The sequence below is a fragment of the Pristis pectinata genome, chromosome 7 (assembly GCF_009764475.1).
Source record: "Pristis pectinata isolate sPriPec2 chromosome 7, sPriPec2.1.pri, whole genome shotgun sequence".
NCBI lineage: Eukaryota > Metazoa > Chordata > Chondrichthyes > Rhinopristiformes > Pristidae > Pristis > Pristis pectinata.
In genome coordinates this window covers 24,160,707-24,304,885 of record NC_067411.1, presented here as the reverse complement: position 1 = coordinate 24,304,885, position 144,179 = coordinate 24,160,707, and the positions used below count along the sequence as shown (strand labels likewise).

General features: G+C 39.2%; 2 protein-coding genes across 6 annotated transcripts; one reads left to right on the top strand and one right to left on the bottom strand.

Moving 5' to 3' along the window:
* Positions 1-32,143: 32,143 nt before the first annotated feature.
* aggf1 (angiogenic factor with G patch and FHA domains 1) lies at positions 32,144-86,418 on the top strand. Of its 3 annotated transcripts, XM_052019131.1 has the most exons (16): positions 32,144-32,360; positions 38,431-38,520; positions 42,595-42,800; positions 47,932-48,034; positions 48,378-48,610; positions 52,369-52,500; positions 53,941-54,117; positions 64,578-64,899; positions 75,135-75,240; positions 76,236-76,287; positions 77,677-77,778; positions 78,725-78,890; positions 81,089-81,171; positions 82,501-82,628; positions 85,505-85,604; positions 86,142-86,418. In XM_052019131.1, the coding sequence occupies exons 3-16, from the start codon at positions 42,609-42,611 to the stop codon at positions 86,346-86,348; spliced, it is 2,103 nt and encodes a 700-aa protein (XP_051875091.1). In that variant the 5' UTR covers positions 32,144-32,360; positions 38,431-38,520; positions 42,595-42,608; the 3' UTR covers positions 86,349-86,418. The 3 variants fall into 3 exon arrangements, with proteins under 3 accessions (XP_051875091.1, XP_051875090.1, XP_051875092.1); XM_052019130.1 differs by lacking the exon at positions 38,431-38,520; XM_052019132.1 differs by lacking the exons at positions 38,431-38,520; positions 42,595-42,800.
* Positions 86,419-90,520: 4,102 nt separating this feature from the next.
* LOC127572203 (KH homology domain-containing protein 4-like) lies at positions 90,521-143,676 on the bottom strand. Of its 3 annotated transcripts, none has more exons than XM_052019134.1 (14): positions 143,580-143,676; positions 137,947-138,181; positions 132,199-132,324; positions 126,972-127,051; positions 121,493-121,545; positions 120,028-120,182; positions 115,657-115,868; positions 113,904-113,964; positions 100,553-100,613; positions 99,488-99,825; positions 98,916-99,080; positions 95,430-95,536; positions 94,070-94,158; positions 90,521-91,237 (listed from the first exon to the last, which is right to left on the bottom strand). In XM_052019134.1, exons 1-14 carry the CDS (start codon positions 143,606-143,608, stop codon positions 90,957-90,959), a joined length of 1,992 nt encoding a protein of 663 aa, XP_051875094.1. In that variant the 5' UTR covers positions 143,609-143,676; the 3' UTR covers positions 90,521-90,956. The 3 variants fall into 3 exon arrangements, 2 of the variants coding, with proteins under 2 accessions (XP_051875094.1, XP_051875093.1); XM_052019133.1 differs by having other exon boundaries at positions 143,439-143,585; XR_007956603.1 differs by having other exon boundaries at positions 91,179-91,237; positions 95,430-95,508; positions 143,439-143,585.
* Between the last annotated feature and the right edge of the window lie 503 nt (positions 143,677-144,179).

Sequence of the window (144,179 nt, the reverse complement as noted above, 5' to 3'; positions counted from 1 at the left end):
TGTTTTGCAAAGCTGCCTGTTTAACTGCTCCCGAATAACGCTTGGGAGCTGCATTCCACAAGGTCTGCTGTTTCACATGGTTCCAGTAACTCCTGGGAAAAACAAATATTCCTAACAAAGAAAGATGTTTCTTCTGACTCTTTAGTTACACCCAGCTGTCTGTTAGCTGTTGCAACAGGCAAATCATTAATCATGTTTCATCTTACACACAATCTAACTATGACTACTTACACAAAGGCAAAACTGGATTAAAGTTCATCCAATTTAGCGCCGCTATGAGAATTGCACACCTGCTAAATATAAAAGGTATATCCCAAGATATATAATTGCTGCGGATCTAGGACATCTCTCTCACTTTACAAATCGTTCATCAAGCATCTAGTGCATTGTTTAAAATTTTGGACCTCCCCCTCTCCCATTCTTCATTATTTTCCAGGTTGAATTCACTTCCTGTATGACCACCAGCAATTGTTTCAGTCAAAATGCCCCTTAAGCAATGCAGGCTACTTTGACTCCTGCCATCTACACAATATGACATTTTCTGTTGCAACCAATTGAAAGAGTGGTTATGGTTGGCCAGCCACTAAAATCATTACAAAGATGGATTAGCATTCTGCTTGTATTGCAATCAACAGGCACTGGTTCATCATGCATTGTAACCCAGTTTTTAAGGTTAGAAATGAACTAGCTTACTAGAAACAATGGTAGCAAAGTTAAGTACGACCTGAACCCCACGTCGAGCAATTTTAACTTGGTCTCCTCCAGGACTGCTGAACCTCTGTGCATGTGCTTGTTGCGTCCAGGTAGTGAGGTGTCTATTCTATGCCCATGCTATTTGCTGTCAAAATTCAAAAGCTGCAGGCAATTTTCAAATGACACCATCTGTGTTTAAGGAGAACTATAATTTATTTTACAATTCACAGTCAAACGATTTATATTCACAAAATCTTTTAATGAAATTGCTGTAAATTTCCTCGAGCATACCAGGTGGCAAATGGTTACTTCCTTTATATCCAGAATCTAGAGTCTGGTATATGCAGACATACAAACCTCGCTTCATAATTAACATTATATCTCTTCTTGACTCTTGAAACATCTTATTCTTCATAACAGTCTAATAAAACTGAGTGATTGACAAGGCCACTTCAGAGGAGTAATTGAGAGTCAATCACATTATTTCTGGGTGTTTACCTCCCCCACCCTCTCTGTAACTTAAAACTAATTTGCTATCCCTCTTTCCCAATTCTGAAGAAAGATCCTCAACCTAAAGTATAACCTCTGTTTCACTTTCCACAGATACTGCCTGACCTGTTGAGTGTAGCAATATCTGCTTCTATTTCAAATTTCTAACATCTGCAGATATTGGATTTTCACATTGAAGTTGGACTAGAATTGGATACGGGTAAAGAATGCAATTTTCCTTCCCTGAAGGTCATTTGCAAAGCAGTTTTGTTTTTGCAATAAAACAACAGCTTCACCGTGCTTTTACTTGCTTTCACTTCCAAATTTTTCAAATGAAATTAAAATGGTCAAAACTTCATAGAAGAATTTGAGCTCACATTCTATAGATTATCAATCTAAAATATAGAGAGATTATGCCCAAGAACATCACTATGACATTACCACATTTTAACAAGCAACAATAACACAGAAGTATATACAGATTAAGAGCAAGAGAATGCCACTAGGCTCTTATCCTCAAAGCCTGCTCTGTCATTTAATGAAATCATTGCTGATCTAATTGTAACCTCAACTTGAAATTCCCGCCCATCCCAGTAATCTTTCATTACATTGCTTATCAAGAATCCAACTATTTCTGCCTTAAAATATTCAAAGACTCTGCTTTCACCATTCTTTAATGAAGAAATTTCCAAAGACTCAGGACCTCTGAGAAAAACAATAATTGTCTCATCTCTGATTTAAATGAGTGTTCCCTTATTTTAAGACAGAAGTCTATAATACTAAACTAAGGTAGGATAAACAGTGGTCAGCTAATAAAGCATTTCTAGTGATATTTAACATGGAAGAATCTGAAATCTTTTCCTCTATTTTTCCAATATTCTGGAGGAGAAATAACCAAAGATGAACTCCTTCATAGCAAGGATGGAAAATGGTGAAAGAAATTAAAAGAAAAATGATTTCTAAAACTCATACACAAAATGCAGTGGAGTGTAACTTTGATTCATGTGGCTTATTGGTGTGACTCATAATCACGGATAATGTCGGCAGGAGCTACAATCAATGATTTTCTTTTTGGTTATTTGAAGACAAGTTTACTGACAGTGGAAAGCACTCAGACGGTTCCTTGATAGTTAAGTGTGACTACAAGTGCACTGAATATATAAAGAAAAAGTCTCATTTCTCTATGGGAGAATATAATCAAAGCCAGTTCTTTTTGTGAATCCAAGCGGAAAACAGATGTTTGCTGATTAATGGCATGCAGCTTGTGGCAGGAGCACAGTGGCACAGCACAGATACTCTTGATATGGATGAATTACTTAGTTAGCATTCCAGTGCCCTGTGGAAACACACCAAAATATTCTGTCAGATACGATACTTGTTTTGACTGTTGGACGCAAGGAAGATGAAATAGACTTGGATTTAAAATCAGTAGCGAGATGGAAATTAACATTTTTTCTTTTCCTTCATAACTTATATGTTCTGTAAATAGATTAAGCCAGATGATACGTTTTTCATGCATAGCAAGAAAGCAAAATGTAAAATCCATTCAAGAACTTTGTTATGTTGGACATTAAAATCAACTTCAATTTACAGTTCATCTTAAAGTCCTTATTAAAGTAATTTATATTATAAGAACTTTGGGGACAAAAGTTGTTGTCCTTCCAACGCACTCATTGTAATTCCAAAAGGGATGTATCAGAAAGGCTACAAATAGGGCCAGAATATAGATTCCATAATAAAAAGTTGCATTTATGTACCACACTTAATGTAGTAAAATGTCTTAAGATAATTTACAGAGGTATATTCAGAGATGACCTGACACTGATCCAGAAGAGGGGTCTTCAGGATACATCACCAATAGTCAGGTAGGTTTTAAGTAAGACCTAAAAGGAGGAGAAGGACATGGAGAGCTTGAAAGAATTAGACATGGATTCGAGAACTGGTGTGAATGAAATGTGAAGTGGACTAAGGCCAGATATTGTTTTAGATAGGAAGTGGCGAGGCGAGAGAAGGATTTATATTTGAGGGTGATAATTTTAAAATATGTTCAATCCCAGCCTTTCAAGAGAAATTAGAAATATGTGTTGGGACAGGTGGTTCCTTCCATTGCAAAAAAAAGCCACCATTACAGGAAAAAGCACAAAAGGAGGGAACAGGCTCCTGTAACCCGGAGCTGGAGGTGCTTTGGTAGAAGTGTAGCTCACCTGGAGGTCAGGCTTGGAATGTGGTTCAGATCCCTTGAAAGGTATAGTCTGAGTCTTGGAGATCCTTCATAAATATGCTTCAGAGTTTGCAACAGGAATGTTCCTTCTTGTTACTTTCTGATTTATTACATTGTTCTTATTCATTCACGTGAGATAATAACATATAGCGTATTTCAATGAAGACAACTAGCTAAGGAACATGGCTGGGCCATGCTAAAATTTTGAGAGCCAAAATGTGGGTGGAAAAAAACACAAAAGAATGTTGCATGGCAAGGTTCTCTACAAAAGGAATCAACTGAAAATGATGGTTATGAAAGAAAAGCTAGCTTGTGCTTTAAGGACAACAATTTATAAAAACATCATTATAAAACTGTTGGCAGTGGAAGTGTGCTATTTGGAGTTAACATTCAAAATTTCACAGTAGCCTTTATTTCTAGGTACCTATTGCTAATAATATTACTACTAACAGATAAAGTCCTGAAGCTCAACATAAGAGTTACGTGGGGATCATAATTTTAGAGGTGGTTACTCCGTAGCTAATGGACATACAGTCAGAGATGGAATAGGTAGCTACCACAATAGAGAAAGGGAGGCAGGCAGACAGACAGGGAAGCCTCCAGAAGCATTTTTCCATGTTAGTGGGGGTAAAGGCTCCTCTGGTGGGTAAAGGTTCATGTTGGGTAAAGGTGCAGCCAGAGCTAAATTCATGCCACTGTGGGTGGCTCAGCACACAAGGGGAGAAGGGATTCAAGGGCAATAGCACTGGAAGACTCTATTGTGAGGGGAATAGACATGCATTTCTGCTGCCACAGACTTGAAACCAAGATGCTGTGTTGCCTCTCTGTGTCAGGGTCAGGATGTTACAAAACGGTTGAAGGAAATTCTAAAGAGGGAGGGTAACAGTCAGTGGTCACAGTTCACATTGGTGCTAATGAGATAGATGACGTGAGAGATGAGGTCCTGCAACTTGAACTTAGGGAAAGAGGTAATAGATTCCCACCATCTGGGCCATGCCATCTTCTCACAGCTACCATTAGGCAGGAGGTACAGAAGCCTGAAGTTCCATATCACCAGGTTCAAGAACAGCTACTTTCCTTCAAACATTCAGTTCTTGAACCAACCTGCACAATCCAAATCATTACCTTAGTACAGCAACAGTATGACTACTTTGAACACCTTGCACTACTACGGGTGTTGTTTTTTGTTGTGCTAATTGTGTTCTTTCTTGTAAAATTTTGTATAAATTATGTCTAATTTATGTTTTTCTTGTGAATGTTTTGTCTCTAATATTATGTGCCTGTGATGCTGCTGCAAGTAAGTTTTTCATTGCACTTGTGCATACGTGTACTTTTGCATATGACAATAAACTCAACTTGATTTGAGAAAGCAGGACCTCAAAATATTGCGGATAAGCTAGATGACAGAAAATGGAGAATAAGAATAAACAGGGAATTTTCAGGTTGCCAGTGATTTACTGGTTGGCATGCACGTGGATCAGAACTGGCTTGATAACATTTTTATATATTACTTTGATGAAAAGACTTGCTGATGGCACAAAGCTGGTGGGAAAATGAACTTGGAGAATGACAACAATTCTAAGAGAAATTGTTGGTAGGTTAAGTTACTGGGCTGGAGGATAATAGATGGAATACAATAGAATATCTATTTTGATAAGATGAATAGAAACACAGAATTTTTCTAAATGTAGAGAAATGAGGAAATGTGGGTTAGGGATCTTGTGCTGGTTCATGAGAAGGAAAGAAACCATGCAAGTAAAGCAAGCAGTTAGGAAGCAAAATGTTATGATGGCCTTTTATCACAATTGAGTTGAAGTACAAAGGTAGTGGTTCATTCTAGGACTTCATTACATGGTTAACTGCAGTACTATGGTAAACCTTCAATGTCACTAGACAACTTGATTTGGATGGAGATTACAGATTGCAAATTTCAGCCTCAATTGATGCTTCTTTGCATACTTCCCATTTACATTCCAGAAGGATCCATGGCAAAAAGGAGAGAACTCTTTTATAGAGTCATACTGCACAGAAATGGGTCCTTCAGCCCACCACATGTGTATGCCGACCCTCTTGCCCATCTGTACTAATCCTATTTGACTGCATTAGGTCTGTATCCTTCCATGCCTTATATCTGTCTAAATGCCTTTTGAACATAGTAATTGTATCTGACTCCACCACCTCCCCTGGCAGTGAGTTCCAGATATCAACCACTCTCTGTGTAAAAAAAAATTACCACTCAGATCCTTTTAAATCTACTGGAATGAAAATGATTTTGGCTATATAACCTATCTATGCCTCTCATATACTTCTATCAGATCACCCCTCAGCCTCCTTCGCTCTAGGGAAAACAACCCCAGCCTTTCTAATCTCTCCCCATAACTAAAATCCTCCAATCCACACAACATCCAGATGAATCTCCTGTGAACTCTCTCCAGCGCAATCACATCTTTCCAATACTGTTGGGGCTAGAACTACAAACAATACTCCAGTTGTGGTCTTTCCAGCATTTTGTTTTGTAAAGTTGCAGCATGATGTCCCAACTTTAATTCTCTATGCCCAGACCTGACAAAAGCTTAAATCTGCATCCCTTCCACTTTGGTTCACTCAGGTTGTTAATTTACCTACCAGGAGAGACATCAATAATGAGAAACCATTAAACATATGCATTGAGATACTTTGTTCTAAGAAAGAACATTTGTGCTGCACATGATCAGCATGTTGATAAATGATGCCAAAAAAGTGAAAGTCAAATCATTCTGGATTTTCAATTTAGTTTAATGTTTATTTTTGATTAGGGAAATGTGATATTACAAACTGGATCTGTGTTTGGACACAGTCAGAGTAAACCTCTCTCCAGTGAATGTTCTTTATTATGAATGAGGTGAATTATAGGCTTGATGCAATTTCCAATGTGCACAATTCTAGAAAATCAAGTGTACATTTTCACTCAGAGAAGCTGATAGGCAGTTATTTGAGAAATATCTTTTGCATAAAGTGGGTAGTATGCCTTTGAAAGTTGAGGGTGATATTCTATGCAATGCTTGTGTTGTGTATGGTAAATTAAGAAAATTCCTCTCCATTGTTGGGTGTAGTGAGCAGTAGGTTTTGGACTGTACTTGGGTTTTCAGTATCTCTGATGGGAAAAGGATGACAATAAAATCATTTGCACAAAACAGGCAAATGTCCTGTTCTACACATGGAAAATACATAATTTGGCAGAAAGAGAGGAAAGGGAAGTAGTTACAGTTTAAAATGGACTACCAAAGCTCATGATACACAGACATTTTATTAAACTTTTTCTTAAGTCAGGGCAGGCATGGTAGTGTAGCGGTTAGCATAATGCTTTACAGTGCCAGAGACCTGGGTTCAATTCCGGCCACTGTCTGTAAGGAGTTTGTACGTTCTCCCCGTATCTGAGTGGGTTTCCTCTGGGTGCTCCGGTTTCCTCCCACATTCCAAAGATGTACAGGTTAGGAAGTTGTGGGCATGCTATGTTGGCGCCAGAAGAGTGGCGACACTTGCGGGCTGCGCCCAGAACACTCTACGCAAAAGATGCATTTCACTGTGTGTTTCGATGTACATGTGACTAATAAAGATCTTATCTTAAAACTCAATGCATTTTAATTATCAAAACAGCATACATACTTTTGAATCAGATTAAAGTTCCAGATTTCAGAATAAATTTAAGTTATTTAAGTAATTGCTATTTTGATTGATTTGGAAATTCATTTGGAGTTCAACAAGCTTTGATTCACTTACAGCCATTACAACCAGAATTGTGTTCTGCAAAGATTGACCTGGAAAAAAAGATCTAAATGTTTCCACTTATCTCCCATGGCCCTTAATTAAAATTCAAACAACCTTCACAACTGTTGCATGCTCAGAGAGCCTGAACACAGGAAAATGGTTATTCATGATATTGTACCATCTGGGGCTTTAATAAAGCAAAAATGCTTCTGAGATAGAAGAATGTACATTTTACTGCCTAGATTTCCAAAACAATCAACTAACAAAACCTTGCGCCTTAAACATGACACTGACATGGTCAGAATTTTCCACTTCAGTGTTCTTGGTGTGCGCCAGTAGTGCATAGCGGAAGATTATCAGCTCATTCTTTCCCATCCATTAATTTTAATGGTCGGAAAATCAAAGGCTGGGATGTGGAATTTACTGATATGTGTTCCCGGGGAGCACCAATCCCAGTGAGGCAGAAAATCATGGCCCATGTGTCAATTTGTCATTGTTGCCGGGCGTCAGCTCCCTAGGTGTTGCCCAGGTGCTGCTGACTAGATGGTTTATGTGTAAGAAAACAACACAATACAAAGTACAATATTCTTTGCTCTGAGTAAGTTCTTGCTTCATGGAGTTCATAGCTTCATACATCATGGAATCAGGCCTTTTCTGTCATTACCAACCTGTGTCATTCATTTCTCATTAATCTCCACCCTGTCACAGACATTCCCTTTGTTCTCTCCACCCCTCCCCATCTATCAGTTCTGACAAAAGGTCATCAACCTGAAAAGTTACCTGTGTCTCTTTCCGCAGATGCTGCCTGGCCTACTGAGTATTTCCAGCATTTTCTGTTTTATTGCCTTGTTAATACGGCATTTGAGAGGCGGCAGCAGGATCCCATAATATTGCACTGTGGTGTCAGTTTAAATTATTGTGTTCAAATCTCTGAAGTAGGATTTGAACCCACAACCTGGCGCAGAGACAAGAGTGCTCCCAATTGAGGCATAGCTGACGCTAATACAGATAACTGGATCTCTTAATGCTTTCTGACGTTATATGAATTAGCTTGACCCTTAAATAACCTTAAAATGCATTCAATCAGAAAATTTAATATTGCCAGGGCAAAGGCTTAAAAGTTAAAACATATCATCTTTTGTTTATTGTAATTTTGCTGATTGCAGCAAGTGAGATGAATCACTAATATTGCTAGGGTTTGGTTTTAATTAGGCTTGGCATTTATTGAATTAAAGAGCAGACTCAGATATAATTAATTCTTGGAGGATATTTGCAGAGGAACAGTTATCATTGTAAATTTTATCTGAAAGAAGTGGACACATCAATTCTAACTAAATGCTATAACAGTGAAGTGAATATGATTAACATTATGTCACAACTTTCCCTTTTTTTCAATATGTATAGCTTGAAATGTCAAAAATTCCATGAACGACCAAAGCCTATTTTAAAAGCCCCTTTTCTCAGGCAAATCTTAAAATTCAAGTTCAGGACAAATCTTTATGTTGAAACAATATGATAAAGAGAACTAGAGGGAAAGTTTTATGAACCCTTTCATTTGTTAAATATCCTTTGTGGTTCATTGAAGCAATCCAGAACAAGAAGGAAATTTATCATAAAAATAAATTATTTCTCTTCCAATATTTTTAAAACTTGATAGGTAAGTTATTTAGCGGGGGATGAAAGGGAGAGGGAGTAGGGGAATGCAAATAAGGCATTAATTTTAATGGTTGGAAAATCAAAGGCTGGGATGTGGAATTTTCTGATTTATATTACCAGGGAGCACCAATCCCAGTGAGGCAGAAAATCATGGCCCATGTGTCAATTTGTCATTGTTGCCAGGCGTCAGCTCCCTAGGTGTTGCCCAGGTAGTAACAGGATAGTTAGACGAGGTGGTTATGAGGTTACACAGAATATTTACCTTTATTGGAAAATACCAGTTAGGCCATGACTTGAATACTGTGTACAGTTATGGCCACAACTCTAGAGTGAGGATGTGATAGCTCTAGAGATAGTGCAGAGGAGAATTTAGAGACCATTTGTTGCCAGGGCTGGAGAATTAGAGTCAAGAGAAAAAAACTGAGGTAGGATGGCACTGTTTTCTTTGGAATAAGTAAGACTGAGAAGACATTTAATTGAGGTGTTCAAAATTTTGAGAGACTAAGTAAGGTGAAAAGGAGGAACCCATTTCCATGGCAGAGATATCAAGAACTAGAGGACATAGATTTAACTTAATTAGTAGAAAGATTGGAGGAGAGTTGTAGAATGTTTTTTTCTCACTCAAATTAGCAAGGATCAGGAATCCATGTCTGAAAGAGTGGTAGAAGCAAAAACCCTCGTCACATTATAAATCTAAATGGAAGCCATGCCATTCAAGACTATGGACCAACTGCTGAGAAGTGGAAGTAACCTAAATAACTCATTTTTTTGGCTAGCATGAGCTGAATTTCTACCTTATTTCTATGACTCATTGACCTGAATCTCTGCCCCATCTTATAAATGAAGTGTGCCAACAGACCAGATAAAAAGGAGGTTCCAATAGCAAGGAGGTTCCTGAATATCATGAGTCCTGTCAACAAGAAGAATGAGTTGCAGCATACACTCTCAAATTGGCTTCTACATGAACTGAGTTTGGAAATAATGTATTAATGTCCAGCTAGTGATAACTTCTCAATGACAAGGGAAGCTACCTTTGCTCAAGTAGCTGCATGTGGATCAGCATTCAGAAATAACCTCCCTTGTGAAACAGTGACCATTAAATATCTTCCCAGGCAGAACTCTGAACGTATGTCAATGTAGATCCATTTTGTGTGATGGGTACATTCAAAATAAACCAGGCAATGTGGCACCTGCTTCTGCTTCTTGTCCTCCTCATTCAAATCATGGAGTGCAATAACAAATTCAAAGCAGGTCTCATCCTAATCATTTATTTGCCTACAATTCCTTCAGACAGAAAGTAAGAATAAACAATGTCAATGCAAAAACTGGTATCTTTCTCAGCAAAATGATCCAGCTTGGGCTTCTGTGGGTGGCTAATATAAAACTCTACACGACAATTTCCTCCCCCTCCCCCCTCAGTGTGAGAATGGAGTTGCATCGGACTTATTGGAGGTACTTACAAATTGACATTGTCATCTGATATGACGGCACAATGAATGTTTACAGATTCTTTATCTGCAAGTGACAATTCCAAATTTCTGAGTGATGATCTTAGGGAAGATTGGCATTTAAAATTTAAAATCCCCCTACCAATCCTCTGCCCCCAGGACAATTAGAGATGCAAGTGCCAGAAATATTTGAAGGGGATAAAATGGGAGAGGAACCTGATACAATCAGTGAATCCTCCAAATTCAAGTCCCTGACAGCCCCTCCCACCCCCGTGCCATTCATTTTACTGCAGAACTTCTCCATAAAGATTTTATGTAGTGACCAAGATTGATCTTTTTCCAACAACAATTACTTTGAGTTTTTTTTACTACTGAAAGAAAATACAATTGCAATGGTATAAGGTCCAGGACATGTTCAATTTTGAAGATTATTTGATGGCTTGGAATACAAGTAGAAATCATTTTTAAATATTTCTTGATTAGCATCAGAATCTGTATTCACAGGCAGTACATTTAAGAAGCATGGTGACTCCAATCCAGTTTAACTGTAACACTTCATGGAAAGAATCTTCATTTGGTTCCATAAATCATGCTGATCGGGCCATGAAAGGAACCTAGGGTTCATGCTCTGGTAAATACTGCATCTGTTACAACTTATAAGCGGTTTAGCATTAAGATGCTTTGGAAATAGTTTGATAACACTAAATTGCAGTAACTAGTTGTTGATTGGACTAAGTTAATTTCCATTTTGTGCAAGCCCAATTCCACTAAAAAAAAATCAAAAATTTACATTACTAATGAGAAGATCAGTAATCTGATGGCAATGCACTGTAAAATTATTCTTTCTACCCCACTGTATTTTTCAACAGATTGAGCCATCTCTGTAGCAAACAACATTTAGTTCGGGAACCTGCAAGTAATATTGACCTGAAAGAAGCATTGTTTCAGTGCACAGAGGCTCAGACTGTTCTTTTAATCAACATAATACTATGGCAACCTACCTGTTTACAAGTTTCTCTCTGTCCTCATCACTTCATGTGACATTTATTAAATCAAAAATATCTACAACATATGTAGCAGCCATAGCATTTACATGATTGTTTCAATCTGATCAAATCATTTCTAGCCTTAAACCTTGCCATACAAATTCCTTCAAATGGAACTGGAGAAAGAGAAAAGCAAAACATCAAGACAAGACCAGAAACATGATCCTGAGGTGTTTTTACTTAGTGTGATACTTTGAAAGAAGGATAGATGGAAAAGCAATATCACCCAAAATTGTTATGCCATTACTTACTCGCAGCAGTGATCTATATTTGCATTATGTTCAAAGGAACATGTGGGGCTTTTCAATTTCAATTGCTATGCAGTGTAAAAGGCAAAAATAATCTCTGCTTGCTCACTTCAACCGCAGGGCTTGAGTGGAACTTGCCTCAGTTAAAAAGGTTGGCTTCCAACCTAAAAAATCACCTCTCAAGGCAACAAATGATATTTTGGAAAAACTGATGCCAAGACTTCAACCTCCTTTTGTAGCTCATCAATCACATAACCACTGAAGGGGAAGAGAAAAGTTGGCAATCAACCTGCAATTTTAAATACTTCTGAAGAAGCTGAGGAGGAAAGGGTTCTGGTCAAATAGGGCATATCTTGGGGAAATGGAAGCATCTTTTCCAAAATAAATTGTATTCTAAGTTTGTTGTTTGCTGGAAATCACTTAATCCTTTAATTTTAAACCTTTACACTTTAGATCAGCACTTGGTGTCCAGATGAAATAGCCTCCTTACATTAATATCACTTATGCTCCTCTGCATGAGGTGACCAGGATCATTTCTCCTCCAAACATCCTATTTGCATTAGCTCTAAACACAAACTCTTACAACATCTGTTGTATTCTGCTTCCAAAATTTGGTTCCATTGAAGGCAATGGAACAGAATTTCAGAAGCTGAGTAGAATGCCCAGCCACTATTTTATAGGCGATTTCACTAAATGGGACCAAATTTCTAGCCAATTAGTTTTTCTGGTAGAAACTAAATTTCCAGTGTCTCCTAAGGATTCCAAGAGTACTAAGCATGCCTTGCTTTAGTACTGTATTCTAATACTGTTTCAAAAACAGGACTTTTAAGCAGTGATCTTTTGTTCCCATTCTGAAGATAAGTGATTAATTTGTGTCAGCATTTCAGTGGAGGTAGAGATTAGCATGCTGGATTTCACTGGAAGATGAATATTGAATCAGGGTCAGGAACTCATGGGTGATCACAATATTGAATCAGTATCAGGTGCCATCGGGGCACAGGAGTAAGTGCTGCTGCTTCACAGCTCCAGGAACATGGGTTCAATCCTGACCTCAGGTGCTGCCTGTGTGGAATTTACACATTCTCCCTGTGACCACTTGGGTTTCTCAAGCGTGCTCTGACATCCTCCCACCTCTGAAAGCTGTGCTGGTAGGTTACCCCTTAATATAGGTAAGTGGCAAAAGAATCACAGGAGATCTGATGGGCACGTTGAAAGGGAAGACAGGAAATAGGACTGATGGTATTGCTATCCTGAGAATCAGCATGGGCCCAAAGGTCTAAATGGCCTCCTTCTATATTGTTGCAAGTAAGTAAAACTAATATAAGTAAAATAAAAATAGCAAAGAAATTAATGCCACCAGTATCAAACACCAGAATCCGATGATTTCCCCTCTAGAGTTTTAAAGGAATTACATAGCACAGCTATCAGAAGCCTGGAACATTGATCCAGGGATGATTTGAATCACAGCAAAGTATCCAGGGGATTTACTTCAAATAAGTACGTGCATCTGGAATTAAAAAGCTAATATGCACTTAAGGTGAGAGGGGGAAAGTTTAAAGGAGACGTGTGAGGGCAAGTTTGTTACACAGAGACTGGTAGGTTTCTGGAACCAGCTGCCAGGGGTAGTGATGGAAGCTGATAGGACAGTGGCATTTAAGAGGCTCTCAGATAGATACATGAATATGCAGTGAATGGAGGGCTATGGATTGGGTGCAGACAGAAGAGATTTAGTTTAACTTGGCATCGTGTTCGGCACAGACATCATGGGCTGAAGGGCCTTTTCCTGTGCTGTTCTGTTCTATATTCTGCATTCTATCAGTAATGTTGACTGTGAAACTACTGGATTCGCATTAAATACTATCTGGTTCACTAACATCCTTCAAGGAAGGAAATCCCCAATCCTTACCTGGTCTGGCCAATGTGTGTCTCTTAACTGCCTCATAATTCAGGCCTTGCCAACAATATCTACATCCCATGCATAAATTTAAAAAAAAGCATTTTGCAGACTTCCAAAGTGGTTCAGATTGAATGACTATTACTTCCATTGGAAAATTGTGTATGTCATTTGTCAATCAAGGTGATTGATAAGGGTAGCTGAGCAATTATTTTTGCAATATGTTATTTATAGTCATGACTGTCAGGATAATTAACATATTTGCCAAGGAACTGATATCCCACTGGGGAATTCTGACACAGATGGACTTGGACCAAACAATTTGTTTCATAGCCAAAATATTGAAGAAGGTGTGTAAATTAATGAAAATTAAGCAGAAATTACATACACCCCGTCACTCAGAGCTTGCGACTGGTGGAAGGAATGAACTTGATGTTAAAACTGGCCTTAGCAAAGACTAGGGAACATAGTGCAGAGAGAAACAGAGTTAACATTTCAGATTAAAACCATTCAAAGCATTTTCTTTTAGTTCAGTAGTATACAAGGCCCCCACTGCTTGAAGCTGTGATTTTTTTTAGCTAAGCTGTGCAATTACAAGTAATAGATCAAAACTCCAATAACCTGGCATCCAGTTGGTTGGGACTCTGGCTCACACATCAGTCTGAACAGGCTTCCAGAGTGCAAGTGGGGTGTGCGAATGGAGCCAGATGTGCTGCTTTTTTTGGCAAGCTGAAAACTCACTAGGTTCTATTTCCTGCCTCCTTTGGACTCACTGGGTTCACTGAAAAATATATTTATTACAACGTAACATGTAAAAAAGTGAAATAAAATTGTGATGATGTATCAATCGGAGTAACATTCAATAGTCTGGAAAATCTTCTATTACCGCACCACCAAAGTTCAGAGATGCCAATTTATTGGAGTTTTACTGTCTGTGGGTCACACCTGTGACTGGATCTGCAAAAGTCAGCACTTTCTCCATTCTCCTTCTGAAAGTCATGCAGTTCATTTAGTGCCAATACAAGAGCCAGATCTCACCTTGAATTTTAAAAGTGTTCCCTGAATTCAGACTTTGATGCCTGACAGCCATAAAGTATTTTCTCTGATGGTCAAGAAACTTCCCGAAGTAACAATATGATCCTGAATGTTAACTCTAACTGCATTTCAAGCTGATGGCCCTCAGAAAGGGGAATCCAATTTTTTATTAGAGGTCATGCTGAAATACAGGACAGTAGAGCAAGAAATTTTCAATTCTGTTTGTAATATGCATAAAACATTCTTTACTAAAATTGGACACATTTATCTGAGCTGAAATTCTAAATATAAGTTGAAAGTGGCATATTTCACATTTCAAGTGCTTCAGTCTTTTTAAAGATGCAGTTCAGTTTCAACAATGACCTGGCTATAAAGAATGGTACAATAAGTTGGAAAAATCTTGTTGATAATTATCTGCTTAATGGCAATTTTGATTGCAAGGCTTTGTAAGCATAGAATCATAGAAATATGGAAGCAGGAGTAGGCCATTCAGCTCTTCAAGCACGCTGCACTATTCAATAGGATCATGGCTGATCCTTCCATCTCAATATCATATTCCTGTTCACTCCCCATATCCCTCGGTGCCTTCTGTATCTAAAATTCTGGCTCATCTATAAATAAGCAGACCCTTCTGCTGTAGGAAATCCACAGGTTCAACAACTCTTGAGTGAAGAAACTTCTCTTCATCATAGTCCTAAATATCTTACCCTGTACCATGAGACAATGACCCCTAGCCCTAGACATCCCAGTGAGGGAAAGATCACCACTGCATCCAGCATGTTGTCAGAATCTCAATGAGATCCCCTCTCATTCATTGAATTCTAGTCAATACAGGCCTAGTCGACCCAGGCTCTTCTCATATGAGAGTCCTGCCACCTGAGGAACCAGTCTGATGAACTTTTGTTGCTATCATTCTAAGGCAAGTATATCTCTTCTTAGGGAAGGAGACTAAAGCTGCACAAGATACTCCAGCTATGGTCTTATTGAAGTATAGATGTAACAAGACATCCCTGTTTCTGTGCTTGTAATAAAGTGCAGTACACCATCTGCCTTCTTAAGTGTTGGCTTCACCTGCATGTTTGCTTTCAGAAACTGGTGCATCGTCAATATTTTCCAATCTATCACCTTTTATATAATAGTCTGCCTGGATAACTTCACATTTATCCACATTATATTGACTCTGCCATGCATTTGAACACTCTCTGAACTCGTCTTAATCATCTTGAAGCTTCCTTGAAATCCCCTCACAACTCATAACAGTTTCATGTTGTCAGCTGACTTAGAAATAATTTTTTGTTTCCTCATCAAAATCATTGATATGTATATATATTGTAAATATCAATGATTTTTTTGCACTGATCCCTGCAGTACTCTAGTCACCTCATCATGGCCTTGCACCTTATTGTCTACCTGCACTGCACTTTCTCTGTAACTGTAACACTTTATTCTGCATTCTGTTATTGTTTTCCCTTGTACTACCTTAATGCACTGATGTTATGAACAGTCTGTATGGACAGCATACAAAACAAAGTTTTTCACTGTACCTCAGTACATGTGACAATAATAAACAAATTTACCAATTCACCACAACCTGCCACCTGAAAAAGACTAATTTATTCCTACTCTGTTCTCTATCAGCCAATTTTCAATCCATGCCTGTATATTACCTATGTGTTTTAATTCTGCACACTAATCACTTGTGCTGTACTTTACCAAAGGTCTTCTGAAAATCCAAATACACCAGATGCATTCATTCTCTTTTATCAATTGCCCTTTCTCCTTAAATGGGAGACACTATGATGGTAGTTCTCATAACAGTTGTTTGTCTTCCATACCTGATGCCAATATTGCGGCAGGAATGGAGGAAAGAAAAATGGCCATAAGTCACTCAACGCCACCAAGGCCTTTAAAGGCAATGGGCTGATGCTTGCAGCCACTGTTTTACCAGACTAACTTTTGTGAGATCACCTCCTACCTGCATCAAGTCATTTGCTGTACTTATGCAGTAGCAGTCCTGAATACCAATATTCTTGCTTCTACTCTGGGAGCCCTAAACCACGGGACCAGATTTTAATTTATAGTCTATACCTTAAATGATCAGATCATAATAGGGCAATTATGCCAAAAGGAGACCCAGTCCCTTTTGGGGACAGATCTCATTACCATACTCTAGATGGGCAGAAAATTTATCAATACTTTATCCTTACCACAAGAAAATACATGGGCAATTTGCCAGCTCTGAGCCAGCATAATATATCTCCACCTCCCTTAAACCTACATTGCTTGTTTGCCACTTCTTTTAAATGGCTAGGTGTCCAATTTCACTTACACTTCTGTGAGACACTTTGGGTTAGGTTTATAGTTGTCTCATCATCAAGGCAGCTTCTCTAATGCTTTTTTTTCAGAAGGGGATGATTTGTGGAGAATCAAATTTATTCAGCAATTATTCTTCATCCTTGGGATTAAAATTCATTAAATTGTTCTGCTAACAAAAATCAACAAGCACTCTCTGGTCTCATGCAAGCTTTGCCTCATTAACTTGCCCATTGGCAATTCCAAAGCCAATGAATGCATCAAGATATTTTAAGGAGTCTTAGACTTCTAAGAACCATATTGATAGCTAATCCAAGCTAGCTAACAACCAATATCATGATATATTATAAATACTATTAACCTCCACCAGGGGAAACAATCTACCACTGTAGAGATTGAAGAAGTATCAATATTACTAATCGATATTACAACATATGAAAACAAGCCCAAACTGATCCCTGGAATAATAAAAAAACAAAATCACTTATTATTACCCAGCTAATATATTTAACCATAGAGTGGAGCCTTTTCACATTTTGAGCATATCTCAATCACTACCTAAAACAATTATTTTGATAAAATATGCTTTGAGAATTAGATTCCTACATAAATATCAAGCAACGGGCTTTTCCCCAGATGTTCCGGCTTCCTCCCTCATCTCAAAGACGTGTGAGTTGTTAGGTTAATTGGCTGCTGTAAATTTTCCTTAGTGTGTTAGTGAGAGGTAGATTCTGCGGAATGTGAGAAGAATTAGTGTAAGGTTAGTACAAATGGGTGTTTAATAGTCAGAAACATAATGGAATACTTTCCACCTGCTTGCATGAGTACAACTCCAATAATGTTCAAGAAGCTTGACACAATCTAGGACAAAGCAACCTGATTCATTGATACCGCATCAACCATCCTAAGATTGACTTACTCCATTACAGACCCACAGTACTGCAGTATGTACTATTTACAAAATCTACCAAACATCTAGTCTGCTTTTGCAGCACTTTCCAAACCTGTGACTTCTATGGCTAAGAAGGACAAGAACAACAAGTATATGGGAACACCACTGCCTGCAGGTTCCTTCCAACTTGCATCCTGGATTACAAATATATCACAATTCCTTCATTGCCGGTGGGTCTAAATCCTGGAACTCCCTATCCAACAGGATTAAGGGAGCTCCTCATCAGAAGCCCTGCAAGAGCTCAATTCCACCTCTTCAAGAGCATTTGATGATGAGCCTTGCCAGTGATGACAACAGCCCCCAAAAAGTCATAGTTTATTTTAATTCCTTTTTTGATCTGCTTCCACCATCCTTTCAGATAATGTATAACAAATTGCTGAATTAAAATATTTCTCATTTTCCCTTTGATTCTTTTGCCATGGTACAGAACTCAGTGTAGCCTCAGTGTAGATTCAAAGTTGCCTCAGAATTTGGCCACCACAAACATACTTTTGCTGGGATCTCAAAATTAGGTTTACATATTAAGTCGGCACAACGTTGTGGGCCAAAGGGCCTGTATTGTGCTGTACTGTTCTATGTTCTATGTATGTTCTATATCGTATAGACAAATTTTCAACGTACCGTACATACTCAAGGACTAAGCTTCAGGCTGATATTTATGATTATTATTGTAGAGATAGACATCAGACCAAATACTATCTGTTTACAAGTATTTGTCTTGTGGCTATCATGGAAAATAATGGCTTGACTCAATATTGTCCAGAAGCAAAATATTATTTTATGGAAGTAAATGTGTAGGATGGAGGTTTCATCCCACTGCATTAATAAATTCACTAAATGATCAAAGCCTACATCTCATGCGTCTTATTGTTGTAGGACCTGTCAAGATTTGTTTAAATCAATGACAATATCTCCATATAAATGAATATATTACATGAAATGAGTACATAATGAATTCTAAATCAAGACCTGATATAAATCACTTTAATCTAATCAAAATGACAACCATATCTACGTCAGCAAGGTAATACTTTCTTGAGAAATCAAGACTTACCTTTGCCTCCAGATTATAAAATGTGTTTAAACTAATGATTTATTTAACCATAAAATGCCATCAACTCCAAGGGATCCTGTTCACGTTTCATTCAATGAGAACCTATTGAAATGAATGCCCTGTGGTTTCATAGATTCAAACCATCTTAGTTAGCTTCCTAACTGTGAAAGAATAAATTGAAGAAGTGGTATGACATGTATTTAAGAGCAAGCTTTCTTCATAATGAGAGAGTGGAGAATAGTGCTGTTGGTGGGAGTGTTGGAGGCTGAATGGGAACAGAGAATTAGACTGTAGTGGGGAGCAGAAACCCCACCATAGATCAGTTGAATCAAATTGTGACCATGTAACCGATATTCATTGTGCAGAGTACATATCCCACTCCAGCAGTTCTACATTGATGTCAGCTCATGCCCTTAGCTAAAACAAGGTTTATTCTCAAGCAGAAATCAAAACTAATTAATTTGTAAGGTAGTAAAGGTCAGAAATTAAAATGACAGGGAGTTATTTTTGTGCATTAAGTCCTTTGGGTTTTTTTTGGGTTGGTGCCATGAGCCTTCAGCTGATTTGGATTTTATGTCATATCCGGAGTTTCACTTGATATGAGGTGGTCTGAACAAATAGAGGCAGCTATGCCCTTTTTGTTGTTCTCGTTATTATTTGTAGCAGTATCTAGGTTTTATACACCATTTTTAGGCCATTTCAGAGGACAATGAAGAATCAACCACTTTGTTGTTTCTCTGGAGTCACATGGATGGCTGTTCTCCCTCCCTAAAGGACATTAGTAAACCAATTATGATTTTTAAAGCAATCTGTTAGTTCTGTGATCTCTTTTATTGATACATTATTTTCATGAAAAATTAAATTAATCAACTGAATTTAATCAACTACCAAGGAGTAGTCTAGTTCCTGTATCACTAGTTTAGAAGTACAGTAACATAATCACTCTGCCAATGTAATGTACTCAGGTACCAAGCTTTTGAATTACTGGAAAAACAACAGTTTTAATTTATGGTAATATGTTATTACAGACCACAATAAGGATAAATACACAACAACAGTTGAGGAGCTGGATGTGATATTGTCTCCAAACCCATGACAACTCATTATATCACGTCAAACATAAACAAGGAATCCTCACACTGACCACTCTTCCCCTCATCTTGATTATACAATGATACGTATATTCTCACAGTTCCGACTCCTGAGAATGCTACTCTAATTCTCCATCAGCAGCTCAGTCTTGTCACTGCTTTCCCTTCCTTTAAATGCACCTTAATTTCTTGTTCTATTGTATTGCCTTTCTTTTACCCCTCTACCTTGATAACAATTCTTAGACCATAAGTAAATCAAGTATTTTAACACACCTCATCTTGTTGGAGAATCATTGTAAACATCATCAAGTTCTTGTTGCCATTTCTTTTTTGCACCATCTCCAATTATAGTTCAACATCAATTATAGAGCTAATATTCTGCATTTGAACAAATATTGATGGCTATGGCAATGTTCCATCTATATGAAAAAGTTTGGAACATTTAAATATTTGTATACTCATAATCTTTTGGCTATCAAAAATGCAGTTTCGGGGACAAATAGCCAATTTAGAGCTAATTTTTTGGAAAGGAGCAGAGAACTGACTCTGTGCTATCTGTGACGCTGACACTGTAATCACTAACGTTTCTTCCTACCCATATCATGGGAACATGATTGAAATTTAAATGATGACCTTTACATTTTAGTTGCAGTGTGCTAGGTTTTCTAGGTTACAATGAATATTAAAAGTAAAATTTCTATTTTGGAGACAAGGTCAAATACAACTCTTCAACTGCAGCACATGCAAATATTAAACTCATGACAGTACCAAGTATATGATAACTTACAAAACACAAAGCATTCACCTACAATAAAGGTTACATCTGCAACATATTGTTTATTGGACTACCACATAAATGTGACCAGATTAATCTGAATAAATAGACACAGATTCATATTCATAGTTTATCAGTTTCCTCTTGTGAAGCAGGTATTAACAAATGAAGTACAAATAAATAAAATTCCATAATGCTGCGAATAATAGCAATTAGTTGGTTATTAAACTGTAAGATGATGGTTTCTTTACAAGGTTTTTCCAAGTCTTTTCCTTCAAATGAGAAAGTTTCACTAAATAATAGGTACAGTAACTGCTTCAATATTGCGTGCTGATAGGGTCAACATTAAGTTGATTTAAATTTGAAAGCTTACTGGAAATGATTAAAATTAATCATATTGAAAAGAATTGACTGAATGCTAACTGATCTACTCGTTATGTGCCCAGTTTTCGGGTTCTTGTATGGAGATAGGGCAGGAACATGGGATTAGAATGGAGTGTGCTGGATGAGGAGCTGGTACAGACATGATGGGTCAATGCCCTATTTCTCTGCTGTAAATTCTGTGTCTGAAGTCTGCATTTAAATAACAGAGATTTCAGTTAGTTGTACTTAATATTCACTCATACTTCTTGTGCACTAAAGAGGGTATTAAAAGGGCATTCTTATTCTCATTCTTAACTTACAGTTGCTCAACAGTTATTAAGTAACTAATGCCAGTTAAAGAATTTATTACAATTAATTATGAATAAAATTTTATTCATAAAAATGCATTTTCCAAGTAAATATCTTTAGGTGACTCATATCAGTTAAAATATGTGTGATTGAATCATTCTTATGCTGAGGGTAATTTTTATGGCTTTTTTAATATCACAGAGTTAATGCTTGTCTCTGCTAGCTTTATGATTTTTGATTTCAGATAACTATGCAAATTAATTTATACCATTTTGTACAGAGATTTTAACAGCAACTTGCACAGGTGTATGTAGGTTATCAGACATAGGCACTTTTAACTGGAGGCTGCTGCAATATGAGCTTAGCTTACAGCTATGCAAGCTCTGTATACTGCCAGCTAGGCAGAGTACATAATGTTCAGTGGGGTTTGCAGTAAGCCATTCAATCTGAAGCTTTGCTATTGCCTATCAGTCAGCTAGCCCAGACCGGAGCTATTTGTTCTGAAATGGTGCAGTCTAGAGCTACTTGAGGTCCTCCTCCTGAGCCATAGGCAGTCCCCACCACTCACAGACAGCAGCCTTCCACCAACCCTGCTTAAAAGGCTTGGACAGCATTGTTTGGGAGATCTAGGACAGGCAAAGACATACAGAGGACAGGTACTCTGATATACAGGGCAGGCACGGTAGTGTGTAGTGGTTAGCGTAACATTACTACAGTGCAAGCGACTCAGGTTCAATTCCAGCCACTGTCTGTAAGGAGTTTGTACATTCTCCCCGTGTCTGCGTGGGTTTCCTCCCACATTCCAAAGACATACAGGTTAGGAAGTTGTGGGCATGCTATGTTGGCACCAGAAGTGTGGCGACACTTGCGGGCTGTGTGTTTTCACTATGTGTTTCGATGTACATCTGACTAATAAACAAATCTTAAATAAACAAATCTTACCAAGGGAATGCACAGGAGTCACAAGTTTACTATGTTTAATGTGTAAACTTTCTTCAGAATTTTGATTTGTGTTAGCCACAATACAAAAAACAACTAAGTTGATGTTATGATTATGAACAGACAGAGGGTAGGATGTGGGACTGTTCGTGAATAGGAATAGAGGTAATATCACAGTCAGATGAGTAGTTCATGAACCGCACAACCAAAATGAGACTGCCTACATTGCCTCCTCCCTCTCTTGTCCTCCTCCATCCTTTCCTCCTCCTCCTCCTCCTCCGGCTGCTTGCCAAGGACTGACTCCTCACAATGGTGATGTTGCGCAACATACAGCAAATCTTGATGTCTCCACCCACATAACCTACTACACAAAGGTGCAAATGCATATCAGACAGCACATTGGAACTAATTCCCTATCCACAGCACTGAAACAATAGGCATAGCAGCCAAATTTTGCAACTACTGTCACCCAAGTTAATGTACCTTCTAACTGCCTTGGAGTATGACATGAGGAACTGCCACTAAATAATTGTAGTTCAAAAGTGCCATTAAATGCAATAATAACAGGGAAGTAAATAAAGCAAAATCAGTAGCTGCCTTGTTTTCCATACCGATGTCATAGAAACAGTAGATCTGTCCATATACATCCAGAGTTGCTATGGGGACAGACTAAAATTTAAAGACCTGGATTGAAAAAAGAATGCATTGTTTGCTTTGTTTAACAGCTGAACAGAGACCACTGGCAAAATATGTGAGGCATATAGCAATCTCACTGCTAGTTCAGAAAGCCATGAGTTCAGAATTCCAAAAATTTAAGGCCAAAGGTCTAGGCCAACACTCCTTTGCAGTGCTGCTGTTAGAACAAGACCCTGACTGCCTTTACAGGCAGAAGTAAAGGATCCATTTGCACTATTTCAAAGAGTAGCTCAGACTTATTTCTGGTGTGCCGGCCAGTATTTATCCCTCAGTCAACATGCCTGAAACAGATTATCTGATCATTAATTCCTCCTGTCTATAGGAGTTCACTATGCACAACCTGACTGCCATATTCCTTACAGTACCAAAGTATTCCGTTGTAAGATAGATGAGAAGGTACAGCACCCAGTAAATGTAAGGCTGACAGAGCTTAGTAAGATCAGAAAAGAGACTGAGAAGTGGGAAGATTTATGAAAGTTTTAACAGCAAGTGACTTAGGCCAGGAAAGGTAAAACAAAAACACAGCCAGGAATAAAACATAATTGGTCAATCAGGAATGATACCACACTGTGAGGTGATGTTCTACAGGCTAGATTCAGAATCATCATACCCAAAAAGAGAATTATTCTGGAAGATACATGAAGGACATGCAAACATATGGTTCGAATGTCTAGTGAGTTCTCAAGCTCTCTGATATCTTTTATGACGTGGATGTTATAATTTAGTTTCTTTCCATTGAACCTTTTGGTCATCATTTATTATTTTCTCCACATGTTTTTAGATTTGATTTAAATATTGTCTCCAACAGCATGGGACTTACACAGCAAACGGCAGGGCTGTGCGGAGCATTCTATGACAGAGAGACCTAGGGATTCAAGTACATAGGTCCTTGAATGTAGCGACACAGGTAGACAGGATAGTGAAGAAGGCGTATGGCATGCTTGTCTTCATAGGACAGGGCATTAATTAGAAGAGTTAGGATGTCATATTACAGGTGTATAGGATGTTGGTGAGACCACATCTGGAATATGATCTCCATACTATAGGAAGAATGTGATTAAGCTAGAAAGTGGCAGAAAAGATTCATAAGGATGTTGTCAGGACTAGAGGGCATGAGTTATAATGAGAGATTGGATAGGCTGGGACTGTTTTCCCTGGAGCAGATGTGGCTACAGGTGATCTTATAGAGGTTTATAAAATCCTGAGAGGCATTTATATGGTACATGGTCACAGTCCTTTTCCCAGGGTAGGGGAGTCTAAAATTAAAGGGCATAAGCTTGTGAGAGGGGAAAGATTTAAAGGGGATCTGAGGGGGGCAAGTTTTTCACATAGAGGATACTGGGTATATGGAATGAGTTGCCAGAGGAAGTGGCAGAGGCAGGTACAATTACAATGTTTAAAAGACATTTGTACAGGTTCATAGAGAGGAAAGGTTGAGAAGGATATGGGCCAAATTCAGGCAAATGGGACTAGCTCAGGAAGTGTCACCTTGGTCGGCATAGATGAGTTGGGCCGAAGGGCCTGATTCCATGCTGTATAACTCTATGACTCCAAACTTGTCACATAACCTGAGGTTTGATCCAAATGCAAGGCAATTATTTTTCCCTGAGAACTCATGTGGGTGTCAACAGCTCTTTGAGTCTGGTTTTCATTCCATTGATTCTGTTGTCTAACCATGTCAACCCTGTTTCTTTTGTCAGGACTGATCTAGAAGTTGACATTTTGGGTGGTTGGTATCTAATTGTGGCTTCTGATGCTCTGGCTCTATCTAAAGTCTGTGCTAAAGTGAGAACCTCTGTCCTGATTAGAACTTTCTGCAAGACTGGATATGCTGCACCCCAAATAGAGTCATCCTATTACTATTTTCCTTTCCTCCTTTCCCCTGCATTTGCACTTACTGGCTGCGTTTCTAAATCTTGTAAGAAAATCATTAACAGTCTCATCCATCTGGAGTGAAATCAGGGTCGGAAAGAAGATTAGGTGTGGGGACTCACTGTCCCATGGCGGAGACAGGAAGCCTAAAGGATCAAAGGTCACTATGGGGGTTACTTTACTGCAACCTAATTCAGGTCTGCAATATTGAAACTCTGCTGTCCCGGGAATGTACAGAGAGAATTCAAGTTTCCAGAAGTCATATTTGATTCCTCCTTGGTATGTGCAAAAGTCTGTAACTCAAAATAGTGGTTGCAAGACAAAATGGTGTCAGCTTGGAATGTGGTAATGTTTTGAGAACATACAGGAGTACACAGTCTTGAGATTAGATAATGGTGAAAACGTTATGTAAAACATATTGTCTCTATGTGCTGTCTCTTTTTTTAAGTTACGTACCAAGGCTGAAGGACACGAAGGATAAGAAGGTACAGACTGGTACCATGACCAGTGCTAACTGGTTGCGACTCCAGTCTAAGGGACAGACTGACACAAGGCAGAGAGAAGGCTGCAGAAGAGGCTGCCGGACACCTGGGGTTCCCTCCAGCATTGTATCAGATTGGTTGATAAGTATTCTTTTTCCCTTCTGTACTTTATTAAGTATTCTTCTTTCTTTCTGTATTTTATTCTTTATATAATTCCAATAGAGTACTTTTTTATAACCTTTAACACATGTATAGTGCCTCCTTTGTTTGTGAATACCTCTCGCTGCTGAATCGGGAAAGAACAAGGAAAGAATTTCAAAATATTTCATTACAGAGAGTACCTGACAATGGTTGTTCCTGAAACAACTTGGTCTAATTTCCCTTGCAATGCTCCAAAAGAAGTGTTAAGTGCAGATAGGTATCGCCTGATGTATTACTGAGCTGAACATCACTTCAGTTACCTGAAGGTGAATCACTCTGAAAAGTACCCTGTCAAATTTCCAGAATGATGCAAAACAATCTTAAAATGATTGTTATCACATTTTATTCCAGAAAAATGCCTTTTCATTTGTATAGCCCTCAAGTTACTACATCACACAATTGAATAACTTCTATATAAAGCTATTTTGATTAATGTTCCTTAAAGATTTTGTGACAAAACTGGCATTCAGTTTTGGGAGTTAGAAAACATAAGAAATGGAGGCAGAAGTAGGCCACTTAGTCCCTCCACTATTTAATGAAATCATGGCTGATCTTTTACCTCATCTCCACTTCCCTGCAATAACCCCATTTCCCTTAGTATCTCAGTTTTGAATATAGTCAGCAACTGAGCTTCCACAGCCATCTTGGATAGAGAATGCCAAAGACTCACTATCCTCTAGATGAATAAATTTCTACTTCATTGAATGGCTGACCCCTTATTTTGAGACTCTGACTTCTGGTTCTAGTAACCCCAGCCAGGAGCAACATCACCCTGTCAAGTGCTATAAGAATTTTGTATGTTTCAAAAAAGATTATCGCAATTCAAGGTTATAGGTTTAACCTGCTTAACCTCTCCACGTGTGACAAACTGTCCCGGAACAATCTTGGGAACCTTTGCTGCACTTCCTCTATCACAAGTATATCCTTCCTTAGGTAGGGGAGACCAGTCCTGTACACAATATTCTGGATAAGCTCTCACCAGGGCCCTATATATTTGGATTGAGTTGTCTTAACACATACTCAAATTCTCTGGCAATAATGGTGAACATGCAGTTTAGATTCCTATTTGCTTGGTGTACCAGCTTGTCACCTTCAGTAATTTGTGTTCAAGGATGCTCAGGACCCCTTAACTCTGTGATACTGCTGCAAGTAAGTTTTACATTGCACCTGTGCATACATGTACTTGTGCATATGACAATAATCTCAACTTTGACCTTTCGATTTTTCACAAAATATTCTGCCTTCCTTTGTATTGTACCAGAGTGGATGATCTCAAATGTTTTCACATTATATTCAATCTGCCAAGTGTTTGCTCATTCGCTTAACTTTTATACAAAGAGTTGAATTTGGAATGTTGGACTGATTGCTCTATATTGACATCAAGAACATGGTTGAATTCAACTCATGATTTGTACAATGGAATGGAAGCACACAGACCCTTATTGGAATGCTTACAAGTGGAGGGAAGAACAATCTAAGCCAGTCAGAATGGCGGTAGTACTCAGGAGAGGGAGTTTGTGGAATGTCTAAGGGACATTTTTCTAGAGCAACTTGTTGAAGAGCCCACCAGGGGATCGGCTGTTTTGGATTGGGTGCTGTGTAATGAACCGGAGGTGATTAGGGAACTAAAGGTAAAGGAACCACTGGGAACCAGTGATCACAATATGATTGAGTTCAGTTTCAAGTTTGAGAAGGAGAAGCTGATAACTGGTGTATCAATATTTCAGTGGAACAAAGGAAATTACAATGGTATGAGAGAGGAGTTGGCCCTAATTGATTGGAAGAGTAATCTGGCTGGAGGGACGGCAGAGGAGAAATGGAAGGAATTTCTACAGGAAATAAGGAAAATGCAGGATAGATATATTCCAAGAAAAAAGGTTTTGAATGGAAAAAAGGCACAAATGTGGATAACGAGAGAGGTGGAGGCTAAAATTAAAGCAAAAGGGGCGGCGTACAAAGAAGCAAAAATTAGTGGGAAAACAGAAGACTGGGAAGCTTTTAAGAACCTGCAGAGAGAAACTAAGAAGGTCATTAGGAAAGAAAAGATGAATTATGAAAGGAAGTTGGCGGATAACATTCGATAGGATACTAAGAGTTTTTTTAAATACATAAGGAGTAAAAGAGAGACACGGGTTGATATAGGACCAATTGACAACGGTGCAGGAGCTATTATAATGGACGATAGAGAGATGGCAGAGGAATTGAATGAATATTTTGCATCAGTCTTCACCGTGGAGGACATCAGCAATGTGCTGGTTAGTCAGGAGTCTCACGAAATGGAACTGAGTTCAGTTAAGATTACTAGGGAGAAGGTGCTAGGAAAACTAAATGGGCTAAAGACTGATAAGTCTCCCGGACCGGATGAGGTGCATCCCCGGGTTCTGAAGGAGGTGGCTTTAGAGATAGCAGAGGCATTGGCAATAATTTTCCAGAAATCGATAGATTCCGGCATGGTTCCGGAGGACTGGAAGGTCGCAAATGTAGTTCTGTTGTATAAGGGAGGTGGGAGGCAGCATAAAGGAAATTACAGACCTATTAGTCTGACGTCAGTGGTGGGAAAATTATTGGAATCTATCCTCAAGGATGGGGTTACGGAATACCTAGAGGCGCAAGGCAAGATAGGTCCTAGCCAACATGGTTTTGTGAAGGGAAGATCCTGCCTGACCAACCTATTGGAGTTTTTTGAAGAAATCACAGGTAGGGTGGATAAGGGAGAGGCAGTAGATGTTGTGTATTTAGACTTTCAAAAGGCCTTTGATAAGGTGCCTGACAAGAGACTGATTAATAAGATGAGAGGTCATGGAATTACGGGTAGGATAACAGAATGGGTGGAGCATTGGTTGGTTGGCAGGAAGCAAAGAGTGGAAATAAAAGGATCTCGTTCTGGTTGGTTACCGGTCACTAGTGGTGTGCCGCAGGGGTCGGTGTTGGGACCGCTCCTTTTTACCTTGTACATTAACGATTTGGATAATGGAATAAATGGTTTCGTGGCTAAGTTTGCGGATGACACCAAGATAGGGGGAGGAGTAGGGAGTATTGAAGAGATAGAAAGGTTGCAGAGGGACCTAGACAGTTTAGGAGAATGGGTAAGGAAATGGCAGATGAGATTCAATGTTGGGAAATGTGCAGTTGTACACTTTGGAAGCAGAAATAAGCGGGCAGATTATTATCTAGGAGAAAATTCAAAGCACGGAAGTACAAAGGGACTTGGGGGTACTCATGCAGGATACCTTAAAGGTTAAACACCAGGTCGGATCGGTGGTAAAGAAAGCGAATGCTATGTTGGCATTCATTTCGAGAGGTATAGTGTATAAAAGTAAGGAAGTGTTGATGAGGCTCTACGGGGCACTAGTGAGGCCTCATTTGGAATACTGTGCGCAGTTTTGGGCCCCACATCTTAGGAAGGATGTGCTGACGTTGGAGAGGGTTCAGAGGAGATTTACGAGGATGATTCCAGGAATGAAAGGGCTTATGTATGAGGAGCGTTTGTCGGCTCTTGGACTGTACTCACTGGAGTACAGAAGAATGAGAGGGGACCTCATAGCGACATTTAAAATATTGATAGGAAAGGACAGAGTAGATGTGGCTAGGCTGTTTCCCTTGGTGGGTGAGTCCAGTACCAGAGGGCACCATCTTAGAATTAGAGGGTACAGTTTCAAAACAAAGATGAGGAAAAATTTCTTTAGCCAGAGGGTGGTGAATTTGTGGAACTCCTTGCCACGTACAGCAGTGGAGGCCAGATCAGTGGGGGCGTTCAAGGAGGAGATAGATAGATATCTAAATAGTCAGGATATCAAGGGATATGAGGATAAGGCCGGAAATTGGGATTAGAATAGGTTTTTTTTTCCATTCCCCATTTCTCATTTCTATTTTCCCTTTCCTTGGAGCAGACTCGATGGGCCGAATGGCCTGCTTCTGCTCCCTTGTCTTGTGATCTTGTGATCTTGTCTTTTGTCGTTTGTTAGGGTGCATCAACAACACACAAAATTTAAAAACATTTGATCTGGAATGAAAAGGTGAATTTAAATGGCAAGCTCATTGCAAAGCCTTTTCTTAAAGATATGACAGTACAATGGAATGTCTATGAATCCCTCATAAATTGCAAATTTTATACATATGCTGTGGTGCAGTTTTCCTGAAAATAACCTACAGTGTAGGAGGACATAAATATTTCTCCATGTAATTGAATTTTCAGACCACCATTGTTAGAAATGATTCAATGCTGTTGCTCTTCTGCCCTCCAATGGACATATTGTATATTTGGAGATAAAATGTTATTCATCAGCAGAAAGGCCCAATTCAATCATCACAGAGAAACATATTAACACAGAGGTAAATAAACTCATTTTATGGGAAGTTTCCAGATTTCTCTGAATTGCATCAGAGAAATGGCCTGACAGAATTTAATATGGAGTTTGCAGCTACAGTAGAAAATAAAGTATGATTCAAATAGCACAATTTAGATTTTAAATGTTAAGAAAACACCAACGTTTATATATGTTTTGTTAGGATAATTTTGCAAAATTCTATTTTATCAATATGAACTTGTTATCTGTGAAATTGTTCACATTCAATCAGAGGTTACACAGTTGTTATAAACAATATTCCAATGGTTCTTCGGCATGGTAAAGGACAATTAGTTTTGTTAATTTTCATGTTCTTCCATGTTCATCTGTATCTGCTGCCTACTTTTATGTAGATGAACTCTTCCATGGCATTGATGTTGATAGTACTAGAATTTTTTGCTTTATAATTGATTTGTTCTGTTGATGTTTTCTTCAGTCCAAGCCTTTCCACTATATCAGTCTATCTATGTTCACTTATTAAAATAAAGTGACAGTTCATATTTTTATCATGGACCTTTTTTTACTGTTTTGACATCTATGAATACTTAAATATTTCCTAATTCTGGTACTACAGTAAATGCAATGATTCAGGGAGATGGTGATGAAGTTGTTGATTGATGAGATGTGTTGTGCTATAGAACAAATTTTACGTTCTTGAAATATGACTCACAGATCAGGACTGTCACTTTGCCATGGTTGAAATAAGATAACTATAAATGCAGACTTAAAATATAAATATGTTGATATATAGAAACAGCAAATTAATATTTTATGGTCTACAATGAATGGACTAGATGAAAACACTATGGCCCAAAAATTGCTTTCATAGCATGTGTCAGATAGCAGATTAGTTCCAATACAGCAAATGTGTAAATACTTGTGCTCCAAGCTGTGCTGGCCATTTTAACTGTGAAGCCATTCCCACAGTCAATGCTCTTCATAAATATACTGTGGCAGATTGTGACACTTCTGCACTATCACTCAGGAGCTCAGTGCTCCAGTAATGCACTCTCTTAATCTTGCATTGCTAAACTCTGGGCCAGCAAAAAGGACAATGCCCACCCTCAATAACCCCTAACCTGTTAAAAGGGATTGTCAATTTTCAGACTATTGGTTATTGATTTCTGTTGGCTATTGGTATGATTGTACAAAAGTTTAGTATTTCCTAGACTTACGTAATTTTGCTAAAGTCTATAGGAAACAGTGTCCAAGTAGTGAATGGCTTTTAAGGTCTCTAAATAAACCTGTTTCTCCTAGACACTGTTGTGTTTGGAGGTATTCCCACAGGAGTACAACATAACTCGGAGATTGAGCAGAGAGCATCCTGAGGAGGGGAAACATGATAGAAGAGGAGGGGAAAGGCTAGCACCAGGAGGCTATAACTAGCCAGAGAGTTCAGGGAGCAATTCTCCTAATGAACCTCTGCCAGAAACAGTGTGTGAGATGTCTTTGCTTCAGTTGGGACATCCACTGAAATCTGCCACCTGTTGCAATTAAAGCACAGAGCAGGGCAGATTCCTGGTGCTGAAATATTAACATCTCACAGCTTTCTATCTTGTGATATTAGGGAGGTTACTTCACTTTTTATTCAGGGACAGCGGGCTACGTTGCCAAACACATCAGACGGAAAAAGTCATGGACTGATGGCTTCCCACTGTCGAGGTTGCTTGTAAGGGGAAGAGCCTCTTGAGGCATTAAGATTTGGCTCCATGTCCTCACAGAGTAACATGTGAAGAACCTGCTGCTGCTGACTTTGACAACCTGTTAAGGAGAAACCCTGACTATGATCAGCAACAGAGAACAGACCAGTTTGAACTCCAGAAGGTAGTTGCAGGGCCTGTCTGATCCAAAAGCGATAAACACTTTTGATTGTTATGGCACAATCTTAGTCCTTGTTATGTTATGATTGTTGTTTCACTGTGCTCCCTGATAAAGTCAATGCACTCTGTACTAACTCAATGCATCTGCACCGTGTAATCAATTGCATTTCCAATGATTTTAAGTAAATATCGACCTTTCAAAACAAGTACGCATTCGCCCTTCAACTTTGCTGCGTTCACTACTGCTTGCTTCGGTTAATTCCTCTAATTTCGCCAGAAGCATCCTTCCGAACAAGGCTCCGGGGGAGGGGACGACTTGCAGCCTTGCGACGGCCGTGACGTCCGCCCCCTGGAGCGCGTGCACCCACAATTGACGCACGCAGCGCGCGCACGACGTCTGGCGGCGGGGGGGCGGGGTGGTGGTTGGTGACGTACAGGGAGTAGGTTCAAAGATGGCGGCTGGTGGTGTGGTTGTAAAGTACAGCAGCTCGACAGCAGTTGCATTTGTCATTCACGAAACGCGAAATAAATTTGCCGTGGGAGGGATATGAGTGCGTGCCGGGCAGTAACGTAATTTATTTGCTTTTTTAGGTCTGACATGTGAGGCCAGGGTCAATCTTGACCTTGAGGTGCAGAGACTGGGATCTCGGCCTTTGACGTTGATTTCATGGTAAGTGAGAAGAAATGAGATACTGTGAGGCACAGCCGTCTTTGGCACCCTCTATGATGTGAATTCTGAACGAAAAGAATTGCAAAAGATGCTGGGTGCCCAATAGTTTCAACTGTGCTCAGTGGGTGACATCTCATTAATTACAAAAAATAATAGGGAACAACTCGTGGATCTGATGGATCCCTGAATCTGATCGTTTGCATCCAAGGTTCCTAGAATAATTGGTTATAGAGAAATTAGATGCATTGGTTTTAATTTTACAAAAATCTTTAGATTAGACGATTTGCAAACTGCCAGTGGGAGACCTTTATTCATTAAAGGGTAGGAGGCAAAAAGCAGACCTGATGTCAATTATTGGAAAAATGTCAGAATGGATTATTAAGGGAATAATCACAGAACATTTGGAAAGCCATAATCTGATCAAGCTTCATAAAGTGGAAATCGTGTCTGACAAAATTTATTGTGGTTCTTTAAGAAAGTATCAAAGTGGATAGATGTATTTTGGATTTTCAAAAGGTGTTTGACAAGATGCTGGACAAAAGGTAAAATAGTAGTTCATTGGTATTGAAGGTAATATATTAGTATGCATAGAGGATGCTGCACAAATTAGCAGGAAGCTGAATTTGATAAAAGGGTCATTAGCAGTCTGTATCCATTGAGTTGCCACAGGGAGCAGTCCTGTACAATACTCTTTATCTTGTCTTTTTTTAATATCTTCAGTATTGAGGACGATATCCTAGAAGCTCCTCAAATGAGGCCATGAGGTGGGAGATCTCATTGAAACCTACCAAATACTGAAAGGCCTGGATAGAGCAAACGTGGAAAGGATGTTTCCATTTGTAAGAGAGTATAGGATCTGAGGGCACAGCCTCAGAATAAAGGGATGTCCCTTTAGAATTGAGATAAGGAGCAATTTCTTCAGTCAGAGGGTGGTGAATCTGTGGAATTTTCTTGCCACAGAGGGCCGTGGAGGCCAAGCCATTGGCTTTATTTAAGGCAGATAGGTTCTTGATTGGTAAGGGGGTTAAGGGTTATGGGGAGAAGGCAGGAGAATGGGGTTGAGAAAAGAAAATCAGCCATGATTGAATGACGGAGTAGACTTGATGGGCTGAATGGCCTTATTCTGCTCCTATATCTTATGGTCTTATGGGTAGAGTTGAGAAACAAAAGGAGTGTTGTCACTCTGCTGGGGGTGTGTTATAGACATCCCAACTTTCAATAGGAGGTAGAGGAACAGAGATATAGGCAGAGATCAGAGAGATGCAATAAAGATGGGCGTCTGTACTGGAGGATTCCAAGTTCCCAAATACTAACTGGGATTGCCTCCTCATTAAAGGTTTGTTGTGGGGGGGAGTGTTGAGTTGGAATGTTTGAAATGTGTCCAGGAGAGTTTTTTGACGCAGTATATAGATAGGCCAGCAAGGGATGGAGCATGACTGGACCTTATCTTGGGGAATGTAGCTGGTCGAGTAGACAGAGTTGTCAGTGAGGGATCATTTTGGATATAGTGACCACAACTCCATATATCTTAAAGTGGTATGGAAAAGGATAGTGATAGGCCAGTAATAAAGGTCTTAAATTGGGGTAAAGCCAATTTGATAAGGAGGACCTGGCAAAAGTAGATCAGGAGCATCTACTTGCAGGTAAATCGTCATCTGCACAATGGGAAGCATTCAAAGGAGAAATTACAACGAGTTCAAGACCTATAGCCAGGGATAACCAATGTAAGGAACCCTGGATGTTGAGGGATATTGAGGGTTGGATAAGTCAAAAAAAGGAAGCATATGAAAGGTATAGGGAACTAATAACAAGGGAGGCCTGTCATATGTATAAAAAGTGTAGGGAGGTGCTTAAAAGGACATTGGAAAGGTTAAGAGGGGTCATGAAAAATCATTGGCAGACTGGATTAAGGTAAATCCGAAGGCATTGTATAAATATATTAAGGGCAAAAGAATAACCAGGGGAAAAAGTAGGGCCCATTAGGGACAACAGGGGCAATCTGTTCGTGGAGCCAGAAGTTATAGGTAAAGTACAAAATGAATACTTTTAATCGGTATTCACAAAGGAAACAGACTTTGTAGTTGGAGAATTCAGTGAAAGGGTAGCTGAAAGTCTAGCGTAGGTCTTCATAAATAACAAGGAGATACTCAGTGCCTTGGTAGGCTTAAAGATGGATAAATCCCCAAGACTGCATTGGCTTTATCCCAGGCTGCTACAAGAGGCGAGGGAAGAGACTGCTGGGGCTCTGGCTGAGATTTTTTAAAATTTTGGCTGGACACATGAGGTACCAGATGGCAGGAGCATCGCAAATGTGGTCCTCCTTTTTCAATAAAGGTAGCAAGGAAAAGCCTGGTACCTGTAGAGCTGTGAGCCTAACATCAGGGTAGGGACAATACTGGAAAACATTCTGAAGGAGAGGATTGATACTTGGAAAGGCAGGGACTGATCAGAGACAGCCAACATGGCTTTGTCAAGAGTAGATCCTGTCTGACCACTTTGATTGAATTCTTTGAAGAAGTAATAAAGTGTACCTATGAGGGCAGGCCAGTAGATATGATTTAGATATACTTCAGTAAAGCCTTTCACAAGGCCCCACATGGGAGACTAGTTCAAAAGGTTAGGGCCCATTTGGTTCAGGGCAGGTTGGCAAAATGGATCCAGAATTTGTCTTGGCAACCAGAGACAGAGTGTGATGGTAGTGGGTTGTTTTTGAGATTAGATGCTGTGACTGGTGGTGCCCCACAAGGATTAGTGCTGGGACCCTTGCTGTTTGTAACACATGTGAATGACTTGGATGTGGATGTGGGAGGCGTGAAAGGTACTTAGGCTGCAAATAGATATCAATGTGTTGGTGAAATGGGCTGAAAAATGGCAGATGGAGTTTCATCCTTATGTACATGAGGTGATGCATTTTGGGACCACTAATTAGGTTAGGACATACACCATGAATGGTAGGGTCTTGGAGTATTGAGGAAAAGAGTGACCTCTGAGTACAAGTCCATCGATCCTCAAAGGTGGCAGTGCAGATAGATAACATGGCTAGGAAGGGATATCAGATACTGGCTTTTGTGAGGGCATTGAATAGAGAAGTAGGGAGGTTATGCTCCAACTTATCAAACTTTGGTCAGACCTTAGCTAGAGTACTGCCTGCAGTTCTGGTCATCGAGGTATAGGAAGGATGTGATAGCACTGAAGAAGGTGCAGAGGAGATTCACGAAGATGTTGCCTGGGATGGAGCTGTTCAATCATGTTGAAACACCAGAAAAGTTCTTTTTTTTTTCTCCCTGGAACAGTGGAGGTTAAGAGAGGACATGATTGAAGTATATAAAATTAGGGATATAGATAGAGTATACTTTAGGAGACTTTTCCCCATATAAATCTAGAGGACATAGGGTTCTCACCTTTTTCACCCAAGGAGTGGTGAATACCTGGAATGCACTTCCTGAGAGAGTGTTTGAAGCTGTGTCACTGACAGCATTTAAGAAATGCCTAGATGAGTACTTGAATTGCTTAGGCATAGAGGGCTATGGACCAAGTGCTGGGTGTTGAGATTAATACAGAAGGGTGCCCACTGGTCAGCATGAATGAGTTGGGCTGAATAGCTTGTTTTCATGCTGTATCATTTATTAATTCTACCACAGCAGTTTGCAATATGTAGGAATCAATAAATTGCATAAGCTGGAAATCTGAAATAAAGTCTAGACCAGTGTTTTTATTCAGCAGGAAGTACAGTAAACTCTTAACTTTCATGGGTCACTGCTAGTTGGTATGAACGGTGAGAAACTTAGGCACTGGTCAATGTTTTCCCTGTAAGGATTCAGGAAATCAAAAGTAAATGTGTTTGTTTTGAGAAGAAGGAACATACAAACTGAAATATACCAGTCATTCATGGAATGGTCATTCTTGCTGGATGGAATAGCACAGGTGTACAAGTGAAAGTTCTTATTTCATGTTGAATAACTTGTTTTATTTAACACTCATTTCCATTGATCTGATCAAAAAGTCTATTAAATGTTGCTGATATTTACAGACCTGAGTTTGAAAAATGTACTCCAATCCTTCATTGCATTAAACAAAATCTTTTTTAAGTGACTAACTAAATTAAATGAAACCCTTCATTGTAATGAAAATTTGTCATGTAAATGTTCGCTAATCAGTGTAGAGCTGTACTTAATTGGTTGAGGCAGGAAGATGTTTTTTTCTAATGGGTGGAAATCGGATATTGTTTTGGGATCAAGTCTTCATGGTCTTGGGTCAGAACTAAGGTGTACCCACACCTATTAACCCACTTTTCCCCCTTATTAGATGCTGTATATTTCTAATATTTTCTTTCCTTTTTCCAACATCTCTTTCAGTATACTTAGCTACCTTTATAACTTTCCTGATATTTCTGGGTTCCTGATATGTTTCATTTATAATTGTATGGACATTTTTAAACTTGTATTCTTCTGAAGAAGAACATAGATATAAATTAGCTTTTAGACCAAGTATAAAACAAATAGGGAGATATGGCTGGCAAGAAAACAGGCACCTGTCAAAAGGAGATGTGGACATTGTTTAGCATTTTTGTTTTCATCCATGCTGAACAGAATACTACTATGCCAAGGAATTTATTTTGACAAGATCCCAAACAGGAAAGTTCCTTCAGTATTAAACTTCATAGTTTAATTTCTTTGATATCAAAACAGATAATGCTGGAAAGATTTAGCAAGTCAGGCAGCATCTGTGGAGTGAGAAATTGTTAACACTTCAAATAAATAACCTTTCATCAGATATTCAATTAATCTTTTTGTTGTGAATGTTAATACCATAGATCTTTTTTGTGCAGAATGCTGTTCCTGATGCCACTAATGCATTCAGAGCAGAAGTTTATAAACTACACAAGCATGAATGGGTTACCATTGAGAGAAGTATTTTTCTCTACATATACTAAAAATCTTTACGGTGGTAGAGAAATGCAGTATATCTGAAAACATACATTTTAGAACTTGCACAAAAGCTTGTATTACAAAATGTTCTCTCACAATAAATACAAATGGAAAGCTCCTTCAGACCTTAACATTTAACTGGACTGTTCTAGTAGAACTGCAACACTGGTATCTACAAGACAATTACCCATCTACGTTGCGTCCAAAAACAACGCGCAACAAACCAATTCTGATGATGTTGCCCATCAGTCAACTTATAACTATTAACCAAGTAATGTTCTCGATCTTGCTATCATGTAGCATTTGCTCTCTATTGATCTGCTCACTGATGCTCACAATGGGTTCTGATTGGACTTCACAATTTATTGTAAACATTGTTCATACTTAAAGTTGAATTGGTGAGATGAGTGTGATTGCCTTTGACACCCGTGGCAGCATTTCACCGAAGGTGGCATCAAGAAACCTAATAAAATTTGGGTCAGTATGGATCTCGGGGGAAACCTATTTGTCAGCTGGGGTTAGACTAGAGGAAAATGGTTGTGGCAGTTGGAAGTGAATCACTTCAACCCCAAGAGATAAGTGCACAAGTTTCTCAGGGCATCACTGTAGGCCCAGACATCTGTATCTGCTTCATCAATGGCCTCCCCTTTTTATAACTTCACAAGTAAAGATGTAAAAATTCTATCTGGTTCACTAGTCTCTGTCAGAGAAAAGAAATCAGCCATCCTTGCCCAGAGTGGCTTCAAATCTAGAAAGAAGTCTTCACTGACTTCTGCAATGAGCAAGGCAGTCATTACTTCAAGGACATTTGATGGCTATACATTTTTGCAAAGTCTGGAATGGATCTTGGCCCATTTTAGAGCTTGCATACATTGTTCTTGTTACTTACCCCAAATCCCTGTCAAAATCCTGAAATTAAGGCATTAATGCCTGTTACATGTGAAAGAGTAGCTTAATGTATTTGTATATCATTGGATAACTGTTTCATTAATCATTTATTTCATAATATGAATACTCCTTTCTAATCCCATATTGTGCCAGTTAATGATCATCTATATTTTGTTTAGGACGCTGCTTCCATATTCTGTTTAAAAAAAAAATTACTCTTCAGTTTTTAATGTGGTACCAAATGATTTTTGCAGTGAAATGGAGATAATTCTGATAGGTGATCCTGTGCCAGCTTTCTAACTCAGAAATGGGTGCCCAGGAAACATAGAACATCACAATAAAAGGTGTGTGGATAGTTACTGTACTGTTTAAAGTATTAAATGTTGTTGCAGGGAGAAATATTAGTGTCCTGATTTGGGGGATGCAAAAGTAAACATACATGTACAGCAATAAATCAGGAAAGCAAATAATATGGGTGGAGTGCAAGAAGAAGGAAGTCTTGTTAAGATTGTTCATAAGACATGGGAGCAGAATTAGGCCATTCGGCCCATGGAGTCTGCTCTGCCATTCAATCATGGCTGATGTATTTTTCCCTCTCAACCCCATTCTCCTGCCTTCTCCCCGTAATCTTCAATGCCCTTACTAATCGAGAACCTATCAACTACCGCTTTAAATATACCCCATGACTTGGCCTCCACAGCCATCTGTGGCAATGAGTTCCACAGATTCACCACCCCCTGGCTAAAGAAATTCCTCCTCATCTCAGTTCTAAAGGGACGTCCTTCTATTCTGAGGCTGTGCCCTCTGGTCTTAGACTCCCACAACTGGAAACATCCTCTCCACATCCACTCTATCCGGGCCTTTCAGTATTCGGTATGTTTTAATGAGATTCCCCACTCCTCCTAATTTCCAGCAAGGACGGGCCCAGAACCATCAAATGCTCCTCATACATTAACCCTTTCATTCCTGGGATCATTCTTGTAAACCTCCTCTGGACCCTTTCAAATGCCAACACATCCTTCCTTAGATATGGGGCCCAGAACTGCTCTCAATACTCCAAATATGGTCTGACCAACGCCTTATAAAGCCTCAGCATTACATCCTTGCTTTTATATTCTAGTCCTCTTGAAATGAATACTAACATTGCATTTGCCTTGACTGACTCAACCTGCAAGTTAACCTTTAGGAAATCCTGCACTTGGGCTCCCAAGTCCCTTTGCACCTCCAATTTCTGAATTCACTCCCCATTTAGAAAATAGTCCATGCCTCTATTCCTTCTACCAAAAAGGGTGACTGTACACTTCCCTACGCTGTATTCCATCTCCACTTCTTTGCCCATTCTCCCAACCCGTCCAAGTGCTTCTGCAGACTCCCTGCTTCCTCAACACTACCTGCCCCTTCATCTATTTTTGTATCATCCTCAAACTTGGCCACAAAGCCCTCAATTCGGTCATCCAGATCATTAACATATAATGTGAAAAGTAGTGGACCCAACACCAACCCCTGTGGAACACCACTAGTCACCGGCAGCCGGCCAGAAAAGGCCCCCTTTATTCTTACTCTTTGCCTTCTGCCTGTTAGCCAATCTTCTATCCATGCTAGTTCCTTTCCTGTAATACCATGGGCTCCTACCTTATTTAGCAGCCTCATGTGCGGCACGTTGTTAGAAAGGCCTTCTGAAAATCCAAGTAAACAACATCCACAGACTCTCCTTTGTCCATCCTGCCTGTTAGTTCCTCAAAGAATTCCAACAGATTTGTCAGGCAAGATCTCCCCTTAAGGAAACCATGCTGACTTTGGCCTATTTTATCATGAGCTTCCAAATACCCAAAACCTCATCCTTAATAATGGACTCTAACAGCTTACCAACCACTGAAATCAGGCTAACTGGCCTATAATTTCCTGTCTTTTGCCTCCTTACCTTCTTAAAGAGTGGAGTAACATTTGTGGATTTTCCAGTCCTCCGGAACCATTCCTGACTCTAGTGATTCCTGAAAGATCACTACTAATGCCTCCACAATCTCTTCAGCTACCTCTTTCGGAACCCTGGGGTGTAGTCCATCCGGTCCAGGTGATTATTCTACCTTCAGACCTTTCAGTTTCCCAAGCACCTTCTCCTTAGTAATAGCAACTACACTCACTTCTGCCCCCTGACTCTTGAATTTCTGGCATGTTGCTGGTGTCTTCTACAGTGAAGACTAACGCAGAATACTTATTCAGTTCATCCGCCATTCCTTTGTTCCCCATTACTACCTCTCCAGTGTCATTTTGCAGCAGTCCAATGTCCACTCTTGTCTCTATTTTACTCTTTATATATCTGAAAAAAAAACTTTTGTTATCCTCTTTTATATTATTGGCTAGCTTACCTTCATATTTCATTTTTTTCTCTCTTACTGTTTTTTTTTAGTTGCCTTCTGTTGGTTTTTAAAAGCTTCCCACTAATTTTTGTAATATTGTATGCCCTCTCTTTTGCTTTTATGCTGTCTTTGACTTGTCAGCCACGGTTGCCTCATCCTCCCTTTAGAATGCTTCTTCTTTGAGATGAACTGATCCTGCGTCTTCCCAATTACTCCCAAAAACTCCTGCCATTGCTGCTTTACCATCATCCCCTTCCAATCAGCTTTGGTCAGCTCCTCTCTCATACCTCTGTAGTTACCTTTACTCAACTGTAATACCGATACATCCGATTTTAGCTTCTCCCTCTCAAACTGCAGGGTGAATTCTATCATATTAAGATCACTGCCTCCTAAGGGTTCCTTTACCTTAAGCTCCCTAATCAAATCTGGTTCATTGCACGATACCAAGTCCAGAATTGCCTTTTCCCTAGTGGGCTCGACCACAAGCTGCTCTTAAAAAGCCATCTCATAGGCATTCTACAAATTCCTTCTTTTGGAATCCGCTACCAACCTGATTTTCCCAATCTACCTGCATATTGAAATCCCCCGTGACCACCATAACATTGCCCTTTTTACACATCTTTTCTATCTCCTGTTGTAATTTGTACCCCACAACCTGGCTACTGTTTGGAGACCTGTATATCATTCCCGTCAGGGTCTTTATACCCTTGCAGTTTCTTAACTCTACCCACAAGGATTCTACATCTTCTGATCCTATGTCACTTCTTGCTAAGGATTTGATTTCATATTTTACCAACAGAGCCACCCTACCCCCTCTGCCCACCTGCATGTCTCTTCAATAGGATGTGTATCCTTGGATGTTTAGCTCCCAGCTGTGATCTTTCAGCCACAACTGTGATGCCCACAGAGTCATATCTACCAATTTCTAACTGCGCTATGAACTCATCTACCTTATTTCATATACTCCATGCATTCAAATATAACACCTTCAGTCCTGTGTTCACCACCCTTCTTCTCAAATTTGTCTCCATATTGCCTGAAGTTAAATTCTTGTCCCTTTCTGAACTTTCTGTTTTATTCTTTATTCAGGGCTGTTCAAGGCTTTGGTGAAGTCTCATTTGGAATATGATGTGCACATTTAGTCTTGATATCTAAGGTGGATATAATTACCTTGGAGTCAGTGCATTGTAGATTCACTGGATTGATCTCTGGAATGAGGGCCATCCTTTGAAGAGAGTGAATAATATATTCTCTGGATTTTAGGCGAATGAGAGTGATGTACAAAAATCTGAGGATTGTGATGAGGGTATTTCCTCTACCTTAACTTAATGACTGGGAGGGATGATCTACTAAAGGTATAGTGCACAGGGTGGTGGCCTGAGCTAATTAGGGCACACAAATTTTTAGGGCTGTTTAAAATAAAGGACATGAAACCTTTCAATGTTAATATGATAAGTAAAAAAACAACGGACGACAAAAGTGAAGAGCAATATTGACAATGGTTAGCCCCTTCGTGATTAGTGGTTTTAACATCATTAGCCAATGACTCCTCCAATTGTGGCAAAATCTTTCTTTCAGAATCAGCTTATTTAAGCATCAGTGCAAATGCAGTATATAACTTGACCTCACCAAAGTTTAAAGCTGCATATTATTTTTCTCATGTATGTGTAAGGATGCTACAGACCAGTCTCAGGATAAGGGTTTAGCCATCTATGATTGAAATGAGGAAAAATTTCTTCAGGCGGAGGTCCATAAATTATCTAACACAGAGGGCAATGGATACATAATTGTTGAGTATGTTCAAAACAGATTAGTAGTTTTTTAGATACAGAATCAGGGATATGGGGATTGAATGGGAAAATGGAATTGAGCATCAATCGTGATCTTATTGGATGGTGGAGTAGACTTGGTCTTTGTGTCCTCTTGCTATGTATTCTCATCTCATTTTAGTTAAAATCTGATCATTATATTTATTTCTAAACATGAAGGTACCAGATGAAGTGTGGAAATTAAGACTTTGTCATACTTTGATTTAAAAAAAAGTACTCTGATTTGATGCAGATTAAGGTTTTGAGATGGCAGCGGCAGACTGGGATCTGCAATCGGATTGTAACTCTGAGCTGCGTGATCTAAAACAGAAAGTCATAAACCTGGAGCAGGAATTAACCACCTGTAAAAATCAGCTTCTGGTGTTACAGAAAGAGCTAAATCATACTGAGGTCCTGTACAAAGGTACAAAGAGTTGCAATGAACAGCTGTACAAACAGGTAAACTGAATATTATCCAAAGAAACGTGTGCCACAAAACTTAAGTTTACAGATGTATAATTAGAGGTTAAACTATAAAACTAGTGTTTTTTTTAATAATTTGAATGATGCTGATCATGTGTTTTATGGATAAAAATGTCACATTATAATTATCTGATTTGAATCTGATGATTACCACTGACTTTCCACTTTGCTATGTAAACTTATTTGAATGTTTGCATAGTTCAATTTTTAGTGCAAAGTATTATTGAGTTATAAAACCAAGAATTTGTTCATGGCAGTTCTGCGGTATTACTTACACCTGAACCTGAGGGGGGGGGGGGGGGGGGGGCAATATCCTTGCGGCCAGGTTTGCTAGGGTGGTTCAGGAGGGTTTAAACTAGATTGCCGGGGGGAAGGGAACCGGAAGAGTAGGTCAGAGGAAGAAGGGGATGGGGAAAAGTCAGATCTGACAGGTAGATAGGCTTTGAGGAAGGAGAAGCAGAGTACAGGTTATAAAAGTAGTAAGGTGGATGGGCTAAAGTACATTTACTTAAATGCAAGAAGCGTCAGGAATAAGGGAGATGAACTGAGAGCTTGGATTAGTACATGGGACTATGATATTGTGGCTATTACAGAGACATGGCTGACATCAGGGCAGGAATGGATATTGAATATTCCTGGTTTTCACTGTTTTAAAAGGGATGGGGGGGGGGAGAAGAGGAGGAGGGGTGGCGATACTGGTCAGGGACACTGTTATAGCTGCAGAAAGGGTAGATAATGTAGAAGGATCCTCTCTAGAGTCAATATGGGTGGAAGTTAGGAACAAGAAAGGGGCAGTTACCCTCCTGGGCGTATTCTATAGGCCCCCCGGTAGCAGTAGGGATACTGAGGAGCAGATTGGGAGGCAGTTTTTGGAAAGATGCGAAAATAACGGGGTTATTATAATGGGAGATTTCAACTTTCTAAATATTGATTGGCACCTACTTAGTGCCAAGGGTTTAGACGGGGTGCAGTTTGTTAGGTGTGTCCAGGACGGATTCTGGACACAATATGTTGACAGGCCAACTAGAGGGAATGCCATATTAGATCTAGTTTTAGGTAATGAACCAGGACAGGTGACAGATCTATCGGTGGGTGAGCATTTGGGGGACAGTGACCATTGCTCCATAACCTTTAGAATTGTCATGGACAGGGATAGGAGCAAAGAGGACGGGAAGATATTTAATTGGGGAAAGGCGAATTATGAGGCTATAAGGTGAGAACTTGGGAGTGTAAATTGGGGTGACATTTTTGAAGGGAAATGTACTATGGAGATGTGGTCGATATTCAGGGATCTTTTGCAGGATGTTAAGGATAAATTTGTCCCAGTGAGGCAGAGAAGGAATGATAGGGTGAAGGAACCGTGGGTGATGAGAGAGGTGGAACAACTAGTTAGGAAGAAGAAGGCAGCATACAAAAGGTGTAAGCAGCAAGGATCGGACAGGGCTCATGAGGAATATAGAGTAGCAGGGAAGGAACTTAAGAAAGGGCTGAGGAGAGCGAGAAGGGGACATGAAAAGGCTTTAGCGAGTAGGGTTAAGGAGAATCTCAAGGCTTTTTTCTCGTACGTGAAGATCAGAAGGATGGCTAGGGTAAAGGTAGGTCCGATTAAAGACAAAGGTGGGAGGATGTGCCTGGAAGCTGTAGAAGTGGGTGAGGTTCTCAATGAATATTTCTCTTCAGTATTCACCAAGGAGAGGGGTCTTGATGATGCTGAGGACAGTGTTGGTGAGGGTAATGTTCTAGAGTATGTGGATATTAAGAGAGAGGATGTGTTGGAGTGTGTGTTTAGGACAGATGAAGTCCCTAGGGCCTGACGGAATATTCCCCAGGCTGCTTCGTGAGGCGAGGGAGGAGATTGCTGAAATGTTGGTTAGGATCTTTGAGTCCTCGTTGTCCACGGGGATGGTACTGGAGGATTGGAGGATGGCGAATGTTGTCCCCTTATTCAAGAAAGGTAGTAGGGATAGTCCAGGGAATTACAGGCTGGTGAGCCTTGCGTCTGTGGTGGGTCAGCTGTTAGAAAGGATTCTAAGAGATAGGATCTATGAGCATTTAGAGAATCATAGACTGATTAGGGACAGCCAGCATGGCTTTGTGAAGGGAAGATCTTGCCTCACAAGCCTGAGAGCGTTCTTTGAGGAGGTGACCCGGAAGATTGATGAGGGTAGTGCAGTGGATATGGTCTACATGGATTTTAGTAAGGTGTTTGACAAGGTTCCTCATGGTAGGCTTCTTCAGAAGGTCAGAGGCCAGGGGATCCAGGGAGGCTTGGCCGTGTGGATTCAGAATTGGCTTGCCTGTAGAAAGCAGAGGATTGTGGTGGAGGGAGTGCATTCGGATTGGAGGGCTGTGACTAGTGGTGTCCCACAGGGATCGGTTCTGGGACCTCTACTTTTTGTGATATTTATTAACGACTTAGATGAGGGGGTGGAAGGCTGGGTTAGCAAGTTTGCAGATGACACAAAGGTTGGTGGTGTTGTGGATAGTGTGGAGGGCTGTCAAAGCTTGCAGAGGGATATTGATAGGATGCAGAGTTGGGCTGACAAGTGGCAGATGGAGTTCAATCGAGAGAAGTGTGAGGTAGTACACCTTTGAAGGACAAACTCCAAGGCGGAGTACAAGGTAAATGGCAGGATTCTGGGCAGTGTGGAGGAGCAGAGGGATCTGGGGGTTCATATCCACAGATCACTGAAAGTCGCCTCACAGGTAGATAGGGTAGTTAAGAAAGCTTATGGGATGTTAGCTTTCATAAGTCAGGGGATCGAGTTTAAGAGCCGCGAAGTGATGATGCAGCTTTACAAAACTCTGGTTAGGCCACACTTACTGTGTCCAGTTCTGGTCGCCTCATTATAGGAAGGATGTGGAGGCATTGGAAAGGGTGCAGAGGAGATTTACCAGCATGCTGCCTGGATTAGAGAGTATGGATTATGAGGAGAGACTAAAGGAGCTAGGGCTGTTCTCATTGGAGAGAAGGAAGATGAGGGGAGACATGATAGAGGTATACAAGATACTGAGAGGAATAGATAGACAGCCAGCGCCTCTTTCCCAGGGCACCAATGCTCAAAACAAGAGGACGTGGCTTTAAGGTAATGGGTGGGAAGTTCAAGGGAGATGTCAGAGGGAGGTTTTTCACCCAGAGAGTGGTTGGTGCATGGAATGCGCTGCCTGGGGTGGTGGTGGAGGCTGATACATTGGACAAGTTCAAGAGATTGTTAGATAAGCATATGGAGGAATTTAAGATAGAGGGATATGTGGGAGGAAGTGGTTAGATAGTCTTAGGTGTGGTTTGAAGGGCGGCACAACATGGTGGGCCGAAGGGCCTGTATTGCGCCATATTGTTCTATGGTTTTTATTACTTAGCTGCTTGAATCATATCTATGGTGGGTGAATAAGTGTTCTGTGAATGTTAATGGTATTTAGGAATTCATTATGTGTTTATGTTCACATTTTGATTGCAAAAGCATTGTTTTGATGAATTTTTGGTTATCTGTGTACTTAATTCCATATCCTTTGAAAGTCCAGCAAGATGGCAAGAATGAAGTTCCAATTGAGTGGAAGGACATGGGAGGGGTTATATGGTTTGATATTGTTGGAGATGTAATCTGGTGGCTATGTGGAAGGATATGGAAATACAGCAGTGTTGGTAGCAGTTTTGTTTTGAAAGTATTGGCAGTTGTTATGGAATGGTGATTACAGTTTTATGACACAGGAATGAATGTATAGTCATATGCACAGAAGTACAAGGAAGAAAGTGGGACAATTGGAGGAGGAGGAGGGCTCAGAGCCCACAAAGATTAAGACAATTAGGAGGGCTAGAATATGGTAACTTTAAAACATTCTTAGTCTGGTTATATCTTTTGGGTAGAGGACATGAAGAAGAGTAAGTACTGATGACACAAAATTTACTTTCAAAGCCAGTTAGGTTTTAAAAAAACATACAAAAGAATTTTTGAAGGAAAAAGCTTGGGGTTCAGTGTGATTTTTATTGTTATTTGCATTGGTAGACTTTGCACACTATTTCTTAGTTAATGAGTTAAGATTTTGCTGCTGATCAACAGTACCTTGGCCAGTTAAGAGACATGTATTATGATCTTAACCACATCCTTTTTTAAAGCAGACATAAACATTACTAGAAAGATATATTTGAAATGTGGTGCTGCACAGCAAAAGGAAAGGTGAGCAGGTATTTTCAATGGTGTTGTGTGAAGCAGACTATGCAGTTTGATGGAGACGTATAGTCCTAAAAATAAATCAGGTGTTGATGGTCTTTGAAAGAAGTAATTGAGGCTTAATAGATGGGCTATGGTGTGGTTTTTTGATACAGTGAGATCAGATAGGTGGAATGCAAGAGTATTTGGTTCCTTTGTACACTTGCATCAACAAAGGGAAGGACAGAAAAGTATTCATTAAAATATGAAAGAACTTGATATGCAGGACATGGAGATGATGTTTTCAGGCTGAGAAGTATAAACAAAGGTTCGTAAATAGAATACAGGCTACCCCTGCACTTACGGAATTCACAAATCAATTCCAAAAAATCTGGGATACAGAATAAAAATTTGCTCTTATGAAATGTATTATGAAAAAATAAATACAATATGTATTCTTTCGCATTTCTTGATGCATGAGTAGATGGTTCAGCATCACGTTACGGAAAAATTGTGATACAGACCATTTTCCAAAAATGCAACCTCCTCCTCCCACCACCCCCCCCCCCCCCCCAGTATTGCGAGGGTCACCTGTGGTCACTAATTAATCCAACAAACAAGCCTAAAGAAACTTCTTTGCCCAGAGGGCACTTGGTATTTGGAAATGTTACTGTATATTAGGAGAACAGCATAAAATTTAAGGAGAAATTAGTTAGTTACATGAGGGGGGGAAATGAATAGAAAGCTCTACTGATTAAATAACATAATAGAATGAGAGCATGATCGTGGTAGCATAGATCAGTTTTTATTTGTATAGTTTCTCTGGATTATAAATCGATGTAATTCCACACTTATAGCAATTAAATATGATATTACCAACTGGTACTTGTTATTGTGATTTGAAAGTAGGTTTTTGATCTGTGATAATAAGTTTCACATCTTTGTTCATGTATTTATAGGTTAAAGATCTCAGTGAAAAACTCCATGAAAGAAAAAAGAGTGAAAATAATAGAGTTGATGTTGAAGTTCAGACAGATCTTTGCTTTACACAAGAGCACAGAGGTATATGTTAAAATTTGTCTGATGGAGTATAAACTTGACAGATTATAGGCTGCTGGGAGTAACTTTCCGTTTGCAACTTACTTTGAATTTTTTGCGAAGGGGGAAAAGCATTTTACATGTGGAAGTTCTGGAGGTGATTTGTAGCATTAGTTAGTGGTTACTTCTGAAAGTACAAAATGATTTGTCACATCTCAAATATCCAGATATCTTTGTAATCTTGGCACTTAGCGGCAGAAATTATGAAGCATAACACTCATAATATTTGATAAAATGACTAAAATAAAATAGATATTGCAAAAATTATTAAGTGCCTAAATCTCATTACTTTGTGTCTGTTCTCTAGACTTTCAAAAAGAAGATCTTTATTTTCATTACCACCTGAAAAGTGATCAGAATGATGGGTGGCAAGAAGATTCTGTTCCAGCCATAGCTCAATCTCAAACACAACCACAAACAGACTGCTACCAGGACTCGGAAATTGTTCAGACAGATAGTTATCCGTACACAGATTGTCCTGATGAATCAACACTACCAGATGAATCTGGAGACCATAAGAATGTGAATGAAAATACAGGGGTAGGTATTGCTAGTGATAACTCATCCAGGAATGAAGTCAGAATATTTTGTTAAATATCATTGTAGGTGTTTTTAATTGCATAGGTTTACTGAAATGTCAATGAAGTGCATTTTCAGCAGTACTATCATGAAGTTACTACGTCAAAAATGCAGATAGAATAGATATCTGAACAATGCAGTGTTTCTGGCTATTATAAATGAAGTTATTAAAACCAGTTGATAAATATTTTACCAAATTAACCATAAAACTTTGAAGTAAATGCAAGAATGGGGGGAAAAAAAAGAATGTTATGTTTTTCTGCCAATGAACCTTTTGACACTTGGAAAGCCTGCTCAAGTCCGGAGCAATTAGGGATGACAATAAATGCCACCAATATTCATGTTCCATGTACAACTAATATATGAACATTTAGCATGGATGCTGTTCATATACGTTGTTAATGAGTCTGAACAGAGTGAGTTGCTAATGCCTGTTGGAGAGGTATTGAGAAAAATCATGAAATCAGAGTGACACCTCTGAATTGAAAGTCATGGGTTTGAGTCCTACTTTAGAAATGAGCATGTGGTGTAAACTGGACACATTTATAGTTCTGGGAGAGCTATGCTATTGAATTTGCTGTCAATTTGAATATAAAGTAGTAGTATGCAAACTTTTCATGGGAAGGGCCAGATTGATAATCTGAATCACTTTTAGGGGCCATTCTTGAAATGTATATTTTAACTATATATAACCAGATATAAATAATTTTAGTCATGTGTGTGAAGGCACAAAGTATAGAATTTACTATTAGTTTCTCTTCACTTTACTACCAAACAACAAATCAATAGTGAACTCCTTATTTAAAATACAGGAAATTGTGACTGAGGGTTTAAAGGTTTAGAAAAAAAAATGCTTGAATTGATTTTTTTTTGGTAATGGAGATTCAGTAACACTCAAAGCTTTTGATTGAACCAATATTTCATTTCTTAATTAATAATCTATATTTAAAGTTTAAAGAATATAAATTAATCAATTATAATATATCATTGTTGTACTTGCATTTGTTATCACAGTATCCCAGGGCTACTTAAACTAGAGTCTGAATCTATCACTCCTTTCCACCTTAGTTGGGTCTTTTGCTCTGCTTTCATCCCATCATGTGCAACCAACACAACATTCAGAATACAACACTTCTAATGCCTCTGACAGCAGTTCCCTCACAATCTAATCATAACCAGAGGATTTTTCCATCATTTGCTTATTGCATGTTGACAAGTGACCCTGATGTGGCACAAAAGGATCAATAACTTTTCCTTGACAAGTGAGCAACATGTGGATGGTGGATAGTAAAGTGGTGCTGACACACTGCTCTATTTGACAAAGGTTTTGTAAATGGAATATAAATGGAGAGAACCAATGTAAGATGTATTGAATAGCCAGGCCCATCTGGCACTTAAAGTGTAACTCTGGTTCTTGCCAGTGAGGACCAACAACCCAATGCTACAGAAATTGACCTTGTTAGCATTTAAAGAAGAACTAGATTTTTCCTTGCCTTTTAAACCATAGAACAGAGATGCTTGCAGAACTTTGACTTCAGAAATGTGCAGCAATTATCCAGCTGTGTTGAAGGCTCTGGGGCAGGCTGGAAAGAAAAATCTAATGAGCTAGGCATGCCTGGTAGGCTGTATATAATGCATCATGAGTGTAAAAGATCCCTTAGTAACTGTTCAAATAAAAGCAGATGTTCATTGATATCCTGATCAAAGTTCCTTCCTTGAGATAAAGATCAATTTGCTGTATTTCAAGTCTAATGAGAGGTCTGGCAAACTTCTCTATGTTTGGCAAGGTCAAGTAATTCAGCTATCTTCCTTCTCCACTTTTGAGCTACACAAAGAATCTTGTGGCAGCAAATACTGTGAGGAAAAAGGAGTGTAACAGTTCTTGAGGGGTCTGTTCATTGGAGGCAGATTTCTTAGAAGGATATTCATGGAGCAGGTTGAACTGTTCCACTCCAGTGTGAAACTTGGATGCTGCTGGAAGAGTTGCATTAGATAATGGGACAATCATTCTGGCTAGAAATCATGTGGGTGACTAAAATGTGCTCATTTTATGAACTATAATGTACTGAACTATGAATCTATTTTAATCAGGTTGCATAATTTTGCCATGGGTTCCTTTGTGAAGCAGGTGTGAAAAGGCAACTTACCTAAAATATGATTAAGTACATGTGTTAGAGTCCTGTGCTTATTCTGAGTGGTAGGAAATAGCTGGCATGTATGCAAAAATTCAGTAGTAAACAGTAGATATATCAAACTAGGCAAAGTAGAAACAGTTACACATCCATTCAAAATAGAGATCCAGTTTTCTAAAAACAAATTTGATTCCATCTTTAGGAAGGAACATATGTAAAAGAACAGTAAGAAACAAACTAAGTGCTCATTTCGACTAAGCAAATAACAAAGATCAGATTGGATGAGGAGTTCATTGTAGGATCTAGTCAAGTGAATCTCATCAATTTTGAATTTTAATGAGGCCTGCGTATGCACGTTTTTAAAAAGAGAGAACCAGCAGCTCTTTGATTTATCTGCCCCATTTTTTGCAAAGCATGAAGATTGCTCCCTGACTACAACATCAGTGAAATATCTGGAGTTCACTGTACTTACAGCAATAGAACAAAACTCTGATAAACCAGGGTGCCTGGAATTTAGGTGGTGTCGGAGTAGCAAATTTTCCAGACTATTGAGTGTTATTCCTCTTCATATCCTAGCACACTTATATGTGTGTGTATATATATTTTTTTTTCATATATAACACGGTATTATATTAAGTTTTCCTGTCAACCTATTAAGTTTAAAGTGAGTTTCAGAGGAGTGCAGGAACAGGATACTGGTTAGTTTCAGGGGAGCATGTGAACTGAGATGCCAGTTAGTTTCAGAGGAGCTCAAGGAAAGGGGCATTGATGAGTTTCGGGATTGTGGGGACCAGGGTGCTTAGGAGTTTCAAGAGAGTGTGGTCATTGGAGACCTGACTTTCAAGGGAGAGTGGAATAGGGGCACCGGTGAATTTCAGGACAGCGCAGGAAACATCACCTCTGCTAAATAGATAGTGGATTATCAGTGGTTTACTATATTTGAACTATTGAAGTATATGTACAGGGTAAATTATTGCATTTGTAGTGCAATGCTAATTGAGTTATTTATATAGTTTTTAAAACACAAACTTCCATATTGTGCAACCTTTGTCAAGATGTTACTAACATACTGTAACAGATATTCTTTCTACATATATCTTCTACTCATGGATAGGTCAAAGCCTCTATAATTGCAGCTTATCCCACAAAGCTGTCTCTCAACCATCTTTTCCGTCTTCATTGAACTTAATTGCCTCTTTATTCCTTTCATACTTAACATTTATATCTTGTGTTTATATTCCCCTCATTGCCATGGCTGTGCCCTTTCCAGCCTTGGCCCCAGCCCCAGCCCCATTTCCCCAAACTCTCCACTCATTTCCCCAGGATTGATGACTAAATCTTCCATGGCATAAGTCCTGTCTCCTGGAATTCTCTCTCTAAACCCCTCTGCTTCTCCACTTCCCTGTTGGTCAAAGAGGTGGTTTTTGAGGACAAGGTTTGGATCAATTCTATTTTACTTTTGTAGATTGTTGCTACAATAGTGAATGATACTGTTTCTTCCAAAATCGAATCATTGCTAACATTAAAAGTAAAAACAAAACTTTAGTACATTAATTTAACTAAAACTAATTTATCTTTCCCATCAAGGACTCAAAGAATATATCTCTGGCAGAGAGTTTGCGTGCTACTGCAGAAGCTGCTATGTCACAGACGGGATTCACGTATGATGAAAGTAGTGGATTGTATTATGATTACAGTACTGGGTTCTACTATGATTCGGTAACTAGGATTGCTTTCTATCCTAAAGTTTTGCTACATTATTGATCTCACTTTCATTTTTTAACAAATTAATGGTTAAATAACTAAATTATTAATGTGTTTTAATAGGGATGGCCACATTAAAAACTAAAGATGTTGTCAGTACAAGATATTGGATGTTTTGAATAATATGGACAATTTTGGGCACTCAGTTGTATTTAAATAAGATGATACATGGGTTAGAAGTTTCAGTTATAGTTGGATCCTTATCAAAATGCCATTCACTGCAACTAAGTAAATTGGAAAGTATCATTAAATCTATTCTGAATTTTTGAGAGGGGTTGATAAGGACAGTAGTGAGTTTAGGAGATTAGACGTCTTAGGTGGAGAGGATTTGTAGGTTTTTAATACCAAGATTCTAGGAAATGGGATTTGTTGTAAATAGCTATGGAAATTGAATTGATCATAGTAGGTCAGAAGCAATTAATTACTTAAGGAACAAAATATGAAAAGTAGGAAATGAGATTGAAATAAAATGAATTGTTCTGGCATGCAACCGACAGACACAATGAGCTGAAGAGTCTGTTGAATTTTTCATGCATTTTATCTGCAAATGCATACATTTACCTTTAGATTGATCATGTGACGATATAATTTCATGAGTGAAAACAATTTCTTCTTCCTTTATCAAAAATCCCTTGATTTTGAACAGCTCTTAAATCTATTTAATGTAGCAGATTGTAGTAAATCCACAAACTTTTAGTAACTATTTCAGATATTTTTTATTTAAATAGCAAGCATAAGAATTCTGAAAATTGTTCATTCCATTGTTGGGCTTTTCTAATGGCTTTTTTTCACCAGTTGACAAGTTGAGCAGTATAGATCAGGAAGACACTAGGATTAATTTACATCTTTCTTTTAGTCTATTTTAAGTAACCTGATTAAAGGTTGTAATTGGGATCAAGGCCCTGGGTTAGAGGGGGAAAATTGATCAGAGCTTGACCATAATGCAGCAAGATCTATTGGAATACTTTCAAGTGAGTATGGAAGCAGGCGGAGCTGTGATGCCTTCCATTATTTAAAATCTTGCACAGTGAGAATATTTACAAATGAGTGATATCTCTTATGGGACAGTACTCAGTCATGAGTCAACGTTTGTGTGTGTGTAATCAGAATTTGCATGCTTATTGATTTCCCTGTATCTAAAACAAAAGTATTTTATTTCTGCTTGAACATTTTGCTCCATGCTATTACCACAATTTACTTCCAGGATCTCAAAAATCTGTATGTGCACTTCTTGAATCAGTGAATAACCAGTTATGTTAAAATATGAAAATATTACCCTAAGCTGCATTTTCTTAGTTTTCTAATGTAGTTTAGTGTTCATTTGTTTACAATCAAAAATGTGAATTATAGATCAATGTAAGAATTTGTAACTGTATATTTGTTTTCATTGGAAAGACAAACCAGCTCTACTATGATCCAAACACTGGAATTTACTATTATTATGATGCTGGGAGTGGCCTTTACCAGTTCCATTCTCGAGTGGATCTCCCTCCATACCAAACAGCAGATACGGAGAAAAAGGTTAAGAAAAAAAGAAAGGGAGTAGAAAAGCTAGAGCAGAAGGAAGAAAAGGTATGTTGCATTCAGTTATCTTTATTGCAACTGAAACAGTGTAATTCAACCTACTAAGCCAATACAAGGTTTTGTTAGAAAGTGGAGAGAGAAAAGTCTTTAATTGGGGAAGGGCAAATTATGAGGCTATAAGGCTAGAACTTGCAAGTGTGAATTGGGATGACATTTTTGAAGGGAAATGTACTATGGAGATGTGGTCGTTGTTCAGGGATCTCTTGCAGGATGTTAGGGATAAATTTGTCCTGGTGAGGCAGAGAAAGAACAGCTGGGTAAAGGAACCATGGTTGACGAGAGGTGGAACATCTAGTTAGGAGGAAGAAGGCAGCAAGGATCAGATAGGGCTCTTGAGGAATTTAGGGTAGCAAGGAAGGAACTTAAGAAGGGGCTGAGGAGAGCAAGAAGGGGACATGAAAAGGCCTTGGCGAGTAGGGTTAAGGAAAACCCCAAGGCACTTTTCACTTATGTGAAAAGTAGAAGGATGACGGGAGTAAAGGTAGGACCGATTAGGGACAAAGGTGAGAAGATGTGCCTGGAAGCTGTGGAAGTGGGTGAGGTCCTCAATGAATACTTCTCTTCAGTATTCACCAAGGAGAGGGGCCTTGATGATGCTGAAGACAAGTGTTGGGAAGGTTAATGTTCTAGAGCATCTTGCTATCAAGAGAAGATGTGTTGGAGCTGTTAGAAAATATTAGGACAGATAAGCCCCCGGGGCCTGAAGGCATATTCCCCAGGCTCTTCTGCGGGGCGAGGGAGGAGATTGCTGAGCCTTTGGCTAGGATCTTTGAGCCCTCGTTGTCCATGGGAATGGTACCGGAGGATTGGAGGGTGGCAAATGTTGTCCCCTTATTCAAAAAAGGTAGTAGGGATAATCCAGGGAATTATAGACCAGTGAGCCTTATGTCTGTGGTGGGCAAGCTATTGGAAAGGATTCTTAGAGGTAGGATCTGTGGCATTTGGAGAATCATGGTCTGATCAGGGGCAGCCAGCATGGCTTTGTGAAGGGCAGATCATGTCTCACAAGCCTGATAGTGTTCTTTTGAGGAGGTGACCAGACAGATTGAGGAGGGTAGTGCAGTAGATGTGGTCTACGTGGATTTTAGTAAGGTATTTGACAAGGTTCCACATGGTAGGCTTCTTCAGAAGGTCAGAGGGCATGGGATCCAGGGAAACTTGGCCGTGTGGATTCAGAATTGGCTTGCCTGTAGAAAGGGTTGTGGTGGAGGCAGTGCATTCAGATTGGAGGACTGTGACTTAGCAGTGTCCCGCAAGGATTGGTTCTGAGAGCTCTGCTTTTTGTGATTTTTATTAATGACTTGGATGAGGGTGTAGAAGGGTGGGTTGGCAAGTCTGCAGATGACACAAAGGTTGGTGTTATGGATAGTGTAAAGGATTGTCGAAGATTGCAGAGGGACATTGATAGGATGCAGAGCTGGGCTGAGAAGTGGCAGGTGGAGTTCAATCCGGAGAAGTGTGAGGTGTACACTTTGGAAGGACAAACTCCAAGGCAGAGTACAAAGTTAATGGCAGGATTCTTGGTAGTGTGGAGGAGCAGAGAGATCTGGGGGTCCATATCCACAGATCCCTGAAAGTTGCCTCACAGGTGGATAGGGTAGTTAAGAAAGCTTATGGGGTGTTAGCTTACATAAGTCGAGGGATCAAGTTTAAGAGCCACGAGGCAATGATGCAGCTCTTTTTAAAAAAAAAACTCTTAGACCACACTTAGAATACTGTGTCCAGTTCTGGTTGCCTCATTATAGGAAGGATGTGGAAGCATTGGAAAGGCTGCAGAGGAGATTTACCAGCATGTTGCCTGGTTTAGAGAGTATGCTTTATGAGGAGAGACTAAGGGAGCTAGGGCTGTACTCTTTGGAGAGAAGGAGGATGAGAGAAGACATGATAGAGGTGTACAAAATATTAAGAGAAATAGAGTAGACAGCCAGCACCTCTTTCCCAGGGCACCAATGCTCAATACAAGAGGGCATGGCTTTAAAGTAATGGGTGGGAAGTTCAAGGGAGATATCAGGGGAAGGTTTTTTTACCCAGAGAGTGGTTGGGGCATGGAATGCGCTGTTGGGGGCGGTGGTGGAGGCAGGTACATTGGTCAAATTCAAGCGATTACTAGGTAAGCATATGGAGGAATTTAAAATAGAGGGATATGGGGGAGGAAAGGGTTAGATAGTCTCAGGCGAGGTTTAAAGGTCAGCACAACATTATGGGCCAAAGGGCCTGTATTATGCTGTACCGTTCCATGTTCTATATTGTGCTTTAAGAATTCTGCCTTCTCTGTTCATTCCCTTCACCAGTAGTAATACCTCACTGGCATCTTGAGTCATTACTCTGAGGACCAGAAGAATATTGATTATTTTCAGTCATTGAGTTGATGGCTTTGGTTACGATTGTTCATTTAACAAAGTGTGCTGCATGAAGTCTGTGATGTTCCACCTATAGATTATGCTGAGCAAAATATCATCATGTGTCCACCTGCAACAAAGTCTCAACGAAGACTGCCACAAGGTTCAGTAGTTGTAGCTCTGCTCTGTAATGCTGTCCCCAACGCCCATGCTCACTTGGGCTGGATGCAGGACAGTTGAGCTGCTGCAATGGCAAGTAGGCCTCAGGCAATGTATACTGCTAAGACTTCACTCCAGAGCACTCTGATGGAACTTTGACAAAGGAAAAGATGGGGTTGGAACTTTGCCTCATGTCGAAATTGGGATTGTGATTTAAAAGTTTTCGTAAATGACTTTAACATTTAAAGACATGTACATTCATTTAGAGACATTTTTAAAAATATTTAAAAATAAAGTCACATTAGAACATTAAGAAATAATCAACCACATTAAAATCAATTTACAAAGTAAAAGTCACCACTTTCCTGCTAATCCCCAGACTGAATCCCCATTCAACTGAATGGTCCAACTGGTGTTAAATTAGAAAGCCTGATCCCCTGGTGTAATTCTGCATGATCCCAGCAAGGCAAAGCCTTGTTGGATTTCATGTGGACCTGCCAACACCTGTCACTCAACACATCCAAGACTTAGTGGTTTGACAAGTCCCGGTTTGTGAAGTTAGTGACTGAACTTTGGCGATTCCAACAACATGCCTCCAACACAATCAATAGATTTGCTTATACAGAGAGTAATACATAGACAAAAGAATGTAGGTGTTGTGAAATGTAGAGCAGGAAGGCATGTCTGGCAGGTCAGGCTGGGCATGTCCTCCACTTCCAGAGAAAAAGTAATGTCCATTAATAAAGTTGTTAATAATGATCATCTGAGATTCATGGGTCTTATCCTTACCTGGTATTAGTTAAGTGCAGTTTCGGACCTTCCCAATGTCATTGGAATGGCCTGGCATTCAAATGGAGAAAGAATAAAACCAGACAGAACACCTGGCATATAATCTGGATATGGCAAAGTTGATCCGAGCCAAGTCAACTTTGCAGAAGTCCTTCTCAGAAACATCTTGGGACTCGTGTCTAAATTGCGAGAGCTGTACACGGACGAGTCAGCAACAACCTGATATAGTTATACTCAGTGTGTTAGACTCCTCTACTCCATTCCCCAAGTAAGTGCTGTCCTTTTAGGATTGGCACATTGCGCAGGTATTAAAACTGCTTCACAGCTCCAGTGTCCTGTATTCAACCTGTAAATTGTTTCTGGTGTGTAGGTGAGTGGTAGAATCTTGGGAGAGATAATGGGAATGTGAGGAAAATAATAAATGGGTAAATGTGTGTTTGCTGGTCGGCATGGACTCAGTGCAGCCAAGTGCCTTTTTCCATCCTGCATGACTCTACAACAGGCCCACCATAGGTGCCGGCACGCTGACATACAGGTGAAAAGGAATACCCCTCGGAGTCCTCAATTCTAGACTCTGAGGTCTCTTGGTATTTTGGGTAAGGAAATTTCAACCTGATTAACAGCTATTGTTTTCTCTCAGCTGTTGGATCAGTGCTTGTCCATGTTGAGCAACACTTAGAAGCATTGAAAGTAACAAGGGCACAGAATGTACAATAGGATTCCATCACCGAAGTCACTCACCCAACTGGCCAAGTCTTGAAGGACATAGCCACCAGACTGGCTCTGCAACAAGTAGTGAGTGAACCAATTCAAAGGATAAACCTATTTGATGTTATCCTTGCCAATCTACCTTGGAAATTGCATCTGTCCATGATAGCATTGGTAGAAGTGACCACTGTATGGTACTTGTGAAGATAAGAGTCCAGTCTTCACACCAAGGATACCCTCCATTATGTGCGTCACTATAATCGTATTAAATGGGATGGAATCTATGAAGGGGGTGCAGAAGAGGCTCACCAGGATGTTGCCTGGATCAGAGAATATTAGCTATAAGGAGAGATTGGGCAAACTTGGATTGTTGCTTCTGGAGCATTGGAGGCTGAGGGGCGACCTGATAGAAGTGTACAAGATAGATAGGGTAGATAGGCAGTCTTTTTCCCAGATTGGAAATGTCAAATACCAGAGGGCAAAGCTTTAAGCTGAGAGGGGGAAACTTTAAAGGATATTTATGAGACAAGTTTTTTTTTGCACAGTGGTAGGTGCTTGGAATGCATTGACAGGGGAAGGGGTGGAAGCAGACACAATAGCAATTTCTAAGAGGCATTTAGACAGGCATATGAGCATGCAGGGAATGGAGGGATATAGACCATGTGCAGACAGATCAGATTAGTTTGGATTCACATTATAGTTGGCCCAATCAGTGAGCTGAAGGTCCTGTTCTGTGCTGTATTGTTCTATGTTCCATACAGGGTGGTGAACACACAAACAGGCAATGGGAGGAGGTGGCAAATAATATTCCTGCCACAAAAGTGCCAGAAAAAAAACATCTCCGACAAGGAAGGGTCTATTCATCTATGCTTGACATTCAATAGCATTACTATTACCAAGTCACCTTTATCATCGTGGACTAAAAGTTGTATTGACTTAGCGACATAAATACGATGGCAGCGAGAGCAGGTCAGAGGCTTGCTATTCTCCAAGAAATGACTCGACTCTTGATACCCCAAAGCCTTTCCACTATCTGCAAGGCACAATTTAGGAGTGTGATCAAATGCTCTCCACTTGCCTGGATGTGCAGCACCAACAATTCACAAGAATCTTGACGTCATCCAGGACAAGCAGCCCACTTGATTGTTACCCCATCAACCCAGCCTAAAGATTCATTCCCTCTACCACCTGGGCTCAGTGACTGCAGCATAGTGCTTCTAGAAAATGCACTGTAATTGCCCAGCTAGGCTACTCTGACAATACCTACCAAACCCATGACCTCTATCACCAAGAAGGCAAGGGCATCAGGTGCATGAGTTCACCACCTGCATGTTTTCCACCAAGGTGCAGAATGCAGTCCCTATTCATAAATATCACACCACTTAAGTGATTCTGGAAGCGTCCTCAGGCTTATTGCAGTCAGGCTGTTGAGTAAGCTTCATAAATAATAACTGCACGGTTTCATGACTTGGAATTGCATCGTTGTTCCTTTGTCGTTGCTCATTGTGGATCCTGGAACTCCTTCCCCAACTATAGAAGCTCCTTTCCCAACTATAGAAGCACCTTCACAAGAAAGATTTTAGCAGTTCAAAAAAGCAGCTCACCACTACTTCCTCAAGGCCAGTTAGAGGTGGTCAGTAAATGCTGGCCTTGCTGATGATGCCTAGATTCTGAAAATGAATGAATATTTAAACAAAAACAAATAAGGATCAGTTTCTTCTATATGTATATGAGGATTTGTGATTAAAACTTATATGCTTTTGGTGGGGAGGAAGTATCAAGTCTCTTAACGACCTTCCACCTTGAAAGCTAGACCTTCAAATTAGGGCTTCATTTATGAAGCTTACTCAACAGCCTGACTGCAATAAGACTGAGTACGCTTCCAGAATCACTTAGCTGATATTATAATATGAATAGAGACTGCATTCTGAGTAATCCTCTGTTATTTTGCGGCAAAACGATCTTGTTTCTTAATAGGTCTCAAACTTGGTTTTAAAGAACCTGCTTCCAGTACATGCATATGAATTCAGTAGTGAAAGGGACGCATAGCCTTGTGATCTTTCCTTTTGTTATGATTAAAGTAAAAAGTACAGTTGGAAGTACCATTATGAGTTAACAGTGGCACAGTCAACAACTTTGCCTTTTAAGCCATTTCTAAGCCTTTTCATGCTTTTTAAGCCATGAAAAACCAAGATATCTTGTTTGGATGTGCCAATCCCTATGTTTAACCCATTGTTCAGGATAGTAAGTTTTAAATTCTTGAGCAACTGGCAAAAATGTCTGAAGATGAGGTTTGCAGGGTTTTCTCGGCACGGTAACGTAGCAGTTAGCGCGACGCTATTACAGCGCCAGCAATCGGGGTTCGATTCCCGTCGCTGTCTGTAAGGACTTTGTACGTTCTCCCGTGTCTGCGTGGGTTTCCTCCGGGTGCTCCGGTTTCCTCCCACATTCTAAAGATGTATGGGTAGGTTAATTTGGGGTTTAAAATGGGCGGCGCGGACTCGTTGGGCCGAAAGGGCCTGTTACCACGCTGTAAATAAAATTTAATTAATAATTAATTTAATAAGTGCATGGAAAATTTATTCTTGCACTCTTCCTGAGAAGAAATGAAAGCACTGAAGTGGAGAATGGCTGAGGGGAATGGTTCTATTTCAAGGGAAAAGGATTTGCCAAGTTTCTCATCCTTCCTTATGCAGTTGTCGAAATTGGAGTGCACACCCCAAATAAACCGAAAATATGGAAGCGCCAGGCATAGCTTTCAGTTCCTTCATCAGACATTTTGTTATATTGGAAACATTTTAAAATTGAACTAAAGTTGGTGGGTTCCTCCTGAGCTTTAATCTTCTGTTACTTTTCATAAACCTGTAGTCTGATTTAAACATACTGAATCCAAGAGAAAATGAGTCTGTTGCTTTCTGAGTGTTCTCTGCAAATCTTCAAAGAGTTTAGTTTGCCAGTTGTTACAATCTAAATAACCTCTTTAACAACCAATGATACCAACAGGATTGGTTAGTAGTTTTCCTTTCCAGTAGATCCTCCTCCTTTATGTATAGAAATAACTATCTTGAAAATTCAAGTGAGGCATCTGTGATTTTTGTCACTCTGATTTTTTTCAACACCATTAATATTTTCCTTCAATCTATATTGCCTCGCTGGTCAAGAGGGATTGTCTATATTTTCCACTTGTACCTCCCCATTTTCACCTATGTAGCATGTACACTCCATTTATTCCCACCAATGCACTTTGTTAAAGCAGCCTAACGTGTAACAGTTTGCTTTCGGCTTTTCTAGTGACCATACAGATACCAGGTGACAGCTCACAATATTGCTTTTTCCAGATAAGATACAGTATAGAATACAAAAGTGTTACAGGTGCAAACATGATTAGGTGAGCCATAACGCACTTGTACAATCAAATGTCGTCAATTTGAGAAAAGTTTAGCTTTCATTTTGTGACTTATGGCCAAGAGGAACATGCATAAAAACAAAATCAGTTCTTCATGTATCATTCCTGAGCTGTAAATAATATTTTGTCATTATCATATGGAGTAAAAAAATTGATTCAGGATTATGTCACATAGGATCTTTATATTTAAATGAATTTGAATGGCATATTCTAATTACCTTTTTCACTCTTTAAGGTACATACACATAATTTTATACCATTTTCTTAGTTGGCTTGAGATGAAATCTTTGTAGAAATTAACAGATACTTTCATGCCATCCCACCCAGGATCAAGGAGTGATGGATGTTACTTACTCTTCAATGTTTTTCAGGTTAGCTGTCCAGGGCCCATTTTGTCACTATGACAAAGGACATTAAACTTAAGCTCTGCTAAGGCCTTTGTTTTTTAATGTCCAACTATTCATTAGATTCTGTTCCTCCTGTCCCTAGGTGCTGCAAATGACAGAATCAATGGCTAACTTGAAGATTTCTTCTTTGGGATGGTCAGAAACAGCAACGGGTAGATTAATGGCAAAGAACAGGATTATACTACAAACATCTGTCCTAGACTGGTTAGTGATGGGAATAATCTATTAATTATACATGATAAACATGACCTGAAGACATCAAATCCATAATGTTACAACATGTAACAGGTGTTTTTTTTTGAAATCTTGATAATCTTTGAGGCACATAACTCTCTGCTGCTTTGTTCCCTTGATTATTCTATTTTTTCAAGTCCTTTACTTGATTCAACATTGAGATTTAAAAAAAGAATAATTCAAGCAAACATCATAGCCCTGTGAAAATGTTTTTTGGCAAAGATACAATATTATTAATGGTCTTTCCAGATTAAAATTCGGAGCCCTCATGGAGGTTATTTGAAACCCCCCCCCCCCCATATATTATATGAAGTTTATTGGACCTTTAATTGTTATTTATTCAGATCTCATTTTATGGAGGAGGAGAATCTAACTGAATGGTATCTTGCAAAATGGAGCTTCAGTTGCAGGCAGGTTTGAATGAATTATTTAACATCAGAATTTCCACAGAAGATAACAGCAAAGAGAAAAAAAACCCCTAAGCTCAAACACTGCAAATTGATGAGCAATTGCTGGGTGTTTACAGTATTTTCTATTTTATTTCAGATTTCCAGCATCTGTAATAATTTGTTTGATATCGTCTCATAATTTATAATAGTATATCAGTGTTGACTAGGTTTCCCAGAGGAATTACACTATCAAGGATGAAAAGCATTTATTTGAGATGGGCTAAATGAGTATCACCTCTCCATTCTGTCATTTTTGCATATCAACTTTTGCATATCAGCTAATCTTGGCCTTCTTTGGTCCTGTGAGAAACATAGCTGTTACTGGTTTGTCATGCTGCCATTGTAAAAAAAAATTGCATATTATTTGATTGGCAAGATCTAAAAAGGCTAGATTGAATCAATCATGTTGCCCTTAATTTTAATGAAAACTTTCATCTGTTTGCTTATATTTTGGAAAGTTGTCACTCAACATCTGTTATTTCCTTAAATTCCTTCCTCAAGTAGAGGTTATGTGTCTGTTTATTTGGGTAAAATAATTGAAAATCATTTTTGTAGTTTATTTCAATTATGTATTGAGATGGAGTTAGCTAAACACCTATCTTTCCTTGCACATAGAAAACAAAAGTTTGTAGTTCTTTAAAATAGGATCAGACATGATCTTATGAAATGGTGGAGCTGGCTTGAGAGGCCGAGGGGCATTCTCCTCCTAATTCATATATAAATAGTCAAGCATGTGAATACGGTCAGATATTGGTTAAGTATATTGAAATTGCTAGAGTAATCCGTTGTAAAATCACAACCAAGGCTTTGCATCTAATTAAAGTATATTAGCAGTTAATTTATTAAGGAAAACAATTTAAAAAATTCTGTTGGATGTTGTCTTCTGAATTTCATTTGCAGTTGTATGATATTCAGTTGTATTAGTACTTGTATTTGTGTCATTCTTAATTGATGATAGTAGTTAATATTGCAGTGATTGCTGCGAGACTTTCTTTGCATATATCCAATACTTTGCTTTCCCGAAATTTTTCTTTGGACATAACAGAACAGTACAGTGCAGCACAGAAACAGGCTATTTGGCCCACAATGTCTGTGCCATCTTAAACTAATAATGCCAATTTAAACCAATCTCATCTTCCTGCATGTAGTCTATATCCCTCTATCCCCTGCTTATCTAAATGTCTCTTAAATTTTGCAGTTGTATCTTTGCCCACCACCTCCCCTGGTAGCATGCTCATGGCACCTCTGTGTAAAAATAAAAACAGCTTGCTGCATATTTTCCCCCCGCACCTTAAACCTATGCCCGCTAGCATTTGACATTTCCATCCCTGGAGAAAGACCCTATCTACCCATTTATGCCTCTCCTAATTTTATATACTTTTATAAGGTTGCTGCTCAGCCTCCAACACTTTAGAGAAAACAATCCAAGTTTGTCCAACCTCTCTAATTCAGGCAACTGAATTAGAAGCTCTCTAATCCAGGTAACATCCTGGTGAACAACTTTTGCATCCTCTCCAAAGCTTCCACATCTTTCCTGTAATGTGACGATCAGAAATGCAGACAATACTCCAAACGTGATCTAACCAAAGTTTTATGCAGCTGCAATATTACTTACCAACTTTTATACTCAGTGTCCCAACTGATGAAGGCAAGTATGCCATATGCTGCCTTTACCACCCTTTCTACTTGTATTGCTACTTTCAAGAGCTATTGACTTGCACCCCAAGATCCCTCTGTACATCATTTCCCTTATGGGTCCTGCCATTTAATGTATATTTTTCTTTTACATTTGACCTCCCAAAGTGCAACACCTTGCATGTGTCAGATTAAACTCCATCTGCCATTTGTTCACCATATCTTCCTGTATCCAAGGATCAATGACATTTAGTTTTGAGTTTCTGCCATAAAACACTTCTAAGGCTGGTCCTTGAAATATATTTGTATTACTTCCCCTAAGGATATTGAAGCTAAAGTACCGAAAGCTTCAAGGAATTCTAGGTTCTGGGACCTGGAAGAGAAAGAGTTACCATCAGCAGAAAAACGAAAGAAAGCAAAAATGGTGGATATTGATCAGAGTTCCTCCAATGGACTGAATCCAAATCTAGGCTTGAGTGTCCAAGGTGAAGGGGATGTCAAAGTAAAACTGGAAGAAGAGGAAGAGGCTGGGTTTGCAAGTGAACCAGAGGAAGGAGAAATCACAGATTCAGAGAAAAGTGGTTTTGTAGATGAAGAGACAGAAGAGTCAAGTGAAGGTGAAGACGATGAGGATACAAAAGAAGGTAAGTTTTACTCTATATACTGTTGTTTTAAGCAATACTATTTGAATTTGTATAAAATCAGGAAGGAAAAGTTAGATATATTGAGGTGTACCATAGTTGAGTTTTAATCCCATAGTAATGAAAATGAGTTTTTAATAAGAATGATAGTCCGCCAAATTTAGCCCAATACTTCTGTGTCCTATTTTTGAATGGAGGCAGGAATTGTGACATCTTTCCAAAGGGTGGGATCCAGGGCAAGTTGGCAAATTGGTTCCAAAATTGGGTTGGTAATAGGAGACAGAGGGTAATGGTGGAGGGTTGGCTTTTGTGATTAGATGCCTGTGACCAGTAGTGCACCACAGGGATCAGTGCTGGGGCTGCTGCTGTTTGTTACATTCATTAATAATTTGGATATGAATATATGAGACAGGATTAGAAGGTTTGACACAAAAACTAGTGGTGAGAAAGTTGGTTATAGACTACTGGACAATATTGATCAGTTGGTAAAATGGGCAGATTAATGGCAGGTGGAATTTAATCCTGTTAATTGTGAGGTGGTGCACTTTGGAGGGACAGATGCGTGTGGTATGTACACAATGACATTAGGGTTTTGGAGTATTTAAAACAAAAAGATGGATCTCTGTGCACAGATCCAAGGACCCTTGAAAATGGCAGCACAGATAAGGTGAAGAAGGCATGCAAAATATTAGCTGAGGCACAGAGAAAAGAGCAGGGAGGTTGTGACACAAGTTTGGAAAACATTTGTTAGGCCTCAGCTGGAATATTGTGTGCAGTTCTGGTCACCATACTTTAGGAAGGATGTGATGGTGCTGCAGAGGAGATTCTTCAGGGTGTTGCCTAGGACGGAGCAGTTCAGTTATGCAGAGAGGCTGGGTCTGTTCTCGGAACAGAGGAGGCCTGATAGACGTGTACAAAATTATGAGTGGTATAGATAGGAAATAAGGATTAGGAAACTTCCCCATAGCAGATGTGTCTAAAACTAGAGAATATAGTTTTAGGGTAATGAGTGAGAGGTTTAGAGGGAATTTGAGGAACTTTCTGATCCAGAGAATTGGAATCTGGAATGCACTGCCCAAGGGGCTGGTGGAGGCAGGTACCGCCACAACTTTTTAAAGTATCTAGACAAGCACTTGTATGGCCAAGGCATAGTGACTCTGGACAAAGTGCTGATAATGGTATTAGTGTAAATGGGTACTTGATATTGGCATGGCTTGATGGGCCAGAGGGCCTGTTTCTGTGCCGTAAGATTCTAATTCTGACATAATTGTTTTCCTGAGTCCAAAATCCAGTAATTTAAGTGGCCCTCTGTGCTTTCCTGTATCTGAAATCACATTTAAGCCTAACAAGTGCTTGTTGCAAAATTCAGAATATTGGATTTGTTAGCAAGGTAGCAGGTTCTGTGGCCTTATCCTTGCATGATTTTGATCATATCTGTTGATAAATTTGATTATTTTTTTCTGTTGAAGACATAAATGGTTAGGGAATAAATTGTTACAAAATACAAATATAAAGAATGGCTAAAAATGAGGCAAATTAAAAATAAGTTAACTGTACTTGTAATGAATTGGTGGAAGTGGACAATACTATGTTGCAATGTAACCATAGGATTGCTATAATAAAAACAAAATACAGGAAACACTAAGGCAGCATCTGTGAAGAGAGAAATACAGTCAATGTTTCAGGGCAATGAGCTTTCATCAGGATTACTACAGTTTGCGTTGTTTAAAAATTACAGAATACAAGATATTTAGAAAAGATAAAGGAAATAGGGCAGTTGGAGAAATTGTACATAGTAACAATGATGGTAGTAGAAAAATGTGAAATAATGGCCACTCTCGTATGCAGAAATTCATGTGAAAATGAAAGATAATGGCCAGTTTTCATTGGCCTGTTTACTCCCACCTGGAATCATGGCCAACGTCTGTCCATGCTCATATACATCTGGTTTGGATGTAGTAGGTGTACCTTGTTGGCCTGACTCCTGAAGCATCTGAACTCTAGTGATACGGTTGAACAGTAGCAAGCCTGCAGGCAATACAAAAAAACAAAGCTCAGCCTGCCAAGAGTTTTGACAGCAGATAAAGCCCTGCTCCCGGCTTTGCCAGCTGCCAAAGTTGAGAGTGTGATTTATTACTTTATAAGTATCTGATGTACATGGAGATTTACAAGATATTAAAATTCAAATTAGTAATTGTTAAAAAATTTAAAATGTATTTTTAGAAAAGGTTAACTAAAATACCAAAAAAACTTAAACACTTTAAGGATTTTTAAAAAATGAATTTTGCCTCCCCTTTTCCCTTCCAATTTTCAACATTGTTTTTGTTTCCTCCATGTGGAATACAGCTGGGGAGTGAACTGACAGATCTGTCAACAAGTCTTGGATGTGTGGGTGGGTATATGGATCAAGTTGCCAGAGGAAGTGATAGAGGCAGGTATAATTACAGCATTTAAAAGACATCTAGATGGGTACATGGATAGGAAAGGTTTCGAGGGATATGGGCCAAATGCAGGCAAATTGGATTAGCTCAGGACTGCAGCTTGGTTGTCATTGGGTCTATTTCCATGCTGTGTAACTATGACTCCATAACTGATAACCTACTTACCAATGCCCAGTTTGGGTTTCAGCAAGAGTAGATGGCTTCAGACGTAGGCACAGCCTTGGTCCAAACATACATCAAAGAGATAAATTCCAGAGCAAATGAAAATCACAAAACTGCAAATGATGGAAATCTGAAATAAAAACAGAAAATGTTGGAAATACTCAGCAGATCAGGCAACATTTGTGGGAATATAAACAGTTAACATTTCAGGCCTGAGCTACTGAGTGTTTCTAGAATTTTCCATTTTTATAACTTCAGAGGTGAGATGAGTGGCTGCACCTGAGGCTACATTTAACTGAATAATGCATCAAGATTCCCTGCTAAAATTGAACTTATTGAGCATCAAGATGAAAAGACTGCAGTGGTTGGAGTCTTACTTCTTACAAGGGAAGATGATTATAGTTGTTAGAGGTCAAACATCCCAGCCCCAGGATATCATTGCAGAGTTCCACAGGATAGAGTCCAAGGCTCAACTATCTTCAGTTATTTCATCAATGACCTTCCAGCATATGTTCAGGTGCAGATTTTGCTGGTAATTGCACAGTATTCAATTTCATTCGCAACTTTTCAACAGATGAAGCAGCCCATGCCTGCTTGCATTAAGCTTGGCATGGGTGATAGATAGCAAGTATCATTTGTGCCATAGAACAGCCCGGCAGCGACCATCTGCCATAAGAGAGAGTCTAACCAACCACCCTCGACATTCAATAGCATTACCATTGCCACATCGCGTTATCAGTATCATGAGGGTCACCATTAACCAGAAACTCAGCTGGACCAGCCACATAAATACCATGGCTACAAGAGCAGATCAGAGACTGGGTCTCCTGCCACGTTCATCTCCTGACACCCCAAGGCCTTGCCATTAACCAGCTTAAACATTCATTCCCTCCACCACCAGGGCACAGTGGTTGCAGTGTGTATTATCACAAAATTCATTGCAGTTACTTGCCTAGGATACAACTATAATAATGCAAATCGTGACTTCTGTCACCATGAGGACGAGGGCAGCAGTGCATGGGAACATCATCAAGTCGAGTATATTGTCATATGCACAAGTACGGTGAGGTAGATGTACGATGAAAACCTTGCTTGCAGCAGCATCACGGGCACATAGAGTCTAGATTTTGGACATCTCTCCCTAATAGAAGAACCATAGGAATACCTTCACCAGAAGGAATGCAGCAGTTCAAGAAAGTGCCTCAGAGCTCAGATAAATTTTAAAATGGGACTGACTGAATTACTTTAAAATATCAGTGTGGGTCTGAATGGGCTGAGTGGGTCACTCCTGTGTCATTATGGTCCTATTCTACAGAGACACTGGAGAGCAGGCAAACTGTGGAATTATCTCATCAGGAAAGGATGAGAGCCTGTTCCTGCTCTCTTGAAAAAACACATGGGTGATCTGTTTGATGTATTTAAAAATTATGAAATGTATTGATAGAACAGGCATTGAGAATGTTACCACCTGTGGTAAGAGAGAAGAACACAGGACATTAATATAAAACAGTCACCAAGAAAGCAGATTGGCAATTCAAAGCAACTTCTTTACCGAGTAAATGGTGAGAATGGAGAACTTGCTGACATTAGGTGAAGTTGAGGCTAATGATAAAGATGCATTTAAAGGGGAGGTAAATATGTATATACAAGAGAAGGAAATAGAGGGTTATGTTGATTGGAAGATGCGGGAAAATAGAAGGCTTGGGTGGAATATAAATACATGTATGGACTGGGTAGACCAAATAGCACATTTCTGTACAGTACTCTTCATGTTATTCTATAAAAATATTTCTCCAGTTGTCCTTATCTACCATTTCTGTAAATTTTCTTGGTAGTACTGAATTGAAGCCTGTATATTTGTTGCATTCATTGCTCTAAAATAGCATGGATATGGTCAAACCCAAAGCCTTTCCAACATCAAAAAAGCACGAGGCAGGAGTGTGTATCAGTGCAATTCCCACAACATTTGGAAACTTGACCCCATCCAGAACAAAGCATTCTGTTTGATTGCCGGCCCATCCAACTCCCTAATAAATCTCACCTGCTATCTTCAGCATGTCATGGCTCCATGTACACCATCTGTAAAACGCACTGCAGTTACTTTCCTAGAGTAGTATGACAGCATTTGCACCAAGGAAGACATAGCAGCAGTCACGTGAGAAAACCACAGGTACGTAAGAAAATAGGGAGCAGGAGTAAACTCCTCAAGCCTGCTCCACCATTCACTATGAACATGACTGATCTGCCCCAGACTTCAACTCCTGTGCCAGTTCCCCATAGCCCTGAATTCCTCTCCCGAGGTGGACACCATCCTGACTCGGAAATAGATTGCCATTCCTTCCTTGTTGTGTATGTAAATCTTGGAACTCCCTCCCTAATAGCACTTCTGACAGTATCTCTTCCAGAAGGAATAAGGTGTTTTAAGGTGGCAATTCACTATCTTTTCAAAGGCATTAGGAATGGGCTAATACTTAAATGCTGCCCTCTCAACCGTGCCCACATCCTCTAAAGTAAATGATAAAAATCTAATCTTGATCAACATATTTGCATATAATTCACATTTGTAATCATTCCCAATGCTGAACCACAAGGCAAATTGATGTCCATTGTTACTCCTGGTATGATTTGCAGAACCAAAATGGCAACACCCCCTCCAGTCACAGAATGCTGACATTGTAGTATGTACTGTTTTCAGAATGCATTGCAATAACATGCAATCACAATGATTATTTAAAAAGCACTTCAATCTCTTGTGATCTTCAGCACCAAGAAGAACAAGGGCAACAATTGGTGACGTGAGTACACTGATACATTTTAAGGGGAAACTTAAGGCTTGCATAAGGGAGCAAGCACGAGAGAGAGAAGAGAAGATTAGGGTGGGTGGAGTGTCGGAGACAGGTTGGCAAGAGGTAAGTGGAGCCAGAGGAAGCTTTTGTGTGTCATAAATATTCACAAACAAACATATGGGCTAAATGTTATATTTATCTTGTATATTTCTTTATAATTCTTTGTGATTACTGGGATTTTGCACATTGACACAATCTCTGCGACACATAATAAGCCATAAATTGTGTAGTACATTACAAACTCCTGAATGTTAACTATTCAGGTTAATAACTTTTCAACAGATGTAGAAAAAGCAAGTTTTATGATGCAAGTAAAGAGGAAAGGGGAGGAGAGGGAAAAAGAGGACCTGCAATAGAATAAATTACAGTGCTGATTAAATGACAAAAGCAATGATGGTGAAAGAGGATGGTAACAAATAAATGGTCTAGAAGTATAAAAGAGAGAAGCAAAATCATTACAAATCAGGAATCTGCAAATGCTGGAAGTCTGAAGTAAAAACAGAAAATGCTAGAAACACTCAGTAGGGCAGGTACTATCTGTGGGGGGAAAAAAGAACAGAATTAAAATTTCAGGCCAAAGACCCTTCTTCAGAACTAGGAAAAATAGAAAACAAGTTAATTTTAAGTTGTGGAGAGGACAGGAAGGGATAGATGAGACAAAAGGAACACCTCAGATAGGGTGAGGCCAGGGTTACAGTGACGATAACTTGCTGAAGTAGTAATCTGGTTGATACATTATTGAGGGCAGTCCACAGGACCAACCCTGAACTTCCTGCCATTTCAATTCTCCATCCCACTTCCACTCTGACCTATTGTTGCTGGTCTCCTGCACTGTTACGAGGCCCATCTGAAACTTGAGAAACAGTATGCCTTATTTGCTCTTTAGGCATGAATTATTGAATTCGTCAACTTCAGGTAACTTGCTTTCTCAGTTTGTATCAGAACTGGCCAGTTGTCTTTCTATAATGTCTCAGTTTTTCCCTCTGATAGAATGGCTAGACCTCTTTGTGTTCCCTACAACTTTGCATTTTGCAGCTTTTGTATTCCTCTGTTTGTGCTTTCTCTAACTGCCCTCATCTCACACCTCTGAAGTTTTTGTATTCTCTCTCCATTTTTGTTGAATAAAAAATTTACCTGAACTTACAAAAGATGAATATTGCTGGAAATCTAAAATAAAAACAGGGAATGCAAGAGATGTTCATTTGTCCAAGTTCAGATTGTTCCGTTTTATTTTGGCAATGTCATTGGTTTGTTGAGTGAGGAAAAGCATACACTCAACATTTAAATCTGGCTCAGAAAGCAGTTGCTGTAATCTCCATTAGATCTATCAGAATGACTCATGGGTCGAGATGTGCAGGAGTACATTCCCCAGTCCTTCTAACCCTGGACGGTGGACATGTGTATCCTAAATATGCTCTCTGCTGACATGAGTTGGCACCTATAAAATATTCCCACACACTAATAAACCTATTTGCACAGGCAAGGATCCCAACTGAAGCTGCAGCCTATCCCACTTCACCTTCCAGAACTAGTCTCAGTGCCCCGCAAAACTTAACTACTCCCTCCTACACCATCTCCCTCCAGCCACATATTCACCTGTGCTATTAATGCCAGCACATGGCGTTGGGTGTAATCACTCCCTACTTTTTTTTTCATGCCATCCACCCACCATCCCCCAGCAGAATACTCTGCAGTCTATCAGTCACGTTCTTTATCCTGGAACCAGGGAGAAAACACCAGTTGGTTGCACAAATATCTCTTTGCCCCCTTCATTATGGAATTCCTTATGTCTACAGCATTTTATTGTCATTGCTTCCTTGTAAAATTGATTGATCAGTAATGCCATATTCTGGATTGTATATCTTCAACATATTGCCTCCTCCACTAGTCTTTAAGACTGAGTATCAGTTTGAGTGGAAGATTTTTTTAAAACTTCTGCTCTTTTTATTAGAGTCACAGTTATACAGCATGGAAACAGTCCCTTTGGCCCAAACTTGTCCATGCTGATCAAGTTGCCTATCTGAGCTAATCCCATTTGACTGGGTTTGGCCAATATCCCTCTAAACCTTTTCTAATCAAGTACCTGTCCAAATGTCTTTTAACTGCTGTAATTGTACCCACTTCCACCACTTCCTCTGGCAGCTCGTTCCATATGCCCATTACCCTTAGTGTGGAAAAAGTTGCCCCTCAGGTCCCCTTTAAATCTATTTTGTCTAGTTTTAGACTCTCCTAACCTGGGAAAAGACTGTAACCATTCACCTTATCTATGTCCCTCATGATTTTATAAACCTCTATAAGGTCATCCCTCAGTTTCCTACATTCCAGGAAAAATGCCCCAGACCTTAGCCTCTTTCATAGAGCTACCTACTTGCTATCCTGAATTCTGGCTGCAAGGTGACCATCTCCAGGAATGTATGATCCAGGAATCACTTGGGCCCCTGATGCTACACAGTGACTTCTGCTGCCTCTCAAGCTCAGAATTTAGGAGAAGTCCTACACAGTGGTCCCCGGAACATATAAAGTGTCCTTAAGTTCCCACATAGTGCAAGAATTGTAGGTAGTAGGTCTCAGTTGCCTGACCATGTTCTAAGAAATCTGGTGGTACTTCTCTATTTCCTTTTATTCCCTTTTCAGATACACTTATTATTTGTTACCTTGATTAAACTACTTTGCCCTTATTTTGTATTAAATAAAACTTTGGTTTCACATTTAAACCAAGAGACTGCAACTGAGTGATTATTACTTTTTTTTAAAAGAGTGCAATAATGGTAGGAGCTGAAATATTACAAAACTTTTTTAAAAAAAAATCTAAATTCTATGTAACTTTGAGATATAATGATGACGATCCACAAAAAATATTTTTAGGGCCAAAATGGGTATTAACCAGCTATCATGACATTGCTTGACATTCAGAACTAGCTTTTACTTTATGTTAAAAAGAACTTAAGTTTGTACATTTCTGTCCAGAGCCTGTTGTTGTATAATTGTATCTGGTCTATAGTACACTCATAGTTTTAATTCCTGATGATTGTTGTTGCCGACTTTTAAAAGCTTACAATGATCTCATCAGATACAATTATCCATTGCCTTAGACGTCAGTATGAATCAAATAAACCTGGGTCCTGATTATCAATCCAAATCACTTAACATAGTCCTACACTTTTTGTTAGAAAAGTGAACCAAAATTCTTGTATAGGCAGCTATAAACAATTGATAGCTATCATCGAATCATAGAACAGTACAGCACAATACAGGCCCTTCGACCCACAATGTTGTGCCGACCTTTAGACCTCGCCTAAGAGTATCTAACCCCTTCCTCCCACATATCCCTCTATTCTAAATTCCTCCATATGCTTATCTAGCAATCTCTTGAATTTGACCAATGTACCTGCCTCCACCACTGCCCCAGGCAGCGCATTCCATGCCCCAACCACTCTCTGGGTTAAAAAAGAAACCTTCCTCTGATATCTCCCTTGAACTTCCCACCCATTACTTTAAAGCCATGCCCTCTTGTATTGAGCATTGGTGCCCTGGGAAAGAGGCGCTGGCTGTCCACTCTATCTATTCCTCTACATATTTTATATACCTCTATCATGTCTCCTCTCATCCTCCTCCTCTCCAAAGAGTAAAGCCCTAGCTCCCTTAGTCTCTCCTCATAATGCATATTCTCTAAACCAGGCAGCATCCTGGCAAATCTCCTCTGCACCCTTTCCAATGTTTCCACATCCTTCCTATAATGAGGCATCCAGAACTGGACACAGTACTCTAAGTGGTCTAACCAGAGTTATGTAACATTATAAGGAAGTATATAGTTCTTCAGTTTTCAGTTGCAGTCTATTATTACATGTACTTGTGCATATGACAATAAACTCGACTTTGATTTCATCATAATACATTCACCAGCTGTTAACAGCTGTCCTTCATTCTGTACTAAATGAAGCAGAAAATACTGGAAACACTCTATTAGGCCAGAGAGTGAATTGGGGTCATTGATGTATCATTCACTCTTTGTCTCCTATAAATTCTTGATGTGCTGGGTATTTTATGCATTTTGCTTTTAGATTTTCAGCCTTCACATTTTTTTTTACTGGGTGTACATTAACTGTAAGTTGCTGAATATTCAGAATCTTCGTATGAAAGTATAAAACAGTGGCCTGAATCTTCTGCTAAAAACTCAGTAGTTCTGCATGGAACTTGTCTCATAACTCTTGTGTAAGTCAGAATTCATGAATGTATGCATAGCTGATCTCCATTGACAGGATCATTTGGTCCAAATCTGGACTACTTGTAGATTTCAGCAGTCTCCCAGCACTTGTCCTCAGTAATCTGTTCCCTTGCCAGCAATCCCATTCATTTGAATGGAGAGGAACAACTGTGAGGGAGCAGGATAAAGCAATTGACACTTAATTGAGTTAAATATTCACAGTTTTTTTTTCTAGCTTTTTTTTGTATCATTTTAAAAGTTTGAGTGTTTAAATTTTAATATGTTTTGTAGTTTTGTATGTCGAAGACCTTAACAGGCATTCAGTTTGATTGTTTTAACAGCTAGCTGTCAGATATTTCTGAATAATCATGATTTAAAGCAACAGTGGAGGAAATTTGCATCAGGGAACCCATTCCAATTATGAAGAGATTTAAGGCAAATAAATGGTATATGGTCTGTTCAAGTTTTAGGCCAATAACAAACACTCTTAATGATTTGAAACCAAAAATGTGTATTGCACCTTCCTATTGGTATATCTAAATCTATTTTTAAAACTTCTGATCTGTATTACTTTCCACCATACAGGTCGTCTGTGGCCTCCATGTATCCGGGTGATGGTAGTGCGATCACCAGTCCTGGAACCTGGTACACTGTTCATCATCACTGCAGTAAAGTCAGCTACTATTGGAAGGTACAGGAAAATACAGAATTTTGTAACTAAGGTTAATGAAAAGGACATGAGTTAATTTGGAGTAAGAATTTTAGCTAGCACTATATTGAGGTTTTGGCAAAATTCTGTGTGAAGGAGTAGTCTTCTGTTAAGTTTACCTATTTCATGATAGAGTAGAAAGTCATACTCTCTTTTTGTCATGACCACTATTCATCAAAATTATCAGTATTGATATTGATAGCCTTAAATACTTTTGCTTTAAGTGAGTAGAATGTTCTAAATTTGAAAGCATTTTTAAACTCATTCTTCCCTTGTTCTAACAATCTGAAGCTCATCCATTGTTTGCCATGGAGGAAAAAAAAACACAGGTGAATAACAATACGAGTGCACGATTTGGGTTCTTTCAAAAAATAAGGTCTTAACAGTACCAACAAGATTAGTTCTGTTACCTTATTGGAATATCTGAATTCACTGAGAAAAGTAACTGTTTAATGAGTATGGTACATAAAATGTACTTTGTTCTAGCCAGTATTAGAAGACATAATTCTCCTGTTCTCCCTTCTAATTTTATGTTGTACCAATATTATATAATATTCATTTATTATTTCTCAAATTTGATAAATTTGTTTTTACCGATTTAAAATTAATAACAAAGCTGATTTGTTATAAAATGGAGAGTTAACAAAGAACTTCTAGATAATTATTTGTTAAACAGTATTCTTTCCAAAATGTCTGAATTTTTAATCTTTTCCTTTACATAGCTCTCTACGTTCACTGGCATAGGGAATTTCAGTATGATTGTGAGACGTGTGATAATTTTAAGAGAGGCAGGGATTCCCTTGGCTGCTTTTGTCATTTTCACGTTAAATAACGCCCAAATTTTATTGATTAAACTTCAGAAAATGGAAATGGATAAATAACTTTGCATAAAGGATTAACTTCTAAAGTAATTCTGTAGCAGTATAGAATAAATATTATGCAATGCGTTCTACTAAGTATATAATTCTTTTTAACAGGGAGAAAGATATGGGCCATGCCATCAGAATAGCTGAACTTGGAGTTAGTAAGGTTAGTTATGTGATCATATTAAACTGCACAAAGTAGAAAATAGAATGGAATTTATATGATTATCACTAATGATGAATTACTTTCGAGAGAATTAATTTAATTCTAAAATCAATTACTTTGTTTTTCATAGTAAAATGTAATATTAATACAACTGCTGTTTGAGTAAGATATTAAAATGCCAATTTCTTGGTATCTTGAATAGCATCAATTTATTAAATGTGTTGATAATTCCATGTTGTAATCTGGAGCCAAAAACAAACTGCTGGAGGAACTTGGCGGGTCGGGCAGCACTGTAGAGGCAGAGGGATGGTCGATGTTTCAGGTCAATTCTGATGCAGAGTCTCAACCTGAAACAACATTGACCAGCCCTCTGCCTCCACAGATGCTTCCACCATAACCTAATAGTCCTCCTTGAGTGATCCTTAAACATGCATTGACAGTTCCAGTGCACTCTTAGCCAGCTCCCATTGTTCTTCTACTCAGTGAACAATCTGAAATTAACCAAGCTCCACTATCCATGACACCAATCACCCTATGCTTACAGACCAATGCTGGTTCTCCTTTCGGCAATGACCTGATTTTAAGATTCTCATTCTTTCTTAAGATTCCTCTATGGTCATGCCCCCTTCTATCTCTCATTTCTTCCAGCCAGCCTTGGATGTGCTTTTCCAATTTTAGCCTCTGAATCATTGACTGTTTCAGTTGCTCCACCATCAGGTGCCAGAGATTGAAGCTGAGCAATTCCCTGCCAAACTCTTGCAGTTCTCTACCTTCCTTACCCTTTAAAACATACATGTTTAACCAATCATTTGGGGATTTGCTCTGTATTTTTTTTTGTGCAAACACTCCTATGAAACACCTTTGGAACATCTTTATTAGCAATCCTGTGAAACACTATTCAAGATGTTAATTAAGTACAGTATAAACTGGCAAATGTTGGAAATGCTCAGGTCAGGCAACATCTGTGGAGAAAGAAATGATTTCCATTTCATCAGAATTGGTCCAATGGAAATCAGGCCTAGTTCTGAAGTTCATCAACTTGAAATACTAACCCTCTCTCTCCACAGATGCTATCAGTCCTACTACTGTAATTTTTATTTTTATTTTAGACTTAGTGCAATTTGCTTTTCTTCCTTATAAACTTGTTGGTATTGTTGTTGTTATTCTATGTAAGGTGGCCTTTGGAAATCCACTTGCAAGTTCTTGTTTCATCCCCGTATTGCGGAATTTCTTTGAACCTCGACTTGCCTCCAATTTGATATTCTTCTCATTAATGTGGGGAGATGGAGTATACAATTCCATGCCATTGCAAAGTGGTTGTTCAATACTTTTTGAAAATATCTTTTATTGCTACTTTATTTTTCTCAATCCTAATTTTCATCTCGTTAGTTCCATGCTGAAGTGTATTTTGATCAAGATCTGCAGGTGTACATGCTGGTAGACAAGGGGAGCCAAAATGGGACTGTTGTCAATGGGAACAGGATCCTTGCGGTAAGAATGTAATTTTAATCAGATAGTAAGATATTTTACATCAACCATCTTAACACTGAATGCAGAAGTGTGACCACTTAATGAACAAACAGAAATTAAGATGCTCTTCTACTCTTAGGAAAACATTATTTTCAGTAGGTTAATATCTTGAGTTCAGAGAAACCCGGCTCTTCTTCATTAGTGCATTTAAAAATGAGTGTTATTCATACTCTTGACTCGTATCAGTTTTCCCAGTCAGCTTTAGGATTCTCACAAAATGCCTCGGTTCCTCTCCATGATAGAAGACTCCCTTTTGATTACGTCTCTGCACTAGATTGGAAACTTTGAGCAGAACTTTGAAGTTACTTTGGGAAAGATTCTGCACAAAAAGTTCCAACTCAACCAAAGTAAGAGGCAAATGTCACAATAATTCTCATAAGCTGGCAGATGAATGAATGAGTTTTGGCAGTGAGCTGCTGGCCATGATACAAGGATCTTTTAAGTTGCACAGAAAAACAACCCCATCTACTGAAATAACCAAAAGTGTGGTGAAAATTTTACATTGTTTAAAAAGATTGAATCTATCACCACTCCATTTTTTTGTAAACTAGAGGATTCAAACTAGAACTGATGCTATGCAAAAGCATTTGTGTAACTAAAATTCAGATTTTGAAGTGTCTACATTAATTTACTCTAAATTAAAACATTTGCAGAAATATGGTAGTACAAGGTGACTTACTAGTTTCACTCTTGTGATAACTTAGGTTATTTCTGAACTATGGAAATAGTACAGTATGAAGATTCTGTTTAGTATTCATTTACTTGACCTTATTTCTAATTGTTACATTGTAAAAATAATTGTTCTCAAAAACTCTGCTATTCTGGAATCATAAATAGCAAAAATTGATGCAGTGTAATTAAAATCTGCTTCTCTGTTCAAAACTTAAAGTATGTATTTTTATTTCAGGTAAAAAATAAATGTGATCCCCATAGATTGGAACACGGCGATGAAGTGAAATTTGGGGAAACAGTATTGTCATTCCATATCCATCCTGGAACTGACACATGTAATGGCTGTGAACCAGGCCAGGTTATAGCTCACCTGCGTCTCAATAAAAAAGAAGAATCTGCAGGTAACTGTATGTAGTAAAATTATTACGTTAATTATACTGCTTTGTGTATGTCCACTCTTGTGCTATTTAAATGCATTAGTTTTGGAACTAATCGTGTGCTGTTATCCATATTTGTGATTATCTTGTCAATTGAACTGAGAATAGTGAATTTGCATTGCGATCTCAACAGAAATGAATATTTCATAAATCTTTTCTGTATAACAGTAAAGAAGGAAACGAACCACTATTCTTGCTACTTTCTGCTATGCTACAATCAATTGAAGTTATAAAAATCTTTTGAGTTCCAAGCTACAAGTAACGTAGTCGAACCTTAGTCTTACAGCTAAGAGTTAGGGTTGCCATTGTTTACAAACATTTCACTATAATGGAAAAATTATGTTAACTTTCCAACCCATAGAGTCAAGTTTACAATATATTTGTTTTTCAGTGATAGTAAGCAGGTTGTTCCTTGATATCAGTAGTTCAAAATGTCAGTTGTGTTGCAGTGACTTGAGGTGGGGGATATGGGCATAATTAAAATTAGCAGTACCTTGTCCATGGGTTGTTCTTATTTGCATACCAAGGCTGGTTTTGATCCTAATGCTTTAAAATCAGGTTATTCAATCACTTTGTTTCTTGAGGAGCACACGAAGGCAAATCTATATTGTTAGAAAAAGTAAAAACTAGTAATTGGTTCTTTCAGACTACCTAAGGTTATCCTAGAGTATATATGCGTAGTGAATAGTATAGTGGAGGTATGAGATTTTCCAGTAAAATTGTTTTTCCACCTTAAATGATGCATGGGTGTTTGTCAATCCATAAAACGGACAGACCACCATGATTACACTCCAGTCAAAATGGTAAGAAGTCCTTCCATTGCATTAAGAAATTACACTTGGGCAATGTTTTGAAAAAAAATTGTCAGACTTCACAAGGTTGAGGTAACATAAATGCATTGTTTAGATACCTCAGTGCTATGTCGTTGCCTATTTTCCAAAAGTTATAAGTGAAGCAGTTCTGGGGCTTCCCAAGCAAATATGTTTTTGTAGTTGCATGAGAAAGTCAGGAGCAAAATGACATGAATACTTTAGACTTAAGCTAATAAAAGTTCCAATATGTTTATTAAAACTTCACCACTACATAATAACTTGAGCAGTTATAGGCTGCAATCCAATACTTAGTTTCAACAGTGCACCTCCACTCCATTCTTATAGTTCTTTCCTTCAGGTTTCCAAATCAGGCCTGTACTCTCTGCCATCTCTGAAGTAGTATTACCCTAACTCTATTGTGGCACATGACTGGTAAATATTTTAGGGATTAAGTTAAAAGACTTTTATAGTTTTAAAGTATTTCATTGGCTTGAGCTCTTTAGTTCTGAATCTATACAACCTGCAGAACTACAGGCTCCCTTTTTCTATGACAAAATGTCTGGATGAGCTATTTGGTGTTTGACTCTTGCCCAAGTAGACCTTTGTTCTTTGAAATATACTGCTCTGAGAAAATTATCTGCAGTTCGTGGAGTGAAAGGAAAAAGGATTACAAACTTTCATTCTCCTTCATAGGTTTAACCTTTTAAGTTACCTTTAAAATATCCACACTTATTTACCTGCAGTCATTATTAATGGGGTTATATAGTACGTGGTAAGAGAGATCTTTCCTTCCTGGTCTTTGATTCTTTTTTAAAAAATGAAGGCACATTTTTGACTTGGTTTTGATACTCCACTCTAAAAGGTACAAAATGAAAATACTGATGTAAACAAAATATTGATGGCATAGGTTGAAATTGCTCATTTTACAGGCTGAGGACAGAAATGAACTGCTGGACAACTGGAAGCTCAGTGTTAGGTTTGTAGACTGAACTGGAAAACGATTGCCCAATCAACATCAGAATTACCAATGGTCCTAGTGTAGTATTAAATTATTGATGTTCATTAAAATTGTATGGTTCAAGTTTATTGATGGAGATTTAAATTACATGTGGAATAAAATTAAATTATTTGTACATTTTAAAGTTCCTGGCTGTGGAAAATTAAATTAATGAAAGTACAAATCATAATTACTTGGCATACAGAATAAAGTTAATGTTATGTGGAATTTAAAGCCTTCAAATTTTGAGCTCTATTAACTCTATCCCTGTGGCAGTTCTACTGGAGAAACTTTCCTTTAAACTAGCAGCAAGTCAAATTATTTATGAGCCTGTTGTGCTTTATTTTATTTAGCTCTTCCGGTGCTGAGCAAGCAGGAGAAAGATAAGTTACGACGTCACAAGTTAAAACAGATTCAGGTCAAGTATGGATTGCAGGTGTGTTTTTAGTCAAATTATTTCTGTAAATTTAACTGAAAAGAATTGCTTATTCTGCACCATCTTCTCTACTCCCCCCCATCCCCCCAACTTTTGCTACAAAGTTCTCCAAGATTATTATTTTAACTGATCTCCTAGGCTAAACTAAACACAATACTCCAGATAAGACCAAGACAAAGCTGCTTCATTTTCCAGACCCTCTGAGATAAAAAGCCAATATTTCATCGGATATAGATTACCTTTTGTCCCTGTGAACTAGCTTTTAATGATCTGGGCACGTTTTGCTTTTCTGTTAAAACATTCCAATGTTCTTAGACTAGAGGTGATTACTTCACAACTCTTCATATTGAAATCAGGAGCTAGTTTTACCCACCGACCAAAGAACAGATCAACTTCCACTCACATTTACTATGGCTCCTATTAAGCTCCCTCTAATTTCCTTGTTCTCCTTTCTTCCCCCTCACTCTTCTGGTTTTGTCCTTGTGCTCTAGAATACCTTCCAACTCCTATTATTTCATGCTCATCTTTTTTCACTGTTTCCCCACCAATTGTTTTTTTTATTATTATGACAATGCCTACCAGTTCAGTTAGCTTCTTAACCAAGAATTAATTGTGCTTGGTCTGAATACTACCCTTGTTCTCAACTTGCTGAATAAGAGACCAATTATTGGCTTAAAGTAAACACTATGAAGTCAATGAACATTGACACTTCAATATACACTATAATGAATATAGTTTATCTAGATTTAATGTAAGATGTGATTTAAGCTATAGAGGGTGCAGAAAAGATTCCCAAGGATGTTGCCTGGATTGGAGGGCTTGAGTTATGAGAGATTGGATAGGCTGGGTCTGTTTTTCTTGGAGCAAAGCAGGTTGAGCAGTGACATGATAGAGGTATATAAAATTCAGAGGCACAAATAAATAGAGTTTGTGTCCCCATGGTAGGGGTGACTAAAACTAGAGGGCATAGGTTCGAGGTGAGAGAGAGGATGCTTAAAGGGGATCTGAGGAGTAAATTTTTCAGACAAATAGTTGGTATCTGGAATGAGCTGCCGGTGATGATGGAGGAGGCAAGAAAAGTAATAATACTTGAGGCATCTGAACAGGTACTTGAATGAGCAGGACATAGAGGGATATGGGATTAGTATAGATGGGCATGATAGGCCAAAGGGCTGTATTAATGCTGTATGGCTCTATGACTAAAATATCCAGTGTGTTTTTATGTAACTGTATTGCAAGTCAGTGTCTAATACCAATCCTTTCTGAACTATTTGTGTATTTTCTCAGCCAGTTAAGCTCCATAAAATTTATTTGCCACCTTTTATTTAGAATAGTGCATATGAAAGAGGTGAACCATTGAAGAATCTGATGTACAAGGATCGTGCTGCAAAACGCAGACAGGAGATTGGAAGTGATGGCATTTTCAAAAGAGATGATGCTCCTGCTTCAATTCATGTGTAAGTACAGGATTAAAAGTCTACAGTTAAAAGAGATAGAAATTTTAGAAATTACTCAATATATACACTTGTGTGGAGCATGGAATATAAGCAGTACAGTTGTACCTTCTACCCAATTTTGAGTATTCCTATAATCCAATAGAAACAATGTCACTAAGTTGACATACTATTTGGTCAGGTGGCCATACCGTTGTAACTCACCAAACCTCATTCTGTATTGCACTGTGTACTGTATTTCGTTTTTGAAGATGAAAGTTTTGAAGTTAATAAAGAGCAATAGACCATCAACAACAGTTGAGTAGTTTTACACAATGGAATTCCAACAGAAAGTGGTGTCACAGGTAGATAGGATGGTGAAGGAGGTGTTTGGCACACTGGCCTTCATCAGTCAGGGCACTGAGTATAGGAGTTGGGAAGTTATGTTGCAGCTATATGAGACATTGATGAGGCTGTACTCTGAGTATTGATGAGGCTGTACTCTGAGTATTGCGTAGAGTTTTGGTCGCCCTGTTGTAGGAAAGATGTTATTAAACAGGAGAGTGCTGTAAAGATTTACCAGGATGTTGCCTGAACTTGGGGGCCTGAGTTACAAGGAAAGGTTGCGTAGACTAGGACTTTATTCCTTGGAACAAAGGAGATTGAGGGGTGACCTGATAGGTGTATAAGATCATGAGGGGCATAGTTAGGGTGAAAGCACATAGTCTTTTTCCCAGGGAGGGGGTGCTAAAAACAAGAGGGCATAGGTTTAAGATCAGAGGCGAGAGACTTAAAAGGGACATCAGGGGCAGCTTCTTCATGCAAAGGGTGGTGCATATTTGGAATAAGCTGCCAGAAATAGTGGTTGAGGCAGGCACATTAGCAACATTTAAAAGTCATCTAGATAAGTACATGGACAGGACAAGTTTAGAGGGTAATGGGCCAAATGCGGGTAGATGGAACCAGTTTGCTGGGCAACACAGTCGGCAAGGATGAGTTGGGCTGAAGGGCCTGTTTCCATGCTGTATGACCTGGTGACTGGAAGGCAACCTTTTTGAATTTCATTCAGAGAATGAGGACAACCAAGATAGGTCTCCATTTGCTGACAGTGGTCACAAAACTGAATGAATGAAATTTAGTCAATCCACCTCTTTCAGTGTGAACATATGCCATCCCATAATATGTTTATACAGTATCTTTTCTCATTACGCAGTACTAGATCTGAGAAATAGAAGCAGCAGTAGGCATACATCTACTCTGCTTTTTAGATGATTGTTCCCAAGGTTTGCTGCTTTATAAAGCTCTAGTTATGCTGCATCTGGAGTATTGCATTCAGTTCTGGTCACCCCATTACAGGAAGGATGTGGAGGCTTTGGAGAGGGTGCAAAAGAGGTTTGCCAGGATGCTGCCTGGATTAGAGGGCATGTGCTATAAGGAGGGGTCAGACAAACTTGAATTGTTTTCGCTGGAGCAGCAGAAGCTGAGGGGAGATCTGATAAAGTAGACAGCTGGTATCTTTTTCCTAGGGTTGAAATGTCTAATACCAGAGGGTATGCATTTAAGGTGAAAGGGGTAAGGTCAGAGGAGATGTGTGGGGCAAATATTTTTTTAACATAGTGGTGGGTGCCTGAAATGTGCTGCCAGGGGTGGTGGTGGAGCTAAATACGATAGAGGCACTTAGATAGACACACAAATATACAAGAAATGGAGGGATATGGACAATGTTTGGGCAGAAGCTTAGCTGGGCATTTGATTAATGATCTGATTAGTTTGGCACAAAATCATGGGCTGAAGGGCCTGTTCCTATGCTGTACTGTTCTATGTTTTGACCAACACTCACTCCTTCACAACACCTACCCATGCAACTGAGGATCATACAACACCTGCCATTTACCTCTTCCTTCCCACCATCCAGGGATCCAAGCAGTCCATTTAGGTAGTGACTCACTTGCATACTTTCCAACTTTGTTGCAGCTGAAAATGCAGTACACTGTCTCCTCTACACTGAAGAAACCAAATACAGACTGGCTTATTTCTTTGCTGAGCATCTCTGTCCACTCTGCAAGGATGACCCTGAGCTCCCAGCTACTTTAATTCTTAATCTGACTTCCACTTTGCCCTCTCTGTTTAAGGCCTTCAACATTTGAGGAACAGCACCTCACTTTCTGCTTAGGCTTATTGCAGCCCTCGGAACACAATATTTTAATTTGACAATTCCAGATAACCGGCCTCTCCTGTTTATGTCAGAATTGTAAAGGTTGCCTAAATGCCAATGTGAAGTTATTCTTGACTGATAGCATTTGTATGCTGCCATAGATCCCTAACAAGACCTCCTGTGCTTGAATTCATAGCTAGCATGATGGAAAAGAGCAATTATTGCAGACCCAGGACATTAAAGTTCCTTAGACCAATCAAGTTTAAGATGCTTCATCTTCCCAGCATTTGTTTAATGATAATTCTATGTTATTCAACTCTATTCACAATAACTATTGATGAAGGGCCTACAACTTGGGCCAGCAAAAGGATTGAGGTTAACAAATCTCAGTTGGTAACTAACCCCTATGAAATGTACAAACATAGGTGGTTCCCCAACATCATTAACTCAAGCTTTGTACCTATTAGATTAGTTACATCACTCTCATTACCACTGGCTACATGAGCAGGGTAGTCTGAATTTTCCGGGATAAATTGCTGACTTGATTTCCTGTCAGTCAAGAATAACTTCACATTGTCATTTACGCAACCATTACAAGTAGTTCTACATAAAATCTACACTTCATTGTGTGTTTAAATACAAATTTTAATGTCAAATTATATAATTTCAAGGTTAAGTTGCTTCCTAGAGACAATAGAAATTACACATTTACTGGTTTAGTGACTTAAAACTTTATTCATTTTAGGGAAATCTGTGATGACAACAAAGGACGAAAGATGTTGGAAAAGATGGGCTGGAAGAAAGGAGAAGGACTTGGGAAAGGAAGCTGTGGAATTAAAGAGCCGGTAAATTTTTCCACCTGGAAAATTACATCCTTGAAAGTAAACAAGTTAAACAGATGAATGGTGATTTGTCACATTTATTGGGTCCCTAATGATTGAGAAAATAGATTAGTCAGTGCATCCTTCACTGATCACTTCTAGGTGAAATTGCATTGTGTGCATAGGGTTTGGCTTTGTTGCTACACTTCAACATCCATTACCTTAGCTTATAACCTAGTGATCACTCTCATGTGTCAAGAGGGCTGCCAGCACCTTAACAGAAAGAAAAATATAGTGGTTGGAAAGCAAAAGTAAAATTGTTTTAAAAGACATGCTAAAGCTCATGTAGATGGTCAAACATTTTAAACTGTTACAACAGTTGTGGACAAGACGTTTTCCATTGCAAAGGAAAATTTGCTTTGAATACAAATAGCTGTTAAGAATTTCTAAACATTTTTTCACTTCCCAATTTTCAAAGGGAAATCAAAATATAATACAGCAACTACTGCATGTCATTGGTTTGATGAATCTCAAACTGCACTTGTTGGTTTATTTTCTCAGATTCAAGTTCAACTTCTTCAGTCACAATCAGGCCTGGGGGCTAACTTACCACTTTCAATTGAAGATGCACAACTGTACAGATCCAAAAAACACAAGAACTGGGCCAAAGCTAGAGCAAGATTTTCAGAAACCTTTCAGCAGACTACGAAAACATCATGTGTCAAAGCTGAATGTACAAGGAAGGAGCCAGAAGATTCTACAATTTGAGTTTTCCAAAAGCTAGTATCATATTTGTCTGAATTTTTTTTGTAAAATAAAATGCAAAGATGCTGAAATACGATTTTAGTCAATGTCTGTTTCCAGTGAATCACTGCATACATTTGTTAGTCCAAAATTAGAATGGAATTGGGGATTATTATATAACTTTGTCCAAAAGGAGGGCAGATTTTCCTGTAATGAGGCAGACATAATAGTTTCTTGAATATTTCCCCCATGAGATAATAGCAAATCTATTCTGCAGCTGGTCATTTGCATCACCCACTACCATCAACCAACACTTGAATGTTCATTAAAGAGAAATTTTCTCAAACTTGAGTAGGGCAGTCTGAAGGTCAGTTAAGATAAAACTTCTTGGGAATTCTCAGACCTACCTTATCAACATAAAATGGTACAAGTGCACTAGGAGAGGCTTGAAAATAATGAAGCAATAAACAAAGGTCAAGGGGAACAGCTAGTTCTAAACTAGCAATTTAATATCGAATTGAAAGCTTTCCTCCGCTATTAAAAATTGAATCAGGTGGAAAATTTTTATCTTAATTGTAGACTAACAACAATAAACCAAACAGCATGGGACAGCATCAGGGATAATCTTGTTGCAACTCACCAGAAAGCTTACTGCTGGATCAGGGCTAATCTAACCATACAACCTGAGGGCTTCTCAATTCACCAGATGGACTGTACAGCATACTTTGGCAAAGTTAAAGGGGGAGGGGTCTGCTTCATAATCCACACCTTGTGAGCTCAGACATCATGGTCCTGGAGAGTTCCTGCTCACCCAGCTTGGAATATCAAACTGTGAAATGTCACCCATATTACCTGGCACGGGAGTTCATTTCAGCTATCCTGAAAGCAGTCTACATCCCACCCCAGATGGACATGAAGCCTGCACTCAATGAACTATACTTTGTGGTCAACAGCCTTGAAACAGGATACTCCGAGGCCTCTTCATCATTGCTGGTGACTTCAACCAGGCCAACTTCAAGAGTGTATTACCTCAATAATACCAGCATGTCTCCTGTCACACCAGGGTCCTAAACGCTCCTGACAATTGCTACACAACCATCAAAGATGCCTACCAAGCCACCCCTCACCCACACTTTGGTAAATCAGACCACCAGGCTGTGTTCCTTCTCCCTGCATACGAACAGAAGCTGAAACAAGAGGATGCAGTACAGAAAGGCATACAGTGCTGATCTGAGGAAATAGATGAGCTTCTATGCGACTGCTTTGAGTCGGTAGACTAGTCCATGTTCAAAGACTCAGCTGCCAGCCTAGATGAGTATGTCACCACCATTACACACTTTAGCAGCAAGTGTGTGCTGTGTACCAAAGAAGACAATCCAGGTGTTCCCTTCCAGAAACCATGGATGAACCAGGAGATCCAATCGCTTCTGAGGTATAGGACTGCAGCATTCAAATCAGGTGACCCTGACCCATACAAGAAATCCAGATACGACCTTCCTAAAGCTATCAGGGATGCCGAGAGACGATACCAGTCCAAAAATCAAGTCCCAGACTAGCCGCCAGTTGTGGCAGGGCTTACGTGCTATAATAGGCTACAAAACGAAGTCAGGCAGCATCGCCGACAACAGCACATCCCTTCCCAATGAGCTTAATGCATTCTATGCATGTTTTGAACAGAAGGGGATTAGTATGTCCCCACCCACCCTGAAAGCCTCCAATGCATCCAAACCCACAGTCATCATTGTGGACTGAAGATCAGTCTTCCATAGTGAACCCGCAGAAAGCATCTGGCCCAGATGGTGTCCCTGGCTGTGTCCTCAGATCCTGTGCAGATCAGCTGGCGGGGTATTTGCAGACACTTTCAACCTCTCCCTGCTTCAATCTGAGGTTCCCACCTGCTTTAAGGTGGCCACTATCATCCCGGTACCCAAGAAAAACAAGGTAACATGCCTTAAATGACTACCACCTGGTGGCTCTGACATCCACCATCATTAAGTGCTTCGAGAGGCAGCCTCTCAGACCACCTCAACCCACCGACCACCGAAACAGGTCTACAGCAGACGCCATTTCCCTGGCCCTACCCTCATCTCTGGAGCGTTTGGACAGTAAAGACACCTACTTTAAAACTATTGTTTATTAACTACAGCTCCACCTTCAATACTGTAACTCCAAGCAAACTCATCTCCAAACTCCGAGACCTGGGATTCAACCTCCCTTTGCAACTGGATCCTTGACTTCCTGAGCAACAGACCGCAATCAGTAAGGATAGACAGCAACACCTCCGCCATGATTATTCTCAACACTGGTGCCCCACAAGGCTCCCTCCTCAGCCCCCTACTCTACTCTACTCCCCATACACTCACAACTGCGAAGCTAGATTCTGTTCCAACTCCACCTACAAATCTGCAGATACCACCACCGTAGTGGGCCATATCTCAAATAATGATGAGCCTGAATACAGGAAGGAGATGGAGAGCCTAGTAACATAGTGTCATGAATAACCTTCACCTCAATGTCAGCAAAAGAGCTTCAGGAAGAGGGGTGGTGCACATGCTCCTGTCTGCATCAACAATGCTGAGGTCGAGAGGGGTTGAGATCAGACTAAAGAGAACTTCCCCAGATTCCACACTCCACATTCATGCTTCCACTTCAGACAGCACCAGGCTCACCATAGCTCTCGCACCTACCTTCTCCATCACACACAGTGAACATCACCAATAGCCTGTCCTGATCCAACCATGTAGACACCACAGCCAAGAAAGCTCACCAGCACCTCTACTCCTCAGAAGGCTAAAGAAATTTGGCACGTCCCCTTTGACCTTCACCAAATTTTATCAATGCACCATAGAAAGTATCCTATCGGGATGCATCACGGCTTGGTATGGCAACTGCTCTGCCCGTAACTGTAAGAATTGTGGACATAGCTCATCGCATCATGGAAACCAGCCTCCCTCTCCATAGACTCTGTCTATATGTCACTGCCTCAGTAAAGCAGCCAGCATAATCCAAGTCCCCACCCACCCCAGACATTCTCTCTTCTCCCCCTCCCATCAGGCAGAAGATATAAAAGTTTGAAAGCATGTACCCAGATGCTCAAGGACAGCTTCTATCCCGCTGTTATAAAGACTATTGAACAGTTTCCTAGTACGGTAAGATGGACTCTTGACCTCACAATCTACCTCGTTATGACCTTGCACCTTATTATCTACCTGTACTTTCTCTGTAACATTAACTCTTTATTCCGCATTCTGTATTGTTTTACTTTGTACTACCCCTATGCACTGTGTAATGAATTGATCTGTATGAACGGTATGCATGACAAGTTTTTCACTGTATCTCAGTACATGTGACAATAAACTAATTTACCAATTTACAAGAGACTTAAACTGCGCATAATATTCCAGGTAGTCACACCAAAGCCCTGTATAATCACATTAAGACATCTTTCCTCCTGTACATAAACCCTCTTGCAGGCGGCCTTTTTGATTGCTGCATCTGATGTTAGCTTCCAGTGACTTATATATACAAGACAGCTGGTCCCTTTCAACATCCAACATTTGACAATGTCACCATTTAAAAAGTACGATAATTTTCTGCACCAAAATATTTCCATTTTATCACACATTTGTAATAAGACAAAAGAAATACATACATCTTCCTCCCAACTTAATTCCCCCTTGATTTTTGTATTGGCAAACCTGGAAATTATATTTGGTCCCCTCAGCCTGTGTTAACCAATTCTCAATCCACGCCAGTGTACCATTCCCAATTCCATACCTTATTATTCAACCTTTTTATGTGACACTATTCAAAGCTCTAACAACAAGAGGTTACCTGAAGAAAATATTCAAGAATGTTTTTAAGCATTCTTGAAATGGTACAGCACCTCCAGCCTCCTAGGAATTCCTGGCCCATGACCAGTCAAAGAAAAGGAGCATTTGAGCGTACACTGAGCCCAAATGAGTGCTGTCCTTCCCTGAATAGAAAGACAGCAATCCCTCTCCTGTAAAACTACCCACCCACAAGACACTTCCAGCTGCACCCATTTTTTCCCTGATGTGACTGCTGAGGCCACAGTGGAAGTTATTCTTGATACCAAAGGACCCAAGAATAAGCTCATTCTCCATTGTTTGCTGCCACACTTAAACTTACTCTATGTTAAGTTCTAATTTTAATACACAACACAGCACTTCTTCACATACTTTTATTTTACAGCTGTATTTAATACACTAAAATTCTTGCCCATTACAACATAAAAGGTTGATGCATGAATCATGCTTCTGCAAAGTACCAGTGGGGAAAGCGGTGGTTGTCACTATGTCCTCACTTCTGGAATTTGTATGTTGAAGGTAATGTGAATTTACTCTTCAAGTTATTGCAGCTTATGCAGTGTTGTAACAAAAAAATGCCAATAATATGGTTCTTCACAAGTTTCTGCACCCTGCACGAGTCCATTGTCCACTGTTGCAGTCAGCCATTTGATTATGGTGGTCCATCAAAATTAATTCCAGGAGTGCTGGTATATTAGGTAATATTACCACACCTAGCACATACAGGCTCTTTTGAACACGTGGTTTAGCTGCACATGGTGAAGAGAACATTGACAAAAATACATTTACAACATTTTTAGTATTAGTTGGGTGCCATCCAGAAGGGCATGGAATTGTGGGACCTCGGTATGCCATGTTGCTGCTGCTGACGATGATGTTGTTGATGGTGATGAGGAGGAGGACGGTGGATAGAGTGCTGAAAGTAGGGGTGATACATATTGCGTGATGCATTTCCAGAAGTTCGGTATCTCCCACCTCGTTTATGACGGTCATCTTCCTCATCTGAAGAATCTTCACCGTACTGTGCCAATGCACATAGGCTATCGCTAGTCTTGTGTCGCTTATGGCTTGGAGAGACATGACCTACATTTTAAAAGAAAAGAAATCCCCAAACACACCCAGAAAGCCAAGAAGTATTCAATATCAAAAAGATTTAGTTTGTGGGAAAGAGAACAAACATATTGTTAATGTTTAAAAATGTTTACAGACAATGCATCAAGAAATCAACAGTACAGTACACAAATGAAGATGTCAGATAAAGCCATGTCAAGTTGACAGCAGCAGGTGATGTCCCATCAGAAACATGTAAGAGAACACAAGACACAAGAAAGGAAAATTAAATTCAGATCAACTGCCACATATTAACTATGTTCAATCTACACCACAATTACCAAACAACCCTGTGCTAATATTAAAACTCTTAATAAACAATGCCTTAAAGGTATACAGCATGGAAAAAGGCCCTTCAGCCTACCATGTCCATGCTGACCATCACGTACCTAACTATATTAATCTCATTTTCCACCACTCACCCTTGCAGATTGACTAGTATTTACCTGTTAGATTTTACAAATATTTAAGGTATAAAGTTGCAAGGTTCAGCAATGAAGCAACTACTTCTTAATTAATTCACTCTAATGCAAAAACATCACGACTGATTATGCCTTAAGGATTAACTAATTAAACATCTTTTATTTTCTCTTCAAAGATGCAATGTAACATCATAGCTTTCTAGCTCCTTGCCATATCAGATGTACAAGTTGTTATTTATAGTACCTGATAAATACTGTAGGTATGGGCACAACATTTATTATTATGGCAGCTACATTAATCAGTCATATGTACACTGAAATGAATTGCATAAAAGCAAACAAAGATTGTTTTAAATGATCGAAATTCCATCTGACAAATCAATCCCTCAAATGTTAGAATCAATATAATGCATTCTTACTTGGAGGAGGTATATTGGAAATACCATTATTTCATTACAATATTATTTGCTTGGATTCTTGCTACCACAAAGTGGAATTTAGTTCCACAAGAGAAATGGAGAAAGAATGAGACTTTATGTAAATATGCAAGGGAACTCCGCTAGCTGAACACACTTGAAGATGGCAACACGCTATTAACATCAGCACAGAAAGGTAATTGTTTGAAATTTAGCAAATGTCACATGCTATTGAAAATATGAAAATTTTCTCAAATGTTTTGAAATGAACTACTTATTTACAACTATTAAGAGGTCTTAATATTTGTGTGTGTAATTAATATCAATTGAGCTTATGTACAATCAGTATGATTTTGCAAGAAGTAACATTAGGACATATGCTCTCCTCACCCATTTCCATGGTTAGGTACACTTATACCTACTCCAAATGCACACATATAAACTTTAGGTTTAAATAAAGGCTTCTACAACCTGTGACGACGCTCTATATTAGGAAACATGTTTTCACAGGCATAAATTGGAAACAAGCCATCTTTCTCACTAAAAATTGAGAAGTTTATCCAATAACAATTTTAAGTCAGCTAAATTCATTTATATTACAGCAACTCAAGCATTTAAACTAGATTCTGAATTAAATTTTAAGTTTTGAAGCAAGAATACGTCAAACAGAAATGATAATTCTCCAAGATATTTTAACTCAACGTACTATCAAAATCCATTTAGTTAAATCAAGCCACAAAGCTTTGTGGCTGGAAGATACATTTCAAACTCAAATCTCAGTTCTAATGCATTGTCCAAAAGCCAATTCACTTTCCATTGTTCAATGTTTCCTTAATTCCACTCTTCATTGAAATATTATGGCTACAAATCACCATATTGTTAAATAATCTGGTACTTCCACAGATATGCTTCCTGATAGTGATAATGACCAATTTGCCCGGTCTCTAAGTTCCAACCACTTTCCAGCTTCCTGAAATGCACAATTAACCAAATACCACCTTAAGTATGAGTAAAGGAAAGCCATTAGATTATTTGACATATATAAACCATCTCTTCCATGGGGACCTGTTGTTTTATTTTTACTTGGCTTTAGAAACAATGCCATTGACCAAGGAATGGAACTCATCCTCAATTGAATCTAAACAGTTGTACAAGAGTTCATATATTAGGCAGAACTAGATGCTAAATGAGAGGCAACTGTATATCTGACCGTGATCCCAAGGAGCCCATCTGAAGTATCAGAACCCCACCACTATTTCTTACTGTTGGAAGACTTCTAGCTAAGGGACAGAGTTCTGTAAGTTAATGAAGAAAAGAAACACAAAAAGAATTTCCACATCAATGATGAGTACATTGTACCTTCCTTTCCTTCAACGTTGCTATAAGTTTTACTTCTGTATTTTTGTCAGTTCTCTTATTATAAGAATCGGATGCACCATATGTTGATTCCTTATACACTGGGTGAACAACAAGCAAGTTGAACTTACCTTTAAGAAGTTGGTTATTTCTAATCATACAAGTTTAAAAATTAAGAGCACTCACACTCAGCAGGTACATTCTCAGCTGCAGCTACTGATGTGTGTTGAAATAGCATATCTTAGCAAGAACTGCAAAGTGGAGGTGGCTACAACATCTTTAGATGAAGGATTTGGAGAGATAGAGTGTTGGCAAATAAAGACGAAACTCCAGTAGACTTCCCATTTATGGTGCAGTAACAATCTAGCAAGTTAAATGCAAGCAGAGCCAAAATTGGGTCGTTTTTGTAATCAATTCGCCTGCCAACAGTTGGTATACAGGTTAACATGTAGCGTTTACTTAGATACCTAAGGCACTGTACCTTACCTGAAGTTAACTTTCTTCCAAAGACTGGAAGGTAAGATTCCAGTTCTGTTGGGTTAACCCAGTACTTTTTGGAACATTAATCCTGCATAATTCTGATTAATAAGAATTGGTGCAATGGGCCTCACCTTGCATGTTTAAAGAACGTAACATATGCATTGAGGTCTTTGGCATTTCAGAACGATCTCCATGGTTGGACAGCAGGGGCATCAGCTGCCTGAAAGATAGTAAGAATAATCTGACTCTCGTATTTGGATTGTAACAGGCAAAAAAAACAGGTGAACCTAAAGATATACTAAACTTCATAATGAAAATTAATTAGCCACTCCCCAAACTTGGATTTTATAGAACTTCTCTAAAAACTTAAAATATCCATAATCTTCAGTTTCAATATTACCAAATCAACCAATGTTTTATTTCTCAATATTCTAAATATTGTACTAAATTTTATTCCACATTTTTATTACCCTAACTTTCATATAGCTAAGCAACTACAGTAATAGTTTATTTGTGGCAACTTTTAGGTATTATATACTCATTTGCATGGCATACCGTTTCAATGGATCTTTAGAAGAACCCCTATCTTTGTCAGAATAGTTGTAGTGTAACATAGTAGATAGCAGAAATGAACTCTTAATACGCAAGATTTGTAAAGGTTCCAAACTAGAGATAAGATTCAATATCAGAATGCTTCTTGGACCGTCAGAATAACTTAAGCAGCTTAGCAATGTGTTAAGAAACATTAAAGTTGGTAGGTGCTGCCGTACTTTTAAATCAGTGGTGGTGTAAAATGAAGACAACTGTCAGACAAAAATTAATGGTTTTCTATTTGTTATATTTGTTATTTTGAATTCGCGGATGACAAGTAGAAAATATGAAATCCTGGTTCACAATCGTCACTAAAACAAACAATTTCTGACATAATATAGCAAACTGAATGATTTGTGGAAATTCAGAAGGGCTTGTGTTTTGAATGTATACCAAGAATTACCAATAACCTTTCTTGGAGAAAGTATGACTTGTATTGAAGTTATTAGTGACGGAGTCATGATTAATGATATTGTAGCTTTTTTATCACTTACTGATCCAACCAATGGATATAAAAATATTAGTTAATGGTAACTCTTTATATCTATTTTGTTTGCACTCTAGAAAAAGTTAAATACGATGGAACACCAGGCTAACAAGTTTCTCTGCCCATTTTCTGCAAACACTAGCTAGGCCACAGTTACAAAGAAAGTACATCAATATTTGCATCACTGGCATGTAACTGGTTATAAACAAGCAGCCGTTTTAAAGTGGTTTGCGCTTTTAGGATGTATCAAAGGGTCAAAATAAGTATAATTTTATGAATTTAGTCAAATAAAATTAAGCTAGAGAACAAGTTCAATGCCCTCTTTTCCTGAATTTTACACCCTGGACAATGGTCCTTAGAAATTAAACAATCATCAGACAGACAAGATCTTGCAATTGACAAAAAAAAATTACCTTTCTCTTCCTCTTCCAAAGAGGATAGAATCAGCAGCTATCTTCAACCCAGATCCCATATCCTGACTGCTCCTAGTACCTAGATTAGTCAAGTGAAATGGTCCGTGCTATGAGTAGAAAAAAGGCCACAGAAATCAACAGGCGTGATTGCATACAGAGCAGAAAACAAATTCGATTACGTACACCTATATTAGATTATTTTTCTAATAAAAACAAGTTTTTTTAAAAAAAGGTCTTATAGCTAGAAGGGAATTGGGGTGGACGTCTACCATTGCATTTAATTGGACATTCTTCACTAAATTGAATCACCAAGCAAAACAGTAAACGGCATACTTTTAAATTTTTGACCAGTTTTTCATTTCTTAAAATAATTACAACTCCTCATTGCTTGCAATACTGTGTTCCTCTCTTCCAACCAAGCAATAACTTGACACTGAATAGATAGCAAGTTGGTATTGATTTAAAACAGATCAACTTACCTCTTACCAATGGGCAGAACAGTGTTTCATGAAGGGCCAGATTGGGGTGGGTGGGGGGGGGAGAACAAAGAGAGACACTTTCTCTATAACCCCACCACCCCCAAAAAACCTAAACATGACCCCACTAACTGGCAAACAAATTAAACTGAAGATGCTGGAATCTGAAAAAAAAGTAGAAATGCTGGAGAAATCAGCCAATAAAACGGCATCTGTGGAAAGAGAAGCCAGTCAATGGCCCTTGCTCGTTGCTCAGTTGTTCCAGCATTTGTTTTTGTTCCACTATCTGACAGCTTGCTGTTTGTCCACCACTATACCCAAGGCCCTCTACAATTTTTCTGCACATCATCCTCCCCATGAACATCCATTCTCAATAGTGAAGGCCTACTGCTGCCGTCCACAGACTCAAATAAGGAAGGGCGATGGTTTCCAGCTTTCCCGTGCAAGCTATTCAGACTTTGCGATCCAAGCACCAAGCATGCCTATACTGTCTTCAGTTTACAAAGTGAGCCAGCTCTCAGTCACGTGGGCAGAGAAGAGTTTGGAATGTTCAAGGAATGTTTTTTTCCTAAAACTGTAGTCTCTAAAAGGGAGCAACATACACAAGTGCAACATATGGACTCAATTTTATAATTTTCTGACATGCATTCAATTCATCTGAAGAACAGCAAGATTTACAAACATTTTTGATCCAAATTTAATATTCTCATTAAGATGTACATATCTGCAGCAAGAGTAGTGTGCTTTAGCAACAATTAAATGCTGGTACTCAGTAGAACAGATTGCTGCATTACTTTAATCTGGGAGGTCTTACCAGCAAGTGCAGCACTGTTTTTAGGCTAACTCACTTTCTCACTCCTCCACGGTTTTTACAGATTATATAATTAAAATATAAATATCTTACCAACAGCCACCAACTAAAACAGCATGTTAGAAATGCATGGTTTACATCCAGAAATAATTCTCGATAATTCTTAATAAATGAAAAAATAGAGTATTTTGTCCAGTTATATGCAACAAACATGCAGCTGCATAGTGTTTCTGAAATTTAGTTCCATTAAAGTCAATAGTTTGAGGGTTTAAACAAGTCATATCCATAATAAGTTTGTTTAAATTAAGACAATTTTGGAAGAGATCTCAATCTATATAGAGTGGATACTGAACACGCTTTACAAAAATTTTTGCTCATATTGAGGAAGAGGCCTGACTTACAGCATTCCATTATATTGGCAGTTGAGATAAATGAGATTAGTTTGTTTGGATAGACCTAAAAGGATCATCTTCTGATCACAATTAATCAGTACCATATATCTTTTAATAAATGAAAGACAATTAGAATACTTGTTAGAATATTTTTCTAATTTACATTACTCTAATAATTTAAGATCACCTTGCATTTCTTAGCACAATCAGACAGCAATTACTAAAGTAGTACAATAAGCACCAAATACTTGCTTGCCAAAAATAAACAAAGCTACTTAACTAGAATGTGCCAACAATTTGTTCTTAGCCATGAATTATTTACAATTTATATTAATGACCTGGAGGATGGGGCAAAATGCAAGGTATCCAAGTTTGCCAATAATACAAAAATAGGTGGAGGGCAGGTTATGATTGGGAATGCAATTGGCTAGAAACAGGTTGACTGAGTGGCCAAAAACTTGGCAAATGAAGTTTAATGTGCACATCAGTAATAGTTAGCCTTTAGATTCCTCTTACCTAAACAAAGAAAGATTGCAGATGAATGATGTGAAAAGGGTTTGGGTGTTCTTGTGCACAAATCATTAGCAAAATGTATGCAGGAGTTTAGCAGGCAGGTGTAGCAAGTGGTGAGGAAGGCAAATGGCATGTTGTCCCTTTATTGCAAAAGGGTTAGGGTTTAAAAATAGGGAAGTAGTTTACAATTATACAGAGTACTGAGGCCACACTTGGAATACTGTACATAGTTTTGGTTCCTTTATTTTAGGAAGGATACATTGGCGTTGGAGGTAATCCAAGAGATTCACTAGACTAATTCTTGGGATGAGAGGGTTGTCCTATTACAAGCAGCTAAAGAAATCAGATCTTTATTCTTTGGAGCTTAAAGGAATAAGGACTGATATTACTGAAACATGCAAGATCTTTAGGGAACATGAAAAGAGAGATAAGAGATATCTTAATTAGTCACATGTACATCGAAACACACAGCGAAATGCATCTTTTGTGTAGAGCGTTCTGGGGGCAGCCCGCAAGTGTCGCCACACTTCCGGCGCCAACATAACACGTTCACAACTTCCTAACCCGTACGTCTTTGGAATGTGGGAGGAAACCGGAGCACCCAGAGGAAACCCACGCAGACACAGGGAGAACGTACAAATGCCTTACAGGCAGCAGCTGGAATTGAACACGGGTCGTTGGCGCTGTAATTGCGTTACACTAAACTCTACACAGGGTGGTGAATCTCTAGAATTCTCTGCCCTGGAGGGTTGTGGAGGCCAAATAATTGGAGGTATTTAAAGTAGTAGATACATTTTTGAAAGATCAGGGAATTCAGAGCTATGTGGAACTAGCACAGAGGAGATGAAGCCTGAGGCAGGCCAGCCATGATTATATTAAATAGCAGGGAAGGCTTGAGGGGCCAAGTGGCCTACTCCTGCTTCTATTTTCTAAAGTTCTTACATACCATTTTCATTTTAAAAGTATGCAGTTAACTGTTTTATTAGCTTTGGGAATTGTTTCAAAATCTTAGTTTCTTCAACCACATAAAACAAGTTTTTTTTTCGTGGCATCTCTAAATTTTAGAGATGTAGAGTTGCTCTTAACATCTCCACCTGAAGGTTATATCCAGTTGTATCATACATAAAGCCAGTCAGAATCTCCCCTCTTCTGAGTATCATCTCTCAGATCCTATTGCAATTAATTATTTGGTGTAATATATCTCACCTATCAGGTCCTAAATGCAATTCATTATTTGGTGTAATATATTAAGCGGCTTTTCTCCCCCAAATACATACATATCGAATATACCTACCCTATATCCAAGGAGCCCCTCTGGTGCATTTGCTGCTCGTTCTTCCGTAAAGCGTCTCTTCTGCGGTCCAGGCGGTGGCATTGGGTTACTGGTACCTGCTGCCTGGAACTGATACTCTGAACTGGACATGGAGAGCGGCATGGGGGTGGAGTTTACAGATTGAACCTATAAATGACGAAGACCTGGTTGGAGTCGTTTTTAAAAATTAGGATTTGCTCAAGCCATTATGACAAAAGCTGACAAATACCAAGGTTTGTTTTTATATTAATTATTCCCCAAAATGATATGGAACATTAACAATGCACATGAATTCAGATACATTACTAATGGCCATGCTTCAACTATAAAAACGTTTCTTCACATGAAGGGATGTAAATAATATTTTACCAAAAAAAACAAACAGCAATCCAAATCTTACGGAATATTCCTAAGGCCTAAATTTGAGATAAAAAAAATTGGAATTACTGCCATTTTTGTTTATCACATTTTTTGCAACTCATTCACACACACAAAACTTTATTTTAAAGTTCAGTGACTGATGTTAAACAAGTTTGTTTCATTTATGTTCTTACCTGTTGTAAACTTGTTCCAGTTTGTTGCAAAGGCTGTGGTGTATAACAAGGTCCTGGCATCGGTTGTGGCATTTGAAAGTTGTTCTGCGATCCTTGATTCACAATCCCTGATACCACTTGGTTCTGAGACATCTCTGTAGGCATTCCAGTAGTGTAAGATGTCGGAAGAGGCTGCCTAAATTGCTGCGTAGTAAACTGTGCATTTGTGTTTGTAAATGTGTATGGGACAGATGTCTGAGGTTGAATGGGATATGGCTGTGATGTCATCACTGGAGGTAAAACAGAAATAGGATTCTGGGCAGGACCAATACCTGGAGACGGTGTCACCATGGAATAAACTGTAAAATATTGAAGATTTCAAAAATAAACTTCATGTTAAATGTTGCCATATGTGATCAAAAATATTTTTGTTTTATCTTATTAACTGGTTAAGATAACAGATCTAACACACCAGACTTTCCCTATTCAAAAGGAATTTAAATAATGTTCAGCAAGAACATCATCAGATTCAACTTTTCCTCATAAGGTACAATCTTCTGATTCAGATGCATCTATGTCCTTTTTATAGTGGAGATCAAAACTGATTACAATATTGCAAAGGCAATCTAACCAATTTTCCCAACTAGTTCAATTCTGTCCTTCTGTACTGTACAGTGAGATCATGGCTACTCTACCATATCAATTCCCTACCTTGAATAGGCATCCTCCATCCTAAACCTAACCTGAGTGAAGAGATTTCTCCCCTTGAGTTATAAATAATTATAAAACAATGAACCCTAAACTCTATTCTCCAGGCAAGAAAAAGCAGCTCTCAATATACATTTTATAACACCCCTTTTATTGAAATATATAAAATTGTTAAAATCACCTCTTCTCCCTTGTAATTTTCATAAAATACAGATTAATTTAATATGGCCTAACCTCTCTCTTGTCCCAGAAATTAATCTTGTGATCTTGAAATTTATGTAAATGAGAGTAATTGCCCAGATGTTCAATTCCCTTGCTTGATAATAATAGAGATTACATTATTATTTATATCCTTCAAGTTTACACTACGAAGTATACCTGATGGTGGGCCCATTCCTGTTGTAATCTGGCTTTGGTATCTGGTATACTCTGCATATACCTTTGGAAAGAAAGATAGCATTCACCTTGTATTAGTTTGTAAATGAATGTCAATATATGCATCTCACCCTCTGACATTATACAACCATGATTTATTTCCACACACAGCCAGCTTGAATACAACTTATTCATTACTGCATTATATTAAAATCTTGGTAAAATTCCCAATCTGTAAAGAGTGGCTTCACTAATTCTTCCAGATTTAAGTATCGTCATATCAGTCACCTTGTGGTTTGGATCATAAAACAGTTATTTTCCCACATCCTCCCCAGTGCCTGAAGAGGAACTCATGGCTATTAGAAAGACCACTGTCTTTCTAATAGCCATTGTGATTCTGCTTTACTAACATACTGGAAAAGACAATTAACACCATTGTGCAGACAAGCAGCATTTATGTTGGGGGTGGGGGGGGGGGGGGGTGGGAGGGGAGGGGAAGGAGTTAGTTAAGATTTCAGGTTGATGGCCTTTTGTCAGGTCTCAGAGTGAGAAAACAAGTAAGTTTTATGTCGCGGGAAGGGGTGTGGTTTGATTGGGTGGAAACCAAGATTGTCCACTTGACAAATGCTGTTTACTCCCATCTAAGAAAGGGTGATGAAAACTTGTTAATCACAGTTGATCTGTCCAGAAGAATGTACATAGAGGGATAGCAGAGTGAGAAAAAACATTGCTGGAACGAGATGTGGAACTGGAAATCTGAAATAAGAATGAATCTTGGAAATATCAGCCATTGGAGAGAAAACCGTGTTAATGGTACAAGGAAATGATATTACAGAGAACTGGCCTGTTTTGGCACAAAGACAAAAAGTTACCTAAATTGTTGAATTCCATATTGCATCCCAAGGTTTGTACTGTGCCTACACAGATAAAGTGCTGCTCCTCAAGCTTATGCTGGAGTTTGTTAGAACAGTGTTGGAGGAAACAGAGGTCAGATTGAGAGGGAGAATTAAACTGACTGGCAACTGGAATTTAGGGTCATCCCTGCAGATTAAAACCCCTGCAGATTAAACCTTCTTTTGATTTCTTCAATGTAGAGACCACATCATGAACACCAAATGCAATATGCTAAACAGAAAGTGGAAGTGAATTGTTGCTTCACCTGGTAGGAGCGTTTGGGTTCTAGATGAACCCTCTCACCTGCTAACCTATGCTCCTCCCCCTCCCCTGACCTTATTCTGGCTTCTGCCCTCTTCCTTTCCAGTCCTGATGAAGGGTCTCGACCCAAAACATCAACTGTTTATTTCCCTCCATAGATACTGCCTGACCTGCTGAGTTCCTCCAGCATTTTGTGTGTTGAAGGTTTGATTGGGATTGTGCCATGAAAGGGGAAGTGAGATGGAAGAGTAAACTAGGGAGTCACAGAGGGAACAGTCCCTTTAGAATACTGAAAGAAGGGGAGGGAAAGATGTCTGATGATGGAATCTTATTGAAGTGGCAGAAATCAAGGACGATGATCCATTAAACATGGAGGCTGGTGGGGTGGAAAGCAAGGAAATGGGGAATCCTGTCCTTGGGCTGGCTGAAAAAGGGGCAGAAAAGAAAAAAACAAAGCAGACATGATCAAAAGCCCTGTCAACTGTGGAAGAGGAGAAGTAACAATTAAGGAAAAAACAATATTTCAAAAGCAGTGCTGTGGGAAATCTTACCAGAACGGAAATGATGAGCAAAAAAGTTGGAAAGATGCAGTCATCCCAACCTGCTTCCAGTAAGGATATAGTGAAGATGTCTGTGGGCTTGTAATGAATATAGGCTCACTAACCTGATAAAATTCTTCTGGGGATCACTTCTTTTACCTAACTATAGCTTCCATTCTACCACATTTCACAGGGCTTTCAACCACGTCTCCTCTATTTCCCACAGTTCTGCCCTCATCCAGTACCCTTGCCCTTAACTTCCATCTGCCAGCCTCCACATTCACCAGCTAATCTTCCACAATTTCCAAGACCAAACACTTCTTCCTGTCCCCTTTGCAGCATTTTGAAGAGACCACTCCCTCTGCCACTCCCTGCTTTACTCTTCCAACCATTTCCCTTCTATGGCACTCCCATATTCAATCTTCAAAGAAGCAACGCTAGTCCTCTTACCTCTACACTTCCCAGCATCAATGCTAGTCCTCTTATCTCTACACCTCCCAGCATCCGGGGGTCCACATCTCACAGATGCAGCATTTTTTCCCTTCTCTTCCTGATGCCATTCATACCCCTCTAGCTACGCTACCCCACACAGATCAGCTGCAATTAGCAAGCGTTCACTACTGCCTTTTGTGTCACTTGGTCTTGGGTATGAATGTTAGAGGTATGATTGGCAAGTTTGTAGATGACATGAAAGTTGGTGATATTGTGGATAGCAAGGAATACAGCAGGATACAGATCAGATGGAAAGTTGGGAAGAGTGTTAGCAGATGAAATTTAATCTCTTCAAGTGTGAGATGATGCACTTTGGGATGTCAAATAGGAGTACATCATATACAATATGTGATAGGGTGCAAAGAATATTGATGAACGTCTGGGTTCAAGTCCATAGTTCTCTGAAAGTGGCAACACAGGTGGATAGGCGAAGGCGGCACACGGCATGTTTGCCTTCATAGGTCAGGGCATAGAAGATAAAAATTGGGATTTTATATTGCAACTTTACAAAGCACTGGTTAGACAACACAAAGAGTACTGTATGCGATTCTGGTCACCACACTATCGGAAGGATATAACTGTGCTGAAGAGAATGCACAGGAGATTCACAAGGATGTTGCCTGGACTGGAGGACTTTAGTTACAGGGAGAGATTGAAGGGGCTGGGGTTGCCTACTTGGACTGAAGAAGGCTGAGGGATGAACTAATAGAAGTATATAAAATTATAATAGGCATAGAAAGGGCAGATAGTCAGAATCCTTTTCCCATGGTAGGAATAATCAAAAACGAGAGGGCATAGGTTTAAAGGTGAGAAGAAGGAGTTCTAAAGGGGATTTGAGGGATTCTTCTTGTTGTTTTCACACAGAATACTTAATATCTGGAACTTGCTGACAGAGAAGGTGATAGAGTCAGATACAATCATTTTGTTTAAGAGACATTTAGACGGGCACTTAAATAGGCAAGGCATAGAAGGATACAGACCGAGTATGGACAAATAAGATTAATGTAGATGGGCAAAAGGTCAACGTGGACATGGTGGGCCAACTGACTCATTTCTGTGCTGTGCAACCCTGTGACTCTATACCAGGAGGAGCTGCCTGTTTGTCAAGATTTTTGAAATAACCATCTGAACATGCAAACATTCAAAGAGATGGGTTTTAAAGAAAGAAAACTGTAAAGGAGAAAGAGTAGATGAAATTGAATTAATTCCAGAAAATAACACGCAAATTTCTCAAAATGTAGCTGCCATCAGCAGAATTGGTGCTTAAGGCCATTATTCAGCTGGTGTGGTGAAGGAGCAAACTACGCCTAGCAGTACTAAGGAAAGACAGAGAAAATGAAGACAGAGTAAAGACAGAGGAAATACCTGGAGAAGAGTTTCAACTGTAAAACTTTTTTTTAAAGGGGGGGGTGGGGTGGAGGAAGGAAGAATGCTCTGAATAAATATAAAGATCCTTTGTAACATTCCAGAGTTGTTAAAGGAATAAATACAGAATTTTATTTTACAAATTATTCTACGTTTAAGATTTTACAACATTCCATATACGATTAAACACAATTATAGACTTACGCAGCACTTCAGTCTAATATACACAATCAACCTTAAAATTATCTCAAGTACTTTCTTTCAGGTATAATTACTTTGAGTTTCTTCACGGTTTCCCCAACTTCCATTAATTTTACCATGGCTATAATCTGCTACTGCTACCTTATTACACATCTCAGACAACAGTCTGTGAGGGGCCCATTTTCTAGGTTTTTAGTCAGTACCATAAAGCTGGTTGAGTCCTATAACAGCAGTCACAAAATATCTGGGAAAAATGTAACCTCTATTCTATTTGTCACTTAATCCTGGAAGCAATGGCACACAAAGGAATAGCTGTATAGATAGAGAGGGCTGCAGATAACTCCAATGTAATCTCTGACTTGCTGCCTTTATCAATGAATAAAGAATACATTATTGAGCCTTCTCAGCCACATCTAACCACTTCCTCACCTCTAATATCATCCATGCAGCTCCTTAACTAATTGATTGCTATTAAAAGAGGAAACTGATTTGGTTGGCCTCCTCCATAGCCTATGCCTATGAAGGCCAACTAACTTTTCCGTTTAAGAATGAATGTCATTTTTTATGAAGAAATCAATGTAGAATCTAATTGCTCTGGATCATTTCAGAAAGCACAATTACTGCAGAGACAGTGATATTACAAAGATGCTGTGAACGCTTAACTTGAGATCTGACTAAAATACATACTTAACTTGGCGAATCCTAAATATCATTCTGGTATTTCAGGAAAATAATGAGAATATTACAATGTTACCTCCTGGCTCAGAGGAAGAGAGCATGTGTATACAACTAAAAATCTTATTTCTTAAGGAAGGTTCAACAAATTGACAAGTGATTTTAGGAAGAAAGAAATACTGATTCTTATAACAAAATCCTTCCTTGCAACAGGGACTTGCATCCAAAACTTCTCAATGCCAGCACCAAACTGAAAAGAAAAGCACTTTACATGGAGGGAGTGGCTCTGGGAGTCCTCAACATTATCTTCAAAACACAGTCCGTTAGGCAAAATACAGGAAAGATGTTTGTTGCTGATTACCATCCACCTATCAGCCAATGAATCACTAGCACTCCATATTAACCACCAGTTAGAAGCAGCACCAATGCAGGGAAGGGCAAAAAGGTACTCTGATGGATGACTTTAATGACTGTCATCTAGAATTCCTTGGTAGCATTACTACCCAAGAACAGGCAGAGATCTAAAAGGGTCTCATTTACCAGATGGATTCTGCGGCAGGAGACAAGAGAGACAATACAAAGAAAAATCTATATGGCCAAATCTTCACCAATCTATCTATAGCAAATTTCTCTTTCCATGGCAGTATTGGAAAGAATAACCACTTCACAGTCCTTGTGGAAATAGTCACATCTTCACACTGAAGGCATTCTGTTATGTGACACTTCCACCATGGTATCACAGCTCCTTCATCCTCACTGAGACAAAATCCCAACATTCACTTTTTAAAGCCTTTGTATTGTATCTTTTTCACAAAGACTACAGCAATTCAAGACAATGACCTTTGACCAACTTCTCAAGGCCAACGAAAGATTTCCAATGCCCTTTCAGAACATCCCAAAGCACCTTCAAGATACAAAGATGCTTTTTGAAAAGTGTACACTGCTGTAATGAGCAATAAATGCAAGTCTTGTAGCAATACCTACTATCCATGAATGAATAAAAGAAGCTGCACTTCACCTTTGAGGCTTGCACCTCAAAGCACATCCTACTCACATGTACCGTATGAAAGATGTTATAAATAGCAAAAAACGAAGGTTTTTTTTAAAAAAAACAAATAGAGTATTTTGTTAGTTATTACCATTCTATAAAGTTGATGTTTAAGACAAAACATTGTTTTTAAATTGATTTATTCTCAGCCATGAGCTAGAAAGTGAGATGTACTCCATTTATTGCTGGCAAGAATGGGCTGAATGTGCTTCTCCAGTTCTATTTGCTATAATGCAACGGCACGGTGATTATGAAGCTGGACAAGTAACTGAGATTTTGTCTAATGATGCAGAAGCACAAGTTCAAATGAAAGCCTGAATGTAAACTAATTTAATTAATTAAATATGGAAACAGAGTCAGGATGAGTAATGGTGGCCTTAAACTACTGGACAAACAATAAAAAACACCCACCTAGTTCATTAATGAATTTTTAAAGGAGGAAATTTGCCATCCCTATCAACTCTGCCCTATGTGTGACCCCAGCTCTACTGTCATGCGGTGGACTCTTAAATGCTTCCTGAAATGCCTTCACACTCCATCCTGGCATTTCAAAACTGCAACAAGTAACTACTGCAGAAGGAAACTCACCAACAGCTGCCCAAGGGATGGGAAATAAATGCTGGCCTTGTCAGCAATATCCATATCCTACAAATGAACATTAAGTAACATGGATGTCTGCTACCAAACCAAGCATTTACTCTTAGTTGCCCAGGACATTTATAGTGATTTTGATGCAAATAGAGATACAAGTTGTAGCAACCCAAGGTTCACAGAGGCAAAACCAGGCAAGAATGGCAGCTTTCCTTCTCCAAGGGACGTCACGGTTGAGATTTTATGATAATATGATAAAATGTAATGACTTTCTGCAAATCTGACAGCTTCAAAGTCCCTCTTTACTGATTCCAGCTTTTTTACCGCCAAGTAAATTGAATTCAAACTCTCAAAATTTCCAGAGTGAGATTTGAACTTATTTTCTCCAGGTTATTAGTCCAAACCACTGCATTAACAGATTAGTAAATGGCACAGCCATATTGCCCAATTATCATAATATTTTAATTTACCAACTGTTGGCATAAACAAAAACAATAATTGCAGAGATTCTCAATTACTTTTCCTGCAATGAAACTAAATTTCAGCGTAACCACAGTTGGAATGTCTGACCCTTAACTGGCAGCAGTAGATGGCTGGACTGGTGAAGTCAATTGTTGTATGATGAGTCAACACCACCAATGAAACTGGCATTTCTCTACACCACTGGGAACAAGGACTCCACTGAAATGATCTGGTATATTTGGACCACTAAGGAGTGGGAGGGCTCTGAAAGACTCCAGAAAAGAATATGGCTTTCTAGCTCAAGTCTGGGACCGGTTGGTGTGTGTGTGGGTGGAATGATGACTATACTACAGTCCGACAATTCATGCTGTTCGGTATATTGTAAAGCTATAATCTATCTTCTGCTACCTTACATGGTCATGGTTTTCTTTTCCTCAACTGTGTTATGGCGAGGTGAACAAAAAGCTTCCAACACTTACTCAGCTATTTTTAAAATCTGTCGATTAGTTTGTTTATCCACACCTTTCAAGTACTGATGCTGTGATTATTTGGAATTCTAGATTTCAAAAAATTACTCCCCCGAATATTTATCAATATACTACAGCAGTATCAGAATATATCCTAGCATTGGGTTCACTGAAATGCCTTGTAAAGCAAAACACACCGATAGTGCTGGAGAGGGTGCAGAGGAGATTCAACAGCATGTTGCCTGAGATGGAGCATTTCAGTTATGATTAGACTGGAGAGGCCAAGTCTGTTTTCCCCAGATCAGAGGAGATTAAGAGGGGACAAGATTGAGGTAGTTAAACTTATGAGGGGTATAGATAGGGTAGACTGCAGGAAAGAGTTCCCCTTATCAGAGATACATAAAACTACATAGATTTAGGGTAAGGGGGAAGAGATTGAGAGGCGATCTGAGAGGGACCTTTTCTGCCCAGAGGGTGCAGAGTACCTGGAATACAATACCTAACAGTATTTAAGTAGAGTCTAGATGAGCACTTGAATCATCTAGGCATAGAAGGTTATCGCTAAATCCTGGAAGATGGGATTAATATACATAGATACCCACTATTCGGGATGAACATAGTGGGCCGAATGGCCTGTTTCCCTGCTATACAACTTTATAACTCTATGAAAACTGATGGATTCTTTATCAGCAGCTACAATTGTAACTCTAAATTATAACCACCCTTTATCTGAAGAGAACTTTTCAAAAAGACAAATCCCAATCAAGTCTCATCATGATTATCTTACATGTGTGCTTTCCTATTAATACCATATTGAACAGTGAAACCATGTTATATTTGCCGGGCTGCATTCCTTCATAATCCTGAAGCCCTCTCAGATTTAAAATCTCTCAACTTTAGTGATGGGGGGAAATGAAACTCAAATACTTAGATTTCTATTTATAACAGAAACCCTTACTTTTCTAGAAATCTTTTTGTTTGCCTGTGTTAACTTTCTGGTATAGGACGTTAAAAAGTACACAAAAGTACTAGGTGAAGATGTATATTTTATGCTTCTCGCTGTATGATTCCAAGTTTTATCTAGTACCACTTTTAGCAGCAAGTACATTCACATAGCCCTTTGACTTCACTCACTTGTAAAACCTCATCTGATTAGCAGTGTTAGCTGTGAGAAGGATACAGAGAGGCTTCAGGGATATGCAGACTATTTGAATGGACAAGAACATGGTAGAGTGAATATAACATGGAGAAATGGGAGGCCATCTACTTTGGCAGAATAATAAGAGAAAAGCAGAATATTTTTAAATGGTGTTCAGGGGGAGCTGGGTGATTTAGTACATAAATCAGTGTAAGTTAACATGCAGATATAACAAACATTATGTTGGCTGTTATTGCAAAAGGATTTGAATAGAAGAGTAGAAACACTTCACTCCAATTATATGGGAACCTGGTCAAATTCCACCTAGAATGGTGTCTACAAGCTTAGTTTCCCCATCAAGGATATTCGTGCAAAAAAAGGGGTTCACCAGATTGGTTCCTGGAATGGAAGGATTCTCCAATGAAATTAAGCAGACTGGGCCAATACTCTCTAGAGTTTAGAAGTAATCTCATGGAAACATACAAGATTCTCATGGGCTTGACAGGGATGATGCTTCCACTGATTGGGGTGTCCCAGAACTAGGGAGCACAGTCTCAAAGTAAGGAGTCACACATTCAGGACTGAGATGAAAAGAGATTCCTTTGTCCAGTCTACAGTGAATTATTTGAATCTTCTACCTAAACGGGCTAGGGAGGCTCAGTCTCTGAGAATATTGCTTAACATCAAGGTATAAAAAGTTAGAGCAGGAAATGGAATGAGGTAGAAGATCAGCTTTCATCATCCTGGGACCTATTGCTTATCCCTGTTTCCTATGTATACTTCTTATCCTTCTCTTCCTTTGAGAATGTGTTTTTATATTCAATTGTAATTGTCCATTCTCTTGCCTAGAGTCTTTCTTAGTTTGTCACCCCATTTTGGTGGTGCCCATAATTTCTGTTACATTTCACTATTTCCAGCTTCAGGAAGTTTATATTTCTGATAAATTTGACAACTGATGTGCTCATCTGCCAAGATGGATTTACACCAAAAAGAACAAACCCAAGAAATGGTCCTAAATTGGGGGAAGATTAATTTCAGTATCAGACAGGAACTCTCAAAGGTTGATTGGGAGAAGCTGTTTGTAGGTAAAGGGACATCTGACAAGTGAGATAAGGAGAGTTTGGGGCCAGTATATTCCTGTCACAGTGAAAGGCAAGGCTGGCAAGATGAAAGGAACCTTGGGATATTGAGGGTTTGATCAGATAAAAGGAGACAGCATATGTCAGGTACAGGCAGCTGGGATTAAGCAAATTCCTTGGAGATTATAAAGGACAGAACATAGAACAGTACAGCACAGGAACAGGCCCTTCAGCCCACAATGTTGTGCTGAATCTCCCCTCAGCCTCCACCGTTCCAGAGAGAACAACGCAAGTTTGTCCAAGCTATCCTCCTAGCACATGCCCTCTAATCCAGGCAGCATCTTGGTAAACCTCTTCTGCACCCTCTCCAAAGCCTCGACATCCTTCATATAATGGGGTGACCAGAACTGAATGCAATACTCCAGATGCAGCCTAACTAAAGTTTTATAAAGCTGCAGGATTACTTTCTGACTCTTGAACTCAGTGCCTTGACTAATGAAGGGAAGCATGCCATATGCTTTCTTTACCACCCTATCAACCTGTGTAGCCACTTTCAGGGATCTATGAACTTAGACCCCAAGATCCCTCCGCTCATCAACACTGTTAAGGGTCTTGCCATTAACAGTGTACTGTCTCTTTACATTTGACCTCCCAAGGTGCAACACTTCACCTTCAGCCAGGTTGAACTCCATCTGCAATTTCTCCACCTATATCTGCAACTGATATATATCCCGCTGTATGCTTTGCCAGTCTTCTACGCTATCCACAACAGCACCAATCTTCGCATCATCTGCAAATTTACTAACCCACCCATGAACATTTTCATCCAGGTCATTTATTAACATCACAAACAGCAGAGGTCCCAGTACGGATCCCTGAGGAACACCATTAGTCACAGGCCTCCAGCTAGAATAAGTCCCATCGACCACTATCCTCTGTCTTCTATGGGCAAGCCAGTTCTGAATCCAAACGTGGATCCCATGCATATTAATCTTCTGGGGTGAGCCTCCCATGAGGGACTAAAATCCATGTAGACAACATCCACAGCTCCACCTTCATCAATCACTCTCGTCACCTCAAAAAATTCAGTCTAGCTAGTAAGGCACAACTTGCACTGCACAAAGCCATGCTGACTGTCCCTAATTAGGCTATGGTTTTCCAAATGCTCATAAATCCTATCCCTAAGAATACTCTCCAGTAACTTCCCTACCACTGACGAGAGACTCACCAGTCTATAGTTACCAGGATTATCCCTGTTTCCCTTCTTGAATAATGAAACAACATTAGCTACTCGCCAGTCCTCCAGGACCTCGCCTGTGGCCAGAGAGGACACAAAGATATTGGTCGGGGCCCCAGCAATCTCATCTCTTGCCTCTCTCAATAACCTGGGGTATATCCCATCAGGCCCTAGGGACTTGTCCACCTTAATGCTCTTTAAGAGACCCATCACTACCTCCTTTATCTCAAAATGCCCTAGCATATTAGCATGCTTCATACTGATCTCCCTATCCTCCACGCCATTCTCATTGGTAAATACTGAAGAAAAATACTCATTAAGGACTTCACCCACATCCTCTGCTTCCAAGTACATGTTCCCTCCTTCATCCCTGAGTGGTCCTACCTTCTCCCTAGTTATTCTCTTGCTCTTGCCTTGGTATTCTCTTTAATCCTACTTGATAAGGAATTTTCATGGCCCCTCCTGGCTTCCCTTCTTGAGCTCCCTTATGGCTTCTTTATAATCAAGTGTTATGTTTGATCCTAGCTTTCTAAGCTTTACGTACTTGTCCTTTTTCTTCTTGACTAAATTCACCACCTCTCTCGACATCTAAGGTTCTCTTACCTTGCCATCCTGGTCCTTCCTTCTTACTGGAACATACCCATCTTGTACTCTGTGTAGTTGGTCTTTAAACACCGTCCACATGTCAGATGTGGATTTGCCCAAAAACAGCTGTTCCCAATTAATTCTCCCTAGTTCCTGCCTAATGGTCTCGTAATTTGCCCTGCTCCAATTTAGTACTCTCCCACAAGGTCCATACTTATCCTTATCTATAGCTATCTTAAAATGTAAGGAGTTGTGGTCACTGTTCCCTAACTGTTCTCCCACCTGACCAGGCTCGTTACCCAATACGAGGTCCAGTACTGCCCCTCCTCTTGTTGGACAATCTACATATTGATTTAAGAAACCCTCCTGGATGCACTGAACAAATTCTGCCCCATCTAAACCTCTTATACTAAGGAGGTCCCAGTTTATATCAGGGAAGTTGAAGACCCGCACAACAACAACCCTATTAGTTTTACACCTTTCCCTAATCTGCCTGCATATCTGTTCCTCAATGTCCCGGAGGCTATGGGGGTGGTGCTGTCTGTAGTATAATTCCATCAGAGTAATTGCACCTTTCAGTAGACGAGCGCTCCATTATGTCCCCTCTGAGTACTGCTGTGATATTGTCCCTGATTAGTAGTGCAGATATTGTAAGGAATTCTGAAAGAGGATTTATTTGCATTTCAAATGGCAAAGACTGATTACGGAGAGTCAGCTTGGCTTTGTGTGTGGGAAATCATGTCTCACGATTTTGATTGAGTTTTTTTTTGATTGAGAGGTGACCAAGAGGATTGACAAGGGTGGGGTGGTAGATGTTGTCTATCTGGATTTTAGCAAGGCCTTTGACAAGGTCCTGCACAGTAGGTTGGTCTGGAAGATTAGAACACATGGGATCCAAGGTGAGCTAGCCAATTAGATACAAAATTGCCTTGGTCGTAGGAGGCAGAGGGAGGGAATGGAGGGTTGTTTTCAGATCAGAGGCCAGTGACCAGTGGTGTGCCACAGGGACTAGTGCTGGATCCATCATTGTTTGAAGCATATATTAACGAATTAGAAGAGAATGACATAGCATGATTAGTAAGTTTGCAGTTGACACCAAAATTGGTAGTGTAATGGACAGTGAAGGAGGTTGTCTACTGTCCTGCCCAAGATCAATTGAGAAAGTGGCAAGGGAATGGTTGACTGAAGTTAACTCATACAAGTGCAAAGTGATGCATTTTGGGAAGTTAAACCAGGCCAGGACATACACAGTGAATGGCAGGGCCCTGGGGAGTTGCAGGTCGTCTCCAGATAACAATACCGACTTATATACAACTGCACATACCAAGGAACGTTGTGGAGACCAGCAGAATGGATAATGCCGGCTGCTGTAGGTGTGCAGGCATCTTCTGCAGTATGGGAACTTTGTTCATGATAATATTTGAATGGCTGAGTTAAATGTGCTGGTTTATCTACGCGTTGCTCTTGGTTGGCCTACGTTACGCAGGCGACCGCATTTCCAACTTGCAAACTGTTCAGGTTATGAACAACTATCAGGAACAGAACCCTGTTGTAAGCTGGGGAGGACCCGTACTGAACAAGACGTTGGGGTACAAGTACATAGTTCCTTGAAAGTGGCGGCACAGGTAGACAAAGCAGTAGGCTTGCCTTCATTGGCCGAGGCATTATACAAGAATAGAGTAGCTGGTATCTGAAATGAGCTGCCAGAGGTGGTGATGTTGACAGGAAAAGTAACAACATTTAAGAGGCATCTGGACAGGCACTTGAATGAGCAGGGTATAAAGGGATAAGGAATTAACACAGGCAAGTGGGTTTAGTACAGATATGCATGATGATTAGCCTACACACAGAGGACTGAAGGGCCTGTACAATTCTATGACTCTGAAATTCCTGGGGAAATTTTTTTTTTATTTAGCAAACATTAAGCTTCACAGCTCAAATATCAAAGGTAGAATGTCCCACAACTCAAGTAAAAAAACCAACTTGGGAGATCCATGACTTAGTTGAAAAACCTATTTTTTTTGGGGGGGTTGCTTATTTAAGACTGGTGTCATCAGCATGTGAAAGGGTTGATGATGTGATCTCCTCTATGCATCAGTGTCAACGGCACAGCACAAGGTTCACTGGAGCTGGAGACTGGACTCCATTGGGAGTTTGATGGTTTCATCATTGCAGTCATTACTATCTGTTAAGAAGCCAACAAATGGTGAGTCTGATGGTCCACTCCTATACATCTGACTGTAGATTCTTATCCACTGTGCATCATAATAGCTTTCCTACATACAAAGCTGACTAAAGGATCCAATAGGATTCCACTCACCGTCTGAAGCAAGTTTTCACACAGTGTTTTTGCCGATGCCAAACCTTCTGGTTTAGGATGACTGTAGAAACAAAAAAGTTATAGCTTTCTACATAAAGAAAAACATAACAGACACTGAATATTCACTTTGCTTAAGCCTGGCTTCACAGTTTCTAATGTGGCAACAATCACCCAGGGTAGTACACAAAAAGCAATGTAATTTTATGAACTTTTAGAGCAAATAAAGTTTCCTGATGGCTGCTGGCAAGAAGAACTTCCTAAGAGATAGCACAGAAGATCGTACAAAGAATTTTTTTCAGAAGTGCATTCCACGCCTTTGGTAGGTGAACGCAGTAGCCAATTTTATATGCAAGATCTTACAAAAAACAGAACGGTTCCAAAAAACAGAAATCCAGGGAATCTTTCTGGTAATATTAAGTAGGAGGTGAATGATAGCCAGGACATGAGAGGAAATCATGCTTATATCTGGAGAACAAAAGGTTTAGAATTTTATACACCTACGTAGACAAGCAAAGGAAACCTCTATTTAATCTCCCATACAAAAGATGGTTTGATGTTACAATAAGATGATAGATAGGGAAGTTGCAGGTTCAAAACCCAGTTTTAGCAAAAGAAACATGATGCCACTACAGTTTACTCCAACTCTTTCTAGCAGTCAGTGTGGTGGGGAAGTGAGATGGTTTGTGGAGAAGACTGAGAAATTAGCCAAATTCCCAAATGCAGCACAATAACCACCTCCCTTAATATATGCACACACTGAGCATGCAAACACGGGCTCAGATGTAATCATTTCACTTCCAACCTGATGATCACCGCGCTGGCTTGCAAATCCTAACAAGATCTTATCGGAGGGAAACTTGTAGCATCTACTTGTAACTATATAACATTCTCAACAAACATACAGTTTCCAGAGTATGCCCTACATTACAATACAAAGTGTTAACAATTCCATATCATAATTTACATGCTTATATATAGATACACAGGTCTAAATTAATTTGAGATGGAAGAGAACTTTGCAAGTGGATGGCTGCACTGTTCAGCCACCAAAACAAACAATGGGAGATCTACAGAAACCCTCAATTTAAAAAAAACATTTGTCACTATTTTCAGTTATTCGTGCCAATTTTCACAAAATTCCTACTGCTTTTATTAAGAAATAATATCCCTTTGCAATTTTTTTTATTCGATTCATGGGATATATCATTGATGACAAGGTCAGCATTTATTGCTCATCCCTAATTGCCCTTCCTGAAAATGTGTGTGTCAACCTTTTGAACTTCTGCCGTCCCTGTGCTGAAGGTACCCCACAGTGCATGTATGGTAGAGAACACCAAGGATTTTGACTCTCTGATGATAAGGGAAAGGCAATATATTGTTCAGTCAAAACGGCATGATTTACCAGGGAACTATCAGTTGGTGGAATTGATGGTGGTGTCTGCTGCTCGTTATTCTAGGCAGTAGTGACTATACGTTTGCAAGTTGCTGCTAAAGAAACCTTAGCAAGTTACTGCAGTGCATCTTGTAGACAATACACACTGCAGTGGTAGTGGAAGCAAATGTTTACAGTGGCAAATGGGATGCCAAGGAAGTGCAATAACTTGTCCTGCATAGTGACAAGCTCCACTCATGTTGCCTTATAACAATTAAATATTAAAGCAGCAGTAGAACTAAGCTGGAGTAGAATAATTGCAGTCTCTCAGAAATTCGTTATTAAGAATTTTGCTTATATACTTTAGCAAGTTAAACTTACGTGATATAAATATACATTGGTTCAAATGCCTCCCTTCCAGATGTTGGCTCAATGAACCCTGACCCTTTGCCCCGCAGGTGAACTTTGGCTCCTGTTTCATTCTGAATATGCTGCAGAAATGACCCTCCTGGGCCCTCCACTTTTTCTTTTGCATTGAAATTTGGAGGAGCATGCTCTAAACCTACAAATATTTTGTCCTGAACAAAATGCATCTGTAATGAGAAACAAAAAATAGATTTCAACATACAGAACTAAGGTGAGCACAAAATACACTATGCTACTCCAATCTCTTTCTAAATTTTTTCCCTTCATTGTGAAGTACCAAGCTAAATCATCAAAATCACATTCACATTTTATGTAAAGTGTTCACATTCTTTTGAGCAAACCTTTTTTCATTGTTTGCTGAGGGTCCAGAAAAACTGCAATGTAAAAATGTCCTCCAGTAAGATAAGCTGGTTAAGGGTTACCCAGATGAATATAATAGAGAAGGGTGTGTTCTAAATCACCCTCCTGTTCGCCTTACACTGGGCAACACTAATCACTGTCACTTCATTCGACGAGTTAAATGTTATTGGAACTTATTTGTTCTCATCAAATATAGTGTAAAAACAGTAATATAGAAACAATTGGTACATAAAGCATCAAAAGGCCTTGGCCCATCCAAATCCCAGCATATGATCAAAATTTGATTTCCTGCCTCTATGCAGTCTACATTTTATTTCATTTATTGTTTTTTTCCAGACATCCCTGGCAAAGTCAACATTTATTATCCATCTCTATTTGCCCTGGTGGTGTTTGACAGTCAACGTCTCAAATCAATGGAACCCTTCTGGTAAAAAATACTTGCACAATAATATTGGGTAGGGAGTTCCAGAATTTAGACCCAGCAAGAATGAAGAAATGACAGTAGTGCTTTCAAAGTCTGAATGATGTGGTGCCATTCTCATGCATCTGTTGTGCTTGTCTTTTGTGTTAGAAGCCACAGGTTTGGGAAGTGTTGAGTGCCAGAGATAGAGCAAATGAATGTCTTGGGTGGTAGATGAAGTACCCATGACATGGGCTGCTTTGTCGAGTGATTTTACACTCAACAATGCAAGCAGAGAACATTCCATCATGCCTTTTAGATGGTGGATAGACTTTGATGAGTCACTTGTGCAGGATACCCAACCTCTATCCTGCTCACTATGTTCATGTGGTTGGGGGTGCGGCACTGGGGGTGTGACAGTGATGTCATTGAATGTTAAAAGTAGGTGACTAATCAAGTTTGTCTAGGTCTTGCTGCACTGTCTCATCTGCTGACAAGTTGCAAATGGAATTAAGAATTTTCATTGAATGCACAGCCCCACTTCTGACATGTCAGAGAGCCATTGAAAGAAAAGGATCTTTGGGCTTGGGATCCTTGAAAATTGCTCTGAGAAAACTCCTGCAGTGATGTCTCAGGGCTAGTATGATTGACCTCCAACAACAGCAACCATCTTCCTTAGTGCAAGGTATGTCTCCAACCATAGAAGTATTTTCCTCTTAATGCCTATTGTCTTCAGTTTTATCAGAGCTCTTTGATTCTACAGTCAGATGTTGTCTTTTATATCAAAGACAGTTAGTCTGACTTCACCCATTTCCGTGAGGAAGTCTGGAGCAGCATGATCTCGATGAAACCCAAACTGGGCATCAGTGAGCCGGTTATAGGGGAGTCAGTGCCACTTGTCAATGACACCTTACATCACTTTGACAATGATTGAGAGTGGGCTGCGTGGTATTTAGCCTTTTTGGGGGGGGGGGGGGGGGGAGGAAAGGCACACCTGAACAATTTTCCACTTTATTGAATTGAAGCCAGTGTTATAACTGGACTACAATAAAACCAAAGTTAGTTCTAATTGGAGTCAACATTGACGACTCCGAGCCACTTCTCTTGTCTCATTGCTAATACTTTCCCACTCCTAGTGCTTCCGTCCTATCAGTGAGTCAGCACATCCAAGAACAGCGATAGCACTCTGATCTTAAAAGTATGATTCCGAGAGTGAGACTTTATCATGCTGCTATTTAAGTGGCTTGAGACACAGTTCTCAAAATTCGGGCATATGTTTGTGAGGAAGACCTGGCAGAGTAAACAGGGCTGGGTGCATCTTTGTCAAACCCAAATTGATGTTGATATCATTGTCAGATGGTGTCTGGTTTTATTCCAATTTTTCAACTTAGCAGTTTGGTATAACTGAGTGATATAACTGATAGACCATCTCAGTGACAAAGAGGGGCGCCAGGCAAACACTTTTCTCTAGGTCTGGAGTTACATATAGGCCAGATCAGCTGACAACAAATTTCTTTCACCAATAGACATGAGTGAACCATACGAGTTTTCAGAACAATGCAGTATTCCATTACCATTCATGCCACCGGTGTTTTATTCCAGTTTATTTAACTGAATTTAAGTTTCTCAGTCCAAAAAAGTGAGATCTGAATTAGTCCCAGATTATTAGTGCAGGTCTCTGGACTACTAGTAAAGTTGTATCATAACTACACTCTGTACTCGCAATCCTACTCCAAAGCAACTGCGGAAAGTGAAAATTAACTTAGGTTAATCAAGATAGTCATTCATAATAAAAAATGTAATTTACAAATAGGATTAAAATTAAAAACTTTTTATTGGGCTTTGATATAGCTTTGAATACTTTGAAACATGCTGAATTCATCAGATCAGTTTAAAAATTCAATTTATAAACATTTTCAGTAAACAATCAACATTGAAAGGATAAATTCCAAATAATAGTCAGGCTCCCAGTTAGGAGAGGGTTCAAAGCAAGAGGTAAAATAAATTCAAGTAGTATTTTACTTTCATGACATGCAAGTGTGTTATTGTGGTATCTGACACCGGTTCCGGTAATTAGGGGGAAAGGGGAGAATATACACAATTTAACAGCATGTTCATAAGTTTACACTGTGAAATAATGCTTTTTTCTCCCACTTCAACAAAAAGATTTGTTAACTGACAATTTAATACTTAACAAGCTTGGCAAATGTTCACAAGAACAAAGATCTCTGTAGCCTAGTAATTTCTAGGGTAGGGACATGTTCGGCACAGCTTTGTGGGCCAAAAGGCCTGAATTGTGCTGTAATTGTTCTATGTTCTAAATGTTGGACTAGATTGGTCAGTTGTACCCTTGGAATTTTAGTCCCGAGGTAAAAGGCAACTCCAGCTTAGACAGACAATGAAAGAGTCTTGTGTGTGGCATAGCAGTTGGCGCTGCTGTCTCTCAACTCCAGCAACACAGGTTCAATCTTGACCGCAGGTTCTGTCCCTCTTAATTTGCATATTAGTCCCTTGACCACGTCTGGTGAAACTTCAGTCTCTTTCCACATCCCAAAGACACACTAGTAGGTTAACTGACTACTTAAATTCCCCAATCCTGAGAAAAAGACTGTGTGCTTTCACCCCATCTGTGCCCCTCATGATTTTATACACCTCTGTAAGATCACTCCTCATTCTCCTACCCTCCAACTAATAAAGCCCCAGCCTGCTCAACCTCTCTCCACAAGTCAGTCCCTCGAGTCCCGGCAATGTCCTTGTAAATCTCCTCTGCACGCTTTCCAAATTAATGGCATCTTTCCTGTAGCAGGATGACCAAAACTGAACATAATATTTCAAACGTAGCCTCACCAACTTACATACAAAGAGGAAAATTTTCATGCTCAACACTGTTGACCTTTTCCTTTGACAGATTTTAAAAAAGAAAAATATGAATGCAACTAATGATTAAGTGTGGATTTACACTATTCTATTAATTCAATGTAAAATTGTCTTCTTCACACAAACAGCAACTGTCCACGTACATCAAAAAGTCAAGCTTTTACTAACTTTACACAGTAACAAGAGAAAGTCTTAACTATCAGATGGCAGAGTGCAAATTCTGTGCAAAAAATCTTTAAGTGTTCAGGAAATGCTAACTTTTTAAATTTCCCCTAGTTTTAGGTAAATCTGATACATTAATATTGCAAAATGCTGACAATTAAATAAATTGCTTCACTTCAATTCTGCGCTACAGTTTGGTTATGTGTGGCTTTATTCATCTGTACCTCTATTAACCAATTTTGCAATGTAGTTTTAAAAAGGTATCTATACTCCAACCCTATTAACAAGGGGAAGCTTCAATTTATTGGACTGCAAAGTGTAAATTTTGTATAATTATGAAACTTCAAAAGTTCAGGAAGTGTGTTGGACTACCTGCACACTTTTTAAATCTCCCTTAGTTTTAGGTAAATCTGATAAAATAATAGTGCAATATGCTGTTACATTCACAATAAAATAAATTGCTTCAAAATGAAAAGCAAACATACATTCCAACCCTAACACCCAAATTTAGGCAAAATCATACATACCCCTGGCTGTAACTGAGGCAAAGTGCTAAATGGAGAGTTATGTGCAGTCATCGGACTGCTTCTTGCAGTAGAGGTCACTACTGGTGGAAGTGGCTGTTTAATGGCTTCTTTTGCTAGCGCTTCACCAATGATCTCTTTAATCCTGTTCACAGCCCCTGAGATGGAGAAAAAAAATCTGTAGTTAATGCACATCAATTTTCTAGAAAAGTACACTGAGTAACTACAGGTAAGACAATTCTATGAATGCTTACAAAAAATCTTCCATCCAAATCCAAACAGATGCTATAAAATCTACTGTATTAATAGATGAATGATCTGCTGGATTGATTACACTATCACAGAAGTTGATCAGCAGTTTTGCATTATTAAAAAGCCTGCATTAAGCTGTAACTTGGTAACAAATTCATTACAGTTTTTACTTTACAATAGGAACATGGTGCTCATCATCTTCAAAAACAGCAGTGTCTCTATTGTATATGAAATCCTGTCACATCTGAAAGATAAAATGTGTTACTTCCCCTTGTAGAAATTTTTCGTGAGATGTCTATTATTATCAATCAAAGTGCAGTGGCGCAGCTAGTAGCACTACTGCCTTACAGCTCCAGTGACCTGGGTTCAATCCTGACCTCCGGTGCTGTCTGTGCGGAATTTTAATGTTTTCTCTGTGACCGTGTGGGCTTCCTCCAACTGCTCCAGTTTCTTCCCACATTTCAAAGGCGTACAGGTTGGTACATGAATTGGTCAATCAGGGGTGGTGATGGGAATGTGGGGAGAATAAATATGGGATTAGTGTAAATGGGTATCTGATGGTTGGCACAGACTCAGTGGGCCAAAGGACCAATTTCCATGCCAGTTTGTGATACGAATTCAGAGTATAATGTTTTGTAACAATCTATTTTTTCCGAAGGACAGCTCATGTTACACATCTATGTTCAACACTCCATGCAATTTAGAAGCTGAAACAGTCCCTGCTGGTTTACCTGCTGACTGATTCAGCCAAGACAGATTTTGTTCTCCTGTTTATGGTTAGCTAAATTTATTGTGGGCTCGAGGGAATTCTGTGGGGTGATATTAACCCAAAGGCTTCAGTGACAAGGATAAAATATGAACCAAGGATGCTGCTCCTGAGCCGACTTGCCATGGTAAAAAAAATTAAGCTCAGTCTCGATGGCCTTGGAGCAGCAGGCTCATATAACAATAATGACCATTTGGAGTTACGGGGTCCATGGAACGATAGCCCCACAATGAACTAACGCCTTCACAAGAAAGAAAATTAGAAATACAACTATAAATGATAATAACCTAATTTATGGTAATTAAAACAAACCTATTTATTATATATAAAAAAGGCTATTACTTATGCTCTTCAGCTTTAACAATCACAACAGATTGTCCAGGTAACAGAAAAATGATTTAATTTTAAATCAGTGAAAATTAGACACTTAGCAATTTCAACAAGTCTTACTGTCCACACTCTTCTGCGTCTGTGCCTGTATGCAAAGGTAGAGGGGTCGATCCCTAAAGAAAGATAAATTATTGACTTATAGCGCTTTAACTTAAGTATTGCTAATGCATTACAACAGTTCCATATATAAATGAAACTTCATCCTTCTATTACATAAAATATAATCCTAATTACCTGTTTGAGTGAATTATCTACAAATAACTGATGAGTTACGCAAAGAAAACTTGTACAAAATGAAGTAAGATTAGCATCTGTAAATTTCATGATCTCAAGACATCACGAAGTGTATTATCACTAACTAGGTACTTTTGAAGCACACTGCTGTAATGTAAGAAACACAGTAAAAACGATGAATGGATAATCTTGTTTTGGAGATGTTGCTTGAAGGATAAATATTTGCCAGGTCAACATTCTGGCTGAGGTAACAATTAGCAAATTTCACAAACATGCTTCCAAATAAAAACATTGGGGAAAAAAATAATTTACATTTACACAGCACCTTTCACAACTTCAGGGACATCCAAAAAGCCAATTAAATTCTTCCGAATTTAGAATGTAGAAAATGTAACAGCCAATCTGCACAATGACAGAATCCATAAACAACAAAACAATAATCACAAAATGATCCGTTTTTGTGATGCTGGTTGCAAGTTAAATATTGAAAAGGCTTTATTGCTCTTCTTTGAAAATTCCACAGGATTCCTTAAGGCCAAAGCAGACAGGTCAGCCTTTAGTTTAACATTTGACCTCCATTAGTAGTGGCATGATACACTGCAGTGTTGAGCAGATTTTAAGCAAGTCCCTGGAATGGGTGTTAAACTCACAGCTGGAGTTAGGAATACTACTACATAACTAGTACTGACATCTTAGCCATATAATTATAATTATAGAACATAGCACAGGAACAGGCCCTTAGACCCACCATGTCTGTGCCAAACATGATACCAAATTAAACTAAATCTATCTGCTTGCACATGATCCACATCCCTCCATTCCCTGCACGTTAATGTGCTTGCATAATTGCCTCTTAAACACCACTATCATGTCCGGTTCCACCACCATTCCTAGCAGCGCATTCCAGGCACCTACCACTGTGTAAAAAAAAACTTACCCCACACATCTCCTTAAAAATTTTCCCACTCACCTCAAAGCTATGCCCTTTAGTATTCGACATCTCTACCCTGGGAAAAAGACTGACTACCTACCCTATCGAAGCCTCTCATAATTTTATAAATCCCTATCAGGTTCCCACTCAGACTCTGATGCTCCAGAGAAAACAATCCAAGTTTGTCCAACCTCTCCTTATGTCTAATACTATTTAATCCCAGCAGCATTCTGGTGAATCTCTTCTGCACACTTTCCAAAACCTCCACATCCTTCCTATAATGTGGCAACCTGAACTGCACCCAATACTCCAAATGCAGTAACACCAAACTTTTATATAGCTGCAACATAACTTCCCGACTTTTGTATTCAACATCCCAACCAATGAAGTATGCCATACTCCTCCTTTACCACCCTATCTATTTATGTTGCCATTTTCAGAGAGCTGTGGACTTGCACCTCAAGATCCCTCTGTACATCAATACTACTAAGGATCCTGCCATTTACTGTATACTCCTCTCTTACATTTGACCTCCCAAAGTGCAATACCTCGCATTTGTCCGGATTTATCTCCATCTGCCATTTTTCCATTCATATTACCACCTGATCTATATCCTGCTGTACCCTTCAACAACCTTCCTCACTATCCACAACTCTGCCAAATTTTTGTGTTGTCTGCAAAATTACTAACCAGCTCACTTACATTTTCATCCAAGTCCATTACATGTATCAAAACAACTGAGGTCCCAGCGCAGATCCCTGTGGAACCCCACTGGTCACAGACCTCCAATCCATAATAACCCCTTCCACCACTGCCCTCTGTCTTCTATGGTAAGCCAATTCGGAATCCAAATTACCAAATCAGCGTGGATCCCATGCATCGTCATCTTCTGGATCAGCCTACAATGAAGGACCTTGTGAAATGTCTCACTAAAGTTCATGTAGACAACATTCACTGCCCTACCCTCATCAATCACCTTTATTACCTCCTCAAAAAACTCAATAAAGTTTGTCAGGCCTAGGCATGATCTGCCCCGCACAAAGCCACGCTGACTGTCGCTAATAATTTCATGCTTTTCCAAATATTAGTAAATTCTATCTCTACAAACCCTCTCCTATTACTTTCCTAGCACTAATGCGAGGCTCATTGGCCTATAATTTCCTGGATTATCCCTATGCCTTTCTTAAACAAAGGAACAACATTGGTTACTCTCCGGTGCACTGGGACCTTGCCTGTGGCTGGAGAGGATACAAAAATCTTTGTCAAGGACCAAGCAAACTCCTCTCTTACCTCTCAATAACCTGGGGTAGATCTCATCAAGCCCTGGGGACTTAATGTTCTTCAACAGACCCAATACCACTACCTTCTTGATCTCAACATATCCTAGATTATGAATATACCCCACACTGATCTCACTTTTCCCCCATGTCCTTCTGCTTGGTGAAAATCGATTACAAGTACTCATTTAGTACCTCGCCCATATCCTCTGTCTGGCTCCATGCATAAATTCCCTCCTTTACCCTTCAGTAGTCCTACTGTCTCCCTAGCTACCTTATTGTTTTTAATTCCCTTCTTGATTTCTCTCCTGCTTTCCTTATATTCCTTAAGGACCCTGTCCGATTTTGGCTTCTTTATGAAAATAGTATTAAGTTTACTTCATTTACAAATTATACATTTGGATCACAATATTTCTTCATGCATTGCAGTAAAAAGCTCAAATAAAGTCCATTTTTAAACTTTGTATCTATGCTCATTAAAAAAATCCTGTTTCACATTATTTATCATTACAAGATACAGGCCCTAATAACACAAGTACGTAATTTCAAAAGAATTACAGGAGACCCCCGCATTACAGCCATTCAGGTAACAGAAATTCACTCTTACAGAATACACAAAGCATGAACCAAAAATTTGAGTTATGGAATAAAATTTACTCTCACAGAACTTATGTAAAATAGTAAATAAATAAACACAAAGTTAGTATTTTTTCAACTCGTATTTCTTGATGCACGCGCAGATCACACAGCTTCACATTATAGAAATTCCTGAAATGGACAATTTTCTAGGAACACAACCTCCTCCCCGTATAACAGGGGTCACCTGTACTCATTAGGCAGAGGGTGTCCAAATAAGAAATATATCATACCACGTGATATTCTATACAAACCAAAGATATCTCAGGTGGTACACAAGATAATTAGCAAAGAACATTAAAAAATCTCACTTTTGCTATGCATTTTAATAATATCATGACTGATCTGATCTTAGCCTTAATTTCACTCTCTTGCCTGTTCCCCATTATCCTATGCCTCCCTTATAGAACCAACATGTGTCTATTTCAGTCCTGAATACATTCAGTGATTAAGCTTCAACTTTTCAATGGATTAGAGAATTCCAGAGATTCACAGACACTCAGAAATTCCTCATCTCCTCAGGAAGCATCCTCCCACCATCTGTCAAGTCCCCTCAGAATCTTGTTTCAATTTTTTTAAACTGCAGTTGCACAGGTTAAACCTGACCAATCTTTCCTCCCAAGTCAAACTTTTCATCCCAACCTAGTGAAACATCCCTGAACTGCCCTCAAGTATATTCCTTCTTAAATATGGAGATTAATTGTACATAGTGCTCTAGGTGGAGTCTCACCAAAACTCTGTAGTTGGAACAACATCCCCTTTATACTTCATCCTCTCTGCAATATAAATCAACATGCAATTTGCCTTCATAACTACTTCCTGTACATACATGCTAATTTCCATCTTTTCATGTCAGAGGAAACCAGATCCGTTCATACTGCAGAAGTACCCCTCCAGTTAAATAATATTGTGCTTTTCCATTCTTCAAAGTTCATAACCTCACATTCCTCCAAATTATAGACCACCTGCCAAATTTTTGCCCACTTGCAGATAAAGAAAATTGGAGGTGATTCTTGCAAATGCACCAATGCAGAAAGGTAGATGCAGACTATTACATACACATTTGGGAAAGACACTGGAAAAGCTATCTTTATTCAGGAGGCGATCAATAAGTCTATCTAGTCACAAAATATTTGAGGACAGAATGCCAAACGTGTTTGAGAAATTGGACATTGCATGCAAAGATAATACCATAATTTTCTAGACAGTCAAATCAGCTGCACGAAGGTCTTTTTGTCATCCAAAACTACCTTGTGGTACTGGACAATCTTTAGTCACTCACTAAAAAATTATGGGTTTTTTTGTGTTTAATTTGACAAAATGTTTTTATTAATGCTTTCATTAATGTTTTCACACTTTTTACAGGATAAATCTTTTAATTTTAGATTAATAAAGACTTTGAAAAAATAATTTTTTTAAAAACTGTTTTCACGTCCACTTTTAAAAAAGATAAACCATTTTTCTTCTCACTCAAAGTGAAGAGTGCTAATGCTGACACGTGACCTATATAAAACTGTTCTAAACTGTGCTAAGGTAAAGCGGATTACATTGGGCTCAGTTGGTACTGGTCAGGGTATTTACTCATCTGACCTAAAATATTGTAATCTTCATTGCATTACATTTGATATGTTCCCACCATCATGTTCCATATGTTCTACAGCAATCACAAAGATACAGAAAGTAGTTGTGCTTGCATCCCAGAAAACAAATTTAAGTGTTTCTGGATTTCAATGTTGAGACTTTTGGGGCAGATAATAGGGGAGCAATGGCGGTGCTGGATTTTAACAAAAACAATTTGGTTGTAGATTAGAGATGAAAATTTTAAAAGTTACAATAATATAACTTGAACTAAAGTCTCCCAATGAATTCCTGAGTGACAACAGATTACTATTTTATAACCAATTTTTTTTAAAAATCAGGCCTCCCAAATGTGTTAGGAGCAGAAAGAAAAAGCACGTTTCATTGGACCAAAACAAAATTTCAGAAGTTATACAGAAAATTAATCAGCACTCAGGAGAATATATACCACATATATTAATCTTCCACTTTCAGGTGCTGAAAGACCAATAAATAGATTTCCAGAATTTCCTACACCATTTCAAACAATTGAATAGTTCATCCGAAACTTGCAGCCATCAATATATTAACTATATATTATGTTAGAGTACCCTTTCTCCTGTGATAGCTGCTACACAACTTTTACTCACTGCCTTTGATATAAAACTGAAAACACAAAAATGAACGTGTAACTTCCAATTTCTCTCAAACAAACTTCTTTAAAAAACGCAGGAGCATTTTCATTTTAGAATATTTGGTAGCGAGTAACTTCATTAAATCGTTACAGTTGAATTACTTTTAAATAAGGCACACTGCTCATCATAACAAGGATGATATGCTTTGTCCTGAAGTACTAGAATCACACATTTCTGAAATAAATTACAAAATGCAAAACAGTCCTTACCCTTGTAGTGCCATTTGTTTCTCATCTGCATTCATGAATCGCCCCCTGGTTGAAACAGCAGCTCCACTAATTTTGTTTATCTGAAGAGCAAAATTAACATGATAGGGAGAATCAAACATTATCAGTTGTTCAGCTAATGCAATTCACTTTAAGAGTCTAAACCCAGTGGTGCACAACAACTGGCTCAAGGGTCATATTTGTCCAAATGTGGAAAAATATTAAAAGCCAAAAATTAAATCTTACTCTTAAAGAATTAAAAATGAAGACAATAAAAAATTTAAACAGATCAACTCAAAATTGCAATTTACCTGTCAACCTCAGAGTTATTTCTCTCCACTGAAATGGAGTTGTTGACCTTGCACCAGATCAAATGTGGCACAGGTTCTGCACTTGGGTTTCTCAAAAAACCTCTCTAGAAATGCAGGAAATTGGTGTTCTGCTGAATCCAGCATCAGAATGTGGTGGGAATTCATTGGCAAGGACAAGCAAGGAATTCCTAGCAAAAGCTGTTGTGCACCACTGATTTATGAAAAAACAAGATGTACCGAATTCAGCACAGGTGACTAACATAATCTTGCGATATTAAACCATTGAAAAGGGTGAAAATTTACTACAATTAGGAAAATGCAAAACAACTTATTACTTTGACTAACAAAGAAAACCATACAAAACTCTCTAAAAAAACATGCAGTAATATCAATTAACATAAAAAGGAATTCAAAAGCCTTCTAGTAATATGAATAGTAAACGGAGAGTAAGAGAATGGTCAAGGCCAGTTCGTGACCAAGAGGAAATCATAGAGGTGCAGGGTACAGATGAAATTTGACGAGCACTTTGTACTACTATTAATCATGGAAGAACTAAGAATAACAAAACTGCTGGAAATACCCAGCAGGACAGGCAGCATCTATGGAGAGAGAAACGAGCTAATATTTCATGCTGATGATCTATCATGAGAACAAAATGATCTATCTGAAACAGTAACTGTTTCTCTGTCTACATTTCTCTCTGCCTGATCTTGAACCACCAGGTTCAAGAACAGCTACTTCCAATCAACGATTCGGTTCTTGAACCAACTGGCAAAACCCAAATCACTATGTTCAGCAACACTATGACCACTGTGCATTAAAATTGACTTTTTTTTTGTTCTAATTCTGTTCTTTCTTGTAAAAATTGTGTATAATTGATGTTTTTCTTGTGAATGCTACTTATATGATGCTATGTGCCTGTGATGCTGCTCCAAGAAGTTTTTCATTGCACCTGCGCATACACGTACTTGTGTGTTTGACAATAAACTCCACTTTGATCTGATGAATATATCCAGCTTCTCCCTTTGTTATTTCAGTTTAAAGAGAGGGTTAGATAGGGTAGACTGCAGGAAATCTTTCTCCATATCAGAGGTAGATAAAACTAGAGGACACAGATTAAAGGTCAGGGGGGATGAGATTTAGAGAGCACATAAGGGGGACATTCTTCACCTAAAGAGTGATAAATATCTGGAATGCACTGGCTGAGAGAGTGGTTAAAGCTGGGTTGGTGACAGCATTTAAGTGTCTAGATGAACATTTGAATCACAATAGAGGGCTGTGGACCAAATACTGAACAATGGGGTTAATACAGAAGGGTGCCCAGTGGTCGGCATGAACGGGTTGGGCCGAATGGCCTGTTTCCATGCTGTATCATTTTATGATTCTATAACATCACTGTTCATAAAAGGCTCTTCAATTTAACATTGATGAAATGTTTAATGAACAATAATGAATATAAAAAACACTACCTTCAGTCTATAAAGGAGAGCCAGCATAGATTTCTTAAACAGAGATCAAGTTCGACTAATCTGGCTGAATATTGAGCAATAGAAAAGCTGATGAAGGGATGCAGTAGATGCCACCTATGTGGATTTTCCAGAGGCATTTGACAAAGTTCCACATAAAGGAATAGTTAGTGAACTGTGGCCTATACAATCATGTGGTCAGTGGCAACATAGATTAAAAATATTGACAAAACTCAGTCATGGTGAATGGTTGTTTTACAGACTGGTGGATGTTAGGAAATGGTCAGTGCTGAGGTAACTGCTGCTTTTTGGGATATGTATTAATAAATTAGATGTGTGTGTGAAGAGTGAAATTTCAAAACTTGCAGATGACACCAAGCTTTATCAAGTTTGATAAACACTGAAAATGGGAGTAACAGATGGCAAGTTGGCACAGATAAGATGGTTGAATGCTGACAAGTGACAGATGAAATTTAATACAGAGTGATACATTTTGGCAGAAGTAAGGAAAGAATCAAACTAAAAGGCAATTTTAAAGGGTGGGGAGAAGCAGAAAGATATGGGTATTGTTTTTATAATGTAATTTTCTGTAATACAAGGTTTCTTAAGAATGCAACAATCGTGTTATAGCAGAACTACCTGTATATGAAAATGGTTCCATGAATGAGTGATTTGGCCGCTGAGTTAGACCAAACTGAACTTGTTCTCCTTAGAGCAAGGAATAACGTGAGACTTACTGGAGGTGTAGAAGATCATACATAAATACTCCAGAGGATGCAGATTCAAAATGTTGGGCAAAAGGTGTGCATGCATACGCATGTGTATGTGTTTGGAGAAAAGAGTAGAAGACACTGACGAAAATTTACTCACCGACTACAGACAAAGTATGAAGGAATGAGACTGACCACTCTCCTTAATGGGAATCCAACACTGACCAGATGGCAAAGAGTATGCCTCGTGGGCCATAAAAATTCTATGAAACTATACGGAGACAATATTTCCACTAAGAGGACACCAATGTAGGATAGTTAATATAAATAAGTGAAAGATCCAGAAAAATTACTGGAAGTTTTAATGATCTGTCAAGAGTAACCTGGATGACCAACTTCAGTGTATTTCGTAGATGGCGTATACTACCCACTCTTTATGCTACTGGTGGAAGGAAGTGAATGCTTAGGGTGGTTGCTGGGGTACCAATCAAACAGGTCACTTTATCCTGGATGGGATCAAGCCTGAGTTGTTGGCACTGCACTCAACCAGTGGAGAGTTTTCTATCACACTTCTGACTTGTGCCTTGTACATGGTGGAAAGCCTTGGGGAATCAGGTGGCAAGTCACTCACTGCAGGATATCCAACCTCTGACATGCTCCCAAAGCCAAGTTATATGTGTGGCTAGGCCAGTGGAGTTTCTGATCAATTGTAACCCCCAGGATATTCATGATGGAGAACTTAGCAATGGCAACACCATTGAATATCAAGGGTAAGTGGTCAGACTGTTGTTGGAGATGGTCATTGCCTGGCAGTTGTTGCCACTTAATCAGCCCAAACCCAAATGTTGTCTAGATCGTGATGGATGTAGGCATGGGCTGCTCCATTTAATGAAAAGTTGCAAACAGAATTGAACACTGTGCATTCATCACATCGAACATCCCCAGTTCTAAAATGATCACTGCTAAAGCAGGTGAGGATGGCTTAACCCAAAATACTGCTCCAAGGAACTCCTGCAGTCAAGTCCATGTGCTAGAATGACTGACTTCTGACAACCAGCGACACTTCGCTTTGAATTTGATGCCCACTGACTTCAGTTTTACCAGAGCGCCTTGATGCCACACTTGGTCATTGCTACTTTGATGCCAAGGGGAATCACTCCCACCTCACCACTGGAATTCAGCTCTTTGGTCCATGTTCAGACCAATGTTGTGATGAGGTCTAGAGCAGAGTCACCCTGGCAAAAACCCAATCAGGGCATGATAGGGTAGGTTATTGCTGACTGATAGCACTATCAACACTAGCTTCCATCAGTTTGCTGATGATTGGGAGATAATGTAATGTACCTGAAAGTACGCAAAAGCACATTAGCAACTTGCAAAAAAAAAATTGGATATTTACCTGAAAATGAAAATGATACACTGTTATGGGATGCGAGGAAGAATTATTTGGATATCTCTTGCAGTTAGATAGTAAAGGAATAATGGGCCAAACGGCCCCTCACAATGTGATATTCTACTCCATGATTCTATCTGCAATTTGTTTCTCATTTATAATTTAGAGGCTGCAGACATTGTTGGCAAGGCCAGCATTGTCTAACCTCTGGAAGGCAGTGATTGTTGAGCCATGCTGACAATTTGAAGGTGCTTTATTAGAACTTGGGTAAGAATTTCTAGTATTCAGATGCAATGACAAAGGACTAAGGACACATTTCCAATTAAGAATGATGTGTAACTTAGAGAATTTGCAATTGGTGGCATTCCCATGCACCTACTGCTTTTTTTCTTTCTTAGTGGAGGTCACGTGTTTGAGACTGATTTAGTAGCCTAAGCAAGTAACTACATTTTGTAGATGGTACACACTGAAGCCATGGTTGGCCAGTGGAGGGAGTAAGCATTTAGGGTGATAGATGCGATGCCAATTAAGTGGGCTACTTTGCTCCGGATGGTCTCCAAATTGAAGTATTGTTGGAACTACACTTATCCAGGTAAGTAGAGGGTATTACATCTGACTTGTGATTTGTAGATGCTACAAAGGTTTTGGAGTGACAGTTGTGTCATTTGTCACAAGATACCGAAACTCTTTTTTTGCTCTTGTAGCCACAACATTGATTTTTTGATGCAATGGCAACACCAGGATGATGGTGGTGGGGGACTCAGCAACAATGATGTCATTGAATGTCAAAGACAAAATTTTAGAATGGCTTGTTTGAGATGGTTGTTGCCTGCCCATGGCATAAAGCAAATGCCTATCAGCTCATGCCTGAATGCTGTCTAGGTATTTCAAGTTTGCACTGCAGATTCAATTTCTGACAAATTATGAATCAAACTGAATATAATGTAACTATCAGCAAAACTCTCCTCTTCTGACGCGATGGGAGGAGTTGGAGATGGGCAAGCCTAAGACACTATCCTGAGGAACTCCTAGAGCTTGAATAAATAACCTCTAACAAACACAACAATCTTCTTTTGTGTAAGATATGACTCCAAGCTTTGCCCATTCATTTCATTTTTTTTATTAAAGAGCTCCTTGACTTCTAGGGTAGTCACTCTCAGCACATCTTTATATTTCAGCTTTTTGGTCCAATGCTGTAACATGGATTAAACATAGCTATCCAAATACACACAGATTTAGATCTAGCACATACATCCATATTTTCTTACTTGGAAGAACCCCACTTGAACATACATTCATAACTTACAGCATAAACTGTTCAAAGTTTAAATCATGATGCACATCACTTACTTCATCTTGAGTATGACCTCTTGTAAGTAAATTTCTACATACAATAGGAACATCATTAATTTCAATTTCAGCAACCACCATATCATCTTTGTTCTTTTGATGGGATGATGACTTTGAAGACTTTGACTGGAAAGAAAAGAGAAAGTGAATGAATTTGATTCTATTGCACAATTATGAAACAAGTATTAGCTATTTTAATAAACTAAAGGAATTTTTTTTCATAGTTAGTCACCAAGTTACAGAAAACATTGCCTCATCCATCTCAAATGGTTAACCTCTTACTTTTAAACAGTAACCCCTACAATTACAATCTCCCAGAATAGTAAACATTCTCCCCATATCCACCCTGTCGAGACCCCTCAGGAGTTCTTATGTATCTAATGTCCCCTTTCATCCTTATAAATTCTAGCCAATACCAGCTTATATTATTCAACCTTTTCTCATAAAATAATCCACCCACTCTAGTAAACCTTCTCTGAATTATTTCTAATACATTAGCATCCTTACTTAAATAAGGAGACAAATAGTGTACACAGTACTTCAGATATGGTCTCATCAATGCCCCATATAACTGAAGCAAATCTCCCTACTTTTGTATTCAATTCCCCTAGCAACAAACAGTATCAATTTTTTGGTTTTCCTAATTCCTTGCCATGCATTCATACTAACCTGCAAGCACCAGGCCTCACAGATCTCTCTGCACCTTTGCGCTCTGCAATATCTCACCATTTAGATAAGGCCTTTTTATTTTTCCTGCTAGACACTTTCACCTTTTCCCATATTATACTCCATTTGCCAGATCTTTGCCTATCTAATTAACCTATATATATTCCTTTGTAGCCTCTATGTCCACTTCACAACTTACTCTCCTACCAGTTTTTGAGCCATCAGGAAACTTAGCAATGATGCCATTGGTCCTTTCATTTATTTGAATGGGAAATGATAATCACTGTGTCATACAACTTATCATAACTGGCCAAGCAGAAAAAAAACATTTAAGCCCATTTTGTTTCCAATCAGCCACTGAACCTTTTATCCACACAATGTTAACCCCTACACACACCAGTTTTTATTTTCTGCAATAATCTTTGATGTGGCATCTTACAAATTCCTTTGGAAATCCAAGTACAGTACACCCATTGGTTCTCCTTTATCCACATGACATGTCATTTCTTCAAAGAACTCTAATAAACTAAACAAACACGATTTCCATATCACAAAACTATGTTGGCTTTAACTGATTACATTCAATTTTTCCAAGTAGCCTGCTCCAACTTAATTTTCCCCATGATAGGTGTTAAGCTAACTGGATGCAATTTTCTGCTTTGCCTTCTGCTCTTTTTCAAAAAAAGAGTTGCATTCTCTATTTTCCAATCTAATGGAACTTTCCCTAACTCTAGGGAATTTTGAAAAATCAAAACCAAAGCATCAGCTATCTCACCATCCTGCTTCTTTATGTCTCCAGGTTGAACTCCATCAGGGACTTAATCATCCAACGCCTCCAACAATTTACTTAGTACCACTTCCTCGGAGACTTTCCTCCTTCCCTTCCAATTCCTGATTTACAACATCTCTGGTTGTAACTTGTATTGTCTAGGGCGGACCAATACAAAATTCATTGGCAATCTTTACTTTTCATCACTTTCTTTTGGACCAACGTACACCCAACTTTTTTAAAAGTATCTTTACAAACTCTTATCCTCTATTCTTACTTTTTTTTTAGCTACCTTTGTGCCATATTCTAATTCTTCCCTACTAATCTTTTAATCATCATTTGTTATTTTTAATATTCCGTCCAATCTTCTGACCTACCAACAATCTTTGTGCAATTATTTGTTTTATTTCTGATGTGCTTTTTATAACATTATTTTGTCATCTGGCTGCATTTAACAGTCATGCAACTTTTTTTTCCCCATGTCAATAGTTTCACCAGTCTTTCAACTCATAGCAAGATTCCTTTTCATTCTTTTTCATTACTTTTCAATTTTCTATTAGTTTGAAGTATCAAGGGATATGGAGCCATGATGGATAAATGAAATTGAGATGGCAGTCAATTTAGCCACCCTTTCTAGGCTGGACACAAAGGATATCTCAACAAAACCCAACATAAAAATCAAAATTTTATACAAGTGATGACATTATGTTGGATAATTTTCAACTGCAGTTTTGTGCAACCAGCAATGGTGATTTCATGAGTATTTTTTCAGCTAAGTCAATAATCAAATCCAAGAATTTACAGCTCAGATTTCTCTATCTATCTATTGGAATATGGGCATTGTCAGCTACGTTAGCAGTTTTTTCCCCACCCTTAAATGGCCTTGATAAACTTTTGAGTGAGCGATCTCCTTCACCAACTTGTCCTTTGAGTAAAGGTAAGAAGTCGCATGAGTTGGTCTTGGTAATGATGGAAGGACTGGCAATATATTTCCATGTCAGAATGGTGCATAATTTGACAGAGAACCTTTAAATGATGGTGTTGTTATTGCCGACCCGCACTTCTGTAATAAATCAGATAACAGCAGAACCAAAGAACTTACAATAAATGCTTTACTAGCTTTCGCTAGCGGGAGTGAGGGAATACAGAGGAAGAGTTAACAATGTAACCCTAGCTCTATACTAATCCTCACTCAAAGATTCAAATGCTAGGGTCCCTCTTTTATACTTAGAGCAAAGAAGTCTACGTGTTAAGTTTCACATACCAAACTATGTTACCTAATTTTTTTCTTAATTAAATTGATTTAACTCTTCCTTATCTGCTTATTATCTGCTATTTCCTTATCTTTAAGCACTTGGTAACCTGGCAGCAGTCCATCATGTTACAATCTGAAGTCACAGACAGGTCCAGGCTCCAAGGATAACCGCTTATCAAAAAAGACTTACAAAGAGAGTATTCCTAACTACTTCGATTTACACAAGACACCTGGGTACATCATGCATCTCCACTATAGTCAGCCGTGCTTAAGCCATAGCAAGCTGAACAACATTAACCCTTACATTCTCAGTTACTTTTACAGTGTTTCCATGTATCAGCTATCCTTATCAGTGGTACAGGTCATGGATTTGGGAAGTGTGCAGGAACAGCCTGTGAAAGTAAAAACACTGCATTTTGCAGATGGCATATACCATGGCCATGATGCAATAGAGTTAGAAGTACAGTGGATGAGGTGCCAACCTAGTAGGCTGCTTTGCCTTGGATGATAACAAGCTACTTTGTTTTGTTGTTGGAACTACATTCATCCAGGGAATTGGAGAATACTCCATGAAGCCACACTTAAAGCACCGAATGCAGCAAGTTCCCTTAATACCATCTACTACATTCAGTGCTCCAAGTGTGGCCTCTTCCACATCGGCAAGATCAAATGCAGACTAGGTGACCGCTTCGCAGAACACTTGTGCTTTGTCCGTAACCACGATCTGCATCTCCCCATTGCCAGTCACTTCAACTCCCCTCCATCACAGATATGTCAGTCCTCGGCCTCCTCCACTGCCAGGAAAATTCCAAGCACAAACTGGAGGAACCTCATTTTCCATCTTGGAACCGTGCAGCCTAACAGCATGAACATTGAATTCTCCCACTTTAAGTAAAATCTCCACACTGCCCCCCTCCCCCAACAACGCCTCTTCTTTTCTTTCCCTTTCCTAGCCTCTTTTTCTACCCCCCTTTTATCTTCCTTACCTTTGACCTATCCCCATGGATCTGCTCTCTCCTCCTCCCCCACACCTATCACTATCTCATACATGCATCTACTATCACCTTGTGCCCACTCCGCCTCCCCTCTTTTGTCCACCTATCACTGCTCTGCTTTTCCCTCCTATATATTGGGCTTCCCCTTTTCCTATCTTCAGTCCTGAAGAAGGGTCCTGACCCGAAACATTGACTGCCTGCTTTTCTTCACGGATGCTGCCTGGCCTGCTGAGTTCCTCCAGCATCAGTGTTTTTCTTCATGACTTATGTCTTGCAGGTCATAAAAATAGCTTTGAGATATCAGGAAGTGAGTCATTCTAGAGGATAACCAACCTCTGGCTTGCTCTTATAGCACTGTATTTATATGGTTGGTCTATGGTGAATCCCGGGATGTTGACAGGGTGGGTGGACTCAGAATTGTAATACCATTGAACATCATGGTTAGAGGGTTAGATTCTTGCTTGTTGCTGATTGCCATTATCTAGAACTTCTTTAACACAAATTTTACATGTCACTGATCGGCCCATGTTGGAATGTGGCATAGATCCTACGGCATGTGGACAAAGACTGCTTCATTTTCTAAGCAGTTGCAAAGTGAATTCAACATGGTTCACTGATGATTGCACATCCCCATTTCTGAACTTGTGATGGAAGGTCATTGAGGAAGCAGCTGAAAATGGGTGGAACTAAGACACGGCCCTGAGAAACTCCCGCAGTGATGTCCTGGAGCTGCAATGATCGACCTCCAACAACAACCATTTTTCTCTGTACAAAGTAGGACTTCAACCCCTGTGTTTTTTCCTTGACGTACACTGCCTTCAATTTTACCAGGTCTCCTAGATTCCAAGCTCTTGTCATATGCCACCTTAGTGACAAGAGCAGTCATTCCCACTTCTTAGTAATTCAGCTCTTTGTAGAAGAAGATTGTAATAAACTCTGGGACCAAGTGAAGCTGGTGAATTCCAAACCGGGCATTGCTGAGCTGGTTAATGAAGATTTAAATGCCCCTTGATAGCACTGTCGAAAACTCTGCTGTTGATTGAGACGTAACTTATCAGATTGTATTTGTCCTTCTTTTAGTAAAAGGGACCATCCTTTGGCAGTTTTCCACATTGTTTGGTGGATGCCAAGCTGTTTCTCTACAGTTACAACAGTACCTCGAGGCACGGCTAGTCCTGGAGTGCATGCCTTCAACAGGTGAAATGTTGTCTGGTTCTACAGCCTTTGTTGTATCCAGCACACTCAGTTCTTTCAGGATATCACATGAATTAAAGAATGGCTTCTGTGATAGTGAGCTCTTGGGAGCATCAGCCTTGCCCTGACACTGAGGGTGGGGAATGATAAGTCTCCTCTTCACCTATTGCATTTCAAGAAATTCGAAAGGATGAAAGATAGGGATAATTAGGAGATAAGGGTCAAAGATAATAGCTCAATTAAAACTGACTATTTGGTGAAATAGATTCCTTTAATAATTCAAAACCTCCCAAATCTTAGAAGGGATGTTTCTAGAGTTTACTCAGGATAAAGGCCTTTAAACTGTGAAATAAAACCATACACTAATATGAACAGAACTTGGTACCTTTGGTTTCGTGTCTCATTAGAAATTACAATAGTAATCAGTATTTCACATAAAAGATGCGAGCTGAAGTGAAACTAAAAAAAAACTGCAGATGCTGGAAATCTAAAATAAAAACAGAGAATGTTGGAAATACTCAGCAGGTCAGGCCGCATCCATGGGAAGAAACAGTTAACGTTTCAGGTCAAAAACTCTGAGTTCTGACAAAAGGTCTTTGACCTGAAACTTTAACTGTTCCTCACAAAGAAGAAACTGGCCTGCATTTTTGTAAGGAAATATGTAATAGAATACCAAGTTTGCAACAGTGTAGTTTGAAATATTTTGTTGTTTAATATAGCATCATATTGTTAAGTGCTGTTGACACGGAAGACATTGTTGTTCAAATGCTTTATTACAGTCAAGCTGACTTCAGATAGCAAAATGCTATCATTTCATAATGACAGTGTAAAAAGGACCACTGTGCACTTAATTTAAAAACAATACTTACTCTGTTACTTGGAGTCTGTGGTAACTTCAGTTTCCCTTTTGCCATCAACATAGCATTAATCCTGGCAGCTGCAGCAGAAGCTGCATCTAATGCATCTGATGAAGACTGAGAAGAATGGCTGCCTGTTGCAGAGCCTGGGAGACCTCCACTTTGTGGCATTGTGACTGAAAAATTGTTCATCTGAGACTCTATTGACACAGGAACTGATTCTGGACAATCCCATTTACTACGGCGCCTAAAACAACAAAATTGTTGATTAATATTGTGGATATCACAATTCCAACCCATTTTGTGTTTCTCCACCTTGGGCAGACCACTCAATTCAAAATCACAGGATGATCTGAATCCATAAACATCTAGTACAATTGTGTGCAGGTTTAAGTCATTGAATAAGGAAGATTGCTAATTTGTAATTTCAGCCAAAAATGTATAAACAGTAAAATATCTTTTCTCTAAATCCCAGGTATGAAAGTTAATCATTGTGACAAATAACTTTCTTCCTGGACTCCTGCTAAAATCATACATGGATGCTGATGACAAGATCAATCTCTAATGGGACATCTGCTACAAGCAAATAATCTGCCAACATTAATTGTTAATCTTCACATGAATAAAGATAACATGGGCAAGGAATAATGGAGCCCAACAGCTCCTGTATTGTAACATAAGCAGTCCGTTTCTTCAAAATGAAGGAAAATAATCAGGCAGTTAAAAAGGGAATGAAAGCGCTAACTTTGTAAAAAAAATCCAACACAAATGTAAATATGTAAGAAAGGGAATGTGCAGAAAGATTGCTCATTAAACTTGCGGCATTATTGCCCTATCTGACATGTTCACAGTTCATTACTTAGGAACTACGCAGTGTAAAGTTATGGGCAGTTTGATGTACAGGTCGTCCCCAGGTTATGGACGCTTGACTTATGGACAGCCCATACATACACACGAGCATGTACATAAGAATGGGCATACGGGGGATCTGCAAGATGCATTTGTCGGCTGCTGTGGGGTGGGAATGGCGCACTTCTGCATGTCTTCACTCTCCCCCAGTGACCACCCTCCATCAACCCCTCCAAGCAGACTCACTCAGTAAGGCCAGCTGGCGGCCACTCTTCCTACGACAGTTCACTCTGCCATCACAGCTGTTTCTGTGATCCCTGACCACACACTGTTTTTGTTCATTTCCAACTTATGAACTGTTCAGGTTATGAATGATTCTCAGGAACAGAACCCTGTTGTAACCTGGGGAGGACCTGTACCAGGAACCTACTAAAACCCAAGTTCACTCTAATACAACCCATTCATTCCATGTCAAGCAATTAAAACAAGACAGCCATCATCACTGTCATTATCTTTCGATTCAAAATTGGTTTGATCATAGAAGACCATAGGTGGTGGTGGTGGTGGAGAGGTGGTTTTCTGACTGGAGGTCTGTGACCAGAAGTACTCCACAAGGATCAGTGCCGGCTCCTCTGTTATTTGTGAGATATATGAATAATAAAAATGTAGGTGGTCTAATTTACAAGTTTGTAGACAAAACAAAAATTGGAGCAATTGTGGACTTCAGCGGGTGCAGCTGTGGACTGCAGCAAGGTTACAGCGGGGTATAGATCAGTTGGAAATTTGGGTGGAGAAATGGCAGATGGAGTTTAATCCTGACAAATGTGAAGTGTTCCACTTTGGGAGGTCAAATGCAAGTGTAAACTATACAGTAAAAGGCAGGACCCTTGGGAGCACTGATGAACAGAGCGGTCTTGGGGTGCAAGTCCATAGCTCCCTGAAAGTGGGATACAAGTGGATAGGGTGGTAAAGTGACCTCCAGTCAGAAAACTTCTTCAGTCATGGCACTGAGTATAGAAGTCAGGAAGTCACGTTGCAGCTGCATAAAACTACTTAGGCCACATTTGGTTGTGGAGGTTTTGGAGAAGATGCAGAAGAGGTTTATCAGGATGCTGCCTGGATTAAAGGATATTGGGCATAAGAAGCTGAACAAACTTAAGTTGTTTTCTCTGAAGTGGAGGCTGAGGGGAGACCTGATAGAAATTTATTAAATTATGAGAGTCATAGATAGGGTAGATAGTCTGTCTTCTTCCCAGGGTAGAAATGTCAAATACTAGAGGACATAGATTTAAGGTGAGAGGGGGAAACTTAAAGGAGATGTGGGAGGAAAGTTTTTTTTAAAATCAGACACAAAGTGGTAGGTGCCTGTAATGCACTGCCAAGGGAGGTGGTAGAAGCAGATATGACAGCAAAGTTTAAGAGGCACTTAGACAGACACATGGACAGGCAGGGAACAGAGGAATGTTATGCAGGCAGATGGGATTAGTTATATTGGCATCATGGCCAACACAGACTTCTTTTTCCAATGTAATCTTTTTCCAATTTTTTTCCCCAATCTTTAGGTACGTAAGCTATTAGTACCTCACAAGCGTCCACCATGAAATCAATTAAACTACTTGGATCAAAAGAGAAGACTCCACAGCCAAAGTCAAGTCTAGCTTCAAACACATAAGCACTTCCATTTTATAGCGATACTGGTAAAAATTTCAGTCACCCAAAGCCAAACTGACCTGAAATGTTAAAAACCTGTTCATTTACAATATAACTTGCTGACCACTTGAAATAGTAAAACCAACAAATATGGAGATGATGTTACAGCACAAGATATTATAATGCTCATTAAAATGGAAAATAAAAACTTCAAACTGAAATACATGTTATCACTGCTGATCTTGCTACAGCAATAAGACAATAAGCAACATAAACACATTATCAGTCAATTGGTCTGAGTGGCAGGAGGATATTTACACCTTTCCCTACATGATCAATCTGAGATGTGAACATTTTTTTTCCTTCTGTATTTAAAATTGAAGACTCAAAGCAGTTTTTAATTCAGCCAAAGAGAAAAACATATAGTCATTAAAACTATAGCTTAAATCCAGAAATTAGTTATACTGTAAAAGACAAAGGGTAGTGGTCAATGAGCCATATTTCGGTTGGCAGTCCGTGACTAGTAGTCTTCCATGGGGCTCCGTACTGGGACCCTTGTGATAAACATAAACGAAAACATGGATGGATGGGTTAACAAGTTTGCAGATGGCACAAAGATTGGTGGCATTGTGGATAGTGTAGAAGATTGCCAAAGGATACAGCGGGATATAGATCAGTTGTAGATATGGGCAGAGAAATGGGCAGATGGAGCTTAATCTGGGCAAGTATGAGGTGTTGCACTTTGGGAGATCCAATGTAAAGGGAAAGCACACAGTTAATGGTAGAACCCTTAACAGCATTGACGTACAAAGGGATCCAAGTCAGTAGCTTCCTGAAAGTGACCACGCAAGTTGATAGGGTGGTAAAGAAAGTGTATGGCATATTTGGCTTTATTAGTCAAGGCACTGAGTTCAAGAGTCAGGAAGTTATAATTATAAAACTCTGGTTAGACCACATTGCATGCAATCTTGGTTGGCCCAATATAGTAAACATGTGGAGGGTGCAGAAGAGGTTTACCAGGATGCTGCCTGGACTAGAGGACATGTACAAAATGGAGAGATTGGACAGACTAGGGTTGTTTTCTCTGGAGTGGTGGTGGTTGAACCGAGATCTGATAGAAGTTTATAGTTATTAGAGGCACAGATAGAGTATACAGCCAGTATCTTTTTCCTAGGGTCAAAATATCTAATACTAGCAGACGTGCATTGGGGGGGGGGGGGGGAGGAATGAGGTGGGGTGGGGTGGGAGAGTTCAAAGGAGATATGCAGGGCAGGTCTTTTTTATATACATATACAGAAAGTGGTGGGTGCCTGAAATGCACTGCCAGTAATAGTGGCGGAAGCAGATACGATAGAGACATTTATGAGGCTCTTAGATAGGTACATGAATATGCAGAGAATGGAGGGCTGTGGACCATGTGCAAGCAGAAGAGATGAGTTTAATCATGCATCATTGACTTAATTAGTTCAGCACAATATCATGGACTGAAGGGCCTGTTCCTGCACTGTAATGTTCTATGTATTCTTCATTTTGTACATACTTTAAAAATTATGTAGGTTGGAGAATGCAAAGCTGGAAAATATTTATACTGATCACCATCTCAACTTTATTAAAGGCTATAAAGATCCAACTTAGTATATACTAAAGACTGACCTACAGACTACCCCTCCATAAAAAATGTATTGATTTCACCACATTTGCATACTGCTTGCAAGTAAACTGATATGTATTGTGCTTCTCAACAAAATTAAACGAAAAGTTACAAACACTGTGACACGCAATCAAAAGTCAGGAGAGTGATTTATGTCAATCTACCTCAATAAAGACTAGTGAGGTACAAAGTGTATTTACAGAAAATCAGAGAACAAAATTTCCACATATATACACTAGATGGCCATTTTAGAATAAAGCAATCCAACTTTACCATGTAACTAAAAATAATCTATGAAATAATCTGAAATTGCTCGCTGGAATAACATTTTATAATCCAACAGTTACCAATACCTAACTTTAAGGTGAATTTGTTCCGAAGTTTAAATATGAAATTTAGATAAAACATTGCATCATGGAATAGGATTTTATAAAAATATTTTGATATGCAAATTTTAATCAAAATACTTTTCATTCCAAGGAGCAATTGTTGCCACTTTCAGCAAGATAATTCAAAGGCAAAATTCACTTAGTACCTGATCACAAGAAACCCAATATTGAAACGCTATGCACTTAAATTACAATTCTTCTTATAAAATAGTATAAATACTGCATACGATCTCTCTTCTTCCCCACTTCTAAATGTCAGAATCACAAAAATAATCAGTTAACACTAAGATCAGTGGTCTTGAAAACTTTAACCAATTCATTCCAGAGTTCAAAGAGAGGGTCTGCATTTATCGGTGTTGCATTTTTTCCTGAATATTTAGAACACAACTCATTCCACGACCTAAAAACTGAGATACAGTTCGACTATTACGAAAAGAAACATAAGTGCGCAGTGGTGAGTACATTTTTCTGCGACACTTTTTAAATGCACACCATCCCCGCCGTGTCCAAAAACATTCAAAGTTGAGTTAAAAATCTTGTGAGGACACGATCACAGGGGAAAAAGAGAGGGAAAAAGGGACCGCGGGAAAGCTCCATCGCACCTCTTTACTGCCAACTTGTGTGAAGCTTACAGCGGGGAAAGAAAATTAATCCTGGGTCTATTTTGATAAAGGCGAAAAGCAAACTTGGTGTTGTAGCGTCACTAACAAGTCGACAACCCTGCCGCCCTCAAACCCGGGCTGAGCCCATTTACTCGACAAAGGTTCAATTCGGCTCGGCGCCCGCTTCGTCGGCCCGGCTTTGGCCTGGGTCGGCGCCTGTTCCCAGGCCCGGCTTGGGCTCGGGCTGGCTTGGACCCGGGTCGGCGCCTGTTCCCGGGCCCGGGTTTCCTCGGCGGCGGGGCTCGGGCCTAGGTCGAGCGGGCGGTATCGACGCACCAGTTTCTTTTTTAAAAAAACACACACCAACCACCGCGAGTATCGGCATGGCGGCCGCGCACCATCCCGATTCTGACGGGCACATCAACATCCCCGAACAAGTAGCCGTCAGGGAGCGGCCGGGCGAAGGGACCGATCGCCGAACGCCGGCATTTCCGAGCTCCTTACCCCGCAGACTGCGGCGATCCGGCCGACATTGTGAGAGCGAGCAGAACGGAGACTACGTCCGACGTCAGCACGTCCTCGGCGCTGAGTACCACGTACCCCTCGTGTCGGGCCAAACCATTGGAGCTGTTGATAGTCTTCCCCTCCACCCAGTGGCGCTGTGCAAGCGACCTGGAACCAGCTCGCAACAATGACATTTCTATCCCCCAGATGGCGTTGGTTGTAAGAGTAAGTCACAGTATGTCTGGTACTTGGGGAAAGATATAATTGTACAATAATGTACAGAGGAGGTCATTGCCAGGAATGGAAAATTGCAGTTTTGAAGAAAGATTGAATAAGCTCGAGCTGAGGGAAAGATCACTTGAGCAGTGTAAAATTATGAGTGTTGTCTCAGAACTTATTGGAGGGAACAGAGGGTTCAGATTTGAAAGCATCCTATCCGGATGCATCACAGCTTGGTATGGCAACTGCTCTGCCCAGGACTGCAAGAAATTGCAGAGTTGTGAACGCAGTCCAGTCCATCACGCAAACCAACCTCCCCTCCATTGACTTCATCTACATTTCCCACTGCCTTGGGAAAGCAGCCAACATAATCAAGAACCC

Bases quoted from the DNA above. Each gene is read 5' to 3' on its own strand.
- LOC127572203 (XM_052019133.1), bottom strand. From the start codon at position 143,476: ATGGTGCGCGGCCGCCATGCCGATACTCGCGGTGGTTG. The intron at 138,182-143,438 runs GTGTGTGTTTTT...TTGTTGTTTTAG, and splicing joins GCCGATACTCGCGGTGGTTG to GCGCCGTAGTAAATGGGATT. The intron at 95,537-98,915 runs GTAGGTATATTC...TTCTACTCATAG, and splicing joins AGGGGCTCCTTGGATATAGG to CACGGACCATTTCACTTGAC.
- aggf1 (XM_052019130.1), top strand. From the start codon at position 42,609: ATGGCAGCGGCAGACTGGGATCTGCAATCGGATTGTAACTCTGAGCTG. The intron at 54,118-64,577 runs GTATGTTGCATT...ACTTCCCCTAAG, and splicing joins TAGAGCAGAAGGAAGAAAAG to GATATTGAAGCTAAAGTACC. The intron at 76,288-77,676 runs GTTAGTTATGTG...TCATCTCGTTAG, and splicing joins CTGAACTTGGAGTTAGTAAG to TTCCATGCTGAAGTGTATTT.